At 40.6% G+C, this 126,373-nt stretch overlaps 2 protein-coding genes, 1 non-coding gene and 1 pseudogene across 4 annotated transcripts; all 4 read right to left on the bottom strand.

Moving 5' to 3' along the window:
• Window positions 1–676: 676 nt before the first annotated feature.
• On the bottom strand, window positions 677–28,121 carry BIRC2 (baculoviral IAP repeat containing 2). Of its 2 annotated transcripts, none has more exons than XM_030794667.1 (9): window positions 26,412–28,121; window positions 23,036–25,180; window positions 22,842–22,941; window positions 10,383–10,461; window positions 9,598–9,646; window positions 4,771–5,013; window positions 1,614–1,868; window positions 1,464–1,505; window positions 677–1,359 (listed from the first exon to the last, which is right to left on the bottom strand). In XM_030794667.1, exons 2-9 carry the CDS (start codon window positions 23,928–23,930, stop codon window positions 1,166–1,168), a joined length of 1,857 nt encoding a protein of 618 aa, XP_030650527.1. In that variant the 5' UTR covers window positions 23,931–25,180; window positions 26,412–28,121; the 3' UTR covers window positions 677–1,165. The 2 variants fall into 2 exon arrangements, with proteins under 2 accessions (XP_030650527.1, XP_030650529.1); XM_030794669.1 differs by having other exon boundaries at window positions 25,938–26,414.
• A 7,948-nt stretch (window positions 28,122–36,069) lies between these two features.
• BIRC3 (baculoviral IAP repeat containing 3) lies at window positions 36,070–56,355 on the bottom strand. Its single transcript, XM_012495907.2, has 10 exons — window positions 56,268–56,355; window positions 51,878–51,943; window positions 48,412–49,310; window positions 48,209–48,308; window positions 45,340–45,418; window positions 44,516–44,564; window positions 42,234–42,476; window positions 37,592–37,846; window positions 37,010–37,051; window positions 36,070–36,902 (listed from the first exon to the last, which is right to left on the bottom strand). Exons 3-10 carry the CDS (start codon window positions 49,259–49,261, stop codon window positions 36,709–36,711), a joined length of 1,812 nt encoding a protein of 603 aa, XP_012351361.1. The 5' UTR covers window positions 49,262–49,310; window positions 51,878–51,943; window positions 56,268–56,355; the 3' UTR covers window positions 36,070–36,708.
• A 3,644-nt stretch (window positions 56,356–59,999) lies between these two features.
• LOC115830508 lies at window positions 60,000–60,106 on the bottom strand. The gene has a single exon (XR_004026061.1). It is a non-coding gene; the product is annotated as a U6 spliceosomal RNA (small nuclear RNA).
• A 17,775-nt stretch (window positions 60,107–77,881) lies between these two features.
• LOC100579395 lies at window positions 77,882–78,631 on the bottom strand (annotated as a pseudogene).
• Between the last annotated feature and the right edge of the window lie 47,742 nt (window positions 78,632–126,373).

Below are 126,373 nucleotides of genomic sequence, written 5' to 3' on the forward strand. Positions count from 1 at the left end.
TTTGGGCGGGGGGAAGAATTCCCTCTTTGTATTCCTTCCATAATGGCCGGAGAGAGTTTCTCTCATGAGGTCTTGAACCTAGGTATATGCATTTGGACTTACATACATGTATCAGCATATCAGGATGGAAACAAAGGCAAGAGAAGAGACTGGGGGATACAGAAATTCTTACTCACTCTTCCCATGTGTTCTCTAAAGGAATCCAAAAGAGTTGTGAGGTGAGAAGAAAAATGGAGAGTTTTTACTATTATATTATATATATATTATAATAGTCCTTTACTATTATAAGGACTTCCTTATCCACCTGGCTTCAGAAGTCTGCCACAGAGTGAGATCTAAGAAAGGTCAAATATGACTGGACCCAGAAAGGAGGTACTAACCATTCACTGCCTGTATGCCTCCTCACCCCATCAACACCTATGTAACAAAGCAATTACACTATTGTCTGAAAATAATGTCTATTTATCTAATTTAAGAGTTTTCTGAAATTAATGTTGGATTCATTTTTCTTCCAACATTGTAACTATAACATACAAAGCAACAAGAGACTGTCATCTAAAGAAATTTCACAGATAACATTATTTTAAAAACACTTAATAGCTGGCATTCGAGTACAATGAAGACACATGAAAATTACTTTTTAAATCAGGAAAGAAAAAATATTCTGGTAACACAATCTTTTTAAAGCACTTTATTGAGATGTTTCTCACAAACTAGGGGGAGAAATAAGAGAAAAATCCTTATTTTAAAACACAAGTGAAAAGCACCAAAGACAATATGGCACCATAACTCTGATGAACTCCAGAATTCCTGGTTTCCAGTTCTTTTCTACACTGTAATTTAGTATTCAAAGCTTTCAGAAAGAATACCAAATCCAGTAACTCCTGAAATGATACATAACAAGCAGTGACACTACTCCCTTAGGTCCACACATACATACTAATATAGTTCACCAAACGTAAATCTTCCCTTGTAAATAAACAGATTAAGATTAAATATATGATACCATCTTTTCAGAAACAAGATTATTAGTACCAAAGCAGACTAGAACATGAATGTTACTAATTGAAAAACTCCTAATTCTCTTTTTACTTTAGATGGCTTCAAGTGTTCAACAATATTTTAAAGACCTTTTTATGCAGGTTAAAATATAGACTATTTTTCTTTAAGAGAGAAATGTACGAACAGTACCCTTGATTATACCCCTGCAAATAGGGCATTTTCTTAGAGAAGGGGCACATTCCTGGCATACTACCAGATGACCACAAGGAATAAATACAATAGAAACTTCTTTGTCCATACACACTTTACAAGTTCGTTCTTCTTGCAACCTCCTCAATTGTTCTTCCAGTGACAGACCTAATAACAAAAAATAACTTTAATGAAATTGTTTCCACTTCACTTCCCATTTAAAAAAAAAAAAAAGGGTAATGGTTCATGTTGGTTTTAAATCTTTGTTTTACCTGAAACATCTTCTGTTGGAATATACTTCATATTCTTATCCACTGAGGAAAGAAAAGATATAAAAACCATCACTCTACTAAATACAAAACTGAGCCACCGCGTCCGGCCAGTCCTAAGAACTTCTAAAATAATTTTCCCAACAAACTCACCAAATAAGTTCTTATATAATGTAGAGTCAATTTCTTTTAGACAGTTTTTGAAGATGTTGGCCGCAGCATTTCCTTTAACCAAAATGGTATCAATCAGTTCTCTCGCTTGTAAAGGTATCTGTGTTTTTTGTTTAATAATATCATGTTCCTGTTTATTAATTACATTGGCCTTTAAAAGGTTATCCAGGATAGGAAGCACACACGTCAATTGTTGAAAGAGGGCCATTCTATTCTTCCGAATTAATGACAAATCATCTTCATTAAAAAAAGAAAAAGAAATCCATTAGATTTTAAACTCCTTTAACTATACTCATATAGTCACTAATAACCAACCCTACAAACAATTTAGGCACTAAATAAAGTTCAAAAAAGAACAAAGTAACTTGTTTGCATCTGAAAGTTTGTTGTTTGCAAAACTTCCAGAGGAAGTCTCTGTTTCTTTAATTTTTAAGTCTATATATTTACATGTCCTAGAACTCTCCTTTTACTTTATTTTGTTGCAAGTAAGAGATTTTTAGAAGACAGTAAAAATTTCCCCCACCCGATATAATAATACTGACATATTTCCATTATATCACTTTACTTTTGTAAGCACTTTCACAGTAATTTGTCTCATTTGATACAGTGATCCTGTCAGTTAAACAAGGCAAGTATTACTGCCTCTCATTTTTACATAGGGAGAAAAAAGACTCAGAAAAGAATGAGTGGCCTAAGATAACAAAAAGAATAAGCTGCAGAACCAGGCATCCTAGACCAGTGTTCTTTTCAGCACCCCATACTTAAGACGCAGTATTGTAGTATTGTAGGGTTTGAGTTGTCAAGTTTAAACAGACCTAGGTTCCAGTGTTGGCTAGGCCCACTCACTAGCTGTGTCCTCATCTCTCCCCATACACCTCAGTTTCCTCATCTGTAAAATATACATAATGGTACCTTCCTCAGAGTTGTAAGGATTGAATAATACATGTAAAGCATCTGGGACAATATGTGGTGCATAGTTAACTACCATTATTATTTTATAAATGTCTATGTTTATAGCAATTAAAAAAAACTACATGAGATCAAGCCTGACCTTTTTTTAAAAAGCCAATGTTTTTCCTTTAATATCACATCACATAAAACTCCATAGTTAATTTATATTTATACAATATGGTAGTTCCTTCTTTCGGTATCTGAATCATTATAAAATGTAATTGTCTATTTTCAGACTTTCAAAAAAATTTAAAAAGTACATCTCTACAAAGTACCAGTTTAATGAGAAATAAATTATAAAAACAGAAGTCTATCTTCTTTCCCCTTTCACATCTCTCTAGAAGTGAACTGCTCTATTAATCTCAAAACTATAAAATTCCATTCTGTGACCACAACTTTTCTTCTACCTAAATAATTCCTCTCACTGCTAACAAATTTGTTCTTCACCTTTTCAGGATCTCCATGTCATTCCCAATTCTACTTGCACAAGAGCTGTCTCCTGGCTTCAAACCTCCTATTCTAATCTAGGTAGCAGTCAGGTGTTTCAATGAAGTTCTCTTTATTAACACCCTTAACTCATCTTCCGTATTCCTTACTTGGCCTTTCCCCTATTAACAATGCCAAATCTGTGATTCAATACTATTTTCCGACCCATACAAAGTATGAGAAAGTCATAAATCTAAGGTGACAGTGATTTCATATAACCTTAGCTGGATTTCATTACTACTTAACAATCCTTAAATTGACTTTTCTTAGGCCCTTTCTTTTACCAAGTCCCTCCCATTTCCCAAGTCAATCTACCTAATGGTTAAAAAAAAAAAAAAAAATTGATGTGCTAGGAGCTGTGTTAAAGTGTTTTATTTGCAACATCTCATTTAATTCCTATAGCAACCCTATGGGAGTCATACTATTATTATCCCCATTTTACAGATGAAAAAGCCGATGTCTGGTTGAATAAATAGCCAAGCTAGTAACTGATAGAACTGGAATGTTTTTTTTTTTTTTTTTTTTTTTTTTGAGATGGAGTCTGGCTCTGTCGCCCAGGCTGGAGTGCAGTGGCACGATCTCGGCTCACTGCAAGCTCTGCCTCCCGGGTTCAAGCCATTCTCCCACCTCAGCCTCCTGAATAGCTGGGACTACAGGCATTCGCCACCACGCCCGGCTAATTTTTTGTATTTTTAGTCGAGACAGGGTTTCATCGTGTTAGCCACAAGGGTCTCAATTTCCTGACCTTGTGATCCGCCCGTCTCGGCCTCCCAAAGTGCTGGGATTACAGGCGTGAGCCACCGTGCCCAGCCTGGAGCCAGAACTTAAACACAAATCTGTTTCAATGTAGAAATCCAGACTTTAAACATTTTGCTACATGGTCATGCAATAAGGTACTCTTAAGTTATTCCTGTCTTTACTTACAAGCTTAAAAAGAAAGCATCTTCCAACCTAATACTCCAATACATACGCAACCTTCACCTCTCTGCTGGCCCTTTAACCCTGTCTTTTGCACACTAGTCTCGCCAGCTAACGTATATACTCCTTGAGAGCAACCACTATGATTAGGCACAGTATTTGGCACTGGTGCTCATGCTCAATAAATATTTATTGAAGGAATAAATGACTACTCAAAATAATTGTTTTGAGGGGCCGAGACTTAATACTATCTGGACAAATACAAAAATGAGTTTTCCTGTTATCCTTGGATTGGGCAGGTGGTTCTCATCAAGCCTCAGAATTTCATTGTAAGTTCTATTTTTTGTATGAGGATCACTTAGCAAGAATTAGGGAGTAAAATATCGTATTAAAAATATGATTTGCCGAAACTTAAAAAAAAAAAAAGGCTGAAAAAAGACCTGCATCCAACTTTAACATCTTGTTTTTCAAAACAATTTAAATTTGTTATGTATGAGAAAGAAATGGAATACAGCTCAAGAAAGAGCTTATTATGCTAAAATTCTCTGATCAGTATAAATCAGAGAACCTCATACAAAAATAAATGTATAGAAAAAAGCTGCAGTCAGTGGTTCTCAACTAGAAGCAATTGAGAGGGGTAGAAAAGGAGGGATGGTTTCGAAATGACTGGAGGACTGCTACCAGCAGTTAGTGGATGTGAAACAAGCATGTTGTCCTGTAACATGTGAGACAGTCCTAAGAGCTCCATTGAGAAATAATGCAGGTGACTAACATCCCCAAATACCTGACGCCATTTCTTCAGCTTGTTTCTCCTTCTCCTCTTCTCTTTTTTCATCTTCAGCATTAAGAAGTGCTGATACAATATCATTAACTGTTTTGTAGTCCTCTCCAGTTGTCAGGATTTTACTTTGAACTGTTTGTTTCACCAGGTCTCTATTAAAGCCCATTTCCAAGGCAGATTTAACCACAGGTGTATTCATCATGACAGCATCTTCTGAAGAACTTTCTCCAGGTCCAAAATGAATAACTATTTGAAAAGAAACATGCTAATATTAAATTCCACAAACATGAACCTATGGAAAAAAGTATCATGGCACAATCTTTATTCATCCTTTACTCTCATATTCTGGTAAAGCAGATGAGCTATATGCATCAATTACCTATAACTCCAATAAAAGTTTGAACTTCATAATGGTCAAATGAGAATACAATTAATATGCTATACTTTTTACAAAACCCACCTCTCTGGCTACATCCTAGACCTACTTAATGAAAGATTCTCTAAGGATAAGAATTAGGAATCTGTATCTTTTAAATATTTCCCAAATGATTCTTATGTACAGTCATTTCTGGAAACCAATATGCTATACGAACTTAGAAGTGAGAAATAATCTCCAGCCAGGAAAGTGGGGGGAAATCACAAAGACTTCATGGAAAAGTGGCATTAGAGTTTGGACTTGAAGGATGGACAGGGTCTAGACAAGTGGATAGCTGAGGTAGAGAGAATAACATAAACAAAAATGAGAAGTATAGTAAAATAGAAGATCAGTTCACCCAGAAGATGTAGTGAAAAAGTATGGCTTCAGAAGTAATTAAGGCAATATGATTTTAGACAGTGACAGATGCTCTGAAGAAAAAAGTAGTGTAAGGTCATTAAAAGAAACGAGGAAGCAGGAAGTCATTTTAGATAGGGTAGCCAGGGAAGCATTTTCTGCTAAGAGTCAATGCTAGCCCATATGATACTTATATGAAAAAATACAAAAAGACATAATTCTTCAAGACACTACTGCCACCTTCTGGGAAACTTATAATAAACTATAAATAAATAACAATGTCAACAATGTGCTCTCTTGTTCAAACACGCGTGGAATCCGTGTCCGAAGAAATGGCACCAGAATAAAGATTTAAATAACAAGGAATGAGCTCTATTTCACTTTTAAGTGCATGCCTTAAGGAAATACTTAATGTTCAAGATAAGAGACACATTAGAGGATCATTACAGCAATATTTACAGCAGGAAAAAAAAAAACAGAAAATAACAGGAATAGCTCTCAATAGGGAATGGATAAATAAAATGCAATACATGCTGGACTACTGTGAAAAAATTTAAAAATATACAAATGAACTAAACTGTGATATACCTAGCCCATGCTACTGAGCTCTGGGTATTAGAAGTTAGAAACAGAACTGTATGTAAGCATCAGAGGGGAATTTGGCATTGCCTACAGCATTTAGTTCTTTTTCTTTCCCTTATGAAGAATGTATACATCTATTAAACGTACAATTATTAATACTGGGGGGAAAAAGGAGTGAGCTATGGAAATAGCTCAAAGAAGTCTTCTAAGCAAAGAGAATAGCAAGCGTAAAAGCCTTAAATTGAGGGAAAAGCTTGACATGATCAAGAAACAGAAAGAAGGTGGTAGAAGGTAAAAAAAAAGGAGGACAATGCCCAGATGAGCAGAGCCTTCCAAAGAGTTTATATTTTATTCTAAGTTTGGTAGAATATTCTAGGAGTGTTTCAAGCATGCAACTGATAAAACTTGACTTGTGTTTTCAGAAGATGACTCTGGCAGCTCGGTGGAGATGTACTTTAATGGGGTAAACTGGAATCAGGAAGACTTGTTAGGATGTTAGACGCAGATGACAGCAGTTTGGATTAGGTTAATAGTGGTAGAGGGCCGGGCACGGTGGCTCACGCCTGTAATCCCAGCACGTTGGGAGGTGGAGGCAGGCGGATCACGAGGTTAGGAGACCGAGACCATCCTGGCTAACACAGTGAAACCCCGTCTCTACTAAAAAAAAATACAAAAAAATTAGCCGGGCGTGGTGGTGGGCGCCTGTAGTCCCAGCTACCCGGGAGGCTAAGGCAGGAGAATGGCATGAACCCGGGAGGCGGAGCTTGCAGTGAGCCAAAATTGCACCACTGCACTCCAGCCTGGGCGACAGAGCAAGACTCCATCTCAAACAAACAAACAAACAAAAAAACAGTGATGGAGATGGTGAGATGTAGTCAGATTTGGCATATGTTATGAAGACAGAAATGAAAAGACTTCTAATAGATTAAAGATACAAACTAAAGGAAGGAGAGGAATCAGAGATGATGCCTAACTTGAGCCAACTTTTAACGCTAGGAAATGAGTACCATTAACTGAGATGGGGAAGACCAAAGAAGGAACAAATCTGAGGGATGAAGAATGGGGGAGAAAATTTCTGGTTTGGTCATGTTAACTCTACGATGTCTGTTACAGCCAAGTAGAGATTTAAACAGTTAGCTGGACATTCCAGCTTGGGGCTCAGGAAATGGAGAAATAAATTTAAGCTAAGCTATGAGGGGTACTCCACCATTTTAAAGCTTGAAAAAGGAGCAGCCAACAAAGGAAATTGTCCAGGACCAACCAGGGAAATAGAAAACCAAGAGTATGGGGTCTGATAAGTCAAGCAAAAAATGTGTCTTAAGAAAGATGAGGCCAAGTGCAGTGGCTCATGCCTGTAATCCCAGCACTATGGGAGGCCGAAGCAGGCAGATTGCTTAAGCTCAAGAGTTTGAGACCAGCCTGGGCAACATGGTGAAACCCTGTATGTACACACACACACACACACACACACACACACACACTAGCTGAATGTGGTGGTGGTGCGTGCCTGTAGTCCCAGCTACTCGGGAGACTGAGGTGAGAGAATCACCTGAGACAGGGAAGTTAAGGCTGCGCTGAGCCATGATGGTACCACTACACTACAGCCTGGGTGACAAAGTGAGACCTTGTTTCAAAAAAAAGAAAAAACAAAGACAAAGCACTCAATGATTATCAAATGCTAATTAACAGGTCAAGTAGTGGATTTGCTAACATGGCGGTCCTTGGTTACCATGCCAAGAACAGTTTCTAGTAGAACAAGTGAAAGAAAGAAAGGTGAGGAAGTAAAACAGAGTAGGCATAGATAAATCTTCCTAGGTATTTTGTTGTAAAGGGAAGCAGAGTAATAAGGTAATAGCTGAATGGGGACATTGGTTCATGGAAGTTTTCCTAGGATTAGCAAAAGTACATTATGTTTATATGCTAACATGAATGATTCAGGAGAGATGGAAAAATTGAAGACTCAAGAGAAAGGGTATGTCACTGCCAAAGTAACCTTCTTAAGTTGACAGTAGGGGATGGAACACAGAAGACAAGTAGAAGTATTGGCCTTAGAAAAGGGCAAGGACAATTTATCTTTTATGAACAAACAGAAAAAGTACAAGGATAAATTATGTAGCCTAGTGGTTCTGCTGGTGAGGCAATAAAGCAGCTCTCTTTTGGATTCTATTTTCTTAGGGAAGCAAGGTTATAAACTGACAGTAAGGTGGAAAGAGAGTGTTAGAAAATTATCAAGAGAGAAAACAATAAACAGTCATTTTAAAGATTGACAAAGTGATTTTATTAGGACCTATGGTAGAACTGCAGGGCAGCCTACTTGATAGCAGTGGTTATAAATTTTAAGAAGAGCCCACACTGCTATCTATCTTTTCTAGGTCCATTACACAGGAGATAGTTGTCATGTACCCAGGTACTCTCCTTCCTATTTTCCAGTACTCTCCTTCCTATTTTCCAGTCAAATACTACCAAATCCTTCATCCAATCCTCCTGAGCCATGGTTTCTAAGACTCATACATCTTGGTCACCTTTCTCTGGTCCAGTTAACAAATCTGCCAATATCTTTCTTGAAATGCTGTGCCACAAACAGAATGGCTCTTTGTAGATGTGATTGGCACATAAAACAGTGGATTATTACCTTAGCCATTTTAGACACCATAACATATGTATATTACATAAACTGACAGATGTGGCTAACATTAAGCTCTAATCAAACGCTATACTATTTCCTGCCCTTGCACTGACATACAACATACCTGACTTAAATACCTAACAACTAGTCCAATTCTTGAATCATATGTGAATTGACGTTTTCCAAATCATGCTAGCTCACAGCAAACTTTTCTTTTCTGGAGGGTTTATTATTTGCACAGCTTATTTGGCATTGCTTTGAGCTATTTGTTGTTTTTCTTTTGCTTATGTCTCATTTCTCCAGTTGGAATATCAGCACTAAAAGTGATAAGTATAGCACTAGAACAAAAACTAGTACACTTTTAGGGTCCTCCACAGTGTCATTACTCTCTCTCTTTCTCTCTCTCTCTATATATATATATATAAAATATTTATTAGCTGACTTCCCAGTATTTTTCCCTATGGCTTCAGAAACTCTTTTAAAAAATACATACTTTCATTCCTACCTTTTTTTTTTGGAGACAGAGTTTCGCTCTGTCTCCCAGGCTGGAGTGCAATGGCACAATCTCAGTTCACTGCAACCTCCACCTCCTGGGTTCAAGCAATTCTCCTGCCTCAGCCTCCCGAGCAGCTGAGACTACAGGCACATCACACCCGGCTAATTTTTGTATTTTTAGTAGACGGGGTTTTACTATGTTGGCCAGTCTGGTCTCGAACTCCTGACCTCAGGTGATCTGCCAACCTCGGCCTCTCATAGTATTGGGATTACAGGCATGAGCCACTGCACCCAGCCTATTCCTAAAATTCTTATAAAAATTTACACTCTATACTTAAAATTATTTCATACATACTTGGTGGGTCAGCATTTTCCTCTCCAGTGGTATCTGAAGTTGACAACAGCTATGAAACAAGAGAAAAGTTAATAGGTAAAAGCAGATATCCCCAACAATCTGAAAGGAGCAACACTAAAATAAGTTTACTTTAAGTAAATGTATATATTCTTTTGAGAACTGAGTGATTTATGACTTTTGCTTTGCTTTCTTTTACACTAATCACATAGATTTCCTTAAATTTCATGTTATCCCAAATTAGAATTCAAGTATTTCTCTAGTTTCAGGAAAGTAGAAAAATGTATCAGTGGTTTCTCATTTCATTTGGAAAATAAGATTTTAACTGGGTTACTCTCAAAGGGTCTCAGCTCCTAACAAGTTATTTTTTGTTTGTTTTTCTGGAAAACAGCAAAGAGACACTGAAGATCCTTCTCCAATCCCATCACAAATTTGTACAGTGGCAGCATAAATGATTTTTCAAAATAGTAAAAACAAAAAACAATCTTTTTTAAAAAGCCCTCAACAATCAAGTTGGTTACAAAAGTAAAGATCAAAGGTGTCATTAACATGGATGAAAATATGTACCTGCAATTAATAAAAGAGAAATAAGTATAACTTCTAATATAGGTTGGTACAAAAGTGATCACGGTTTTGGCCATGACTTTCAATGGCAAAAATCATGATTACTTTTATACCACCTAATAATATTTTTATTATTAATTAATTACTTTTATACCAACCTAATATTTTTATTATTAATATTATAAAGCAGAATTCAACGTTGTTAATTTTAAAAATGTATTTACCTGTTCAAGAAGATGAGGATATCTACCTTGAATCTCATCAACAAACTCTTGGCCTTTCATTCGTATCAAGAACTCACACCTAAAACATATGAGGAAAATTATTTTTTAAAATTTTTTCATATCAAATATAACCTGATCATTCTAGAAAAATGGCTTTCAAATCTTTCATTGTACTCCATAGTAAAAACATTTTACGTCACAACCCAGAACACATACATATCTAACAGGAACAAAATTATCATAAAACAATATACATCTTTCTGTGTGTTATATATCACGGTATTTTCTTTTTTTTTTTTTTTTGAGACGGAGTCCCGCTCTGTTGCCCAGGCTGGAGTGCAGTGGTGCAATCTCGGCTCACTGCAAGGTCCGCCTCCCGGGTTCACGCCATTCTCCTGCCTCAGCCTCTCCGAGCAGCTGGGACTACAGGTGCCCGCCACCACGCCCGGCTAATTTTTTTTGTATTTTTAGTAGAGACGGGGTTTCACCGTGGTCTCGATCTCCTGACCTCGTGATCCGCCCGCCTCGGCCTCCCAAAGTGCTGGGATTACAAGCGTGAGCCACCGCGTCTGGCCTATATCACGGTATTTTCTAATTCAATCCATTAACATAACAACAAAAAGAAAAGCATCTGCACCTACAAAGGGGAACAAGTTGACTCCTGAAGAACACTGTTATACACAATTTATTTTGTGCTTAAAGTGAACTACTTAACAGTTTCAGATACTATTAACTCAGTATTCCTAAAATACGATCTTTCACAATACAATGACTGCTCATTTTTCTTCAATGTTCACTCTTCCATTACATTTGAGCCACAATCCACTACCTTCCCTCCAAAAAATATGGAATCAAATATTTTTATCTATATATAATATGACAGTGTTTCTCAAGTATTTGTTTTTAAACTGATAGGGCTTCTCAAAGATGTTCCAAGAAGTTCACATACCATCTATATCCATTCTATTCCTTTTGTTTCTTCAATAAATGATACTATACAACAGAATATTTGTATGTTAAAAAAAAGGAACACTGACCTATGCCCTTATTATATGCAAAAATAGTAAAAACGGATCATATACCTAAATATAAAACCAAAAACAATAAAACTTCTAGGAAAAAGCCTTGTCTTTGTCTTTACATTGGGTAAAGAATTATTAGACAAAAGACCAAAAACATATTCCACAAAAGATAAAATTGAGAAACTGACATCATCAAAATTGAAAACATCTGCTCTTCAAAAGACAATGTTAAAGAAATGAAAAGCCACAGACTCAAAGAAAGTTTGCCAGAGTGACATCAGCAAGACAGCAGACTAGGAGACATCAGCCTTCTTCCACCCACAAAAAAACAACAAAGAGACAGCTATCCACAAACAAATACAGCTCTGGAAGAACTCACTAGCCCAATCAGCCTACAGCAATAAAGTGAAAAAAAAAAAAAAAAAAAAGAATAACCACACAGAAAGGACTGCTGGGAGATCTGCTTAGCAGAGACATCTGGAGATGGCTAAGAACAAGGGGTAAGGGCTATCTGTATCAGTCACGTGGTGAGTGCCATTACAGTCCTCAGTGGCAAAGACTGCTAGGCTCCTCCCCAGAGCAGGTCCCTGGAGACCTCCAACAACCCTCAAGATAGTCACAGACTTCCTGCAGATTTCACAGTGAAGGACCCTATAGTGTTCATTAATGCCAACCCCAGTAGCCTACTTTGCAGAGGACACTGACAGCTTTCACCATTAAGGTAACCAGCACCCATTGCTCCTGTGAACCCCCTGGAGAGGGAGACACTATTGCACTCCTCACCCTGAAAAAAAGCAGCTCTTGCACTGCCCTGAGACAGTGCAGCCCCTCACCCCCACATATGCCCCAGACCCCAGATCCACAGGTGCTTCACGTGTACCTTCATGTAAGACCTTTGCTCTGTGGCTGCTCTAATCACACACTCTCCAGATCCCAGCTCTCTGGCCGCACTGCACACCTGCACTCCGCACCCAACTCAAAGGCTGCTCTATGTGCACCCACATCTGAGGCACTAGAAGCACCACTGCTGCAGGCTAGTCAACATCCTGAACCCCAGACCCGCTGTCTTTCTGCAGACACTTGTACTCCAAACCTTGGCTCTGTAGCTGCTCCACAGGTGTCCACGCCATCAGAGACATCAGTGCTGCCACCTCCACCAACACAACAAAGCCCAAAGCCAGAACCTGTGCCAAGAAGAATCCCCTCGGCCACGATGTCTCCCATGGGAGAAAAAGTAATGAAGAGGTCCCCAGAAGCCTCTGCCACTATAGACCAAAAAAAGACTTGCTGCTGGTATGGATACCTGCAGCCTTGGATGTTGAGGACCCCTGCAATCCTCACTGACAATGATCTGGGCTAATGGGGCTGCATGGAGTTCATAGTGCTGGGCCTTCCACAGAGCCAGAACCACCAAACCTACTGGCTGGCGCCCTCACCCTCACCCTCACCCACAGGCAAAGGTCTTTGCCCACAAAAAAAAAACAAAAAACAAAAAACAAAACACTAATCTATAACGTCTAGAAGTAATTCTTCCATCAAATACACACATAACAACACAAGGCCACAAGAAACAGAAAGAAAAAAAAAAAAACATGACATTACCAAAGAAACACAGTAATTTTCCAGTAATCACCCACAAAGAAATGGAGATCTATGAACTAACAGATAAAGAATTCAGAATAATTGTTTCAAGCAAACTCAGTGAGCTACAAAAGAACATAGATAATGAAATAAAAAAAATATACAAACAAATGAGAAACTCAACACAGAGATAGGAATAACAAAAAGAAACAAATTCGGGAGCTGAAGAACATAACAACAACAAAAAATGCAATAGAGAGCATCAATAGCAGACCTAATCAAGCAGAAGAACCTGTGAACTCAAAGGCAGATCATTTGAAATATCTAGTCAGAGGAGAAAAAAAGAAAAAAAAAAGAATAGTGGAAAAAGCCTACCTGAATTATAGGACACCATCAAGCAAAACAATATTTGCATTTTAAGAATTCAAGGCCAGGCACGATGGCTCACACCTGTAATCCAGCACTTTGGGAGGTTGAGGCAGGTGGATCACATGAAGTCAGGGGTTCAACACCAGCCTGGCCAACATGGCAAAACCCCGTCTCTACTAAAAATACAAAAATTAGCTGGGCATGGTGGTGCACACCTGTAGTCCCAGCTACGTGGGAGGCTGAGGTAGGAGAATCGCTTGAACCTGGGAGGTGGAGGTTGCAGTGAGCTGAGATCATGCCACTGCACTCCAGCCTGGGTGACAGAGCAAGACACCATCTAAAAAAAAAACCAAGAAAATGAAAAACAAACCCGAGAATTCAAGAAGGAAAAGAGAGAAAGGGCAGAAAGCTGATTTAAAAAAAAAATGCTGAAAACTTCATAAATCTAGGGAAAGACAAGATGTCCAGGTACAGGAAGTTAATAGGACCCCATAAAGATTCAACCCAAAGAAGACTTCACTGACACACATTATAATGAAACTGGCAAAAACAGAAGATGAAAGAGAATTTTAAAACTGTAACAGAAAAGAAACTCATCTTCTACAAGGGAATCCCTATAAGACCATAAGTGGATTTCTCCGCAAAAACCTTGTAGGCCAGGAGAGAGTTGGATGATATATTCAAATTGCTGAAAGAAAAAATTGCCAGACAAGAATATGTATCACAGCAAAGCTGTCCTTCAGAAATCAAACAGATATAAACAGTCCCAGACAAACAAAAGCTGAGGGAGTTTATCACCACTAGACGCGCCTTACAAGAAACGCTGAAGAGTTCTTCAAGCTGAAACGAAAGGACACTAATTAGCAACATGGAAACATATGAAAGTATGAAACTCACTGGTAAGATAAATATATAATCAAATTAAGAATATTCTAAATTTGTAATGGTCATGTGTAAATTACTTAATTCTAAAATACAGGTTTTTTAAAAAAGTATTAAAAATAACTATAGCTTCGATAATTTTTTCATGAATATACAATATAAAATGACGCAAATAATGACATCAAAAAGATAAAATGTGTGCAGGAGGGTCTGAGTAAGAGTATAGCTTTTTAATGCAATTGAAATTAAGTTGTTAGTGCTTGAAACAGACTACTATAAGATGTTCTATGTAAACCTCATGATAGCCACAAGTAGAAACCAATAGTAGATGCACAAAAAGATATAAAGGAATCAAAGCATACCACCACAGAAAATCATCTAAACACAAGGGAAGACAGCAAGAGAGGAAGAAACAATCTGCCAAACAATCAGAAAACAATTACAAAATGACAGTAGTCTTTACCCATCAATAATTACCTTGAATGTAAATGGGCTAAATTCTCCTATCAAAAGATAAAGAGCAGCCGAATGGATAAAGAAAACAAGATTCAACTACAGGTTGTCTACAAGAGACTCAATTCACCTTTAAGCACATGCATGGGTATAGGAAAAAAGATATTCCATGCAAATGGAAACCAAAAGAGAGCAGAGGAAGCTATAGTTTTATCAGACAGTGCAGACTTTACATCAAAAACTGTAAAAAGAGTCAGAGAAAGTAATTATATAATGAGAAAGGGGCCAATTCCACAAGAGAATATAGTATCTGTAAATACATATATGTACCCAACATCAGACCACCTAAATATATAGAGAAAATATTAACAGATCTGAAGACATTAATAGATAGTAACACAATAATAGTAGAAGACTTCAAAAATCCTACTTTCAATAATGGATGGGTCATTCAGACAGAAAATCAGTAAGGAAATATTGGACTTCAACTACACATTGGATCTAATGGACCTAACATACGTACAGGTTGAATATTCCTTATCTGAAATGCTTGGGACTAGAAGTGTTTTGAATTTTAGATTTTTTTGGATTTGGGAATACCTGCCTTATGTTTACCAGCTGGGCATCCCTAATCCAAAAATGCAAAACCAAAAATGTTCCAAAGAGCATTTCCTTTGAGCATCATGTTGGTACTCAAAAAGTTTTAAATTTTGGAACATTTTGGATTTTGGATTTTTGGATTGGGATACTCAACCTTTATACAGAATATTCCATCGAACAGCAGATAACACACGTTCTTCTTAAGCACACATGAAAAATTATCCAGGGTAGATCATGCAGCAGGTCACAAAACAAGACTCAACAAACTGATGAAGACTGAAATCCTATCAAGTATCTTTTCAGACCACAATGGTATGTAACCAGAAATCAATAACAGAATGAAAGCTGGAAAGCTGACAACTATGTGGAAATTGAACAAAATACTCCTGAATAATCAGTGGGTCAAAGAAGAAATCAAAAAGAAAATTTTTAAAAATCTCAAGAAATATTAAAATTGAAATGCGACACAGCAAAATGTATAGAACAAATGCAGTTCTAAAAGGAAAGTTTTTAGCAATAATCGCCTACATTAAAAAAAAATCTTAAACACCATAATTTTACATCTAAAGGAACTAGAAAAAGTTAGCAGAAGGAAATAACAAAATCTCATGAAATAGAGACTACAAAAACTACAGAAAAGATCACTAAAACTAAGAGTTGGATTTTGAAAAGATAAGTAAAATCAACAAAGCTTTAGCTCGACTAGTAAAAAGGAAGACGAAAATAAAATCAAAACCAAGAGATGTTACCATTGATAACACAGAAATGCAAATGATCATAAGAGACTACCATGAATAATTATTCACCAAAAAACTGTATGACCTAGAAGAAATGGATGCATTCCTAGAAACTTGTAATTTACCAAGACTAAAATAAGGAAGAAATAGAAGATCTGAAAAGACTTATAACTAGTAAGGAGACTGAATCAGTAGTCATAGCTCTTCTGACAAAGAAAAAGCCCAGGAACAGATGACTTCATAGCACAATTCTATCAAGAAGAAAAAAGAAAGAAGAAGGAGGAGGAGGAGAAGATGGAAGAGGAGGAAGAGGAGGAAAGGAAGGAAGGAGGAAGAAGAAAGAAAAGGGAGGAGGAAGGAGGAGGAAGAGGGAGGGAAGAAGGAGTAGGGGGGGAGGAGGGGGGAATACTTCCAAACTCGTTTTATGAAGCCCAGCATTACTCTGATACCAAAGCCAGACCAGGACAACACAAGAAAAGAAAATTACAAGCCAATAGCCCTGATGAGCACAGATGCAAAAATCCTCAACAAATACTAGCAAACTGAATTCAGCAGCATACTAGAAGAATCATATATCATGAACAAGTGAGATTTATCCCTGAGATGCAAGGATGGTATGACATATGCAAATCAATAAATGTGATACCACACTGACAAAATGAAGGATAAAAATCATATAACCAGCCGGGTGCAGTGGCTCACGCCTGTAATCCCAGCAGTTTGGGAGGCCAAGGTGGGTGGATCACGAGGTCAGGAGTTTGAGACTAGCCTGGTGAAACCCCATCTCTACTAAAAATACAAAAATTAGCTGGGTGTGGTGGCATGCACCTGTAGTGCCACCTACTCAGGAGGCTGAGGCAGGAGAACACTTGAACCCAGGAGGCAGAGGTTGCAGTGAACTGAGATTGCACCACTGCACTCCAGCCTGGGCGACAGAACAACACTCCATCTCAAAAAAAAAAAAAAAATTAATAATAATAATAATATAATCATCTCAACAGACACAGAAAAAGCATTTGACAAAATTCAACACCCTTTCAGGATAAAAATTCTCACCAATTTAGCTATAGAAGGAATATACGTCAACATAAGGACCATAAATGGCAAGTGCACAGTTAACATCATACTCAATAATGAAAACCAGAAAGCTGGCCGGACGCAGTGGCTCACGCCTCTAATCCCAGCAATTTGGGAGGCTGAGGTGGGTGGATCACGAGGTCAGGAGTTGCAGAACAGCCTGGCCAACATGGTGAAATGCTGTCTCTACGAAAGTACAAAAATTAGCTGGGTGCAGTGGCACGCACCTGTAATCCCAGCTACTCGGAAGGCTGGGGCAGGAGAATCACTTGAATCCGGGAGGTGGAGGTTGCAGTGAGCTGAGATTGCGCCACTGCATTCTAGCCTGGGCAACAGAGCAAGACTCCATCTCATTTAAAAAAAAAAAAAAAGCTTTCAGCTTTTCCACTAACATGAGGAACAAGACAAGGGTGCTTACTCTTGCCACGTCTATTCAATATAATACTGGAAGGGTTAGCCAGAGCAATTACGCAAGAAAAAGAAAAAGGCATCCAAATCAGACTGGAAGAAGTCAAACTGTCTCTGTTTGCAGATGACATAATCTTATATATATAGAAAACCCTAAAGATGCCACCAAAAACAGTTAAAACTAATAAACCATCCAGAAGTTGCAGGATACAAAACCAACTTACAAAAGTCAGTACTAACAATGAACTATCTGAAAGAGAACTCAAGAAAGTAATCCCATGTACAACAGCACAAAAACAATAAAATACTTAGGAATAAATTTAACCAAGGAGGTAAAAGAGAAACACGATGAAAAACATATGACACTGATAAAGGAAAGTGAAAATGACAGAAATAAATTTTTAAACAATCTTGTGTTCTTAAATTAAAAGAATATTGTTAAAATGTTCATACTACCCATAACATTCTACAGATTCAATATAATCCCTATCAAAATTCCAATGACGTTTTTTCACAGAAATAGAAAAACCAATCATAAAATTTGTATGGAACTTAAGGCCCAGAATAGCCTAAGCAATCTTGAGAAAAAAACAAAAAAAACAACTGGAGGCATCATACTTCCTGATTTCAAGCTATATTACAAAGCTACAGTAATCAAAACAATATGATACTAGCATAAAAACAAAGACATACACCAACAGAACAGAGAGCCCAGAAATAAAGCCACATATACAATCAATCTTTGACAAGGGCACAAAGAACACACAATGCTGAAATGATAAGTCTCTTTAACAAACGGTATTGGGAAAACTGGATATACACATATAAAACAATAAAACCAGATCTCTATCTTACATCACCTACAAAAATTAACTAGAAATGGATTAAAGACTAAACATAAATCCAGAAACCATAAAATTCCTTAAAGAAAATGTAGGCTAAAAAGCTCCTTGGCACTGGTCTTGGCAATGATGTTTTGGATATGACACCAAATGCACAGGCAACCAAAACAAAAATAAACTGGGACTACATCAAGCTAAAAAGCTTCTGCTCAGCAAAGGAAACAATCAACAAAATAAAAAGGCAACCTACAGAATGGGAGAAAATATTTGCAAATTACACATTTGATAAGGAGTTAATATCTAAAATATATAAGGAACTTATACAACTCAATAGCAAAAAAAAAAAAAAACCCAAATAATTCAGGTTAAAAAACGGGCAAAGGACCTGAATAGAAATTTTCCCAAAGATATACAAATGGCCAACAGGCACATGAAAAGGTGTTCAATGTCACTGATCATCAGAGAAATGCAAATTAAAGCCAAAATGAAATATCACCTCCAACTTGCAATGATGCCTTATTATCAGAGACAAGAAATAACAAATGTTGGCAAAGATGTGAAGAAAAGGGAACCCTTGACCATTGTTGGTAATTTAGTACTGTCATTATGGAAAACAGTATAGAGGTTGCTCAAAAAACTAAAAATAGAATTAGCATATGATCTAGCAATTCCACTTCTGTGTACATATCTGAAGGAAATGAAATCAGTATCTGAGAGATATCTCTACTCCCATGTTCAAGCAGCCATATGGAAACGACTTAAGTGTCTACTAAGGGATGAATGGGGGATGAGCCTGGCCGGGCGTGGTGGTTCACGCCTATAATCCCATCCACTCCGGGTAGATCACTTGAGATCTGGAGTTTGAGACCAGCCTGGCCAACATGGTGAAACCCCATCTCTACAAAAACAGAGTAATTAGCCAGGCATGATGGCAGGTGCCTATAATGCGAGCTACTCAAGAGGCTGAGGCAGGAGATCACTTGAAGCCAGGAGGTGGAGATTGCAGTGAGCCTAGATGGTGCCACTGCACTCCAGCCTGGGCGACAGAGTGAGACTCCATCTCAAAATAAATAAAATAAAACAAAATCCTGCCATCTGCAACATGAATGAACCTGGAAGGCATTATGCCAAGTGAAATAAGCCAGAGAAAGACAAATACAACTGGCCCTTAAACAACACAGGTTTGAACTGCACATGTCCACTTACACGCAGATTTTTCTCAACCAAATGCAGATCACATTTGCAGATGTGAAACCCACACATTTGGAGGGCTGAATTTTGGATGCACAGGTTCTGCAAAGTCAACTTCTGGACTTCAGTATGTGCGAATTTTGGTATACATGAGGGTCCTAGAACCAGTCCTCCAGGCATACCAAGGGACAACTATACTGTATGGTATCCAAACTCATAGAAACAGAGAGTAGAATGCTGGTTGCCAGGGATAAGCGGGTGGGTATAATGGGAAGATGTTGGTCAAAGAACACAAACTTTCTGAGGATGTAATGTACAGCACATGGTGACTATAGCTAATAATACTGGACCTTATACCTGAAATTTGCGAAAGTGCATCTTTTAAGAGTTCTCACCAAAAAAAAAAAAAAAACAAAGTTACTACATAAGGTGATGGATTTACTGAGATTAAAGATTATTCCCAATTGAAATGTGGGCTGGGCTCAGTGGCCCATTTTGGGAACCACTTTGGGAGGCCAAGGCAGGCAGATCACTTGAGGTCAGGAGTTTGAGACCAGGCTGGCCAACATAGCGAAACTCCGTCTCTACTAAAAATACAAAAACTACTGAGTGTGGTGGCGTGTGCCTATAATTCCAGCTACTCGGCGGGCTGAGGCTTGAACCCAGGAGGTGGAGGTTGCAGTGAACTGCCATCTTGCCACTGCACTCCAGCAGTGATAGGTGATGGAATGAGACACTGTCTCTAAAAAAGGAAAAAAGACATGTGTTGTTTTCAGAGAAGCATTTACAAAACGCACCCCTACATCTTCTCCCTTAATCATTTAAAACAAAAGTTACAAAAATAAAGATTTTGATTTTGTTTCATAAAGTACAAAATGTAGCAGTTCCAACACTGGAATTTGGAAGCTGTTTTTGTCTTTGATACCACAACATGAATTAAATTTCAAATTAATGTATATAATCCCATAGAGCCCAGCATAATTAAGTCATTTGAAAGTCTGATAAAACATGCTTTTTAATTTTAAACATAATAATTTAGTCATTTTTCAGTGTAAAAAAGTCAAAATTTATCTTGATATATTATGAATATTAATGATATAACTTTAAAATACAACTTTTAACAACGTACTGATCCATAATAAAGTATTTGTTACTTGCAAGTTTCTTTTTCATCGTGTATCATACAAAATGACGAAAACTTTTTAAATTTCCTGAAGGGGTTCAAGAGATTCTTCATTATTGTGAAAGACACTCACAGGTAAAAACATAATCTATGATGTATGATTCCACTTATATATGATGCCTAGAGTAGTCAAATTCATAGAGACAGAAATAGAATGGTGCAGCATGGGGCGGTGGCTCACGCCTGTAATCCCAGCACTTTCGGAGGCAAAGGTGAGCAGATCACTTGAGGTCAGGAGTTCAAGACCAGTCTGGTCAACATGGTGAAACCCTGTCTCTACTAAAAACCTTGTCTCTACTAAAAATACAAAAAAATTAGCCAGGCGTGGTGGCAGGCACCTATAATCCCAGCTACTCAGGAGGCTGAGGCAGGAGAATCGCTTGAACCTGGGAGGTGGAGGTTGCCGTGAGCCAAGATCGTGTCACTGCACTCCAACGTGGATGACAGAGTGAGACTCTACCTCAAAAAAACAAACAAGGGCCAGGCGCGGTGGCTCATGCCTGTAATCCCAGCACTTTGGGAGGCCCAGGTGGGTGGATCACGAGGTCAGGAGATCGAGACCATCCTGTCTAACATGGTGAAATCCCGTCTCTACTGAAAAGTACAAAAAATTAGCCAGGTGTGGCAGCGGGCGCCTGTAGTCCCAGCTACTAGGGAGGCTGAGGCAGGAGAATGGCGTGAACCTGGGAGTTGGAGCTTGCAGTGAGCCGAGATCGCGCCACTGCTCTCCAGCCTGGGTGACAGAGTGAGACAGAGAAAGAGAATGGTGGTTGCCATGACGTTGGGGAAAGGGATAATGGCGAATTAGTACTTGATGGGTAGAGAGTTTCAGTTTGGGAAGATGCAAAGGTTCTGGAGATGGATAGCGGTGTAATTGTAGAACAGTTAAGAATGGACTTAATGACACAGAACTATACACTTAAAAATGGTTAAGATGGTAAATGTTATGCCTATTTTATCACTATTTTAAAAAATTACCTAGGCCAACCCCTCCTCATTTTACAAACAATGTCCAAGTTCACATAGCTACTCAATTACAAAGACAATTTAATTCTATTTCTACTAATAACACTGCCCCTAAATTATTTCTAGGCTATAATAAAAAAAGACACTGCTAGAGACAAAGTGGCTAAAAGGAGGTAAATGACAGATAAAAAAAGAAAATTGTACAGAAAAAATAATTTACAACTACAATTAAAATGGGCAGTCAGATATGCTTTTTTCTGGGTTTTTTTTTTTTTTTTTTCTGAGACGGAGTCTTGCTCTGTTACCCACGCTGGAGTGCAGTGGCACAATCCTGGCTCACTGCAGCCTCCCCTCCTAAGCTCAAGCAATTCTCCTGTCTCAGCCTCCCGAGAAGCTGGGACTACAGCCATGCGCCACCACGCCCAGCTAGTTTTTGTATTTTTAGTAGATACGGGGTTTCACCATGTTGGTCAGGCTGGTCTCAAACTCCTGACCTCACGTGATCCACCTATCTCAGCCTCCCAAAGTGCTGGGATTACAGGTGTGAGCCACCGCACCCATCCAAGATATGCTCTTAATACATGGATTTTTACATTTGCCTTATTCCTGCATCCATTCTATGTCCCTTCTTGTTCTCCTGTTCTTACCTTTTTCTAACTTCTTTTTAATCTATTTTATATGTCTTTGTAATCCTTAACTACTCTTTAAAAGAAGATGGGAACCCCGTCTCTACTAAAAATACAAAAAATAAGCCGGGCGTGGTGGCGGGCGCCTGTAGTCCCAGCTACTCGGAGAGGCTGAGGCAGGAGAATGGCGTGAACCCGGGAGGCGGAGCTTGCAGTGAGCCGAGATCGCGCCACTGCACTCCAGCCTGGGCGACAGAGCGAGACTCCGTCTCAAAAAAAAAAAGAAGATGGGAAATAAAATGTATGGTCATACTTGTAACTGACTTACAAAAGTACACAGAAGACTGCAGAATATTTTTCAACAAAATACTTAAAGTTAAAATGCGATCTTTTAGGAGGATAATTCCCCAATGGCATAAAAGAGGCTTTGTTATAATTTAAAGGTAAACGAAATCGTGTAAGCATGCCTACTTCCTTTAAGCACAGAGTTTTTTGTACAAATACCTTTTTCAAAACGATTACCTTGGAAACCACTTGGCATGTTCTACCCAAGGATCATCTCCAGATTCCCAACACCTCAGGCCACCATCACAACAAAAGCATTTGACATCATCATTGCGACCTTCAGGAAAAAAAAGACTAAATATTGAAAACACGTATGTTCTAATATGTAAATTAAAATAAAATGATAAAATGTATCGTTATTTGCTTCTTACCCACATAATAAAAACCAGCACTTGCAAGCTGCTCAGGCTGAACTGGAACACTAGATGGCCAGTACATAAATGTTCTCATTCGAGCTGCATGTGTCTGCATGCTCAGATTTGAAATGCTAAATCTCAGAGTTTCTAGAGAATTTTCCAAAAATGGACAGTTGGGAAAATGCCTCCGGTGTTCTGACATAGCATCATCCTTTGGTTCCCAGTTACTGAGCTTCCCACCACAGGCAAAGCAGGCTACCCTATCTCCAGGTCCTATATAATAAAAACCAGCTCTTGCCAATTCTGATGGTGACAGAAAAGTTAATGGCCACATATGGTAGGTAAGAAATCTGGCTTCTTCAGTACTCATTGCATAACTGTAGGGGTTAGTCCTCGATGGAGAGAAGTCTTCAACTGCTCTAGAATTAAGAGGGTTTGGAGAAAGGCTGGAGTAAGAACCACTGAACAAGCTACTATGTTCCAAGGTGGGAGATAATGAATGTGCAAAACTGTTTCTCACTGGAGACGTATTCTTAGAGGTGGATCCCAGACTAGCTGAAACCAGATTCTGAATAAAGCAACAGCTAGGATATAGCTGTTTATGCTTTTGAATAGGACTGTCTCCTAGTTTCCAGTTATCCAGCATCAGGCCACAACAGAAGCATTTGACCTTGTCATTCACACCAGTATAATAAAAACCAGCACGAGCAAGACTCCTTTCTGAGACAGGAACCCCGGCGGGGAAAGTTGAATATGTAGACATTCTGTAGAGTTCACAGGAAAAGTCATACTTCATTTTTTGTTTGTTGCTGTTTGTCCAATCTGACAAGATCGTGCTATCTTCCATTATACTCTTAATGTTTTGATACGAGGGACCTGGGAAAAGTCTTTGGGAGGCAGTTTTGTGCATGAGTAGGTGATAGTACTGTTTGATAACTAAAACATTCACATGAAATTTCTTCACATGAAATAAGATTTTTACCACAAAAAGAAATCAATGATAGACTCTTATGTAGCATTTACTACACTTTCTTTACTGGATTTATCTCAGTTTATATTCAGGTAGGATGAGTATCTCTCTGAATTACCAAGATACTACTTAGAACACAACTCTTTGGGGTTGTAGTAACTCTCTTAGGTAACCTAAGTGCTATTTGTTCATAATCTTGAGTAATACTAACCTAAAGCCCTGAAAAGGTGGATGCACTTCTGAAAATGTTAAAACTCCTTGATTTTTCACAGAGATTTATATTCTCAAAATTCTAAGCAACCACAGAATACCTAAATTATGCCTTTTATTTATATTTGGTTACAAGCTATGAAGCCTGAATAACAGACCAATTACTGATTACGTCACAAGGTAAAAAATTATATGCAGGCTTCTTTCCCTATAAGCACTTTAACATGACATCCCAAAAAATCTCATTTTATTCCAATAAACAAAATCTTCATATGGTCACACTATTTAAAGGCTAAGTTCACACAGCTTATCATCATAGTATTTACTTAAGTGGGCTATATTACTTCAGCTGACAACTTTTGGGGAAGTCAATACCCACGAGCTTTGTTGAACCTGTGCCTGTTATAGTGCTTGATGTCAAATGAATTTGGCTTAAAGTTCACAAACTGTAAACTCTATCTTTGTTAAATAGCATTTGTATTTGTTTCCATTTCCTGCAGCACCATGTTGACTTTCTTCCTAACTTTGTATACCACTATTATTCTTGATCAGCTGAAGGTATTTTCTCCACAAACTTAATTAGTTAACCATAAAGTTTCCACAGCACACTTTTTACACTGCATTTAAAAACTAAATAACCTGTTCATCATTTAAGGACTATTCAGCTATAATTATCATCATGTTGTAAACATTAATCAATTTATCACAATATAAAACTTGTCCTTTCTAGTGTTATCAGAAACGCCTAGCAAAATATTGTATTACCAGAAAAGTACTGCTTAGCATAAAGTATCAGTAATCAACTCTACTAGCCTTCTTTCTGAAAACTCTTCAATGTTTTAAAAATATAATTCATACACAAAATTACACTCCATAGAATTCAAACTATATCCCTTTATAAAGTTTCGAGATCTCCATAATGGGATTTATTACTGCAGGGGGACAAAATAGGGATAGGGAGATTCTTCAGGGCTGTAAATCTGAAAAGAAAAAACAAAGTATTTTAGAAAACTGTATTTGCATGCCAAATAGAACTTACATACTCTTCAATTTATTCAGTAAAGTCTAATAATAATTCACACTTTAGATAACACATCTTAATTCCAGCAATTTGTCACTACAACTTTCTAAATGAAAAAGCTATTAATTAAAATAAATAAATGCAACATACTCCCCATAGCACTAACTATACGTGTCTTTAAAACGCACAACTTTAGAGACAGATGGAAATTTTCACACAGGAAACATTTTGTCCTTGCTCTCCTCCCCTTTTCTGACCTAAAGGTATCTCTGGCACTCTGCTGGAGGCAAAGAACATTGGTTAAAAAGACAGAGAGAGACAGAGACTCCACTACACCCTGTCAGCAGCAGTACAGCAGGAATTAGACAGCAACGTTAGTTTGTAGTATCAAGTCTCTCCACGACCAGAAAAACTGCAGTAAAATGCATCACGAGTTCATTAATATAAACCCTTAAACTCTGCCATTCCCTTACAATTTCAAAGCAACGACCATAGAAAGCAACTCGAAAACAAAACCTAACACAGTGGCCTCCGAAACAGTGGCCCTGGCACTACGACCACTGGCATGATTGCTTTAATTACACCTGGTCTGATATCCCATCTTTAAATGAAATATTTTTATCTACGAGCACCGCACTGCTGCATTCTCTTTATGCAAACTGCAGCTGGGCAGGGGATAGGATGGAAGGGAAAAGAACAGAAACTATGGGATTTACCCAATAATTTCCCAGAGTTGTTTCTCACAATACACAACAGACGACTACTGGAATGACAGAGCGCAGTGGGAACTATGAAATACGAAATATCGCCGCCACCGAAATATCTTCGTTGCAATGTATTACATTAAAAGAATGCCGAGGGCTAAGTTTAAAACCTTGCAAAAACTTGCGAGAAAACATCCTGGTCAAAGTCCAAGGGCCAGAAGAGTGGGCGGCGGCCAGAGGAGGCTTGAAAACAAGTCATTTTAAAAATCGCTTTGACTGCAAGTCTCGAAGTTGGGGCTTCCGAATCCAATGAAACCTTGGCTAGAGTAGAAAGCAGAGAGCCCCCGGCGACCCTCGACCCTTGGCCGAAGGGCCTCAGGCCCCGTCCTTCCTCGCCTGGCCGCCACATCAGGGAAGTGGGCCCCCGCGGGCCCGCGCGTCCCCACCCGCCCCGCGCCGCCCGAGCTCGGAAGGAGCAGCACTCACCGCAGTGCGGGCGCAGCAAACACGGAAGCTGCGCGGCTGCCTAGAGGCCTCCTCAGAGCCAGGAATCAGCGGCGCCGACAAGGAGCTACGGCCCCCTCGGCTCGGATCAGCCCCGGCGCTCCCGAAGCCCGCCGCCCCATCCGGGCTCACTCCGACGCACGATGACGTCAGCGCGCCCGGCCGAGGACCCGCGTTAGCAGCCGAGCGAGGGCGCCCGGGAGGCTGGGGCCGGAAAGCGGAACCGAGCGCGCTTTCCGCCGTGTGGAGACGAACCTCCGGGAAAGACGCTGGGAGGCCCAGGGACGCCTGGCGCGACTGGACTCCCATCTGGAGTCGCGGAGTCGGCCCTCAGGGGAAAGGGGACTATCCGTATCAACTCGGTGTGTGTTCGTTTTCTTCACCTTGCGGTTCGTGCCGCCTCCACATTTCCTCTCTCTCTTGCCTACCATTCTCCTCGGGAACGTGGCAAACCGTGAGCCGCTGCGTTTGACTCTTGGGAAACCCTGCGGAAACGCCCTGGCGCCGGTGGTTTTGCGCGTCCTACCCTGTGTCACCTCAGGGTTATGATCTGGCCCCTGCCTGGCAAGCCTCCCCTAGTGTGATGCCTGCCCCCGTCGAGATGACTGCATTTTGAGGATGGAGTCAATCTGGTGGCATTTTTTGCTTAAGTAAACAATTGTAACCGTTTGTGTAGTATCAGCGTTCAACAGCTGTCTCTGCAAATCGAAAAAAGCGAAACATTGGAAAGTAGGAAGCATCAGATAAATAATTTTGAAGACTTGATGTGTTTTATAATCAACTAGAGTATCTTGTTTTTAAACTTTTGGTTTTCTGTTCTGGAGACAAACAGTGCATATGCACTAAAGAAAAAAGTGTCATTATTGAAGATGCTCATTGCCAGCAACGAGAACTGTACTGCAAGTCAGGCTTCACTCCCAGTATTTTCTGAATGTTTCAATAAAATGAAATATATGTCTGCCTGTATATTGGTGTACATGCACATATAATTGTAAAACCACAGAGTCGTCCAATTTTTTTTTTAATGCTTAGGTAATAGAAAATTTGTAAATAAAAACCCTTGGCTTTTACTAGTCATGGAACTTTTGTATCCCCCCACCATACTCCCCCAATAGTGCCATAGACACAGTGGCATGCAGTAAGTGTGATATGACAGCCAACTAACGACTTTTGAAGTTGACGTTCTTTGCCCATTGAATCCGATGCTTGCTTCTCTCTGGGGAACTCCAAGGGGCAAACGTTAAAAAACTTCCAAATAGCAAGCCACTTAATTAGGCAGCCAGGGGGAATTCCAAGACCCTGAACCATTTCCCATTTCCTGTCCGTGTCATTTCTGCCTGCCAGTCAGTCACAGAACAGGAGGTCTACTGTTCCAATGTTAATAGTCAAAGAAAGAGAGTGTAACAGTTTGTAATACAGAGAAAAGAAATGCCATGGCTCCCAGTGACTAAAAACTTCCAAAAATGCACCTGGGGCTTGGTAGTAGTTTAGTATTTAGTTCAAGTCACTATTTCTCGGAAAGTTACAGGACATTCCTAACATACGTGGGAAAATATATATAGCAAGAATTGTTCATTCTGAACTCAAGATTATTTCTCTTTTTCAGTTCTTGTCCTGACCAAAACAGTAAGATAATGAATATACTTAAGTATAGGGGAAAGCTTGCATTTCAAAAACTCAAAAGCCTTAGATATTTTTAACAAAAAATATTTGTAATATTTACGTATAATAAATACTACTTCATAACTTTTAATCTTGTATAACTTTGTAGTCTAGTGTTACAGTTAGTTAATTCAGTTACCTGTTTATTCCGTTAATTTTTTTCATTTTGCTAGTATAAAGTTGCTGTTAATCTTAAAAAATAAGCTATGTATGTCTGCTGCAGTTGCCATTCTAACGTTTTTCACATTTATGTAGAAAAAAATTACAGTATTTAAAACAATTTTGAAGAAGAAAAGTAAGATTGGAAGGTCTTGTCCTACCAGCTAGTGAGTTACAATAAAGCCATAGTAATTGAGACAGTCTTGTATTATTAAATGCACTAAGATGGACAATTAAAGGAAGGAGATACAGAGCCCCAAAAAGAGACCCATATCTATGTATTTGGGAATTTGATATACTGGCATTATGTATTAATGAGAAAATGATTAATTAGTCAATAAGTAATGCTGAATGAATGGTTATTCTAATGGAAAATAAAATTAGATCACTACCATATACTATTTAAAAATCTCTGCAGTATTTTTTTTAAAAACCCTCAAAAGTAAACAGCCATCATTATGAATCCCGGGATTTAAAGAAGTTTGGTGAGTTGTAATCCACTGTAGCTATTATCACTATTAGTGCTCAAGTTGTTTTATTTTAGGCCGGTGAGAGTTTACTCAGGTTGGCTCCTGAGTCTTTTTGATACTTTCCTAGTAGTCTTTGCTTTCCAGGCTCATTCTGTGTATTTCTTACTCCATACCCATAGCAAGCCATTACTCCTAAGTGCCCTGGATCCTTTAGTGGGAAATGGTATTTAAAGAGCGTAATCTGAATGTCTGTCCCCTTTAAGCTAGTGCTGCAAGGAACAACCAACAAAAAATGTTTGTCGTGTTGTTAATGTGTTTGATTGTTTCTATACCTGTTCAATGGACAGAGCTGGTTAGTATGGGTTTGTTTTGGTTTGGTTTTTGTCTTTTAAATCAAATATATCATGAACTCTTTGATACTTCTGATTCAAATTAAGGAAGTCAAGGTTTTATGTAACTTCTTTGATTACACATCTGTAACTCCCTTTATTTTGAAAATCCTTGGTCTCGCCTCTACTTTTTCCTTCCTGCCCTGTAAGTACTGACTTAAACACTTTTTATGATTCATTTTTTCATTTTAAAAATGTAATTATGCATGCTTATACTTACCCTTTTCTTAGATAAACAGTAGTAGCATACTTTTCTCCTCCTTTTTTCACTTTATAATAAATTCTAGCGATTATATAATACTAACATAGAGCTATTCCTCATTTCTATATAGTACTCCATTGTGTAGATGTGCCATAATATTTTCAACTTGAACAATGTAATTCAGAAAGCAGCCAAAAACTGTTAGGGCCATGTCAAAGACTAAGGAGCCAACCTGAATAAGCTCCCCAGCCGTAGATAAAATTAGTACCATAATATATTCAGCTCCTTCCCTATGGATGGACATCTGGGTGGTTTCCAGCCTTTTGCTATTACAAATAGTACTGTAATGAATAATCATGGGAACACATCTTATTTTAGGATATATTCCCAGAAGTTAGTTCAAATGGTAAATCCATATATAAATTTGCCTAATATGGCCACATACCCATCCATGAGTATGTTGGCATTTTGCAATCAAATCAGCAATGTACGTGAGTGCCTGTTTTTCCCACAGCTTTATCAGTGGAGTAAGTTGTTAGACTTTTGGATTGTTGCCAACCCGTTAAACAATAAATAGTATTTCAGTTCAGTTTCAATTTTTTATTGCTATATTATGAATGGGATTGAAAAACTTTTCCTATGCATCAATTGTGTATGTAATGTTTTATTTATTTTTTTAGGTTAGGTGAGTATAAAAGAATGTTAGGATTGGTATCCTAAGAATGAGGTATTGTTAAGGAAAAAAAATTATGACATTTGTTAAAATGGTAAGGAAGACTTTATTCAGGACTATGCAATCAAAACATTGTAATAGGGAAGCAAGACTGGGCTCAACTGGGAATACAGCAAGGACAGCCGGGGTATTTATAACCAACAGGTAGAGTAGGGAGGGTCACTGGATAGAAAAGTACTAAAAGGAGACATCAAGGGTGGTAGGATTCTTGCTGAAGGCAGGCTAAGGGCTTATACTTCAGAAGTGGAGAATGATCAGATACCCAGAGTGGTGGGATCCTCACTAAACTGACAGGATTCTTGTTAAGACTGAGGTAGGCCAACAATTACAGGTGGGGTAGTGCCCAAAGTCAAGGCCTAGTCAAGAAGAGGCTCAGAAGTTTGGTCAAAGGGATAGTCTTTGTCAGTATGTACACAAATGACATGCATATGTTCCTGAATTTTTGAATTTTTAAAAAAATTCAAATAGGACATTAAGAACTTACAAATTTGGGTCACATCAGAACTTCCCTTTCCAACTTTTAGTCACTTGCAGGCATCCCAAGCATTACCTTTTCATCTGTTTAAAAAAAAAAAGTCACTTTATATTTCTGTGGTAAGACTTTGGATTTTAATTTTCATAAAACCCTTCATTAGGGTTTTGGACCTAGAGAGGATCCAATAGCTCCCTTGATTTAATCAAAATAAACTTTTGTATATGAGCACTCAGCCAAGGTAGTTGCTAAAAAGATTTTTATAGATAATATTGAGACTCTTAAAATCCATGACAGCTTTAAAATGTTGGCGTCTATATCAAAAGTCAGGTTTTAAAAATTTACAGAAATATTATTTAAAGGCTTAATTAGTAAACCTTAATAATTTAATGTAAATTAGAATTTCAGCAACTCTAGTTTCAAAAATCAATGAATTAAAAGTTAGGAAAATAAAGGTGTTAAAGATGGCCTGAGTATATTGGGCACATATTGTTTGCTTCTTCACGTCAGGCTGGGACCATTAGCTCAAAACTTACCTTATCTAAGCTCAAAATTTTATCCATGTAATCGCTTAAATACAGCTCAGATGGGCTGGGTGCGGTGGCTTACGCCTGTAATCACAGCACTTTGGGAGGCCAAGGCAGGCAGATCGCCTGAGGTCAGGAGTTTGAGACCAGCCTGGCCAACATGGTGAAACCCCATCTCTACTAAAAATTACAAAATTATCTGGGCATGGTGATGCATGCCTGTAGTCCCAGCTACTTGGGAGGCTGAGGCAGGAGAATCTCTTCAACCCAGGAGGTGGAGGTTGCAGTGAGACATTGCACTCCAGCCTGGGATACAGAGCAAGACTCTATCTCAAAAAAAAAAAGTATATATATGTATACACACACACACACACACACACACAGGCACACACATATATAGCTCAGATGGCCATGTTTTTAGCCATTTAGAGTCTGCCTGCTAGCCAAAGATAAAACTGTACCTGGCATCTGCTAACCAAAGATAAGACAAAGCATAGGGCTATAAAAGACCCCAAACCTCTGCTGCCCTTCCAAGTTTTCTGACTCAGAGACTCCCCATCTTGCAGCTGTACAACATCGCCTAGACAGATAAACCCCATTTCTGCTTCTCCCCTACCCCAGGAGTAGTTCCCTTGCCTTCTTCCCCTTCTGCATGGTGCCCATACACCTCTGCCTCTGGAAGGTCTCCAGCTGTGACGGATGTCCTCCTTACATTTAGTCTGTCAGGCACCACCCAAATAAAGCTTGTTGCATGCTACTGCCACCTTGTGGTCACATCTCTTCTTTGATCAGCCCCAAAATCCTTGAACTCAGAAAAACCTTGTGTTTAGGGGGAAATAGTCACAAGAAATCATACTGACAAACACAAGGCAGAGAGGACCTTGTTCTTCCTATACATATTTCCTGTCAAGGAAGGAAAAAAGAATTCTAAGATCCCAAAAGCCGATGGAAGTCCAGGAAAAGCCTTTCCTATGGATTTCCAGAAGGCAATCATGCAAGGGACTAAGCACACAGAGGCACAGAGATGTTGAATAATTGCCCAAGCTTACTCTGCTGTGATTGGAATCCAAAGACTGAACTTCCAATTCCTGTGCTACTGCATCTCCTAAATTACAGTGTTTGAGTTCCATAAATGTCAAGCTGGGCGCAGTGACTCGCGCCTGTAATCCCAGCACTTTGGGAGGCTGAGGTGGGTGGATCACTTGAAGCCAGGATTTCAAGACCAGCCTGGCCAACATGACGAAACCCCGTCTCTACTAAAAATACAAAAACCAGGTGTGGTGATGCACACCTGTAATCCCAGCTACTTGGGAGGCTGAGGCATGAGAATTACTTGAGCCTGGGAGTCAGATGTTGCAGTGAGCTGAGATCACACCATTGCACTCCAGCCTGGGCAACAGAGTTAGACTCTGTCTCAAAAACAAAAACAAAATACCAAAAATAAACAAATGTCAGTTAATTGTTGTTATTAAGATTCTAATGCCTATATCTGTACCTTATGCTCTTTCCAGAATTGAACTACCATGCCTCCTCATCCGAAATCAGTTCCAATTCCCATCTCCTACATGAATCCTTTTAAACTAGGGTGATCTTTCCTCTCTAAAGATTCCTTTTGATATCTAAAGGCAGAATTTGGCCCATGATCTACTTTATCAATGATTCTGCCTTAGTACTTTATCAGCAGTGGTATTTAAAGAGGAAGAAATCTCTCACATTCCATGTTCACTCACAGGAAGCCATTCATTCATTCATTCATTTACTGAATAAGGGTGTATTCTGTCAGGCCCTGTGCTCAGTGCTACACATACAATGGTGAACAGAACACATGATTATTGTCCTCATGGAAAATTTGACAACAGACTATGGCATTAAAAACTGTAAATATAAATTGTGTTAAGTGTTATGAAGAAAAAGAACAAAGGATCTACTAAAGAGACTATCAAAGGGATATAATCTAGATGGGAGAAGTCAGAGAAAGACAGTCTGAGAAAGTAACATGGAGGCGGACACCTGAAGAATGAGTAGGAATTTGCCAGGGAAAGAATGAATGAAAGAAGATTCCAGTCAAAGACCCTGAAGCAAAAAAGAGTTTGACATATTTAGAAACTGATGAAAACCAAGGTGGCTGAGAGACAGCAATGGGTAGAGTGGCAGAAAATAAAGTTGAAGACTATCAAGGGCCATGTTGACCTTAGGAGGAGCAGGAATATTGTGCAACTTGAAAAAATACCTGTTATTTGCACAGTACAAACTCTGCAAATGAGACCTTGCCTAAATCTTGACTCAAGATTTAGAAGTGGGCATGGTTTTTTTTGTTTTGTTTTGTTTTGTTTTTTGTTTTTTTTTCTCATCTTTTTTTTTTATACTTTAAGTTTTAGGGTACATGTGCACAATGTGCAGGTTTGTTACATATGTATACATGTGCCATGTTTGTTTTTTGAGATGGAGTTTCACCCTTGTTGCCCAGGCTGGAGTGCAATGGAGTGATCTCGGCTCACCATAACGTCCGCCTCCTGGGTTCAAGCAATTCTCCTGCCTCAGCCTCCTCAGTAGCTGGGATTACAGGCATGTGCCACCACGCCCAGCTAATTTTTTGTATTTTTAATAGAGACGGGGTTTCTCCATGTTGGTCAGGCTGTCTTGAACTCCCGACCTCAGGTGATCTGCCCATCTTGGCCTCCCAAAGTTCTGGGATTACAGGCGTGAGTCACCACGTCCGGCCAGGAGTGGGTGTAGTTTTTAAGAGACTAATACTGACCCACTGATCCTTTTTGTTTCAATGGTACTTGTATTGCTTTTAAAATAGTGAATCTCTTAAGCATCACATCTGTTTTGCCTGAAATTTTCTTTCTTTTTAATTATTTATTAAGACACGTTCTTACTATGTTGCCCAGACTGGTCTCGAGCTCCTAGACTCAAACAATCCACCTGCCTTGGCCTCCCAAAGTGCTGGGATTACAGGTGTGAACCACTGCATCTGGTCTTGAATTTTCTTAGTAACATACATAGTGTCTACTATGATGTGCAAGACAACAAAAGGAGGTGATATCTTCACCAACAGGAGCTGAATATGGTTAAATTACATTGCCTGTGACCACAAAGGAACTTAATGGCTAATGGCCTCAAGCGATATAAGGAAATTAAGAGAAAGGTTGGATGGAAGCTATAATGAGCATGGCTGAAGTATGAAATTAAGCCTGCTGCAAAGTCCTGTATGATCACACTTAATATATTGAGGTTTAAACCCACTGACTGAAGACCAGGTTGGCTGGTAGGTGGGGTTGGAGGCAATCAAATGGATTAATGCATGTCAAGCACCTGAAAACATCTGACATTTGGTCAGCAAATAGAGCTACCATTATTATCTATGGTGATTTATTTTTTCCAAAACAAAATGTCAAAATAACACTTAGGGAAATAACATATTTGAATAAATGAGTTGGTTATAATAGCTATTTATTACCAAAATGAGAAATAAAAGTTTTACAGTGAGATGACAAAGTTCAAATATTATCTGTAGTATACAAGAACTAGATTAAAAAAAAACACGTTGTAAAAAGGGTGCCTACTATTTAAATATCCTATACCTGAGTTACAAATCACCCAAGGACAATTACAAATAATTCAGCCTAGCACCCATGCAGGACACTAGCTAGCATGTGGGTAGCCAGCAGAGCCTCTAAGCAGTGGCAAAATCAATTGCATCTCAAGGAAATAGTCTCCCAGCATCAGAATGAAGAGATGGATTCTTTCCTCCCCTCACTTGGTCCCTAATTGTTCTCTTTACAACTCTAGCAGATGTTGGGGCTCAGAAAACCCAAAGTGAAGGCCTCAGAAGCAAAGTTTTTCTCTGATGTTATCCTGCCCTCCTGTCTCAGCCTCATTCTCCCTGAAGGCAAGCCACAGAAATTAGAATTCCTCTTCCCCAAGGTAGGTCATAGAAACCGGAACCACCTTTCCACAATGCCAGACTTACATCTTAAAGATAGTACTCTAATCTTTCCTCACCTAACTATGTAAGAGCTGGCCATAAATAAATTCTCTGACCTACCTTGTTTGATAGCAGGTTATAAGATCCCCATTCCCATACAGGCCCTGCCCTATATCCAGGCGGAAGGAATGCTGCACAGAGACCAAGAAGAATCTGAACAGAGAGGCCTTGCTGGGTCCCCCACCTGTGTCTATTCCCATTAGATCATATCCTTCTTTCCAATCACTATTCTTCAGGGCTGTCCATTCATTATTAAACCTAAGCATAAAAATGCACAGTTTCCCCTGTAATTTTGGATCTTCATTATGAAGGCTCTCCGGTCATGTAAATCTGTGATTAAATAAATTTGTTAAGTTTTTCTCTTGTTAACCTGTCTTTTGTTATAGGATTGTCAGCTGTGACCCTTATGAAGGGGTCTTTCCCTTCTGCCCTTACAGAGCCATCTGCCCCTATACAGACATCTAGAACTGGTTTAGATGACTAGCCTCTGCCTGTTTTCCCCTGAGTATTCCCTATTACAGTCTTACTTCTGCTCTTAAAGACCTAATACCTCTATAAGAAACAAAGGAGAGAGTTATGACTTGGACGTGTTGAGTACCAATAACATAATGCAGAGGGGGACATTTTGTTGCACTGACAATATGAAACAGATTTATTTACCAGAACAACCTGTTGGTCCCAAGCGTTGCTAACCAGTGTACTTTCTAAGTTTCAGAATTAATACCAAAGAGATAAGAATAAAACTCAGACCTTCTTCCAATAGGTGGGGCTGGCATGAGACTTCTTGAATGAATCAATAGACAAATGAATAAACAAACTTACTAAAGGCACTGTTTGATTCTTGTCTCAGGCATTCCATAAAATCCTGTAGATTTTATGATGTGTTGACCCCGTGTTCTACAAGTGTCAATGAAGAAGCATCTTATGGGAAGGAGTATAAACAGTAGTTCAATATTTGAGGGACTTTAAGGAGGTATGGAAAGAGTCTGGGAGTGACTAAACTATCCAATGTCATCGAAATAAAGCAATGAAGAATAAGAGTAATTTTTGTTGCTTTATTAAATTTTTTCTCACAGAATTCTTTATAAAAACATCATGTCCCTAAAATGTCATTCAACATATATGCACACCTTCGATGTATAGGACACTGATCAAAAAAGACAGAGAAATGTGTCCCTGGTGTTTTGTTTTTGTTCTGTTTGTTTTTAAAGGCAGGGTCTCAGTATGCTGCCCAGGAAGGATTCAAACTCCTGGGCTCAAGTAATCCTCCTGCCTCAGCCTGGGACTACAGGCACATACAACCACACCTGGCTTCATGTTCCCGGTATTAATACAATGCCAAAATATTTAAAATTCTGAAAGGTAAACTCAAATATCTTAAGTTTTACTTCACTTACAATTTCAATAATGCTGAAATTTTGATTGAATATTGTGTTTGTAGTGCTGTCTCTTTTTTGTTCATAAGAACAAAAGCCTATCATTCTCTTAGTTTCTAAAAAATATATGTTCATATGGTTTAGATACATATAGTCATATAAATATGTAACACAAAACAATGTTTTTTTGAGTTGTAAATAAATAAAAATTTTAAGGAAACCAAATCAAGATAAAAGTTGAAGTTATAATACATTTAATAAATTAATTCTAAAGTTTAGACAATGTTTTTGTTCTTCTTCATGAAAGAAATGTACGAACTGTACCCTTGATTGTACTCCTACAAATAGGACACTTTCTTAAAGAAGGAGCACAATCTTTGCATACTACTAGATGACCACAAGGAATAAACACTATGGACACTTCTTTGTCCATACACACTTTACATGTTCTTTCTTCTTGTAGTCTCCGCAATTGTTCTTCCACTGGTAGATCTAGAAAGAGAAAAGAATTTTCAATAAAAGGCAATTTGCTTCTTCAATGACAAACTAAGATAATAAAGACAATGTTTTCTATTGATTTAAAATATTAATACTATTACCTGAAACATCTTCTGTGGGAATATATTTTATGTCCTGTTGCACTAAGGGAGAAAAAGAAAAAGCATTACTATGACAAGTAAGGTTAATATTTAGCTACAGAATATATTTTAAAAATGAACACTTTAGACTTTAGCCAAATACTCATGTCAAGGCAACAGAAGTCTTTAATCTTTTTGTGTAATTAATATCTATAAATTAGATTGGTGTTTTTTTTTGAGACAGAGTCTGTCACCCAGGCTGGAGTGCAGTGGCACAATCACAGCTCATGGCAGCCTCTACCTCTCAGGCTTAAGCCATCCTCCCACCTCACCCTCTTGAGTAGCTGGGATTACCAGGAATACACCATCACAAATAATTTTTTAAAAAATTTTTTGTAGTGATGGGGTCTTGCCATGTTGTCCAGTCTGGTTTCAAACTCCTGGGCCCAAGCAATCCACCTGCCTCAGCCTCCCAAGGTGTTAGGATTACAGGCATGAGTCACCACATTCAGCCTGAATTATTTTCAATAATCATAAATTATTAATAACAGCATATTTTCAATTGACTTAGAAAATTTAAAAAAATAATTTTCTACCACTCACCAAATAAATGCTCATATAACACAGCGTCAGCTTCTTGCAGAGAGTTTCTGAATACAGTGGCTGCAATATTTCCTTTTACTAAAATCGTATCAATCAATTCTCTTGCTTGTAAAGATGTCTGTGTCTTCTGTTTAATAACATCATGTTCTTGTTCATTAATAATTCTGGCAGTTAGTAGACTATCCAGGATTGGAATTACACAAGTCAAATGTTGAAAAAGTGCCTTTCTATTCTTCCGGATTAGTAATAAATCATCTTTATAAAAAAGAAAACAAGCATAAACATGTTCAAACTCTGCTCACAAATTTCCTTCCAGTCCTATATATATAACAGAATAAAAACTATCTTTAATTCATAATCAGTAAGGCATTGATGTTGATTGCTAGGTTTAGGGGTGTCTCATCTCTTGTGCTTCATAATAATGTTGTTATAGTTATAATGCAGGGTGCAGTGGCACATGCATGTAGCACCAGCTACTCAGGAGGCTGAGGCAGGAGGATCACTTGAGCCCTGGAGTCAGAGACCAGACTGGGCAACATAGCAATACCCTGTCTCAAAAAAATATAATAATAATAATAATAATAATGCTACTTATAGTAAGGACTAACATTTAGTGAGCACTCCGTTAAGAACTTTACATGCATTGATTCATTTCATCTTTACAACAGCTCTTTGAGGTAGGTCGTAATAGCCTCATTTAACAAATGAGAAAATGAAGCCACAGTGAGGCAAGTAAGTTGCCAAAGGACACCACAACTAGCAAAAATCAAACTGAGGTAGTCTGGTGTCATATACTGTGCTTTCAATCATTTGGCAATACTGCTAAGCCTTTAACCAAATGAAACTTAGAACCCATTAAAATTGATGTTTCAATTCAATCTAGTCAAATTGGGGAAAGACAAAATCAAGAGAATTAAAACAATTTTTTCTTAAAGTATCATTCTTCCATAAAATTTCTTTTATTATTTATTTATTCATTTTTAAAATGGAGTCTTGCTCTGTCGCCCAGGCTGGAGTGCAGTGGTGCGATCTCAGCTCGCTGCAACCTCTGCCTCCCAGGTTCAAGCTATTTTTGTGCCTGAGCCTCCTGACTGGTTGGGATTACAGGCATGTGCCACTACACCCAGCTAATTTTTTGTAGTTTTAGTAGAGATGAGGTTTCACCATGTTGGCCAGCCTGGTCTTGAACTCCTGGCCTCAAGTGATCTGCCCAGCCCAGTCTCCAAAAGTGCTGGGATTACAGGTGTGAGCCATTATGTCTGGCCATAAAATTTCTTTAAAATTCCATTTTAAGTTGAAATTTTAATTATTTCTAGAAATTAGACATATTGCCATTACCTAAATATTTTATAGTAAGCAGGGAAAGGCAGTAACAGCATTTTGAATAATAAACCCTATTTTTCAACGACTACCTTCTTGTCCTACAAGATATCATCTAATTCTCCTTCAAGACCTAGATTTTGTATCCATTGGTAAAACATTTTATATTTTAAAACTGCAACTTTTTTATCTCTTTGAAATATAACTTATGAATCTAAGTTTATTAATTTTCATATAGCTTACCATAATCCATAAAGCTGTTTCTAAAAAATAACTAATGACAGAGGCTGAGCTATCTGAAGAATTGTTTTGGGAGAGAGGATTGTTAGATTTTAGATACACTGACTTTGTCAAGTGATAGGACTCATAAAAAGAACCATTTAAGAAAGAATAAAAAATGGAAAAAAGAAAACCTCAAAAATCAAAAACAACAACCAGAAAATAAAGATGGTGCTTAGTCAAAAAGACAAGGCTAAAGACATATTTTGAAAATAATTGAAGCTCTGAGAATAAATGAGATAAAGGGTCAGGAGCTAGAATAGTGTCTGGCACAAAGTTAATGCTCCAGAAATATCTGTTGAACAAATGAACAACCAAGCCGTAGTTCTATAATTTAAAGAGTAGGAATGAAAAGTAATAGTGAGAGGGGTAGAAGACATAAAACTTAATATATTTTGGTAAATTATCTATATTAGCAAAGTAGGGATATATTAGAAAATAAAAATACAAACTTGGTGTTGAAGTATACTAGTTTTTCAATCCAAGATTTATTTTTGTAATTATACGTAACCTAATATAATGCATTCTCTGAAATTCTTAAGATTTCTAAAATTTAATTGCTAGTAACTGAGAAAAAGTCTCATTTCAAAGTTGTAGACTATATTCTGGTTTGTAAGTTCAGAAGACTTGAGTATACCTTTGAAGCATATTATTATTTTTCTTTTTGCTTTTCTTTTTTTTTTTTTTTTTTTTAGACAGAGTCTTACTCTGTCACTCAGGCTGGAGTGCAGTGGCATATGACCATAGCTCATTGCAGCCTCAACCTCCCTGGGCTCAAGTGGTCCTCCCACCTCAGCCTCCTAAGTAGCTGGGACTACAGACACATGCCACCACACCCTGCTAATTTTTATATTTTTTTATATAGACAGGGTTTTGCTATGTTGCCCAGGCTGGTCTCGAACTCCTGGGCTTAAGCAATCTGCCTGCCTCAGCCTCCCAAAGTGCTGTGATTACAGGTGTGAGCTACCACACTCAGCCATATTATTATTTTATTCTGGGAAAAAAAAATATCTTAAATTGCATCTTTATTTATATCCCTACTGTTCTTGGGAAACTATAACATAATCATTAACCTAAATGTGTTTTCATTCACTCACTCAGAACATAGACTACATGCAGGCACCATACTATGTAGCAGAGATACATATAATGGTGAGGCAGAAACGCTAAGGGCTCTTTTTGACAATGTAAATTATTATATATTGTTGACTTGAAGTCATTTCTGGAGACTTTTCTGATCGTCTTTGAAAGAAATATAAATATTTTATAAGTGGATAGTTTTAGATTTTATGGAGCCTCTCAACGGTTGTGGAGATAAGTGTTCTCTTCTTTGAGCAATTGTTGGCTGATGACAAATGGCTACCACTAAGAAGGCTACAGGAAGGACATACTTGCCTAATCTTCACAGAGAAAAGAGAACTTGATGAGCAGAGAAAAGAGAACTTGAAGCTGGGCAAAGGTTAACTGTGACTGTATTGCTGCTACACTAGTGGTTTATAGACTGAGTAATTCACACTTTGGTGAATGTATGATGCTATATCACTATGGTCTGATAGGTTTGTCTGGGTTGGGTCAGAAAACAAATCCATCCTCATGGGCAGGGTTGGATTTATCCCTAAATGAAGTGGACAATCTGAATGTCAATCATCCTGTGAAGAAATAGATCCCAGCTGGCCTTGGACAAGGATAAGGAGAAATCTTTGTTCTCCTTCTGAGCTTTATGAATATTTTGGGGCCTGAGTTTTGATAAAGGAAAACATTATTGGGACATTCCTAGTGACTTGTGTAAACTTGCCAAAGCTACACAGAGATGAACCAGAAGCTAGGCAGAGAGATTTATGAGGATGAGCCTGGGGGCACTAAGAGAGGCCACATCTAGTTGCAGCTGTAAATCGACATTTGTGATATAATTCCCTTCTGTTTTCCTTAAGTCTCCAGTAAGAGCTTGTTAAAAGTTGCAGTCTGTTTTCAGCTGTGTTGAAGGGACTTATAGGTCTGGTCCATGCTTGGGAAAGGAGAGATCAGCACTTCTTTTTGTCTAGGACAGAATGATGATAGCAGTCAAAACAGCCAGATGAGAATGGATGTGCCCAGAAGAGTTTTTGTGAAGGGCAATAGAGAGCATAGTAGTGGATAAGGTTAGTATGGAAGGACATGAGCAACTTATCCTAAGAGATTGTGAAACAGTATCCTAGGACTTGCCTAAATAATCGACAGATGCTCTGAAAGACTCAGTTCTTGTGTGGACGGGTAGGGGACTTAATAGTAATTTGTGGATTAATGTATAGTCACAGGCTAAGACATGCTTTTATGCTACTGTTAAAATTAATAACTGTCCAGCCAGGCACGGTGGCTCATGCCTGTAATCCCAGCACTTCGGGAGGCCGAGGCGGGCTGATCACTTGAGGTCAGGAGTTCAAGACCAGTGTGGCCAACATGGAGAAATCTCTTCTCTACAAAAAATACAAAAATTAGCCTGGCATGGTGGCAGGTGCCTATAGTCCCAGCTAAGGGAAGGAGGCATGAAAATTGCTTGAACCCAGGAGGCAGAAGTTGCAGTGAGTTGAGATCATGCCACTGCACTCCAGCGTGGGTGACAGAGTAAGACTCTGTCTCAAAAAAAAAAAAATTAATAATTGTCGCTGATCCCACCCTGATTTACTCCAAAGGGGAGTGAGAAACTAGCCTGGGATTAAAAATGTGCCATGATGCAACAAGGATTCCATTTTTAAAGCGTTAAGAAAAAAAAAACATGCCATGAATGCATAATTGGACACAACGTCAGCTATCCACAGAAAAAAATACGAGTTAAGGAAAAACAGGAAAAATACTTTTGTACATCATATATTTTTGACTTGTGAGCAACTCAAATATATTTGAATATGAATAAATTTTTCAGTATTTGAATTCAGAATACTAAACATGAAAAAAATCTGACTGGATTGAGTATATTTTCAGATATACTAGATGAGTATATTTTCCATAACGTATAGACTGATATCAAATGCTTATGAAAATGGACTGTATTAATAAATCTACATACTTGATTCTTTTTCCTCAGTTGCTCTTTCTCTCTCCTCTTCCCTTATTTCATCTTCTGCATTGAGTAAATCTAACACAAGATCATTGACGAGTCTATAATTCTCTCCAGTTGCTAGGATTTTTCTTTGAACTGTCTGTTTTACCAGGCTTCTACTAAAGCCCATTTCTACGGCAGCATTAACCACAGGAGTATCCATCATGATTGCATCTTCTGAATGGTCTTCTCCAGGTTCAAAACGAATAACTATATGGAACAAAGAATTTAACACATATCAGGATAGCCTGTATATTTCTTAAAAATCGAAATTTGAAATGAGATCAAAAATTGAAAGTTTTTATAATATTAAAAATGTAAAACCAACAAAATGTATAGGCATTATTTTATATGAACATTGTTAAACTTAAAATGATATACACATTCAGTCATCAAAATAACAACTTGGAATATTGTACTTAGATGCAAAATACACATTACCTGTCATAACTGGATATACATATGTGAGCAGGAGAAGGAAACAGAATGGCAGGGATTACCTCCCAGTAGAATTGAGATTATTTTTCCCTATGTTGAATGAACAAATGAGCTTTCAATCAAGAATAATTCACATATTTTTCAGAGAGGCTATTGTTATACAATATTGCTTCCTTGGAGTTCATTCTCAACAGTGCAATCAGAGTGACTTTTTAAAAACACAAATATGATGTGTCACACTTCTTAAATTCCATCAACAATTCCATTGCTCTTAGGATAAAATCCAAAATATAAGTGTCTTACAAAGTCTCATACAATCTGAACCCTGTTCACCTCTTCAGCCTCATCTCTTGCCACTGAATCATTCGCATTCTGCACTCTAGCCCAGAAGTCACAAACTGATGGCTCTAGTGTCAATTCTGCCTATAGTGCTGACCACTCATACAGCTGGCCTGCTTCCCTCATTTATCTCTTAGCAACTCCTACTTCTGGCCATATAGAAATTTGTTCAGTTCTTCAAAGGTGCCTATTCTCCTTTGTCACTTCGGTCTTTCACATGCTGTTCCCTCTGCCTGGAATCCTCTTTTCTTCCATTTGTCACTCGGTTAACTCCTCCTCTGCCCTCGGATTTTCTGCTAAGACAAATACTTCCTTGGGAAAGCCTTTTCTGACCCTCCAAGTCTGGATTAATTGTCCTTTATGCACTCTCATATTACACTTTACTTTTGCTGCCATATCCCTTTCTCCTGTCTGTGTTATTTGTCTGTTTCCCATAGATACATGAGACCAGGAGTTACGTTTATCCTGTTCTCTATTTTTTTTTCTTTCTTTTTTATTATTTTACTTTAAGTTCTAGGGTACATGTGCACAATATGCAGGTTTGTTACATATGTATACATGTGCCATGTTGGTGTGCTGCACCCATTAACTCATTTACATTAGGTGTATCTCCTAATGCTATCCCTCCCCACTCTCCCCACCCCACAACAGGCCCTGGTGTGTGATGTTCCCCTTCCTGTGTCCAGGTGTTCTCACTGTTCAATTTCCACCTATGAGTGAGAACATGCGGTGCTTGGTTTTCTGTCCTTGCGATAGTTTGCTCAGAATGATGGTTTCCAGCTTCATCCATGTCCCTATAAAGGACAAGAACTCATCCTTTTTTATGGCTGCATAGTATTCCATGGTGTCTATGTGCCACATTTTCTTAATCTAGTCTATCATTGATGGACATTTGGGTTGGTTCTATCCTGTTCTCTATGCTTTCCTCAGAACAGGCGATATACAATATACAATAAATATATACTGAATTGAATTGAACATGAGATAATGGAGTAGAGGAGCTTGTACAAATATTAGCTCTATCACATTTTAGGTGTAAGGTGATGTACAAGTCATTTAACCTTTCTGAGCCTCAGGGTCCCTATTTAAAAAGGCGACTAACATGTTCTATCCTTTCCCTTTCACAGAAAGAATATGTGAGCAATCTAATATCGTAGTACATCTGTTCCCACACTGGCCCAAGAACAAGGGTTAGGCTGGATGTATGCAGTTTGTTAAAACTATACATGCCTGAGCCCCACCTTTAGATACTCGGATTTAATTCGGTAGGTCTGAAGTAGAAACTGGAAATCTGTCATATTTTTTAAAGTTCTCCAGGCAACTCTGATATGCACTGAAGTTTGGGAAATACCAACACAGTATATTTGAAAATGCATTCATTGTAAATTATAAATCAATATAAAGGTACATTACTATTATCAACTTTCAAATGACTCTATTTAAATGCATTCATTATTATCCATTGTACTTACTTGATGACTCTGCATTTTCATCTCCTGGGCTGTCTGATGTGGATAGCAGCTGCAGAAAAAAAAAAAATATATATATATATATATATAAATTAGAATATAAATCTTATCTTACCCATTGCAATGAAAATGACCCAACAGACATATTTTATTCAATTTGTTGCAAACTACTTGCTTACTGGCAAAATAATTTTTTAACCAAAAACAATATTTCATTTATATTTGATAGTTATTCCCTAGGCCATAAAATAATAGAGTTTTAGTGTGTGTATATAATAACAAATAAAACCCATTTTCATTAAGGCAGGAAAAGGACTATACCTTTTCAATAATCCATGTGACAATCAATTTTCCTTTCATCCACAGGTCTTACCTACCCTGGGTCATCCTTTGGGATAAGTTGGACCCTATAACAGTTTCATTGCTCATGGCTAGGATGGGTTTGACCATCAAACTATTACTTAAGTTATTTGCTTTCCCAAGAAGTTTAGAAAAAGCAATAAAATTCTCTTTCTCAGATCTTTTGAAGGAAAATTTATATAGTAAAACTGTTAAATACTACTATCCCAGTCATTTTTTCTCAAACAGTTTGATTTATTGCAACTTGATTGAAAAACATCACAAGTGTCATTATCAGGAGACTACCATTTATGGATCTATTTTTCTCCAAAGAATAATACTTTCTAAAATCATGTCAGGTTTGATAAGAAAAAGAAAATGTATTTCTAAAACAACTCTTGTCTTTTCACTAAAATAGCACTCTCTGTAATTATCAGAAAGCAATCTCTCTGACGGCAACCAATATTTAAAAAAAGAACTTTCCATACCTGTTCAAGTAGATGAGGGTAACTGGCTTGAACTTGACGGATGAACTCCTGTCCTTTAATTCTTATCAAGTACTCACACCTAAAATGTAAATAAAATAAAATTTGAGGGTTTATTTATACAAGTGAAATGAAAATGTAATAACATAAATTTCTCATCTCTAGGTGTTTATTCCATTTCAAATCTGGTTGTTTGCGCCAAATCACAGAATCATTTAAGATCATTTATTCTAAACTTAATGTTAGAAGAATAAATACATCCTAGCCCACTGGGAACTGATTCTATTGCATTGCTTTCAAAAAAAATTTTTTTTTCTAAAACTAACCCGTAAGTATCCTATGATAGGATTCAAATTTTTTGTGTGAATTTTTAATTGTTTTGTAAGATGCTTCTCATGACAGTTAACATTTTTCATACAGGTTGAATGTTTTACAAAATTAATATTTTCATATTTGCCAAGATACATTATGCTTCTGCTAATTTTTTTTTTTTAGACAGAGTCTTGCTCTGTCACCCAGGCTGGAGTGCAGTGGGATGATCTCAGTTCACTGTAACCTCCGCCTCCTAGGTTCAAGTGGTTCTGGTGCCTCAGCCTCCTGAGTAGCTGAGCTTGCAGGTGCCTGCCACCATGCCCGGCTAATTTTTGCATTTTTAGTGGAGATGGGGCTTTACCATGTTGCCATACTGGTCTCGAACTCCTGACCTCAAATGATCCTCCTGCCTCAGCCTCCCAAAATGCTGGGATTACAGGCATGAGCCACTGCACCCGACCACTTCAGCTAATTTTGAAAAGCACTAAAGGTTTATCTTAATTTGGGCAGGACTAATCCAGCCATTTGTAGACTGGATAGTTCAAGTGAGTATAAACATACATATAATCAATTTACTCTTAATATATTGTGAAGTATAAATATTTCAAATGAGTATAAACATACATATAACCAATTTACTATTCATTTAACATATAGGGAATGGTCAGAGGTATTGCAATGAAAGGCAGGTCGATATAAGCAAGAGGAAGGCGATTACTAGTAATCTACCAAGGCTCAAGTGGACAAGGGTCAAGAGCCTCTCAGTCTACTGAGGTCAAGTAAGGCCATCTCTCCTCAGAGCTCTTAGCTACTCTCTTCAACTCTTCTAAGATTCTTAAAAACACACTGATGTTGGCCGGGCATGGTAGCACCTCAAACTCTTGAGGTCAGGAGTTTGAGACCAGCCTGGACAACATGGTGAAACTCCATCTCTACTAAAAATACAAAAATTAGCTGGGCATGCTAGTGTGCACCTGTAGTCCCAGCTACTAGCGAGGCTGAGGCATGAGAATTGCCTGAACCCAAGAGGCGGAGGTTGCAGTGAGCTGAGATCACACCACTGCACTCCAACCTGGGCAACAGAGCCAGGCTCCATCTCAAAAAGAAAAAAAGAAAAAAAAGTAATCAAAATAAGTTAAGATGCCACATTTATTAATCAATATTAACCCATTTCCCATTTAGAAAAAAAACAGTGCAGCTTGTTGCCAGTGCAGTATTCTCAGGACAAATGGGAAATGGTTGGAATAATAGCAAAAGTTTTGACCATGAAAAAATGTAATTGTAGGCCACATGATTTCGATGAAAAAGGAGAATGTAAAAAAATGTCTTTTTGAAGCTGATATTTTAGTTAGTACATTAAGTTTCTTACCCACAAGATAAAAACCCACACTTGCAAGCTGATCAGGATTAACTAGAACACTAGGTGGCCGTTAAACAATCAAAAGGGTAACACATCACATGAAAACGCTGCATGGCAATTAAAACAGATGAGTCTATACTTACCCTGACTACCCAATTTAATATTGTAACCTGCCTAGCATTTCTAAACTCCTCTTCATTCTTTTTATTGATTGTACTTATTTTCCAACATGCTATAGAACTTTTTTTTTTTTTTTTTGAGACGGAGTCTTGCTCTGTCGCCCAGGCTGGAGTGCAGTGGCACGATCTCGGCTCACTGCAAGCTCCGCCTCCCGGGTTCATGCCATTCTCCTGCCTCAGCCTCTCTGAGTAGCTGGGACTACAGGCGCCCGCCACCACGCCCGGCTAATTTTTTGTATTTTTAGTAGAGACGGGGTTTCACCGTGGTCTCGATCTCCTGACCTCGTGATCCGCCCACCTTGGCCTCCCAAAGTGCTGGGATTACAAGCGTGAGCCACCGCACCCGGCCTCTCATGCTATAGAACTTATTCAAGTTTTTATTAGTTGTCTGTTCTCTTCTGCTATAATACAAACTTAGGAGACCAGGGGTCTTTGTTTTGTTCAACTGATTTTATGCACCCAGAACAATGCCTGGCAATAGGTGATCAATTATTATTGAATACTGAATGAATGGAAATATATCCAAGACATATATTGACTGAAAAAACTTCTGAACTAAATATAATATTTAATTTCTGTAAAATTGTGTACATTTATTTCTATATGTATATGTATTTATTTCTATATGTATATGTATTGTATACATTTATTTCTATATGTCTGGAGGGATGTTCACTAAAATGGTAACCATGCTCATCCTTAGGTGGTAAGATTTCTGGACATTTTAATTTTCCTTCTCTGTGCTTTTCTACAATGTGTGACTTTGTTTTTATAATGAGCATGTATTATTTAAATATATATATTTCTTTAAAAATTAAACAAAAATCCCCAAATCTATTTCTTCGTTGTATTAAGTCCATCAAAACTTTTGAAGTAAGTATTTTGCTAAGTAATCCATCCTAAACTTATTCACAAATATATATTTGGAACAGAGTAAAGTAACAACTGATTTCAGGTAAACACATATAAGCAATCTCATGATAATCACAAGAATTTGCAAAGAGAATTTCAAAACAATTACCTTGGAAACCACTTGGCATGTTCCACCCATGGATCATCTCCAGATTCCCAACACCTGAGTCCACCATCACAGCAAAAACATTTGACATCATCACTGTTACCTAAAATTAATTTTAGACCAAAACTTATGAATACACATAATTTGCCCACTAAAATGTATAAAATAAAATATATTTTTTTTAATTAGCAGATTCAGTTTCTTACCGACATAATAAAAACCCGCACTTGCAAGCTGCTCAGGATTAACTAGAACACTAGAGGGCCAGTTAAAGAACGTTTTAAAGCGGGCTGCATGTGTCTGCATGCTCAGATTAGAAACTGTGTATCTTGAAGTGTCTTGAAGCTGATTTTCTATAAATGGGCATTTGGGAAAATGTCTCAGGTGTTCTGACATAGCATTATCCTTCGGTTCCCAATTGCTCAATTTTCCACCACAGGCAAAGCAAGCCACCCTGTCTCCAGGTCCTATGTAGTAAAAGCCTGCTTTTGCCAGATCTGTTGGCGACAGAAAAGTCAATGGCCACATCTGAAAAGTAAGTAATCTGGCATTTTCGTTATTCATTGCACAGTTGTAGGAACTTCTCATCAAGGCAGAAAAATCTTGATTTGCTCTGGAGTTTACGGGATTTGATGGAAAGCTTGAATAAGAGCCACTGAAATATCCACTGTTTTCTGTACCCGGAAATACTGAGTGTGTGGAATTTGTTACTGAAGAAGGAAAAGGCTGAGAGGTAGCTTCCAAGTTGTTAACTGAATTTAGACTCTGAACGAATCTGCAGCTAGGATACAACTTTTTATGCTTTTCAATAGGACTGTCTCCTCTTTTCCAGTTATCCAGCATCAGGCCACAACAGAAGCATTTGACCTTGTCATTCACACCAGTGTAATAGAAACCAGCACGAGCGAGACTCCTTTCTGAGACGGGAACCCCAGCAGGAAAAGTGGAATACGTAGACATTCGGTACAGTTCACACGACAAGTCGTATTTCAGTTCAAACGTGTTGGCGCTTTTCATCAAATTTGATAAGAATATGCTATTTTCTACTATGTTCATAATGAAATGAATGGGGAAGAAAAGGGACTAGCCTTTCTCTGGGGAGGTAGTTTTGTGCATGGCTTTGCTTTTATTAGTTTTAATACTAGGCTGAAAAGCCAAAATGAAAAATTTTTATCATTTTTATTTCTATGCATTTAGAGTTTCAACATGGAGATTCTAAATCCTATACTGATACATTTTAAGGAAGAAATACACAATTGCACCTTTGTATAATCTTTATACATACAATGTAAACATGATGCTACAGAGTAAGCTGTGTTGAAAATTAAAACCCTTCACAGAAGAGTAATGTGTATTAAGCCATCAGGATGCCATTTAATGGCAGGCATCTCCGCAGGTAGGTCAACTTCTCTAGGCTACTAGAATGTTTCAGTGGCATTCAATCAACCTGAAGATGTAATGTGTGACTCATGAAGCTTCTTTTCATGGTGGAAAGCTCTGCTCTCAAGTGTTTCACAGCAAAAATATTCAGAATATGTTTATTTTGCTTTTTGGAAATTGTGAAATTTAGTGGCCAGGAAAAAAAAAGCACAAGACCTACCTCAAAGGAGGAAAAGAATACATTACCATATTTCACTGATTCTAAGATGGCTATTTTAAAACTTCTGTTATCAAGAAGTATTTTATAATTAATGGCATATCATATTTTAGTTAGCAGCACTTTTATTTCTTAGAGGTATATAAAATAATGGTACGGTTTACAATTGAAGACATTTTGAATTCAGTGAAATATGATATATCCCCAATTTTTCTCCAATTAGTCATTTTTTTCTTTCTACGATCTTTCTAATAAGGAGAACAAAACAATCTAAAATTTCTCTCCAAATAAAGAGCTTTACTAGTAACAGGACTGGCTAACACATCTTAAAACCTGGTTTCAATATTAATTAAATAATAGTTATTTCCCATAGATCATCAGGAATATGATTGCTTAAGCATAATGATACTATTAGATCTTACACAATTAAATATTCTATTTAAAATAAATCATCAGAGATTAATGTGTTTGTTCATTTGGTCCTTTGGACTCAGCTTCATGCTGTTGAAGCAACTCAATGTTGACATTTTTTTATTCTAATAGTATACTTGGCTAGAACGTGGAGATGTCCTCTGTAATTATGGTAGACAACAGGTGCTGCAAACAGAGACTCTGCCCAAACTACCAATAACAAAACTGAACTTCATTGCTATATTCAGGTTACTTCTGGAAAAACAGAATCATGATATAGATTTCATTCCCTTGGTTAAAAATGTTCTTAAGATAATTTAGATACGGCTGTAAACTAAGACTTTTCAAAGATTTTAAATTTTTTGTCCCCCTCAAAGAACTAACATTGTAGAGTTATTCAACTTATCACCTACTGAAAACATTTTTGAACTTTTGTTTTTCTAAATGTTTCTGAAGCCAACATCAAATCTACTCTGATAGTGGATTTATTTTTTAAAACAGTCAAAAGTTACCAAATGCCATCTATAGGTTAAGATGGATAATCAAATTACATCAATGTAGTTTTGGTCAGAAATCATTTCAGGGATAGCATACCTTGAACCAGAATTTATCGTGACAAAAATATATAATAAATTTACCATTTCAACAGTGGACACCTTGCCCAAATTCAGAATGTCTCAATTATGACTTACTAGCCATTAGTAAAGAGGTTCTGAGTCAATAATACTAGCAATGACCAATAAGCAAGTCACTGTGGCTTTTTTTTTTTTTTTTTTTTTTTTTTTAACCAGTGACTTGCAACCATGGTTTCCTGGATCTCACAGATGTTGGGCTTTTCGACTGCAGACTTCAATGCTTTGTTTCCAGGTGGCAGGAGAAACGTCACATCTCATTACCAATAATTATTTCCCTCAAAGGTAAGTAATTGTATCTAACGTCAATGTTCCTTTCCCTGGCCAAAAATTTTACACATTGTTAAAAAAATCTTGTTTGTATTCATCACTATCTTTATATTAATTTTCTAAGTTTCTTCATTTCCTAAAATGTAACCTTCAACCATCATTCTTATCCTCGTTATTCTCAGAGATAACAGCCCATTTAAACAAACTTTTGGACTTTTAAAATATCAGTGGCCTTGTAAAAAACTGGATAATTTCTTGACCAATCATCAGATTTATCTTTTTACTTCCTCTAAATTTGTTGCACCTATCAAAAAGCTTTGTTCTTGATTTTTCTTTGTCACTGTAGAAGTATTTTAATGTGTCAAAGCTTTCATCTGCATGTTTCTTTAATTTGCAGTGGATTGATTATTAGCTCTTTGTTTGAAATAACTGTCACTCATTTTAAAATCTTTCCCAAACACAGGTACTGTTTCTATTCTACATAATGGGAGAATACGCCAGTTGGAGATTGCCTGGCCAACTCTGAAAAAAATGCTTTAACAATATGCCCCAGCTAGAATCACTTCTCCTTTACTTCCACAAATCAAATTCAGAATCTAACTCATTATAGTTATACCTTATACAACTTGATCATGTTTATAAAATTAACATTCTTTGGATAGTAAAACACCAGTTAATACTTAATTTGTTTACCCATGCACAAAACTACCTCCCGAGATTAGACTAAGTCCCTTTAAGGATTTTAGGTCTCCATTTTGGGATGTTTTGATTTACAGAAGAAACTGAAAAAAAAAAATCTAGAAGAAGTTGTTTTTCTCCTTTGTAAACCTGTTCAAAAACAAACAAACAAAAAGACAGTTTTAAAAGTCAAACAATTCATGGATGGAACACAATGACTTTTTAAAAAAAACATTTTCTCCAAAATAGAGCACTAGTAATTACTGATTGTTTACCATGTATCAGGTGCTTTACTGGGCACTGTAGAGGCCAAAAAGAGATAAAAAACAGAGGTCTCTGCCTGATGCAGTGGCTCACACCTGTAATCCCAGCACTTTGGGAGGCCAAGGCAAGTGGATCACTTGAGGTCAGGAGTTTGAAACCAGCCTGGCCAACATGGTGAAACCCCATCTCTACTAAAAATATAAAAATTAGCTGGGTGTGGTGGTGCGCGCCTGTAATCCCAGCTACTCAGGAGGCTGAGGCAGGAGAATCGTTTGAGCCTGGGAGGTGGAGGTTGCAGTGGGCCGAAATAGCGCCACCGCACTGCAAACTGGGTGACACAGCAAGACTCTGTCTCAAAAATAAAATAAAATAAAACCCAGAGGTTTCAAACTAGAAGACATATTATGTTTGGCTTACATAGGATTGCATTATAGTACTTTACTAATTTCTTATTTTTATTTTGAAATTTATTTATACTTAGAGAAAACTTACAAAAATAATAGTTTCTGCATACTCTGCACTTAGCTTCCCCAAAGCTAACATCTTACTTAATTACACTGCAATTAAAGAAACCAGAGAATTCACATTGCACCATGCTGTGGATTAATCTGCATGCCTCATTTGAATTTAATCCAGTTTCCAAATCCATTTTTTTCTTGGACCACAGTATTTTTAAATCTTACCTTTAATTGCCAACATGTTGAAATGTAAGAGACTTCCCATCACATTCGAGATTCCAAGCTTCTCTTGAAAAATCAAAAGATCTAGCAACACTGGGCCTATAGTCCTGCAGGGCAGCAATCAGCTAGAGCTGAGTAGCAGCTGTGCCCTTTAGAGAGGGAATGTGTTCTCTTTGATTCCCTGACACTGGGACTGACTGTTCTGGTAGTCTCCGCTAACAATAACAGTCTAGCAATAACAGACTGTTGCTATTTGTCATTGAACTGGCACTATTGTTTTTCTTACAGCAGAATTATGAGGAAAGTGAAATCAGTGTAACACATGTGTCTATCAACAGTAACAAAAATGAAAAGTAGAGGAAAAGGACATGTTTCGAGAAAAATAGGAGAACTTTTTGTCTTTGTGGAAAGGAAGGATATTCCTTCATATCAAATATGTAAACAGAGTATGCTTTCATTTAAAAGAGACACCCCACAAGGCCTCATGCCACGGATCACTCCTGTAATCCCAGCACTTTGGGAGGCCGAGGTAGATGGATTACTTGAGCCCAGGTGTTTGAGACCAGCCTCAAACTGGGTGACTTGGCAAAACACCATCTCTACAAAAAAACTCAAAAATTAGCCAGACATGGTGGCACATGCCTGTGGTCCCAGCTACTTGGGAGGCTGAGGCAGGAGGTTCACTTGAGCCCATGAGGCAGAGCTTGCAGTGTGAGACTGCATCACTGCACTCCAAACTGGGTGACAGAGCAAGACCCTGTCTCAAAAAAAAAAAAAAAAAAAAGAGAGCGAGAGAGAGAGACACTCAGATTTTTTCGCATTTATATCACCTCCATTTGAGTTTGCAAACCCCTTACACAAATCTTATCCTAAAGAAGCTTTAGGTCATGCGTGGTGGCTCACGCCTGTAATCTCAGCACTTTGGGAGGCCAAAGAAAGCAGATGACTTGAGATCAGGAGTTCGAGATCAGGCTGGCCAACATGGTGAAACCCTGTCTCTACTAAAAACACACAAAAAAAGCATCAGGCATGGTGGCACGCACCTGTAGTTCCAGCCACTCAGGAGACTGAAGCAGGAGAATCACATGAACCCGGGAGGTAGAGGTTGCAGTGAGCCAAGATCACGCCACTGCACTCCAGCAAGGGATATATATGTGGAAATTTAGGCAACAACTATACAATAAATATACAAAAATATGCCAAGATGTCAACCCTAGATCACTTCAACCTCTGTCCTAATCATTTCCAACACCTAGATGCAACCCTGCAGACTGGGACCAGCATCACTTAAGACTCCTTCGCCATCCTTAGCAATTCCTTTTAGACCCGCTCAGCTCCCTAGCCCATCACCCTATGCACCTCTTCTAAACCTTCAACACCTTCCTCAGATTTCTCCACTGCACTCCATCTCATTTTCAGTCAATTGCTTTGCCTTCTGTTTCTCAAAGAAAAGAGACATCATTGAGCAGGAACCTTCTCACATTCTCATATCCAAGCCGTTTTGGCTCACAACCTACTTGCTGCCTCAGTTAAAGACTTGCCCCCTTATGGGATCCTACACTCTCCTACTGCCTCAGAAATCTTGTTCTTAGTCCCATCCCCTCACTGCTTCAACTCTCATTCCTCTCACTCTCGAGTGGCCCTTTTCCTTTCACATAAATGTGCTTAAATCTATCTCAACTTTCAAATGAAAGAAATTTTTATAATTCTCTTTCGGCCGGGTGTGGTGGCTCATGCCTGTAATCCCAGCACTTCAGGAGGCTGAGGCGAGTGGATCACGAGGTCAGGAGATCAAGACCATCCTGGCTAACATGGTGAAACCCCATCTCTACTAAAAAAAAAAATTAAAAAAATTAGCCGGGCATGGTGGCAGGCACTTGTAGTCCCAGCTACTCAGGAGGCTGAGGCAGGAGAATCGCTTGAACCCAGGAGGTGGAGGTTGCAGTAAGCCGAGACTGCACCACTGCACTCCAGCCTGGGTGACAGAGTGAGACTCCGTCTCAAAAAAAAAAAAAAAAAAAAAAAAATCCTCTTTCAACCCCACTTTCCACTCTAGCAACTACTCTGTATCGCCCCTTCCCTTCACAGCCAAGCAAACTGGAGATGTGTGTATGGTTAATGTCTCCATTTTCCCTCTCCCATTTACTCATTAAGTCAGCATCACTTAAAACTGCTTTTGGTACTAATAACACCAATGGCTTTTTGCTAAAACCAATGGAAATGTTTGCATCTGACACTGGGACACACTTCCTCTTAGAAATGTCCCATTCCCTGGGCTTCTCTGATACCAAGCTCTTGGGATTTGTCTTTCATTTCTAGTGGTTCCTTCTCAGATTGGCTCAGTCCCCAGCCTCTCCTCTTCTGACTCTTTCGTTTAACCTACCAAGAAGGCAACCTCCCCAGTCCCAGGGCTGTTGGGCATCCCTACCCTTTGGGCATGCAGCACATCCATTTCTCTGACACTGGAGAGCAAGTGTACTTTTTCTTTCTGCCTTCCCCTAGACAGTAAGCTCTTTTAGAATGGCAACTATTAATATGTATCGTCTCTGTACCTGCCCTCCCACTCATAGCATCTGCAGAGCTTGGCATATAGGGTAGACACGAAGACTTACCGTTGAAGAAGTAAATGTTAGCAAACGTGACTGAGCCCCGAGTGACCACAGTACTTCTATCGATTTTACATTAATGACCACAGAGTCAGCTCAGTGATTGATTAGTATCAGGCTTTGGAGTCAGACATCTGGGGTGCCCAATACCAAACAGTCCGGTAACCAGAAGCATGACCTTGCACAAGTAAATCTCCAAGAGCCTCAGTTTCCTCATTGTCAAATGGAGATAATTATGGTACCTGCTTCTTAAGATTATGATAACTAAACATGAAAAATACATGTAAAGTCTTCAGAGAGAAACCTAGCATATAGCAGGCAGTTAGGTTTTAATGTTAGCAATAAATAATACTTAATGTTAGCAATAAATAATAGTAAATAAAGTCAATATTTAATATTATTGTTACGTTAGCATCAGGTACATGCCTTCGACGATGTATTGATCAGAGTAGGAGCACTAATAGGTTTCCATGCTGATCACCAGGAAGACAACCAAAAACTGCTGTCTTCCTACCACCGCTTGGAAACATGCCTCCATTTGCTCATTAAACATTTTACTTCCTTCCTGTGCCAGAGCTCTGCGTTAGGCTCTGTCCTGAAATTTATTTGGCACCAGCAAAGGCCCAGTGAAAACTCTTGGCAACCGAATCAAAATGCCACAGCTTCACAATTCCACTGGCTCACTCCAAACGTAAAATAGAAATTGAGCACCTGGAACCTAACTAGAGCCTGCCTTTGGTCCCTGGTGTTTGATAACTGCGCCCCACCCACTGACTCTTAACCTCTGCAGCGCCCCGGGCTCTAGCCCTAAGCGCCTCTCGGCCAGCCCCTGGCACACCTCTTACCCCAGGAGAGTCGCGCGCGCGCGCGCGCGCGCACACACACACACACACACACACACGCACACCAGCCTTCCTTGCCCACCTGCTGCACAGAGGCCGACGACGCATGCACCAGCAAGGACAAGCACAGTCTTTTCAAGCGACACCTGTCGCCCGGCCTGTTCCGTGCCAGAGGGCGCGAGTCTCACACTGTCTTTTAAATGCGTCACCCAAATCCCCACCCCTATCCGTACCAGGCGTTCCGCACTCCTCCCAGTGGTTTGCATGTGCACTGGTGCTTTCCTTTTAGGACTTAGGGGAACTCCAGCGGTAATAACCACACACACTTCCTCTTAATCAGTGGCCTGGCAAACCCACTCGGGGATTTCCATGACCCAAAAGCATGACTCTTAACCGTGGCATATCTGCTTGGCATTTACTGAAAGACGTTTGCTTCACTGCTCGTGGGTCAGAGGAAATCTTGATAACAACCCATATAGAGAGGACGATCATTGCTCAGCCTGCCTGGAAAAGGTCAATATGCCCTGTTCTGCACCCTCCATCCGCCATACACTTTACACGTAAAAAAGGTTAGATTTTTCAATCTTCTGCTATAGCTGCAGAAGTCCAGCATTTAAAAAAAAGATCGAAACTTTGTGAAATCTTTCTATTTATTTTTACTTTTTGTTCTGATCAAGAAAGTAAGAGGTGAAAGGAAATGTAGGGGTATGTGAAAAAAAAATCATGCAGTTCTCCTTTGCAGTTTATTTTTACCATTTTAAAGATTGAAATTGCTTTATTAATTTTCTGTATTGAAATACTTTTTGTTTGGTTTGGTGAGTTTTTTTTTTTTTAATAAGGAGGGTGGAGTTGGCTACCTAAAAAAATCCCTCCTTTATAGCCTTTGATCTCACAGGGCAGGTTTCTGAGTTGCAGTGCCATTCTCGTGGAAACCTGACATCTTTGAGTCTAACTGCACTGCCATATTTTCCTCAACGTTCTCTAAGTCGTAAATTTAAGCAACTTTATCTGAGAGCCATCCATACCAGGGTAACAGATGGATTTAGAGAGCTCATCTGATTTTCTATCTTCCAGTAGATCAAAGACAATTAGCAACCAGAGGTAGAGCCCATAAAGATTATTTGGGACTTCATCATTCTGTGGAAACAGCATCCAGTGCATTCTGCACACAATTGGACTGAGCTGAGGCATCTTCTGGTTTAGGAGGACTTGGCTGTCCATAGCAGCTGAAGTTCCAGCTGGAATTATTTCAGAAAGACTAAGTGTATTTATCATATGGAGATTTTAATCCACATTTGAGTCTGCTTCAATCAAGACTTTCTAAGCCATTTTCAACTCACTCCTGAGATTATTGAAAATAATCTGTGGGCCTTACACATTTTTGATTATGTACTCACCAGAAGAATTTCGAAAAGCTCTGCATTCCCTTGCCCATTTTTAACTTAACATTAAAACATAAAGCTCTTGTACATGTCAAGAATCTACAAAATGTAAACATAGATATTTTCGGAAAAAATTGATAGAGCACTCTTTTAAATGTATTTGATGGATCCTAATACCATAGTAATTTGACATACATGATCATCCATGAAGCAATTATCAGGTCATCTTTAATAACTGAAAATATTTTATCATTGCCTTTTGTCATTGAACATTCCAATTCCCCTACAGAATGTTAATACATGTTTATACTGAACATCTTTTATGATTTCTCTGTCACATATCTCTGAAACAAATACATATTATAACTTGAAATCTATTTTTTTTCTCTGGGATCATAAGGATCTAAATTTAAAAAAAAAAAAAAAATTCCTCTTTGACCAGGCATGGTGGCTCATGCCTATAATACCAGCACTTTGGGAGGTGAAGGTGGGTGGATCATCTGAGGTCAGGAGTTCGAGACCAGCCTGGCCAACATGGTGAAATCTCATCTCTCCTAAAAATACAAAAATGAGCCAGGTGTGGTGGTGCACGCCTGTAGTCCCAGCTACTTGGGAGGCTGAGGCACAAGAATCACTTGAACCTGGGAGGCAGAGGTTGCAATGAGTCAAGATAGTGCCACTGCACTCCAGCCTGGAACAGAGTGAGACTCTATCTCAAAAAAAAAAAAAAAAAATCCTCTTTGATTACATTATCATCGATCTTGTTTTCATTACGTTTAAAGCATAATTGGTCAAGATAATATAAAAATATTGTAAATGTTAATAACTGTATTACAAATACAATTTAAGGGGGTGGCAGCTTGTATTTTAAGCAAGTTTTTCAAGTGTGCAGTCATGAATATTACCTATAGCTATAACATGTTAGGGTTCAGCACAGATTCTGTTCCTTTTTTTTGTTTCTACAGATATAAATGTTGTAAACCCTATTTCACAGAAATAAGTAGATAAGTAGATAGGCCCAGAAGAAACATTATTATGGCAATTTTTTCACAATTTAAAAAATATATTTTATATTCCAAAAATCATTTAGTGATCTCTAATCGAAATATGTAATTATTTATCAGTAGACAACTCAATTTTGTTGAAATTGGTGGTTTAGAAACCATTGAACTTTTGGTACCCAGATAGAGTTGACAGAGTTAGCAAATTAAAACAGAGAACAACCAGTTAAATTTTGATTTAATATAAACAATGAATGCATTTCTAGTATAAGAATGTATTGTGCAATATTTGGTACCTAGCTATACTAATAAATTATTCATTAGTTATCTGAAATTTAGATCCAATTTGGTGTTCTGTATTTTACCTGGCAACCCTATACCCAGATATTAGAGTCATTCATTTTCTCAACACTAATACCGATCGATTATTTCAAATCATCCAGGAGGTTTCTACACCCAGAGAAATATACCATTTTAAAACTCATGATAGGTGAGAGGTGAGCCTGTCTTTTAAGAGAAGACAGAGAACCATTGTGAAAAGGGAGATGAGAAGACAAAACAACCCTGGCAACCTTCACAGTTCTTGTTTTCAAGCAGATCAGTTTTAGGAGAAGCTACATATGGAAGTTGAGGGTCAGACTATTAATTCCTTAAAACTATTTGAGCTCCCCCCTCCTTGTTGGTAAGTCTTTGTAAACACCCAGGGGCACACTTACCCCAGTTTAAAGACTATGGCTGGCCAGGCACATTGGCTCACACCTGTAATCCCAGCACTTTGGGAGGCCGAGGTGTGTGGATCACCGGAGGTCAGGAGTTTGAGACCAGCCTGGTCAACGTGGCAAAACCCCATCTCTACTAAAAATACAAAGATTAGCGGGGTGTGGTGGCGGATGCCTGTAATCCCAGCTACTCAGGAGGCTGAGGCAGGAGAATTGCTTGAACCCGGGGAGGCAGACGTTACAGTGAGCTGAGATCTCACTACTGCACTCCAGCCTGGGAGACAGAGCAAGAATCCATTGCCAAAAAATAAAAATAAATAAAAACCATGGCTTAAGAAATCCCTGAATTGACTGAGTCCCACGTTTTTCAAATTGGTCATGAGAGCTAGGGTCAGGCCTACTAGGTTGGAAGCAAATTAACATGTCTCCTTTGCAACATTTTGCACAATTTAAAAAAAAATGGTTTCCCTAGATAAATGTGTATGGGCAAGCACTGTATGTATTTGTTCACTGCATTATTCTAGTACTAGTAGAGTGTCTGCTCAAAGGTGCTCAGTAAACCTTTGTTTACTGACTAACAAAAATGGAGCCAATCTATCCAAACTATCCACTTGGGCTTTCTCTATTCTAAACCTGCATCCACATCTTTAATGGTGTAACGTACCTTGCATTTTCTTTCTAACTCTTTGTATATCTCACATACTTTGTAACAAAAACTCCTCTTTTCCTTTCAGAATCCAGCTGTTATCCTTGCCAGGGACCATGCTAATCTTCTTGGTATGGTTCCAATTTTAGTATATGTGCTGCCAAAGCAAGCACAGCCTAAATATATTTTCTTCCAAATACTCTTTTATTTTCTTCCAAGCCAGTGAACTCCAAGCTCCAAATACTCTTTTCACGACAGAAATACATAAGGAAACCTTTGAGGAAAGTGACAAGGTAGACACATACTGTATAGCCATTACTATTTTCAGTTTTCTAGGTTTGTTTGTTTGTTTGTGGTTTTGTTTTTTTGTTTTGTTTTTTCATTTTTATTTTTTTGAGACACAGCCTTGTTCTATCACCCAGGCTGAAATGCAGCGGCACAATCTCAGCTCACTATAACTTCAACCTACTGGGCTCAATAGATCCTCCCACCTCAGCCTCCTGAGTAGCTGTGACTACAGTCATGGGCTACCATGCTTGGCTAATTTTTGTATTTTTTATAGAGACAGAGCCTTGCAATGTTGCCCCGGCTGGTCTTAAACTCTTGGGCTCAAGTGATCTATCTGCCTTGACCTCCCAAAGTGCTGGGATTACAGACATGAGCCACCACACTTGGCCTCTCGGTTTTCCAGTTTTTTTCTACTGTCAGTGTATGAGCAAGGTATGAATGACAGAGTTTTTCACCCCATTCCTGGCTTGGAACTCTGACAATTCCTGAGAGTGGTATGCTCTCAATATCCTATTATTAAATAATCAATTTAAAAGTATTTTTCCCTTGGGGGGAATTATTATTAAAAATATTTTTTCTCTGGAGGGAATTTCACATAATGTTGTAACAACTTTAGTTGTAGCCTAATGCTTTTTCACTGTAAGTTTTTAGATTTTTATGTATAAAGAAACACAGGAATCTAGAACTGAAAGTGAAAGTGAAATCTTACAGGGAACATGCTGTTCTAATTCCAAAGCAAATCTGAGAATCCTTGTAAATGTTGACAATTTCCTGCTCTGTTGATAACTTTATAACATCTTGCAAATAAAATACAATTAGACCAGCCTTGAGTAAGTGCTAATGAAGATCAAATTTACAAAGAAACCTCCTCTAATGTAAAGATTTAGTCAAGATGATGAAGTTTACCCCTCATAAATCGTGGCTTACTTTATTTTATACTGATAGTATTCTAATAAAATATAATTGATATCATGTAAAGTACACAGATATTAAAAGTGTATAGCTTTATGATTTTGACAAATGAACGTACTCAGTTAACTATCAACCAGATCAAGATCCAGAACACCTTCCATTACCTCAGAAAATTCTTTCATGCCCTTTTCCAGTCAGTACCAAGCTGTAATGCCCCCACCACCCTTCCCCCCCACAATCACTATTATGATTTATCACCCTAGATCTCATTTGTTTGTCCTTGAACTTCATACAAATGAAATCATATGATGTGTACTCATACTGGCTTCCTTCACTCAACGTATTTCTTAGTTTCATCAATATTGTAATATGTATCAGCAATTTGTTCTTTTTATTGCATAGTAGTATTCCACTGTATAAATATACCATAGTTTCTTTTTTTTTTTTTTTTTGAGTTGGAGTTTTGCTCTTGTTGCCCAGGCTGAAGTGCAATGGCAAGATCTCGGCTCACTGCAACTTCCACCTCCCGGTCAAGAGATTCTCCTGCCTCAGCCTCTTGAGTAGCTGGGATTACAGGTGCACACCACCACGCCCAGCTAATTTTTTGTATTTTTAATAGAGATGGGGTTTCATCATGTTGGCCAGGCTAGTCTTGAACTCCTGACCCCAGGTGATCCACCCACCTTGGCCTCCCAAAGTGCAGGGATTACAGGCATGAGCCACCACGCCTGGCCTACTATAGTTTCTTTTTCTATTTTCCTGCTAGTGTACATTTGTCTTGTTACCTGGTTCAATCCCTTGTGAAAAGAACCTATAAACTTTTTTTTTTTGAGACAGAGTCTCACTTTTTTGCCCAAGGTAGAGTGCAGTGGTGCCATCTCAGCTCACTGCAACCTCCACCTCCCAGGTTCAAGTGATTCTCGTGCCTCAGCCTCCTGGGTAGCTGGGACTACAGGCTCCTGCCACCACACCCAGCTAATTTTTTGTACTTTTAGTAGAGATGGGGTTTCACCATGTTGCCCAGGCTGATCTTAAAGTCCTGAGCTCAGGTGACCTCCTGCCTTGGCCTCCCAAAGTGCTAGGATTACGGGCATGAGCCACCATGCCCAGCCCAGAGCCTATAAACATTTTAGATTTTTTTTCTTTAATAATATAGATGAGGTCTGACTATGTTGTCCAGGCTGGTCTCAAACTTCGGAGGTCAAGCTCAAGTGATCCGCCCACCTCAGCCTCCCAAAGTACTAGGATTACAGGTGTGAGCCATTGTGCCCAGCCCATTTTAGTTTTTCTTTTGGTGAACCCATGAATTCTTCCTGTTGGCTAAATACCTGGATATGGAATTGCATTGGGTAGGTGTATGTTTTATTTTTATTAGAAACTGCCAAAAGTTTTACAAAGTCTTTGCACGATTTTACACTCCCACCAGCAGTGTATAAGAGTTCTAGTTGCTACACATCTTTCCCAAGGCTTAGTATTGTGAGCCTTTTTAAGTTTAGCTCATCTCTTGGGTATGTGGTGGCATCCCATTATGCTTTTAATTTTTCTATCCCTGTTGATTAATGATGTTGACTATATTTTCATGTGCTTCTCGACACTTTAGATATCATCTTTTGTGAGGTGCCTGTTCAAATCTTCCTCCAATTTTTAAATTGAATTGATTGACTTAAGAGAATTCCTTATATACCCTGGGTTGAGTCCTGTCATTGACATGTGCACTGTGAACAGTTTCTCCCCATTTGTAGCTTGTCTTTACCCTTTATTAATAGTTTCTTTTGATAAGTAGAATATTTTAATGCTATGAAGTCCAACTTGTAATATTTTTATGTTCAGTGTGTTTTATATCCGATTTAAGAAACCTTTGCCTATCCCAAGATTATGAAGATTTTCTTCTGTATTTTCTTTTAGAAGCCTTGTGATATTCACTTTTCTATTTAGGACTATTGAAATGTAAAAAGGGCCGGGCACGGTGGTTCATGCCTGTAATCCCAGCACTTTGGGAGGCCAAGGCAGGCGGATCTCGAGATCAGGAGTTCGAGACCAGCCTGGCCAATATGGTGAAACCCCGTCTCTACTAAAAATACAAAAATTAGCCAGACGTGGTTGCGTGCGCCTGTAGTCCCAGCTGCTCGGGAGGCTGAGGCAGAATTGCTTGAACCTGGGAGGTGGAGGTTGCAGTGGGCTGAGATCACCCCACTGCACTCCAGCCTGGGTGACAGAGCAAGATTCCGTCTCAAAAATAAATAAATAAATAAATAAATAAATAAATAAATAAATAAAATGGAAAAAGTTCCCTTGTCCGCCTCGCCGGGCTTGCGACAGAGGGAATGGCTCACTTCTTCAGTGCCCCGCTGCTGAAACCTCTAGGGGGAGCATGCAGACGGGCAGGCTGTGGGGCTTCGACCCCACAGCAGTGTCTAAAGGTGAATGTTTACAGCTGAAGGCCCAGTGGGCGTGTGTTACAGGGTGCTCTTTTAGTTTAGCCATCCGTAGGTGGTTTACGTTAGCTCAATTAGACCCCTGCCTTATAGCAAAGACAGGGGGCTTTCTGTATCTCAGGGTTCTTGCCTTGGTGTATCAGAAGAATAGGATTACACGTGGGTTTGGAGAATGAGTGCAAGGGTTTACTGAATGGAAGTAGCTCTCAGCAGATGGGTGAGCCAGAAGAGAAACGGTTTTCCCGTGGAGTCGGCCCGCTCGGCGGACTTGGGCTCTCCTCTGACTGTCCCAGACAAACTGTGTTGTTCAGCCGTCAATGGCCTGCCAGCCTGCTAGTGTGCTCCTACGCCAGTGCGTTCCTCTTGACGTCCGGCCGCCTGTGTGTCTGCCTGCTAGGGTCTTGGGCAAACATTGGAAAACAACACAAGATCATTCAAGTCAGTGTCTTCTACTTCTTTCCACAATTCCGTAAACTGGCACCGATCCATAGCATTTGCATGTATATGTCGCACAACTTTCATAACTGTATCCACTATACTTTCCATGAGCCTGATTCAGAACACGGAGCACAAATGTTTTCTCTATGTATGATGAAAGAAAGAGACACATCAATCTCTTGTTTTAAAATTTCCTAAATTCATATCTAGCTGAAACTCTTCTTTGACAATATTAAAGGTTCAAATATTTCTATACCATGAGTTTGACCTTTTAGTTTACAAGTTGGCAACATTTCATAAATTTGGAAGTTCTTGGAGATGAAACATATCCAAAATATTAATTGGGCGTGACTTATCTAAAGGTAAAGGAAGGCACTTGCAATTTTTCAAAATTTTAATCAATTGTCTTTGATATTCTTAAAAAGGGCTTGTAGGCTATGGGCAATTGTTTGGTGGCATAATTTAAAATATTTTACTTTTTGTAAATATCATTTTTACTGTTTTCCTAATAATTTTCTAATGAAATTTCCATAACTATAATAATAATGTATTTTACCATGTCACTATGGTTTTCTTTTGTATGCCAGAATCCAAGCCATTTAATCACTGCCCAAAGTTACAAGCCCAGATCCTGTTAAGCATAATTTTAAAAAAATTGGGGGGGCTGGGCATGGTGGCTCATGCCTGTAATCCCAGCACTTCGGGAGGCCAAGGCAGATGGATCACCTGAGATCAGGAGATGGAGACCATCCTGGCCAACATGGTGGAAACCCCGTCTCTACTAGAAATACAAAAATTAGCCGGGCATGTTGGCGTACGCCTGTAATCCCAGCTACTCAGGAGGCTGAGGCAGGAGAACTGCTTGAACCCGGAAGGTGGAGGTTACAGTGAGCCGAGATAGCCCCACTGCACTCAAGCCTGGGCAACAGAGTGAGACTCTGTCTCAGGAGAAAAAAAAAAAAAATTGAAACAAGGGTATGTGAAGCGAAGTTGCACCAAACCAGCAACTGCAGTTGCCACTGTTCTAGCTTCAGTTTTGCGATGTTTCCCTTGGCCAAAAACACACTAAGTAATTTTCAAGTTTGAGGCATTTAGCAAATAACAACAAAGCATAGCCACCAGAAACATACACCTGATTGCTATGACAAATACAGTAATGCTGTGTTAGCTAGTGGAGCTAATTTCTGTATCACTGTGTGGACATAACAGCAACATAAATTAGAAGATAGTGGAACCTGCCCCCCTGTTGGTAGAATCTCACTCCAAATGAATGGAGAGATAAATAATCATCCCAGCTGGTAATACTGAATTGTTTCAAAACCAACTCAATTTATGCCAAGTAAAAGCACTGTGAACCCATTAAAATATGGCAGTATTGAAAAAATAAAGTACATTTGAAACCTTCAAAAATATTTTTTGTTAGAGATTTATTTCAGATTTCAGGTGGCTAAATCTATTCTTTTCAATTATTTTTTGACTGTTGAGAGGAAACATCAAATTTGCTATGTAGTGTCTGAAAATATCTCTAATATTGTCTACTTTAATATCTTTTAAAAGTTTGTATACAACAAGCAAACAGCTTTTTTCTTTCGCTCCGCCACAACAAAGTGCAATTCCCATTCATTGCAAAATTCAAGACATATCTTCTTCCAGTCTTTTTTTTTCTTTACTGTTCTGGTTGTAGTACTGGTAGGCTCTGCATCACTATTTGATTCTACATCACTAGTATGTCTTAGCTTTAAACTTAAATTTTTTCCCATACTTGCTTTTAAAATTAGAACAAAATATAATTCTGTTATAATAATAAGCATTTTTATTTAATTACCAATTACAAGGCATATAGGTATCAATTTAACTTGTGCAACCTGCATAAAACATTCAAATAATCATGTTACAATGTTACATGGGTGCATAGGAAAAATCGCTTAAATAATTTTGTGGACGCCAACTAGACTGGTAAGTGTTTACATGACACGACACACATGTGCACAATGCACAGAACGATGTCACAATGACATTTTACATGATGCAACAGTAAAAGTGAAATGTAGCCCTATCAAACCAATGGAGTTGTATTAATGCAAAAATATCTTCCATTGGTTCAATTTTAATTTAAATATAAATAAAGATTAAACTGAAATTAAAAATTTATTTTCTCAGTGGTGCTAGCCACATTTCAAGTGCTCAAACACCCATGTGGCTAGTAGCTATCATATTTAATACAACAGCTTTGTACCATACATGACTGGTCCTGGCTTGCTTTTGAATCCTGACTTTTATCTTCTCACTGTTTGCTGTGCATTGACTCTTGACCCTTCTGGTGGACGTTAGCTCAGACTCGTTGACCCTCACCGTTCTCAGTTAAATCAGACTAATCGTGCTTGGTTTCAGCTTTTTTGGTTCCTTCCTCTAGCAGCAGCTACTTGGTTAGTGCTTGTCCTAGATCAGCATGACTCCTCTGCAAGGTTGGGGGAGTAGGATGTGGCAAACATTAGTAAGAAGGAAACAGAGGTCAAGATTAAGGAGGAGGCTATTACAAAGCAAATGGCAGTTCTAAATAATTCTTTCTTGTCTTGGACAAAGACTTTCGAAAACATTGCAGAAGATATTACTTAAGCACAGACGTAATTATTTTTGAAAATCTGATTTTGAAAATCAGATTTCAAATTATTTTTGAAATCTGAGGACTTTGTATCCTCAGAACATAAAATAGTTCCTGCCACTTAGTAGACGCTTAATACATATTTAATGAAAATAGTGGAAGAACTGAAAATGAGCCAATATTCTAATTTTTAAAAAGGAGAAGAAAGAAGATTCTGCAGACAATTTAGACTGAATGCATTTAATAACTATCTTAAGCAAGATCCTAGTATGAATTTGTCAGAGTGCCACGTGAACTTTTAGATAACGAAGTAGTGATTGCCAGGTGATAACTTGCATTCATATGAAACAATTTGGGCCCGACACACCCACTTCCTGTTTTGATAAGCCGATGAGACTGGTGGTAAGGCTGCAGATGTTTGAATTTCATTAAAACACTTGGCAAGTCTCTCACAATATTTTTGTGGTAAAATAGACACAAACAGGTTGAATGATAGTATCACATTGCATCTGATGTTCAATCCAACTTGATATTTGTTAAACAGATTCTTTTCTCCCTGCAGAAGATTTGGACAATGTCTCTGGAGAGATGATGCCTCAGGGCCTGATATCAAATCTCTCCTTAATATTTAGTGCATATGATTAAGAGTAGATTGGCTGAGGACACTGGGCATCATTTTTATAGGTAGCAGAGATCTGGGCTTAATAGCCAGTAAATTGGATAATAGTCTCAGAATTCAAGCAGATCCCAATAGTTGAGATTTGTGGTTTAAATGCATCTCATCAGGACATCAAATAGCTCAAGAACAGAACTGCAGAGATGTGATTCATAGTATAATTTGTGTTTACCTGAAGTCATACCAGCTTGGGTTGGGGCAGGGTACGTGGAGTACAGAGTACATACAGTTCCATTACTGGCCATCTACCTCTTCCCACTCCCTCCCCTCACTCCTCCTCCCTGCTTTCCCCAGGGCACACTGAGTGGCTCTCAGTGAACAGTTTGAGTTGGATTTGAAACAATTGTTTCAGCATTCAAACAATTCAGTGTTATACCAGCTGGGATGATTACTAATTTCACCATTCATTTGGGGTGGGACTCAGCCAACAGGGGGCAGGTTCCATTCTCTTCCAACTTCTGTTGCTGTTTATGTCCACACAGTGATACAGAAATTAGCTCCAGTAGCTAATACAGCATTACAATATTTGTCATGGCAATCGGGTGTATGTTTCTGGTCTCATCTGCTGCTAGCACTGATCTGGCGTTGCTACCTTGTAGCCTCTGCCCTGCCAGTGCGTGCCGGTTGTTGCTGTTGCTGCCACTTCTACCTGGGCAAGCTCCAGCAGATCCTCAGTCCCACTGCCACTTTATCACACTTAAGTTGTAAGAAGGAAGTGCTTAACTGATCCCACCACAGTTAAGAAGTGCTCAGTTTCCACTACGCAATGCAGAATGGTGATCTTCAAAGGTAAAAACTGATTTTTTGCTGAAGAAGCATTTCTACTCTAGAGGACAGAAATGGAAGTTGGAATTTGCAGCTGTCTGGCTGCTTTTCTAGTCCCCCTACATTGCCCCGAATATTGATAGTGGAGTGCCCTGGGGCTTTTCTCATTGCCATTTATACTCATCATCTGAAGAAAATTATAAGCTGGATGCTTATAAATTTATATCTGTAGTCCATATTTCTACACTGAGATTTATTTATTTTCCTTCTTAGTATTTGCTGGTACAGTATATCTAGGTGTATTTCAGTGTAACCATCTGGCATCATAGTTATCTTTTATTCATCTAGAATTTGTACCCACTAGAAGATACGTCTGATAAGAGCAAGGACTTTGTATCCTCAGAACATAAAATAGTGCCTGCCACCTAGTAGACACTTAATACATATTTAATGAAAAGTTTAGTTCAATGTGAAGAACTTCCTAACCACAGAAGTATTCACAAATGGAAAGGACTTTCCCCCAGTGGCACTGAGTTTCCTATAACTGAATGTTACTTGCCAGGGATATTGAGCAGTACATGCAACTGCTAACCAGAAGCAGGGAGGGAATTAAAAGAGATTCTATATTTTATTTTCATGAAATGTGACTATTATAGGATTAAAGGTAAAAATGTAGTTGAATTTTTCATAAGCATAACTGATTTCTCTCTCCATCCTTCAATTCTTTTTCTTCCCCATATGTGCTCTTTCTCCCCAACACACACACACACACACACACACACACACACACACACACACACACACACATTTTTACATAACTTGGATGCTGCTACTTGGAGACCATCCTGCCCCTTGAGATCTTGGTTGCCTTGGGGTCAAGTTGCATGACCTGGAATGCCCAAGATTTCTATGAATTACTGAAAATTTATGTGGTCCATAATCCCCTGCACCTCAAGAATCTTCATCTATGCCATTGCTGACCAACCAGCACCAACATAGATGTGAAATTCAGCCTTTGCATAATTTTCCACCAGCCAAAGTATGTAGACTCTACAGAATCTTGGGGTCAATCATATCACTTACTGCTCACAATAACTTGCACATTTCTAGGAAGTCCTTTGTAGACTCTCTTCCTCCAGTGCTCCATCCAACTTCTTTCTTCTCCCTCTTCCCCCTCTCCCTTCTCACCTCCTCTACTGTTCCCTTTTGTCCCCCATCCTCCTCTTTTATCCTCTTATCTTTTCCTCCTCTTCCCTTACCTCAAACTCTCTCCTTTTCTCATCTTTAAATCACATTGACGAACACTAATTTTTTTTTCCGCTGTAAAGCACTGTCCCAATCTACACCCAGGCTTTGGTATCCACCATTTATCTGACACTTACCTATCAAATGCCTCTGTTCCAAACAAAGATTATTCTTTACCCACAAACAACTGTGGTGCAAAGTATCAGTATGATTTTTTAATTGCCATTTGTTACATCAATAACACATTTTGACCTCAGTACATATATGTCAGTCTTTATTCCTGTTTAATTGTTACTATTTAGCCTGAATTAACACTAAGAAACCTAATACCAGAATTAATCCATATATGGTGATGTGGTTTAGATGTTTGTTGCCTCCAATCTCATGTTGAAATGTAATCCCCAATGTTGGAGGTGGAACCTAATGGGAGGTATTGGATCATGGGACAGATCCTTCATGAATGGCTTAGCATCATCTACTTCATAATGAATAGGTTCTCACTCTGTCAGTCACCTGAGATCTATGACTGTTTAAACAACCATCTGAGATCTGGTTGTTTAAAAGAGCATGGAACTTCCTCCCGGTCTCTCTTGCTCCTCTTCTCTCCATGTGACATGCTGGCTCCCATCACCTTCTGCCATGATTGTAAGCTTCTTGAGGCCTCATCAGAAGCAGATGCCAGTGCCATGCTTCTGGTAAAGCCTGCAGGACTGTGAGCCAATTAAACCTTTTTTTCTTTATAAATTACCCAGCCTTGGGTATTTCTATATAGAAATGCAAGAATGGACTAACACAGAAAATTGGTACTGAGGAGGAAGGCATTGCTATAAAGATACCTGAAAATGTGAAATTGGCTTTGCAACTGAGTAACAAACAGATGCTGAAAGAGTTTGGAGGAGTCAGAAGAAGACAAGAAGATGAGGGAAAGTTTGAATGGTTGTGACCAAAATGCTGATAGAAATATGGAAAGTGAGAGCAAGGCTGACAAGGTCTCAGATGGAAATGAGGAAGTTATTGGGAACTGGAGCAAAGGCCACCCTTGTTACACTCTAGCAAAAAAAAACTTGGCTGTATTGTGTCCATGCTCGAGGAAATTGCGGATGTTTGAACTTAAGAATGATGACTTAAGGTATCTGACAGAAGAAATTTCTAAGCAGCAAATTATTCAAGATGTAGCGTGGCTGCTTCTAACAGCCTATATCAGATGTGGGAGCAAAGAAACGACTTAAATATAAGTTGAAACATATTTAAAAGGGAAGCAGAGCATAAAAGTTTGGAAAATTTTCAGTCTGGCTCTGTGGTAGAGAAAGAATCCAAGCAGGCTGTGGACCAGCCACTTGCTAAAGAGACTGGCATAACTAAAAGGGAGCCAGGTGCTAATATCCATGACAATGGGAAGAAGGCCTTAAAGACATTTCAGAAATCTTTGAGGCAGCCCCTCTCATTATAGATCAGAGGCCTAGGAGGCAAGAATTATTTCAGGGGCCAGGCACAGGGCATTGCTGCCCTGCTGAGCCTTAGGACACTACTCTCTGCATCCTAGCCACTCCAGCTCCACCCATGGCTCACAGGGCCATAGGTACAACTCAAGCTGCCACTTGGGAAAGCGCAAACCACTGTAAGCCTTGGCAGCTTCCAAATGGTGTTAAGGCTGCAGGTGTACAAAATGCAAGAGTAAAGGACGCTTGGCAACTCCCACCTAGATTCCAGAGGATATATGGGAAAGCCTAGGTGCCCAGGCAGAAGCCTCCAGCACAGACAGAGTCCCTACAGAGAAACTCTACTAGGGCAGTACTGAGAGGAAATGTGAGGTTTGAGACCCTATAGAGTCCCCAGCAGGACACTGCCTAGTGGAGCTGTAGGAAGACGGCCACTACCCTCCAGACCTGAGAATGGTAAAGCCACCAGCAGCTTGCAAGCTCAGCATGAAAAAGTCACAGGAACTTAACTCCAGCCCATTAGAGCAGCCACAAATTGCATTCTGTAAAGCCATAAGGGCAAAGCTGCCCATGGCTTTGGGAACCCACATCTTGCACCAGTATGCCCAGGATACAGGACGTGGAGGCAAGGGAAATTATTTTGGAATTTAAAGTTTAATGCCTACCCTGCTGGGTTTCAGACTTGCATGGGGCCAATTGCCTCTTTCTTTCAGCTGATTTCTCCCTTTTGGAATAGAATGTCTACCCAATGCCTGTACTACCATTGTATCTTGGGTGTAAATAACTTGTTTTGATTTCACAGGCTTATAGGTAAAAGGAACTCAACTTGACACTCAGATGTGACTTTGAACATTTTGATTGAATTAATGCTGGAATGAGGTAAGGCTTTGGGGGACTGTTGGAAGGGAGGACTGTATTTTATAATGTGAGAAGGACATGAGATTTGAGGGGCCAGAAGGGGAATGATATGGTTTGGGTGTTTGACTCCTCCTAATCTCATGTTGAAATGTAATCCTCAATCTTGGAGGTGGGGCTAAGTGGGAGATATTGGATCATGGGGGCAGATCTTTCATGAATGGCTCAGCACCATCACCTTCATGATGAGTGGGTTCTCACTCCGTTAGTTCACCTGAGATCTGGTTATTTTAAAAAGGGCATGGCATTTCCTCCCTCTCTCTCTTGCTCCTCTTCTCTCCATGTGACATGCTGGATCCCAGTTGCCTTCCAACACGATTGTAACCTTCCTGAGGCCTCACCAGAAGCAGATGCCAGCACTATGCTTCCTTAAAGCCTGCTGAACCATGAGACAATTAAATCTCTTTTCATTATAAATCACCCAGCCTCAGGCATTTCTTTACAGCAATGCAAGAATAGACTAATGCATATGTTAAGTGAATTCTTATTTAGAATAGTTATAAAAGTTAGACATTAAAACCATCTGACTGAGACTTGTTTTCCAAGATGGCTGAATAGGAACGGCTCCGGTCTGCAGCTCCCAGCATGATCGATGCAGAAATGGATGACTGCTGCATTTCCAACTGAGGTACCTGGTTCATCTAATTGGGACTGGTTGGACAGTGGGTGCAGCCCACAGGGGGCGAGCCAAAGCAGGGCGAGGCATCGCCTCACCCGGGAAGTGCAAGGGGTCAGGGGATTCCCTTTTCCCAGCCAAGGGAAGCCCGGACAGACTGTACCTGGAAAAACAGGACACTCCCACCCAAATACTGCACTTTTCCCAAGGTCTTAGCAACTGGCAGACAAGGAGATTCTCTCCTGTGCCTGGCTCAGTGGGTCTCACACCCACAGAGCCTTGCTCACTGCTAGCACAGCAGACTGAGATCAAACTGCGAGGTGGCAACCTGGCTGGGGGAGGGGCATCTGCCATTGCTGAGGCTTGAGTAGGTAAACAAAGTGGCCGAGAAGCTCGAACTGGGTGGAGCCCACCGCAGATCAGCAAGGTCTACTGCCTCTATAGACTCCATATCTGTGGGCAGGGCATAGCTGAACAAAAGGCAGCAGACAGCTTCTGCAGACTTAAACGTCCCTGTCTGACAGTTCTGAAGAGAGCAGTGATTCTCCCGGCACAGCATTTGAGCTCTGAGAACACACAGACTACCTCCTCAAGTGGGTCCCTGTGTAGCCTAACTGGGAGACACCTCCCAGTAGGGGCCGATAGACACCTCATATAGGTGGGTGCCCCTCTGGGCCGAAGCTTCCGGAGGAAGGATCAGGCAGCAACATTTGCTGTTCTGCAATATTTGCTGTTCTGCAGCCTCTGCTGGTGATACCCAGGCAAACAGGGTGTGGAGTGGACCTCCAGCAAACTCCAACAGACCTGCCACTGAGGGACCTGACTATTAGAAGGAAAACTAACAAACAGAAAGGAATAGCACCAACATCAACAAAAAGGACATCTACACCAAAACCCCATTGTAGATCACCAACATCAAAGACCAAAGGTAAAGGGATGGAGGAAGATCTACCATGCAAATGGAAAACAAAAAAAAGCAGGGGTTGCAATCCTAGTCTCTGATACAACAGACTTTAAACCAACAAAGATCAGAAGAGACAAAGAAGGCCATTACATAATGGTAAAGGGATCAATTCAACAAGAAGAGCTAACTATTCTAAATATATATGTACCCAATACGGGAGCACCCAGATGCGTAAAGCAAGTCCTTAGAGACCTATAAAGGGACTTACACTCCCCACACAATAATAATGGGACAGTTTAACACACCACTGTCAACATTAGAAAGCTCCATGAGACAGAAAGTTAACAAGGATATCCAGGACTTGAACTCAGCTCTGCACCAAGCGGACGTAATAGACATCTACAGGACTCTCCACCCCAAATCAACAGAATATACATTCTTCTCAGCACCACATCACACTTATTGAAAACTGACCACCTAGTTGGAAGTAAAGCACTCCTCAGCAAATGTAAAAGAACAGAAATTATAACAAACTGTCTCTCAGACCACAGCGCAATCAAACTAGAACTCAGGATTAAGAAACTCACTCAAAACCACTCAACTACATGGAAACTGAACAACCTGCTCCTGAATGACTACTGGGTACATAACAAAATGAAGGCAGAAATAAAGATGTTCTTTGAAACCAATGAGAACAAAGACACAACATACCAGAATCTCTGGGACACATTTAAAGCAGTGTGTAGAGGGAAATTTATAGCACTAAATGCCCACAAGAGAAAGCAGGAAAGATCTAAAATTGACACCCTAACATCACAGGTAAAAGAACTAGAGAAGCAAGAGCAAACACAGTCAAAAGCTAGCAGAAGGCAAGAAATAACTAAGATCAGAGCAGAACTGAAGGAGATAGACACACAAAAAAAACCTTCAAAAATATCAATGAATCCAGGAGCTGGTTTTTTGTAAAGATCAGCAAAATTGATAGACCACTAGCAAGACTAATAAAGAAGAAAAGAGAGAAGAATCAAATAGATGCAATAAAAAATGATAAAGGGGATATCACCACTGATCCCACAGAAATACAAACTACCATCAGAGAATACTATAAACACCTCTACACAAATAAACTGGAAAATCTAGAAGAAGTAGATAATACATCCTTCCAAGACTAAACCAGGAAGAATTGGAATCCCTGAATAAACCAATATGAGGCTCTGAAATTGAGGTAATCATTAATAGCCTACCAACCAAAAAAAGTCCAGGACCAGATGGATTCACAGCCGAATCTACCAGAGGTACAAAGAGGAGCTGGTAGCACTCCTTCTGAAACTATTCCAATCAATAGAAAAAGAGGGAATCCTCCCTAACACATTTTATGAGGCCAGCATTATCCTGATACCAAAGCCTGGCAGAGACACAACAAAAAAAGAGAATTTTAGACCAATATCCCTGAAGATTGATGCAAAAATCCTCAATAAAATACTGGCAAACTGAATCTAGCAGCACATCAAAAAGCTTATCCACCACGATCAAGATGGCTTCATCCCTGGGATGCAAGGCTGGTTCAACATACGCAAATCAATAAACGTAATCCATCATATAAACAGAACCAACGACAAAAACCACATGATTATCTGAATAGATGCAGAAAAGGCCTTCGACAAAATTCAACAGCCCTTCATGCTAAACACTCTCAATAAAGTAGGTATTGATGGAACGTATCTCAAAATAATAAGAACTATTTATGACACACCCACAGCCAATATCATACTGAATGGGCAAAAACTGGAAGCATTCCCTTTGAAAACTGGCACAAGACAGGGATGCACTCTCTCATCACTCCTATTCAACATAGTGTTGGAAGTTCTGGCCAGGGCAATCAGGCAAGAGAAAGAAATAAAGGGTATTCAATTAGGAAAAGAGGAAGTCAAATTGTCCCTGTTTGCAGATAACATGACTGTATATTTTGAAAACCCCATCGTCTCAGCCCAAAATCTCCTTAAGCTGATAAGCAACTTCAGCAAAGTCTCAGGATACAAAATCAATGTGCAAAAATCACAAGCATTCCTACATACCAATCACAGACAAACAGAGAGCCAAATCATGAGTGAACTCCCATTCACAATTGCTTCAAAGAGAATAAAATACCTAGGAATCCAACTTACAAGGGATGTGAAGGACCTCTTCAAGGAGAACTACAAGCCACTGCTCAACGAAATAAAAGAAGACACAAACAAATGGAAGAACATTCCATGCTCATGGACAGGAAGAATCAATATCATGAAAATGGCCATACTGCCCAAGGTAATTTGTAGATTCAATGCCATCCCCATCAAGCTACCAGTGACTTTCTTCACAGAATTGGAAAAAACTACTTTAATGTTCATATGGAACCAAAAAAGAGCCCGCATTGCCAAGACAATCCTAAGCCAAAAGAACAAAGCTGGAGGCCTCATGCTACCTGACTTCAAGCTATACTATAAGTCTACAGTAACCAAAACAGCATGGTACTGGTACCAAAACAGATATATAGACCAATGGAACAGAACAGAGGCCTCAGAAATAATACTACACATCTGCAACCATCTGATCTTTGACAAACCTGACAAAAACAAGAAATAGGGAAAGGATTCCCTATTTAATAAATGATGCTGGGAAAACTGGTTAGCCATATGTAGAAAGCTGAAACTGGATCCCTTCCTTACACCTTATACAGAAATTAATTCAAGATGGATTAAAGACTTACATGTTAGACATAAAACCATAAAAACCGTAGAAGAAAACCTAGGCAATACCATTCAGGACATAGGCATGTGCAAGGACTTCATGACTAAAACACCAAAAGCAATGGCAACAAAAGCCAAAATAGACAAATGGGATCTAACTAAACTAAAGAGCTTCTGCACAGCAAAAGAGACCATCAGAGTGAACAGGCAACCTGCAGAATGGGAGAAAATTTTTGCAATCTACTCATGTGACAAAGGGCTAATATCCAGAATCTACAAAGAACACAAACAAATTTACAAGAAACAAACAACCCATGAAAAAGTGGTCAAAGGATATGAACAGACACTTCTCAAAAGAAGACATTTATGCAGCCAACAGACACATGAAAAAATGCTCACCATCACTGGTCATCAGAGAAATGCAAATCAAAACCACAATGAGATACCATATCATGCCAATTAAAATGGCAATCATTAAAAAGTCAGGAAACAACAGATGCTGGAGAGATGTGGAGAAATAGGAACGCTTTTACACTGTTGGTGGGAGTGTAAATTAGTTCAACCATTATGGAAGACAGTGTGGTGATTCCTCAAGGATCTAGAACTAGAATACCATTTGACCCAGTGATCCCATTACTAGGTATATACTGAAAGGATTACAAATCATGCCACTATAAAGACACATGTACATGTATGTTTAAATTGTGGCACTATTCACAATAGCAAAGACTTGGAACCATCCTAAATGCCCATCAATGATAGACTGGATTAAGGAAATGTGGCACATATACACCATGGAATACTAAGCAGCCATAAAAAAGGATGAGTTTATGTCCTTTGCAGGGACATGGATGAAGCTGGAAACCATCATTCTCAGCAAACTATCACAAAGACAGAAAACCAAACACCACATGTTCTCACTCATAGATGGGAACTGAACAATGAGAACACTTGGACACAGGGCAGGGAACATCACACACTGGGGCCTGTAGGGGGACGGGGGGCTGGGGGAGGAATAGCATTAGGAGAAATACCTAATGTAAATGACGAGTTGATGGGTGCAGCAAACCAACATGGGACACATATACCTACAATAAAGTATAATAAAAAGTATAATAATAATTTTTTAAAAAGCATCTGACTATTTTAACTTTGGGGGTAAATGGGAATTAAGTGACTTACTATTCTTTTTTTTTTTTTTTTTTTTGGGCAGAGTCTCGCTCTATTGCCAGGCTGGAGTGCAATGACGTGATCTCACTCACTGCAACCTCCGCCTCCCAGGTTCAAGCAATTCTCCTGCCTCAGCTTCCCAAGTAGCTGGGATTACATTCGCACTCCACCACGCCTGGCTACTTTTTGTATTTTTAGTAGAGATGGGGTTTCGCCATGTTGGCCAGGCTGGTCTTGAACTCCTGAACTCAGGTGATCCATCCGCCTTGGCCTCCCAAAGTGCTGGGGTTACAGGTGTGAGCCACCGTGCCCGGCCACTATTCTTACAGATAGGAATGAATTTAATTCCCTCCTCCTCTGTGAGAGCTATCTTTTTGAAAAAAGTAGTTTATTGTCTTTACTGGTTATAAAATTAACACATACACAATCATAAAATTAGAAAATATGGGCAATTAGGATAATGAGTATGATAGCTAATAGTTTTTTAGTATGTACGATGTGTTCAGTGCTCTTCTAAATGCTTTACATATGTAAATATGTTGAATTCCTCATATTAGCCATGAGGTAGGAAATATTATTGCCACCATTTTGCTGATGATGGAACTGAGAGGTACAGAGGGGCTAAGTTTTTTTCTCAAGGTCACACAATCAGATAATAAAGATCACAAATAATCACACTGTCTAGAGACAATCATCACTTCGTGAATATGTTCCATGCTTTTCTTTATCATATCTTTATTTAAATGAGATATTAAATGACAATTTTGTAACCTGCATTTTTTTTAGTCTGTCTTATTTATTTATTATGCAAAAAATCTTATTTTTGACTAGATTCAGACTTGGAAGTAAAAGCTCGCAGAGACGACAGTCTGTGTCTCTTGGCAATCTGTTCTTGATACTTCTCTTTAGCCTCCTTCATTCTCTTGGCCAAAAGTTTAGCATATTCTGCAGCCACTTCCTTATTTTCCTTAATTCTCTGTTTCTTCAGAGCAATATGCCACCGTTCGTGCTGCAGGACACGTGGAGTAACAAGATATTGAATCTTGGGTGCTTTGGTCCTATATTTCTTACCTTCTTTGTTTAAACGCTTTCTTACAACACACTGGTGGACATCATCATCTTCAGAAAGACTGAAAAGTTTGCAGATTCTGCTAGCTCTTTTGGGCCCGATTCGACAAGGCACCATAGTATCAGTCAGTCCAGGAATATCCGTCTCTCCTTTTTTTACAATAACCAAGATGAGAATGCTCAGATTGGCATCCACAGTGCAACCACGTGCAGCTTTTCACTTTCTTTTTCCAGTTCTCCTTGGTCTGTAACAGGAATGCCTTTTATTCAGTAGCAGGTGGACATGGCCATGGGTCAAGACACCCTGATTCATAGGGAAACCTTGTTTGTCATTCCCACAGCTGATTCAGACCACATAACCCTTCCATTCTTTACCCAGAGCATCAGCAGCAACTTCTGTGGCCATACACTTCTCATAAAAAGTATGAAGTTTGTGTTCATTGTCCACTTCAATGAGTTTCTGGCAGCCAGTGGCCGGGAAGGAGATGTTCAGCTTCATCTTGAAGCAGCTGATCGCTTTCGAGCCACCATGAAAAAGAGCTGTAGCCTGCATTTTTAACTTCATAATATTGCATCAGCTGGACATGGTAGCACATGCCTATAATCTCAGCTACTCAGGAGGCTGAGGCGGGAGGACTGCTTGAGGCCAGGAGTTTAAGGCTGTAGTGAGCTATGATCACACCACTGTGCTCCAGCCTGGGCAACACAGCAAGATCACATCTCTATTTAAAATAATAACAACAATAATATTGCATGGATAGCTTTCCATGGCAATAAACACAATCTTCACCATCATTTTTATGGCCACAGTGTTCCACTATATGAAGTTATGTAATATAGCCATTATATAGTACTTTAAACAATGCTGAGATGAACATCTTATCCATTCATTTTTTGTCACCTGTCTGATATTTTATCTTGGTACAAATTTCGAGAAGCATTGTCACTAAATCTAAGAGAACGTATCAGTTTATTTTGTATACTTGAATCTAGAGATAATTGTATTTTTTATGCATTATTTTTATCACTTTTCTAGACCGAATATTAATAACAAAATGGATAATTAGGTGCCTTCCCATTAGAGAGGAAACAGATTGCTATATGTTATTTTTTCAAATCAAACTACTATCAGTAAATTTGGCAAAAATAAACAGATGAATATATTTCCCCATGAGCTCACTGGGCTTCTTCTCATAGCTTGTCACACTGGAAACATTTAACGGTGTTGTTAGCATCTTCTAGTGGTGAGAAAGCAAAATCTGACAGTGATGGCTTGGTTTGTATGGGTTGTTTTAAAGTAAAAAATCCAAACAGGAACAGAAAACCAAACACCGCATGTTCTCACTCCTAAGTGGGAGCTGAAAAATGAGAACACATGGACACAGGGAGGGGAACATCATACCCGGGGCCTGTCGGGGGGTGGGGGTCAAGGGGAGGGAGAGCATTAGGACAAATACCTAAGGCATGCGGGGCTTAAAACCTAGATGACAGGTGCAGCAAACCACCATGGCACATGTATACCTATGTAACAAACCTGTACATTCTGCATATGTATCCTGGAACTTGAAGTAAAATTTAAAAAAATAAAATTAAAAAAAGAATGGAAAAAAAAATGCAAACATAATCTATAGCTGCATGGTACTTTTACTTTTACTTTTTACTTTTCTTTCGTTTTGTTAATATGACTGCAAAGACTAGGAAAGTCCAAAAAATAAACCAGATATTTTGATGTTAATATGAGCATAATTTCATCTTAAGTATGAAACCATATATTGTAGTTCAGCTCTAAAAGGTCAAGATATTTCAGGGAATGTTAGGTTTTTTTTTAAAAAAAGGTCAACTTTTCCCACCGTCTCAGACTTGTAAACACCTACGTAAACTGTAATTGTCTTTGTGGTTAATTACTTTTTTTTTTTTTTTTTTGGAGACAGAGTCTCACTCTGTCACCCAGGCTGGAGTGCAGTGGCCAATCTCGGCTCACTGTGACATCCACCTCCCTGCAACCTCCGCCTCCTGGGTTCAAGAAATTCTCCTGCCTCAGCCTCCCAAGTAGCTGGGATTACAGGTGCCCACTGTGCCCGGCAAATGTTTGTGTTTTTAGTAGAGACGGGGTTTCGCCATGTTGGCCATTGGTCTCAAACTCCTGAACTCAGGTGATCCGCCCACCTTGGCCTTCCAAAGTGCTGGGATTACAGGCATGAGACACTGTGTCCTCCAAAGTGCTGGGATTACAGGCATGAGCCACCGTGCCAGGCCTGTGGTTAATTACTTTATAGTTAACCTCCAGCTCAGCATAATACTACTGACTCATATTTACATAGAAATGCTGACAGGATAGTATTGTGCTAAATCACATTCATCTGGCAACAAGAATAGAAGATGTGACGTTGTACATTTAGTAACAAAAGAAAATGCGGCCCTATTAAGACTAGAAAGTACTGAAGAAGAATTATCCTCCTGTTTTTTCCAATTGCATTCCCTGCACTGAACAGTACAGCGTATCTTTGTCCTCATCTTATGGTGAGAAAATGTAAAACGCCACTATGAAGATTATCTGTTTGACATGATTCAGAACTGTGAACATCATTAATTTGGCTCTTCCCTTATATGACAAGTCTTCCTAAGTTTTTCTTAGTTTCTAAGGACATTAAGAATGTCCTATGAGTGTTTCATAGTTCTGAGACTTAGACCTAAGACTATAATAGAGTTACGACCAAGAATACAAGATCAGTTGTAACTCCTTCTAGCTGTGTCCTTCTGTTTCCAGAATATTCCTCCCCACCAGAAGCTCGGGTAGCCTCACTCACTGCTGTTGGCACCACACCTTCTGTAAGAATAACAAGGTGGTGTGCTGAGGAGGCAGTGAGATATCACAGGACACATGAGAAATTCATCCAAGTTGGGCTCAAAAGAAGCCCTTCCTGGCCGGGCGCAGTGGCTCACACCTGTAATCCCAGCATTTTGGGAGGCCAAGGCAGGTGGATTACCTGAGGTCAGGAGTTTAAGACCAGCCTGGCCAACATGACGCAACCCTGTCTCTACTCAAAATACAAAAATTAGCCAGGTGTGGTGGGCACCTGTAATCCCAGCCACTTGTGAGGCTGAGGCAGGAGAATCGCTTGAACCCAGGAGATGGAGGTTACAGTGAGCCGAGATCATGCCACTGTGCTCTAGCTTGGGCGACAGAGCAAGACTCCATCTCAAATTAAATTAAATTAAATTTTTTTAAAAAAGCGCTTCCTAGCAGAGAAGATGGTAGCAGCATTTACTGGAGAAAATTGGACCATCTGCCCCTTCCTTTCTGAAAGCAGCTTTTTAGAGGGTGGACAGTTGTTGCTGCACAGAGGTTGCTCATCCTTATCACTCCTGCTGTGTACCTTTCTCTGTGTCCCAGAACTCTTCACTCAACAGTCTTTACCAGAGGCCCTATTCTGGGGGCTGGGGATGCCATGAACAAGACAGGCAAAGTCCTGCCCTCGGTAGGCAGACATTGTAGTTGAAGAGACAGTGCACAAGTGAATAGTGGATATGCTCCAAAAGAAAAGACAGTGGGATAGGAAGGAGACAGCAGTGATGATTCTAGAGAGATGCTCAGGAAAGCCCATCTGGGCTTTCTGTAAACCAGGAAGATTTCATATTTGAGCTGAGATCCGAAAAAAGTGAGCCATGTGGGAAGGTCTAGGGGCAGAGAGAACAGCAAGTGCGGGGCCCTGGAGGGGACTGAGCCTAGTGCTTGTGAGGAACAGGAGGACTGCCAGGGTAGTCAGGGGGAGTACAGGAGGCGGGTGGGCAGGTGGGCAACAAAGGCCATCGAGATAATTAGGTGTTCTCCATGGCAAAGCAAATATTATAAGGCAGTCTCTGAAAAAATGCTGATGGCCAAAAATTTGGATAATCAGTAATAAAATAAACGATAAATGCCACACTGTAACTAAACTGCAATGAAATTTCCCTCTAAATGCATCTGGAATTTAGCTTCCCCAAACCAAGGCATTTTCTGGAAAATGTTATTAATTCACTCAAGTATGTTTTGAGCCCATAGAATATGCTTAGCACCTACCAATGGATGAAAATATAGTGTGTGGAGTTCATAGTACAGCAAGAAGGAAGCACAACAAAGTTCAAATAAATCTGGATTTGTGAATCATGGTGGGTGTCATGGAGAAAGACATCAGGGGGATGGGAGCAAAGAGAATAGGAGAGATTGGGAGGAACATGCCTTGAACAGGTTGCCAGCCTCCTGTCTGGGGAAGTTGCGTCTGGGGAAGTTGCACCTGAGCTGAGACCTGAGTGAACATGAGAGGTGCGCTGGGAAGACAAGCTTCTAGCACTGAGCTAGCGGCTGGAGTGGAGTCAATGAGCAGAGAGAAGCAGTAGGAGAGGAGGGAGCCGGGCTTTTCAGCCTCGGCGCTGCTGATATTTTGGGCTGGATGGTTATTTGTCGAGGGTTGTCCTGTGCATTGTAGGATGTTAAGCAGCATCCCTGGCCTGTACCACCAGATGCCAGTAACACCTTCCTCTGCTCCACCCCAAGCTGTGACTACCAAAAAAGGCCCCAGACATTGCCAAATGTCCCCTGGGGGGCAAGAGAAGCATTGGGTTAGAGGCTCAGGCAAGGCCAGGTCAAGCAGAGCCTTGAAGGCCATGATAAGGCACTTTATTCTGAGTCCAATGGTGTTATAGAGGAATGTTATGCTCCCCAAAATTCATATGTTGAAGGCCTAACCACCACTGTGATGGTATTAGGAGGTGGGGCCTTTGGGAGGTGATTAGGTCTTGAGGGTAGAGCCCTCATGAATGGGAATTAGTGGCCTTATAAGAAAATAAAGGAGAGAGTTTGCTTCCTCTCTCCCTGCTTTCTGCCATGTGAGGATACAATCAGATAGACATCTGTAAACCAAGAAGCTGGCCCTCACCAAGTTCCAGACCCGCCAGGGCCTCCATCTTGGACTTCCTGGCCTGGAAAGCTGTGAAAAACAGGTGTTTGTTGTTTAAGCCACTGAGTCTATGGCAATTTGTTAGAGCAACCTGACATGACTAAGACAAATGGAAAGCCACGGAAAATTCCAAGTAGGGGAAATACGTGATTCCAATTACACCATAGGTAATTGAACCATGTATTATTATCTTTGAAAGTCCTCTTTCAAGAGTATTGAACCATCGTGGTCACTACTATTTTGACTAGTTTACCCTCAGCTTGTGTCTCCTTGCATCCAAATCTTGTGTTAGGTTCACTCCCTGGAGTAACTTCTGCTGGTTGAGACAACCACCACCACTGACGTTGTTTTAAGCAGGCAACTGGGGAAGAGTATAGACTGAAACACACTTTGCCTATCTGAAACGTGGGGATCTTATCCATCTCAAAGAGCTGTTGCAAGAATAAATGAAAAAAGTGCCTGGCACGGCATCTGGACATACTAGCACTCTATAAGTCTCAGAAGGAAGTAGAACAAAATACTGTGGCAGACACAGAGGTGTGCCCCTCAGATCTCCTTTCAAGAAAAAATTTTGCTGCTCAACTGCCGAGAATGCAGTGAGCTGACAGCCTCTGCTGTTACTACCTCCAGAATCTGCCACTTTTTAGCTAAGGTCATGTTCTTCCTGGAGGGGCACCAGGGCCTGGATATTTCTGCAAAATGCAGGACTCCTCTAACAGGCAATATTGCTCCAGAGCTCTCTGTTGGGTGGGTAGAGACTCAGATCTGCAACACTGTCTGAGCTTTTCCACTCAATACCACTTCTCCAGTCTCTTTCATTTTTCATAGGCATTACTTCCCACTAAGCCTCTTGCACTAATGCTGTCTCAGATCTGCTTCCCGGAGGACCCAGCTGATGCATCTATTTACTTTGCCCCCTGCCTACAACTTTCTTCTTTTTCTGTGCTTCAGATTGTAGAGTTTTCAGGAAACTCTTACAAGCTTCCTCCTCTGTGTTCCCACAAAATTTTGTTTATACCTTTATTATAGAGAAGGAGAAGGGAACAGTACTGATTGAACACCTGTTGTAGGCCAAGAGCTGTACTGAGGAAATTTTATGTTTATATATCCACATTCACTCTGAGTTTTCATACTAGCCTGGGAGGTAGAGTTTAGCATTCTTATATTGTAGATAAAAACTCAGAGCTGCAGTGGTCTATATTGCAGAATAATATTTCATTTCAGTCTAATAAAGGACCCTGCTATTTATTTTCATTATACTACTAAGCATTTAATGTACTTGATTGTACTTTATCTGATTACATGTCTACTTTTGGGGAGTGGAAATGCCTTATTTTTATAAACAATGACAGAACCCGGTTCTATGTAATATACATGTAGTAAATGCTTACTGAATGAGTGAATGAATTATGGCTAGATTGGACTTGGACTTACTCTTCTTTATGTGAAAAGGTGCATTTTGAGTAATTGCTAAAATGCATGATAATGAGACTACCACAGGCCCGGATACAGCAGAGCTGCCCAGTTGCTGTTAAATGCTGGGATTAGATAAAATTAAAACCACCGGATTCTATGGAGGCAGTAATGGGATTTGCAGCTAGAATGTTTCAGATTTTAAAAACCTGTCACTTATGATGAGGAAAACAAGGCCAGGTCAGCTGGGCCTGAGGCCAAATGGACAAGGAGGTCAGGTTTAAGGATGAAAATGGCAGACCTAGTCGATTTGCAGAAAGCAAGGGATACTTACAGCTTCTGGGAGTGAAACATAAATATTAGATGTAAGTCTAGGGAAGGACCTTCTGGGTCTGCTACAACAGATGGAAGTCGGGGGAGGTTGGGGGGGTAGGGGCATGGTAACTGCAGGGGCTGGATCATGGTGGGTGCAGGATGCAGGCGTTAAGTCCGCTGCAGGAAATTCTTGTTTTTTGGTTTTTGTTTTTTTGTGAATGAACAAATAGCTCAGCATATTATTGTTATTTTTGGCTCCTAAGTTTGAGACATCTGAACTAAATCAATTCCTGACATCTACTACACTCCCACTGCAGTGCTTCACGGCTTGCCCCCCCATTTTGTTAGCCTGAAAATTTGGGGAGTTGCAATAGAATAGATAATACCTGAGATTATTTCCCAGGAGAAAATTTCATGATTCTCAACCCCCTTGAGGGCTGGTGGGGGGATGAAGGAGCAGCCATAATGGGGCAGGATCAGGGGAATTCAGACATACGTGGCTGACGTCATCCCGAAGAATAGCCACCACCTTCCCCTGGACTGTTCAGATGCTTGTGAAAATTTGCAACACAGATCCAAATAAACAGTGCCATCTAGTGGCAACTCTCTTGAACTCATCCATCCATTTATCCACCAGCCATCCATTTAATATTTGTAACATGTCTACTATGTGCCCGCTACTATTTAACAGTAACAAGATAGATTCTGAGATCTCCTCCCTAGTGAAACATTCTAACCAGGGACAGACAAGTCCCAAGCCCCATAGCAGTAGTGTAGACTTCATTAATTGACAGTTCAGTGTTTCAAACTTGGAGACCAAAATTAAATACAATACACTAAGCTACTTGTTCCCTTTTTTAAATGAAAATTATCTTTTAATGTAGAAAAGATGAATCCAGGAGTTCCAAAATTAGCCTGGGCAACATAGTGAGACTCCATTTCAAAGAAAGAGAAAAAAAGTAAACAGGAGGTTTTTCAACTCTTTTATTCTCATAGTCTGACTCTATTTTTGATGTTTGCTGACAGTTTTCAAGCCCCGCCCCCTCCCAACTTCCTTCTCCTTGCCCCACCTCTGGGCGAGGTGATAAGAAATCCTGAGTGCTTCCTCCTTTGGCACTGAAAGTGAGTTCAAATCATGCAAGCCTTGGCCAAGTAAGAACTCTACCCTCTAATCACAGTAAAAGCAGAGTCAATCTTCTTTCCCTGCTCTCTCAAGCCATGCTTGGACCTGCTTGGGAGCCACCCTGTTCTCCCCAGAAAGCCTCCATCATGTGATTAATAAGATTAATAACCCTTTTTTTTTTTTTTTTGAGACAGAGTCTCGCTCTGTCGCCCAGGCTGGAGTGCAATGGCACGATCTCGACTCACTGCCATTTCTGCCTCCCGGGTTCAAGCAATTCTCCTGCCTCGGCCTCCCAAGTAGCTAGGATTACAGGTGCCCACCACCATGCCCAGCTAATTTTTTATATTTTTAGTAGAGATGGGGTTTCACTATGTTGGCCAGGCTGGTCTCCAACACCTGACCTCAGGCAATCCACCGGCCTTGGCCTCCCAAAGTGCTGGGATTACAGGTGTGAGCCACCATGTCCGGCCCATAATTCCTATTCTTACATACGATAATGGAGGTAGTCCTATCTGTTTGTACGCCATTTCCAAGTTCTTTGTCTCACCCACCATAAGGATCATGGCCAAAACTCCTATAACAAAAGACAGATTAGCAAGAGAAAAGCATAACACATTTATTTAATCAAAGTATTTTGCGATGACACAGGAGCCTTCAGAAAAGAAGACCCAAAGACCCATAAAAAACTTTCTATTTTTATTCTTAGGTTTGACGAAGAATGGACAGCCATGTAGAAATGTGATTGGATGAAAGTCAGAGACTGGGGAGCGAAACCCAGCAAATCCTGTCCGTTCAGATTCTTCTTGGCCTCTCTGTGCAGCATTCTTCCCTCCCGGGTACGAGGCAGGACCCCTCTGGAATGAGGGTGTTCAAGGGAGAAGGGGGAGAATAACCTTTCTAGATGTTATGGCTCACTTTGCAGGGAGAGGGATTCTAATTTCTATGACCCAAAGTGGGGAAGAGGAATTATGGTTTCTATGACTCACTTCAGGGAAGAAAGGTGGATGGGAAACAGGCAGGTGGGAGAAGATCAGAGAAACACTTTGCTTCTTTGTTTTGGGGGGTTTTTTGTTTGTTTTTGAGACAGGGTCTTGCTCTGTCTCCCAGGCTGGAGCTCAGTGGTGTGATGAGGGCTTACTGCAGCCTCAACCTCCTGGGCTCAAGTGATCCTTCTGCCTCAGCCTCCCAAGTAGCTGGGACTACAGGCATGCGCCACCCCATTCAGCTATTTTTAAAAATTTTTGTAGAGATGTGGTCTCATTATGTTGCTCAGTCTGGTCTTGAACTCCTAGGCTCAAGCGATGCTTCTGCCTCGGCCTCCCAAAGTGCTGGGATTACAGGCGTGAGCCACTGAGACTTTGCTTCTTAAACTGCCTCTGAGGATTTCCAATCTCCTTTAGTTCAAAGTACTCAGAATACAAAAATTAGCCGGGTGTTGGTGGTGGGCATCTGTAACACCAGCTACTTGGGAGGCCAAGGCAGGAGAATCACTTGAACCTGGGAAGTGGAGGTTGCAGTAATCCGAGATCACACCACTGCACTTCAGCCTGGGCAACAGAGTGAGACTCCATCTCAAAAAAATAAACAAAAAAAATCAAAGTACTCAGCAGGCCAAAGTGCCATATTTGGGGTATTGTTTCCTGAGCCCCAAGAGATGCATTCTCAAGAACACTAGAAGGTGAAAAAGAACTCCCATTCCTCATCTCTCCCCATGCCAGAATTTTCTCAGATCATCTTCCCCTCACTCCACTCTCCAAGATACCAGAACAAAATAGGTTGCCAAAATACAAACTGCCTTTAATTCTATTTTACTAAAAATATAACCAACAAATATCATATTAAACAATTTGAATAAGTCAAAATGCAGTGACAAATTTTTAAATACAGATGTTCAGAAAAAAAAATACCTTGTGTGGCTTTTTCTTCTTTAATTTACTTTTGTCTATTTCCAAATAGAGAAAGTGTTAACCCATCCCCTTGGAACAGATTTTTTACTATAAAAACTGGCCATCTTAGCTTCCATTCTGTTTTGTCTTTCTTATAGTCTGGGCCCTAGATTTTTCAAGCCAAATAATAGATAGTAAAGGAACATGCAGAACTGAATAGAAATCCTAATGGCTGTGCCAGCTTCATTGGCATCTTTCTGGCTATTTAGCTCCATATGCTTGGAGTTCAGAACAACCAAAGTCTTGCTATTTAAAGGTCCACTGACCCTCTTAGGAAGATTTGGTCCCATTGGCACTTATTTTTTTTTTTTTGATACAGAGTCTTGCTCTGTTGCCCAGGCTGGAGTATAGTGATACAATCTCAGCTCATTGCAACCTCTGCCTTCTCGGTTTAAGCGATTCTCCTGCCTCAGCCTCCCGATTAGCTGGGACTATAGGCCTGCACCACCATGCCGGGCTAATTTTTGTATTTTTAGTAGAGACGGGATTTCACCATGTTGGCCAGGCTGGTCTCCAACTCCTGACCTCAAATGATCTGCCCGCCTCGGCCTCCCAAAGTGCTGGGATTACAGGCGTGAGCCACCACATCCAGTCCCCTACTGGCACATTTTAATGTGCTAATGTTTATCCATGAAATGAAAGGTTGCTTTAAAATCAGGTTTGTGCCGTTAGTCAACGATTTCAAGATCAAAAAAATTAAATAGAAAACATATGAAAGTAGATATATCTGTTTACTATTCTTTGTGTTTTGGGTTTACTATCCTGTAACTTCAGTATTTTACTAATTAAGGCTCTCTGAGTTGCAGAAAATGACCTGTGCCAGCTTCAGCAAACCCCAAAGCACAAATTAATCAGAAAGATGTAGGTTTCCCTTGGAGTAAGCAGGAAGCAGAAACAGGAGGTTGCATCAAATAGCCTCAGGCCCCGTAACCCCCTATTTACATCTGTAGTTCAAAATTCCAGTCTCTTTTTAAAAAAATGATCTGATAGGCCAGGATGAGGATTCATCCATAGACCAATCACCTATGGCCTCTGGGCAGTCTGCTAGGAGTGTCCCAGCTGCTGGCAGTTCCTAGAAAGGGAGGAATGATTCTGAGCAGGGCGTGCAACCCAAAATGCAACTGCCGCATGCACTTTGACTCATTTTCCTAACATTCCTCATCGCGGTACAGATGAATGATGTTGCTTAAGTCCAACACCTACTTTTCTCCAAATGCAATCCTCAGGCTTAACTCAGTTAATGGAACTCAATGCCTATGATATGTGCAAGAAGCTACATATAAACAAGTATAAAAAGGCAGAAAAAGCTATCCCCATTTCATGCTATAACTTCCAAAAAGAGTTTTGTGATTTACATGTAGTTTCATACTGACTTCTCAGTAAAAAAAGATCTATTTTCCTCATATGACAGACTATGCCAGTACTTTATACCCAGAGTCTTTGATTATCATACTAACTCCATGTAGTACACTGAATAGTATCCCACAGAAAGTCACGTCTACCTGGAATTGCAGGATATGACTGTGTTTGGAAATAGGGTTATTGCAGATGCGATTAAGGTAAGAATGGAGAGATCATCATGGAGGCGGGTGGGCCTCAACTCCAAGGAAATTGTCACTGTAAGAGACAGAAGAACACACACAGACACAGAGAAGATGAGGCAGATTGGAGTGAAGGGCCTATGAGCTAAGGAAGGCCAAGGACTGCCAGAAATCCCTAGAGACCCAGAGAGGCCTGGAGTGATTTCTCTCTCAGAGCCTCTGGCAAGGAAGCAACCATGCTGATTCCTTGATTTTGGATTTCTGGCCTCCTAAACTGTGAGAGAATAAATTTCTATTATTTTAAACTACCCAATTTGTAGTAATGTGCTATGGCAGCCCTGGAAATCTAATACAATCCACAAGGTAGATATCATTAAGTAATTTGCCCAAGTTAGGCAGCTACTATGTCAGTGACTACTAGTCATCTACCTATTACCACACTTTCCTTTTTTCTTACCAACAGAGAAAAGTTTTATTTGGGTTGGCAATATGCCCACCCTAATTACTACATTTCCCAGCCTACTCATAGTCACTGAGAGAGAAGCAGAAGTCACTGGGAAGACTAAATAGAGGAAACTGAGTTTTTTCTCCCACCCCAACACAGACATCATGACTGAGCTCCCATATCCAAGAAAAAACTTGAGAATGGAAACCATATTCTATTTTTTTTCATACAGGGTCTCACTGTCATCCAGGCTGGAATGCAGTGGCAGGATCACAGCTCACTGCAGCTTTGACCCCCTGGGCTCAGGCAATCCCCCACCTGAGCCTTCCAAGTACCTAGGACTACAGGCTCGTGTCATCACTCCCGGCTAAGTTTTTTTTTTTTTTTTTTTTTTTTGAGACGGAGTTTCACTCTTGCTGCCCAAGAATTTCACTCTTGAGCAATGGCGCGATCTTGGCTCACTGCAACCTCCGCCTCCCAGGTTCAAACGATTATTCTGCCTCAGCCTCCCAAGTAGCTGGGATTACAGGTGCCCGTCACCAAGCCCAGCTAATTTTTCATATTTTCAGTAGAGACAGGTTTTCACCATGTTGGCCAGGCTGGTCTCGAACTCCTGACCTCAGGTGATCCACCCGCCTCAGCCTCCCAAAGTGCTGGGATTACAGGTGTGAGCCACTGTGCCCGGCCTAATTTTTTTTTTTAATTTTGTAGAGATGGGGTCTTGCTATGTTGTCCAGGCTGGTCCTGAACTCCCAGGCTCAAGCAATCCTCAGCCTCAGCCTCCCACTGCTGGGATTACAGGCATGAGCCATCATGCCTGGCCATTGGAAACCATATACTAAGGGGTGTGGAACAAGCTTGGGTCCCTGATGACTGTGGAGTTGCTCTATCAACGCTGGACCTCTTTATCACAAAAGAATAATAAGAATAAACATTTTCCTTGTTTATATCACCGACATCTGGGTGAAATCTACTCCAAATTACAACAGCTACTAAAGGCTGGGATTAGAATCTGAACCCAAACCCATATGACGCTAAAATCTCACATTCATTCCATTATCTTGCCAGCTTCCCTGACCATGGAAGCAGGTCTGCAACGAGCCCTGGCTCAGCCACTAACACACACAACAAACAAGTACTGACTACAATATACAGGAGTCACATGCTCTTCTAGGTTCCAGCATACAACAGTAAACAAAGACAAAAATCCCTGGGATTTAATTAATATTCTAATAAGGAGTGATACACAATTTTTAAAAAATATGTAAAATGTAGGCTGTGTTAATGAGAAATACTATAAAGCTAAATAATGCAGAAAATGTAGATAGGGAATGCTAGAAGAAGGGTTTCAGGATTTGTTGATTTGTTTTTGTTGTTTTTGTTTTGATTTGTTTTTGAGATGGAGTCTTGCTCTGTTGCCCGGGCTGGAGTGCAGTGGTGTGATCTCAGCTAACCACAACCTCCACCTCCCAGATTCAAGCAATTCTCCTGCCTCGGCCTCCCGAGTAGCTGGGACTACAGACGTGCGCCACCATGCCTGGCTAATTTTTGTATTTTTATGAGAGATGTAGTTTCGCTATGTTGGCCAGGCTAGTCTCGAACTCCTGACCTCGTGATCCACCCTCCTCAGCCTCCCAAAGTGCTGGGATTATAGGCGTGAGCCACTTCACATGGACTTGTTAATTTTCTGTATTTTTAATAGAGACGGGATTTTGCCATGTTGGCCAGGCTGGTCTTGAACTTCTGACCTCAGGTGATCCCTTGGCCTCCCAAAGTTCTGGGATTACAGGTGTGAGCCACCATACCCAGCCCCTGAAATTTGAATTTAAGACAATTTTTAACATGTCATGAAGTGTTATTCTTTTGATTTTTTTTTTTGCAGCCATTTAAAAACGTATCTTAACATTCCAGTCAAAAAAAAACAAAAACAAAAACAAAAACAAAAAAACAGGCAGTAGACTGGATTTGACCTGCAGGCTGTACTCTGCTAACCCCTGCTTTAGACAGATGTACATTTATTCTATTTTTTTCTTAACTTGGTACATTTTTTTAAATGCATACTAATGATGAACTTCTTAAAGTCACAGTGCTGGTATCTTGACCCACCAAAAAAGAGTGGTTGCAAATCACAGATCCAAAATGTATATGAGGCAGAAGATTGTTCAGAATAAAAATCACTGAAAAGATAACATTTTTAGACATAACTCCTTTACAATTACTTCTTGATAGACAATGGAATTTAACTCTGCACTTATATTCTAATTCTACTTTGACAACAGAACCATTGGAAAAATGTTGGCATATATTTCTCTAGTTTTTGTTTTATATTTTCTTCATAACTTAAAAAATCTAATTATCATTCTTTTTTGAGAAGGCACTCAATAAATGCTTTTTCAATGAATGAGCCAGTCTGTTAAAACTGAAACATTTGCATTCATCCTGGCTTAGGCAAAATTGTAATGAAAGTTATCTTGAACATGCACAGCCTGCGTTTTTCTCTATATATGCTATGTCTTCTATTAATGTTGTTTTTAAACCAACCTTTTCCCTTTCCTTCTCTTGCTGAGATCTCAATACCCTTGCAATCCCTTCCACTTTTTATTAAAACCTGTGCTTAGGGTGAATAAGAGTGTTACTCTTACTATATTGTAAATAACTTCTAGCAGCAAACTGTTTTACTACTCTGTTGGGCTCATTTGCATTTTAATAGAATGAATGAAGCTTTGCATCTGGAATGTTAATACTCAGGCAGCCAACAGGTGGGGAAAACATTTCTTCCAGGAACCTCAGGTAAACTTCTGCTTCAGAAATCATGTCCCATAAGAAGTCACCTCCTTCACCTATGAGGAAAGACAACCACGCTGTCACTGGGCGGAATGGTCACAGCTGGCCTGTGGTGGAATCATGCATTGTAACAGGCAAAGGCTCCAATCAAGGCTGTCCTCTACCCTAGATCTGGGGCTGATAGCATTCTGCAAGAAGAGCCACAAAATAAGAACAGGAATCATCTGCACTTTGGAAACACCAACACACTGAGACCTGTTTTGGAAAAAAACAGTGTCTGAAATGGAAAGCTTAGGGGAGACGCTTCAAACTCAAAGAACTCCCTGCTGAGATTTTAAAGCCCCACCACATGAAGAAAAAACCTTGAAGTGTTTGACTAGCAATTGACAATTTATGTAAAATATCAACTTTCATATCACCAATATTTATATTGCCTAACTTTTATAAGGAACATAAAATATACACATGATTATTCAACCTGCCAAGAAATGATAGCTCGGTATACTGTCATTGGCCTTGGATCATCGCTTGAATTGAGCAACATAATAATTCAGAGCACAGACAGAGTCTCAGACTCACGGGGAATATAAAATTGTTATCCAAGGACAAGGTAACCCGCTTGCAAATACAATAGCGCACGTGCAATTCATCGTGTCTCCCTTTCCCCTTTTGTTCATTTGCTCTCCACTAGGGGATGTGATCTCTGAAACTTTGCTCTTTATGCCGATGGTTTGCAGGGGACTGAGTGAGAGTGGGAGCTGAAAGAGAAACAAGACCTTCGAGTTCTCACATGATACTTTCCAACCGTTTGAAGTTAGTGTAACCCTTCGCTAAGTACTTGGCAAACTTTAAACTATACATCTGTGAAGCTGGGTTTTTTTTTTCCTTCACATTACCTTTCACCTACTTTAAAATAAACCACTCATTGTTCAAGAGGGAAAAATCAAATTTGTTTTTCCAAAGTAATCTATAATGGAGTAAAACATTGTTAGAAGGTTTGCAATTAACTAATTTACTGTGCAATAAATCTCAGAGGGAATGTAAATTAATGAGGAAATCACTTTTTACCTTCAATATTTAGGCTTGTATTTTTTTTATTAACAAAACATAAGCTTTTTTAAATTGCAAAAGTATACGAACTTGATTTTTAAAATGTTTACACCATGGAGAAACATAAAATTAAAGTGAAAAAGTAATAGCTCATTTTCTTGTATATCCGGATTTGTTTGGGTATTAAAATAATGAAAGCAAACACATGGAAATAAGAAATTTGTTTGCAAATGTATTAGATTTAACTTTAGTTTTAACTCTATTTTCCCAGATTTTATCACTTAAGAGATGACAAAAACTATTTTAAATCAGTTTAGAAAGCGTAAAGAGGAGGCCTACTGTGTTCCAGGCATGATGTTAGGTATCAGAGGTGATATGAAGATGGAATGACCTGGAATCCTTAACTCTATAATAGACATTTGTATAAAATAAAATGGAAACTTCATACCTTGGCTGGTAAGGCCTTTAATGATCTTCTTTACCTGGTTTCCACTGCTTTATCATACACACCCTGTCCTACAGCCATACAAAATTATTTTTAATTCTCCAAATATGCCAAACCTTCCCAAGCCTTTATGCCTTTGCAAATACAGTTGTCTCTTGGTATCCATCGGGGTTTCAGGACCCTCTGCAGATACCAAAATCCAAGGATGCTTAAGTCCCTGATATAAAATGGTGTAATATTTGCATATAACCTACATACATCCTCTTGTATACTTTTGTTTGTTTGTTTTTGAGACAGGGTCTCACTCTGTCTCACAGGCTGGAGTGCAGTGGAATGATCTCGGCTCACTGCAACCTCTGCTCCTGGGTTCAAGTGATTCTCGTGCCTCAGCCTCCTGAGTAGCTGTGACTACAGGTGTGCGTCACCACGACTGCTTGCCTCAGGCTCCCAAAGTGCTGAGATTACAGGCGTGAGCCACCATGCCTGGCCTCTCTTGTATACTTTAAACCATTTCTAGATTACTTATAATACATACTACAATTTAAATACTATGTAAATTGCTGCTATACTGTTGTTTAAAAAATAATAAAAAGAAAGGCCAGGCGCAGTGGCTCACGCCAGTAAACCCAGCACTTTCGGAGGCCAAGGCAGGTGAATCACTTGAGGTCAGGAGTTCGAGACCAGCCTGGCCAACATGGTGAAACCCTGTCTCTACTAAAAATACAAAAATTAGCCAGGCGTGGTAGCACATACCTATAATCCCACCTACTCGGGAGGCTGAGGCAGGAGAATTGCTTGAACCCAGGAGGCGAACTGCACTACAGCCTGGGCAACAGAGCAAGACTCTGTCAAAAAAAAAAAAAAGAATGAGAAAGAAGTCTGTACATGTTCAGTACAGATATGATTTTTTTTCCAAATATTCTCCATATGCAGGTGGTTGAATCCACAGATGCATAACTCATGGATGTGGAGAGCTGACTACTCATCTCTCTACTTGTAAGGCCCTCTCCCTTGGAATACTCCATGAAGCTCTGGTCATCCTTCACAAGTCAACTCAAATCACCACCACCTCTTTAATGACTGCCGGGTCCCTTAGGTAAGTAAAAGTCCTTGGATCTGCCGCACTCAAGACATGCCTATCCCTTTTTTTTTTTTTTTTTTTTTTTGAGATGGAGTCTCCCTCTGTCGCCCAGGCTGGAGTGCAGTGGCGTGATCTCGGCTCACTGCAAGCTCCGCCTCCCGGGTTCACGCCATTCTCCTGCCTCAGCCTCTCCGAGTAGCTGGGACTACAGGCACCCGCCACCACGCCCGGCTAATTTTTTGTATTTTTAGTAGAGACAGGGTTTCACCGTGTTGGCCAGGATGGTCTCAATCTCCTGACCTCGTGATCTGTCCGCCTTGGCCTCCCAAAGTGCTGGAATTACAGGCGTGAGCCACCACACCCGGCCACGCCTATCTAACAGATTTCTCACAATGGTTTCTTTTTCTTTTTTTTTTTTAGACAGAGTCTCACTCTGTCACCCAGGCTGGAGTGCAGTGGTGTGATCTTGGCTCACTGCAACCTCCACTTCCCAGGTTCAAGCGATTCTCCTGCCTCAGCCTCCAGAGTAGCTGAGATTACAGGCGCCCACCACCATGCCCTGCTAACTTTTTATATTTTTAGTAGACACAGGGTTTTGCCATGTTGGCCAGGCTGGTCTTGAACTCCTGACATCAGGTGATCTGCCTGCCTCAACCTCCCAAAGTGCCAGGATTACAGGTGTGAGCCACCGTGCCCAGCCCTCACAATGGTTTCTAATTAGTGATTTCTTTTTCTGTCTATGGTGAGCTACTTGAGAGCAGGCGGTGGGAATTTGTCTCCTTGATATTCCCATTGATTATCCATCGCACCTAGCACATGGTGGGCAATATTGAGAGTGCTGTGGAAGCAGCGGGGAAGGAGTGACTTCCTTTTTCTGGCTGTAGGGAAAGACTTCCCAGAGAAGCTGACACATGGCTTTGATCAGGAATTTCTCAGGAAATACCAAGCAAAGAAAATACAATGTGCCGAAGTATGTGAGTCGGTGTGGAAGCAAATGAGGCTCTGAAAGTGGGCTGTGACAGGACTGAGAGGTCATGCCTGACAAGTTCCAGGGTTTGGCAGCAGCATGATGGACACATTGGAAGGTGATGTGATTAGACATAGGGAGAGCTGTTAGGAGACTATTCTCATAGTCTAGGTAAGAATAGATCACGGCCTATGTTAAGATCACAGCAATGGGAACGGAGAAAAACATTAAGATTAGAGAAGTGTTCAGGGCATAGAATTGAGAATTGATTTGATGTAGGGTTCTGGGATGCATTTTAAGCACTGAGTCATATGATGAGGCTTATACTTTAGAAAGATCACTGGCAGCTGCTGCGTGGAGAGCAGATGGGATTAGAGGTGCAGGCAGAGGAGGAGGCCATGTAGAATACTACTCCCACCAGCTCAATTTCAGCCATGTTGTGTGCTAAATAGACTTTGGGGGAACCAGCCAGTTGACTGGACTTTTACTTATTACATCGTTTCCATGGAAAAAGTGATTTGAGTCTTAAACTGATTTTCAACCACGTTTTTGGAACATAGCCCATTTGTAGTTCGGAACTGGCTGTGCTGAGGGATGTGGTATGGTGAGCCAGGGCTTAAAGCAATGTGGGTGCCAGTCTCAGTTAACTTCACAATAAGGACAAACAAGTGATGCTGTGTGTCTGAAGAAATTACCACTTTGCTGCATCAAATACAATTTGTACTTTTCCACTCCTATTAAGTGATTACTACCAATTTGCTAGTTAGTAGCAACAGAGATCAACTTTCACAGTGTTTTCCTTGCCTGCCAATAAGTCCACAAGCTATCCATTTCTCGTAAATAATAAAAAGTATATGATGACAGGAAACATTCATACATGCAACATTCCTACTGTGAGAACAAATGGCTGATGACATGGGAAATGAAAATCAGGTAGAAACAGGTAAAAGCAGAGGTAACTACTTGAAAGAAAAGTCTTCCATTGCCTTTAGGTTTAAAAAAGGAAAAAAATGTCATCAGTGCACAAAACAGTCTTAGGACAGGGAATTTTAATTATATACACTGTTTATAGTTTAAAACTTCAGTTTTCTCTGGAAGATAGATCTTGGCTCAATCATATGGCAATTAATAGGGATTTTTATATACTGCAAAATACCCTGTTCCACCACAAGATCAGTCCCCACAGAACCTGCTGGCCCCAAGGCTAATAACTAGGTTAAGTCACAATATCACCCAGATGGGGTCATGCTGGGTCTGATAAGGAAGGAAAGGAACTGATACAAAGAAGCTGCAGGTCCCAGCCAGCAAGTACTGGCAGCAGCCAGGAGACTATACGTGGAATTAGACTAAGGAGAGTGAAACATGAAAGGATAAGGGAAAGGATAGTGGATAAGGGAAAGTTAGAGTTTATCAACTCAGAGCAGAATATAGCATTTAAGACCTGGAAAAGACCCCCAGAAGTGTTGCAGATAGGCTACTAGGATGGCTCCTAGAAGCAGGGAAAAGTGAAAGCCCACACTAAGTGAGGTGGACGTGCTGGAAAGCAGAAGGTATTAAAAGGCTCAGAGAGGCCTGGTGCAGTGGCTCATACCTGTAATTCCAGCACTTTGGGAGGCAGAAGCGGGCAGATCACTGGAGGCTAGGAGTTTGAGACCAGCCTGGCCAAGATGGTGAAACCCTGTCTCTACCAAAAATACAAAAATTAGCCAGGTATGGTGGTGCACACCTGTAGTTCCAGCTACTCGGGAGGCTGAGGCACGAGAATCGCTTGAACCCAGGAGGCAGAGGCTGCAGTGAGCCGAGATTGCGCCACTGCACTCCAGCCTGGGTGACACAGCAAGACTGTGTCTCAAAAAAAAGGCTCAGAGAAATGAGCATGCAAGTAAGGATATAAGGCCAGAGAAAAAAAAAAAAAAATCAGAGGACTATGCTCCATGGCAGGGCCATTTACCCAATAGATATATCAATTTCCAAAGCAACAAAGAATGTGCTGATGAGAGTGGCGCCAGTATCACCGCCATGGTTTGAATGTGTCCCCTCCAGAGTTCTAGTGTTGCCAACGTGATAGTGTTAAGCAGTGAGGCCTTTAAGAGGTGATTAGGCCATGAGGGCTCCTCCCTCGTGAATGGGATTAAGTCTCTTAAGAAAGAGGCTTCACAAAGCGTTACCTTAGGTTGCTCTTCAGTTCTGCCATGTGAGGTCACAGCGTTCTGCCCCTCTGGAGGATGCAGCATCACCAGACACCAAATCTGTTGGCACCTTGATCTAGGACTTCCCAGCCTCCAGAACTGTGAGAAATAAATGTCTATTTTTTATAAATTATCCAGTCTTAGGTATTTTTTTGTAGCAGCACAAATGGACTAAGACAATCACCAATAAGATCAGTAGTGGCTTTTCTCTCTAGGCCAGGGCTGCTATCAGGAGTCATCATTACAGAATAGAGGTCATTAACAGCCACAGGGTTTTAGGAGCCTAAAGCAGAGGCCAGGTGGAAGAACTTAGCTATTAAAAGGTGGGTATATACAATTACCGTAATGAATGGCATGATCAGAGGGGCAGCCAGGGAAGATTGACCCAAAGAGTTATAGAGATAGTTAATAGAACTCAGCCTCCACACAGGCAGCCAACAAGGCGGAACTCAAGCTGTACAATCCAAAGAAATCAAAGATGGATAAACAGGAGGCTGACAGCAGTTAGCTCAATAAAAAGTCAAAATGCTTTTCCAAGTTTCTGCACTTTTTTTTTCCTGAGATGCAGTCTCGCTCTGTTTTCCAGGCTGGAGTGCAGTGGTATGATCTCAACTCACTGCAACCTCCGTCTCCCAGGTCCAAGTGATTTTCCTGCCTCAGCCCCCTGAGTACTGGGATTACAGGTGCGTGCCACCACACCTGGCTAATTTTTGTATTTTTAGGAGAGACGGGGTTTCACCATGTTGGCCAGGCTGGTCTTGAACTCCTGACCTCAGGTCATCCACCCGCCTCAGCCTCCCAAAGTGCTGGGATTACAGGCGTGAGCCACCATGCCTGGCTCCATTACTGAAGCTTGAGCCAGTTTTTCAACTTTGGAACCCACTAACTAAAAGAGAAGGTATGTCTCCAAGAGGAAGGACCCTGCAACACCACAGCAAGTATATATGGTAAAGATTCTCCCAGCCCAAGAGACTAGTGGCCATGTACTCACATAGCTGGACACTGGAGAAGAGGCATTTCAAGAACCACTGGATGCCAATCTGATTTGAAATTGATACTCAAAGACTCAAAGCAATATTGTGAGTCTCCTTGTAGAGTGAAGCATATGACAATAAAATAATAAATGGAGCTTAACTTAATTAATAAATGGAATGGCTCTGCATTCCAGTGGACATTCCAATGTCCATTTCCCTACTCCCTAAATGTGTTAATAGAATAGACATATTCAGCAGAAACCCAAACTGAGTCCTTAGCCAGTGAGGTAAGAACTATCCACTAATGTGGTAGCCTAGGGGAAGCTCCTGAAACTACCCTTCCCTCCTCCCTAGCCAAGATACTAAACCAAAAACAGTATCTCATCCACAGAGAATGGCATACATTTGTGACACTCTTTATGGAAGATGGAAATGAATGCTATGCAGAAGAATAAATCAGGGAAGGGTGACAGACAGTACTTGTAGGAAGAGAGTTGCCATTTAAAATACAGCAAACAGGGCTGGGCTTGGTGGCTCACACCTGTAATCCCAGCACTTTGAGAGGCCGAGGTGGGCAGATCACAAGAGGTCAGGAGTTCAACACCAGCCTGGCCAACATGGTGAAACCCCGTCTCTATTAAAAATACAAAAATTAGCCAGGTGCAGTGGCATGTGCCTGTAGTCCCAGCTACTCAGGAAGCTGAGGCAGGAGAATCACTTGAACTTGGGAGGCAGAGGTTGCAGTGAGCCAAGATCACACCACTGCCCTCCAGCTTCAGCGACAGAGCGAAACTCCGTGTCAAAAAAATAAAAAAAATTAAAATAAATTTTAAAAAATACAGCAGACAGGAAGGACTCACTGAGAAGATGACATTTGAGCAAATACTTGAATGTGAGGGCTGGACGTAAAATAAAGAACTTCAAGATCGACTCCAAGGCTTTGGCTTCAGAATCTAGGAAAGATGGCATTATCATTACTGAGATGTAAAGAGAGGACAAGGCTTTGTAGAGCAGCTAGATATACAAGTCTGTAGTTCAAAGGGGAGTTTTAGGCTGAAGATAAAAGAGGAGATGTCAGCATATATGGGTAGGTGGGGTTTAAAGCCATGAGACTGGGCGATATCAGGAAGAGACTAAATGTACAAGAGACAAGAGGACTGAACGTCGAGCCTTGGTGATAGGGGAAATGAGGCTGTAACCAAGGGAGAAGAGGATCAACAAGGAATTTTATAATGCTAGAAATAAGATGTTTGCGATGGAAAGGTTCCTATAAAGAGAGGAAATTTGATCATGCAGAAGAGAAAGTGGAAACTGATAGAGTGAAATCCTTAGGCATTTGAAGGGATGGGATCTAGAATACAAGTGGAGGTGTTGATTTTAGGAGTGTGAACAGTGCATGCCTAAAAGTACAAGGAAAAGCAGAGCATATGGGCAAAAAATGCAGGAAGGTGGGTACTCGTGGTATCAGGAGGATATGAACATTCTCTTCTGATTGCTTCTATTAGTTCAGTGAAATAGGAGGAAAGGTTATCAGCCAAGAGGGCAGAGATGTTCAGGCTTTATATTCTGTGGGATAGAGAACCACTGAAGTATTTTGAACAGGGCTATAACGTGATCAGATATGGGTCTAATGATTTAGGACTCAAGGTAGTAAAGGGCGTGAGATAGTTAGAGCCATCCAGACAGGGGATGATGAAGTGCCTTAATAATGTCAGTGGAATGGAAAGACATGGTATGGAGGCTTTTAGGAGATTAAATTAACATATATAGTGAGGTTTCCTAAAGTAGCCCCCCCACTCTTCATCTCCTTACCCTTATTTATTTTCTGTATAGCACTTACCAACATCTGACAATAAAATCTATACTTGTTTGTAGGTTGACTGTGTCCCTCACTAGAATGAGAGAGAATGTGAGTTGTATTAGGGTGAAGACTTTGTCTGGTTCACCCTTCTATCCTTCCACATACAAAAACAGTGATTGGCACTTACTGGAGCCTTAATAAATACATATCGAAACAATGATTGGATGGAAGGGACAAGGTAGAGGTAAGAGTCAAGGATAACTTCAGAGTTCTGGCTGGGGTCATTGGGGAAATGGTGGTTTGAAAACACCCAAATAGCTGGGATTACAGGCACTGGCCACCACACCAGGACTAAATATGCTAGTTTCATCATTACTGGGAAAGATAAGTTTGTGAGTCACTGATAAAGGAAAAGAGGATCTATATCTAGACAAAAAAGATAGATGAAAGAAAAAAATTTGCTGGCGGCCAGGCGTGGTGGATCACGCCTGTAATCCCAGCACTTTGGGAGGCCAAGGAGGGCGGATCACCTGAGGTCAGGAGTTTGAGACCAGCATGGCCAACGTGGCGAAACCCTGTCTCTACTAAAAATACAAAAATTAGCCAGGTGTGTTGGCAGGTGCCTGTAATCCCAGCTACTCAGGAGGCTGAAGGAGGAGAATTGCTTGAACCCAGGAGGTGGAGCCAAGATCGCACAATTGCACTCCAGCCTGGGCGACAAGAGTGAAACTCCATCTCAAAAGAAGAAAAAAATGCCAATTAATAGGCAAAATATATTTTTAAAATGAGAACCATTAGAGGTATTAAAAATGGATTTATTTGGCAACAGAGTTTAGAATATACTGGTATTCAATGCAGAATGTTAGACCTCTTAAATCCCTTTTCAAACAAGATTGAAGATTAATAAAGGAAATAGTGATATCCCAAAAAGCCATTTAAAATGGACACAAAGGGGAAACCAAAATTTCATAGAAAGAAGTTTGGATTTCATTTTGAAAAACATAATGAAATTATAAAACAAGTATTATTTATAATTCCAATAAATCAAGTATTTACGGTTTTATTGACATCGCTTTTCAGGTATTTTTCACCATGTTTGACTTGTCATTTTTATAAAAATGTAAATAGGCTTCACCAAGTTTTTTCAAAATGTCTCTATTAATCCTTTGCTAATCTAATCATTCTCTTTTGAAGCATTTAGATTGTCATCATTCTTGTTGATTTTTTTTTTCTTCAGCTTTTAGGTAATCTCCCTAGCAAGATCCCTGTTTGTGCAAAGAACTTACTATCTCCATTATTACTTTCATCAGCTTGATGTAATCCTGTATATTTGACAAGATTTGCAGTTTCATTTAGAAATCAATTTGCAATGACAAAGAGACTGCTTGCCAGGCAAAGATGTAGACCCAGAGGAGTGTTTGAGGATAATTCTTTATAGTTTCACGCTATGCCTTTAAATGTAGGAATTTGATATTGAGTATCAAATTTGATGACCAGGATCCTCCTAGAGCTGGAAGGAAATTTCCAGCATTTTATCAAACTCTTGTTTTATAACTAAGCCTCAAAGAATGGAAACAGCAATTCCAGATCACTGAACAAATTAGGAGCAACTCAGGGCAAAATTTCAGACCTACCTTCTGCCACACACAAAAAAGGAGTTGGTGCTGACAAGACTCACTCTTTTAGAACTTGCCCACCTGGAGGAACTCTGAGGAGGAGCCAGTTAATTCATCCCCACACCAGCTCAGTCATCGATCCCATGCAATGATAGGACTAGACAGAGAGAACCTGAAGCCTGCACTGAGCACATCTGAGATTAAATCACTGTTCACTGGGTTTAAATAGGGATGACAGCACAGTTATTCGCTAATCCTGCAAACTGCTGTTTCAAAAGCAATGTTCAGGGGTGAATCATTAAAATAAAAACATAACCAACTCACATATCACCTAACAGGAAATGATGGGAGAGGAACAACCCAACTAACTTGTTTAGGCTTTTAATCCCCCAAACCAGCCTGCAAGCCTGAGCCTGAAGCCTCAGCCCTGCCCAACTCCACCTGATTAAGTTCTGTCTCCAGAACATCTTTAAGGAGGGGCTGGTCTTAATGCAAGTCTGATAACACTTTTCATTGCCTCCTGGCTTCTTGATCCCAGAAGCTAGGCACGTGGAGGTGAGTGAGAAAGCAAGTTTACAAAGGGGTAGTTGATTAATGTAGGTATAAAAGTTTTCTTTTTCCAACTGAGTAATAAAATTTGGTTTGAAATCAAGCCTGGTTTATAGAGGGGATACTAAAACCCAACTCAATTCTAGTTATAAAGAAAGAACTAACCAATCCTAGTCATTTTCTGGAATTCAGAATTACATGGCCTGACCTGAAAAATTCCAAATACTTTATTTAGACTCTAGGGGAATTCTTTATGTGACCCTCAAATGAAGCTGCTAATAATGAGCTTAGGAGCTAAATTGTGGCTTTCATCGATGTGATCTCTACCCAGAGGAATCTTTCTAAAATCCAAATCACATCATAGTCTCTTGCTTAAGATACTTACATGTTTCCTCTTTGCTTCAAGATAAAAATCTATAGCCACTAGAATTTATAATTTAGGAATTCTTTCACGATCTGGCCCCATGATCCAGCTTCACCTTTCCAGAGGGTCTGTACTACTTCCAGTTTCTCCCTGTCCTTGCTCTCATCCTGCCTCTCTAACTAGCTGCAACGTGCTCTTCCTCCACAGCCCCTTCTACCTGTCCAACACCCAGCAATTCCACCCTCACAGCACTTCCCACTGCCCGTTTACCTGTTGGTCTTTTCCACTAGACAATAAGCTTCTTGAGGGTTATTTTGCCATTAAATCCCCAGTGCCTGGAAACAAGTAGACCCTCTCGGTAGCTACTTGCTGAATCAGACTGAATTTGGAAAGAAAAAGGAAAGAAGCGAGCACTAATGAATACGTGTCAGTGCTTGGCACACAAACAATACAGAGACGTCATTCTTTTAATCCTCAAACAGCTGTGAAATTTAACGATCATCAACCCCATTTTGTGAATAAGGAAATTGAATCTCGAGAGTCCAGTCACTTGAGCAAGGTATATGGAGGAGGTAGTACAAAATTGTCGCTTAGTCGGGCAACGCCCTCTGCAGCAGCCGAGCGGCGCTGCCTCCTGATTGCCGGGGATGGCTGGGGCTGCCGGAGCTCGCTGGGCAGAGATCCAAGCTCCGGGCCCAAGTACAGGCAGGTGTTCGTGCAGAGGCCCCACCCACCCTGGCTGGAGCCCCGCCCCACCCGCATGCCCCGCCTACTCTGAGCGCTCCCCCGGTGGAGAAAGCAGCGGGGCCGCAGGGCGTGCAGGATTGACAGGGCATGCCCTGGCATTCCGGAAATGCCGTGGAAAACAGCGAAACTTCAGCTCCAGGTGGCCTAGAGGCGTGGCAAACGAGAATGTGGGGGAGGTGTTCACTGCAGAAGGGTCGTCCCAAATCTGGGACCCACCGTCCCCCCCAGCCCCGCAGAAGTCAGTCAGGCAGTGGTGCTGGAAGCTTCTCAGACTTGCCTCTCATTAAAGTCCGAGGGTGGTTATAAACTCCAACTGTCACGGCAAGTTGTGTTTTTGGAGACTCTTCCAACTCCGCCAGGCTGTAAACAATGACTTTGCCTTAGAAGTTGCAGTTGAATAGGAAGAGCTTGGAAGAGCCCTTTGAGTTGAATTGCCAAGTCGGAGCTTTTGAAGCTTCTCCGAAGTTTACTTGAATTGCAGCCCGAACTACATCTTTTCCACAAGGGCTGGACATATTTCAGGAATCTAGTATTTCCTTGGGGAATGTTTTCCTCCCCCTGCGCTGGAAGCTGCTCTCCATGTTTTCCCCCTCTTTCATTCCCATGGGTTGAAACTGACCCGCCCTGTGTGGAGCAGGTCCTCTGTAGGACTCTGGAGATCCGACCAGGACATCCACCTGGGCATTTTGGACCCCAACGCCTTGCTTCTGTATCTGATCTGCATTTGCCTTTCTGGACACCCTCTTCTGTGCTCCAAGACACCCTATACTTTTCAACCTTCACAGGGAACTTGACATTTTTAAACTTACCTATTTATTTGTCCATCTCCCCTATTAGATTGTGAATTCCTTAGGTCAGAGACATTCTATCCTCATGTCATACGTGACACATTGAACCAAGGTAGTGGAGAGAATAAGTTCCCTTAGCTGTTACGAAGGGAAATCTCCCCAGCTTGTAAACTGTCTCCTTGACTTATGGAGGACTGTTCCAGAATGAGTCAGAGGGGAAGATCCATCCAGATAAGTCGGAGGCATTTTAAATAAGCAGGTAAAACTCTCTTCATTTGATCTTTTATACATTGGAGCTACTCACACAGATAGATTTCTGAAGCAAATAACTGCATTTTGCATCTACCATCCCTTTTCCCCCCACATTTAACCCACACATATATAGATATAATTTACATGGGGAATTCTGGAACTGTTAAATTGTTTATATTCAATTAAGAGATTTTTATCTTTATTAATCCCCTCCTCCTCCACATGTTTTCAGGCAAAATAATGATCGGGTAGTATAGGGACTTTGGGATCGTTTTAATGATCAAAGAGGCCTGAGCGTGATTTTTCATTTTTTGAAGGAAGGAATTCATGCTTAACTCTGACGTTCATTTAGTTACTGATGATTTTTAAATTTTAACTTGTATATTCGAGTGAGTATTGTCTTTTCTTGTTATATGTTTATTTAACAATGCCATCATTTCTTAAAGCATTTTATTTTACTTTAGGCCATAAGAAAAGCAAGGTGGGCATGGTGGCTCACAACTGTAATCCCAGCACTTTGGGAGGCTGAGGTGGGTGGATTGCTTGATCCCAACAAAGTGAGATCCCCTGTCTCTCTCTTTCTCTCTTTTTTTTCTTAAATAAGAAGTTAAAAAAGAAGAAAAAAAAAAAAAGAAAGAAAAGAAAAGCATATTTGTGGTAGGATGCAGTGGCTCACACCTGTAATCCCAGCATTTTAGGAGGCCAAGGTGGGAAGATCCCTTGAGCCCAGGAGTTAGAGACCAGTCTGGGCAACACAGGGAGCCCCTATCTCTTTTTTTTTTTTTTTTTTTTTTTTTTTTGAGACAGAGTCTTGCTCTGTTGCCCAGGCTGGAGTACAGTGGCGTGATCTCGGCTCACTGCAAGCTCCGCCTCCTGGATTCACACCATTCTCCTGCCTCAGCCTCCTGAGTAGCTGGGACTACAGGCACCCACCACCACGCCCTGCTAATTTATTATATTTTTTAGTAAAGACGGGGTTTCACCATGTTAGCCAGGATGGTCTCGATCTCCTGACCTCGTGATCCACCTGCCTTGGCCTCCCAAAGTGCTGGGATTATAGGCGTGAACCACCACACCTGGCAGAGCCCCTATCTCTAAAAAATAAAATAAAATAAGATACATATTATTTTTTAAAACAGACTTGTATCTTTATAGTAATACCTCATATACCCCAGAATTCTGAAGATAAGATGGTCAGGCCAAGTACAGACTTAGGGCCACACTCCCCCTCCACGTTTTTTAGGGCCACACAACCCCTTCACGTTTTTTAAATTCACAATTAGTGTTCTTTCAACATGAATAGACTAAAATATCTCCATTTTCTGAAACAAAAAGGAGCATGATTTATTGACCTTATTTAACCAGAGGAAACATATGGTGTCATTTAACACTAACTCCAGATTTGGATCAAATTTTTAGAATGAGCAATGCCTCTGATTTAACTAAGCATCTCCTGCAGGAAAGCAGTCATGCAAAGCTTCGTCTGCTCAACTGAGAACAGAACAGGCCAAAGTTTAACTTTATATTCCCTGGGATTCTTCAGGTTATTAAAATATTTGGCTAAATGATTGAATACACTTTACAAAAGTCACAATATTTTCATATACAACATTTGGAAATGAGCTAATTGCTGTTCATGTGCTTCTCAAATGACAGACAGTACAGCCCCCTCAGAGATTCCCATAGCAATGGCCTATAGACTGCAAAATCATAGACTAACAGGGATGCAGTTTTTTTGGAGGATCAATTTTGCTGAATGGTGATTAGCCTAAAATATTTTATATTAAAAGCCAAACAGAATGCAACATTTGTATGAATTTTTAAGATCAAACAGCAAATTCTGAAGAAATTTTTGTTTGCAGTGCCAGCATCATCTCTCCAACAGCCCTCTCACCCTCAGGATCTATATTCACTTTCTTTTTTTCAGGATTGTTTGGTGGAAGTTTAAGATACTCTCTAACCTAATATGTTGACATTAGTCAGAGCTCACTGACCTTGAGGAAAACTAGCTAACATTGACTTGTGTTATGGTCTTTATCATTCTGGTTCTTCCCTCCACCTGCCATCTGTCTCCCAGGTAGGCTAACTCTAAAACAGGCACAACTAAGGCTTACTTACATTCCCTTTTTTTTCCTGAGATGGAGTCTCACTCTGTCACCCAGGCTAGATTGCAGTGGCACCCTCTTAGCTCACTGCAACTTCCGCCTCCCGGGTTCAAGCGATTCTCGTGCCTCAGCCTCCCGAGAGTAGCAGGGACTACAGGTGCACACCACCACACCCGGCTAATTTTTGTATTTTCAGTAGAGACAAGGTTTCGCCATGTTGGCCAGGCTGGTTTTGAACTCCTTAAGTGATTTGCCCACCTCGGCCTCTCAAAGTGCTGGGATTACAGGCATGAGCCACTGTGTCCAGCCTACATTCCTTTTTAAAGATTGCCTTTCTTCCTAGGCTGCACTTCGGGACTGCAAGAAGAGTGCTAAACCCTTATGAACTTTTTCTTTCTTTAAAAAAAATTTGTCTAGAGATACCCAAGTATTGTTCACGAGGCCCATGGTTTTAGACCATGCTGGCTTTCTCATATTAGGGGTCCCTTTCCTGAGAGTGCTAATCCATGGACACACATGCACACTAGTCTCTCCCATTCTGCACCTGTACCCCTGACTCACCTGTTCACATGGCTCCATTCCCTCTCTAGCACCTGCAGTTACTTCTTCCAGTTTCTTTCCATGAATACAGACCTGCTTCTGCTGTACTGTAAAGACAAGAGGCAAAGGCGGGAGCTGTCTACTGCTAAAATCTGCTAATGCTGATATGGCATTTCCCACACTAGCTAAAGTTAAACATAGTTGATGATGCTATTTTATATACTTTTTTTTTTTTTTTTTTGAGGCAGAGTCTTGCTCTGTTGCCCAGGCTGGAGTGCAGTGGTGTGGTCTCTACTCACTGCAACCTCCACCTCCTGGGTTCAAGCGATTCTCCTGCCTCAGCCTCTGGAGTAGCTGGGACTACAGGCACACACCACCACACCCAGATAATTTTTGTGTTTTTAGTAGAGACAGGGTTTCGCCATGTTGGCTAGGCTGGTCTCGAACTCCTGACCTCAAGTGATCCACTTGCCTCGGCCTCCCCAAGTGCTGGGATTACAGGCGTGAGCCACTGCACCCAGCATATTTGATATAATTTTAAAGCTTTGTATCTTCTTTAATTTTTTCCCCATTATTTCAGCTCCTCCAGTTTTTGCACAAAGCTTGATAAAATCTCTAAAATAAAACATTCTATAATCAAAAAACAGGACCATGCTCTAAAATGCCTGGAATATGAATAGAAATGATATTCTAAATGATATGTTGTATGTTAGAGATATTGTCAAAAACCTAACAACCTCTCCTCTCTTCCATAACACAGAATAAGGCAGGACAGAAATGACTATAGGCCACTGAGAAGATACTTTTCAACTTCTCATTATCCTCTAGGGAATTAAAAGGCAGTGTCCTGGAAGAGAGCAGAACAGAGTGTCCCGCCTCTGGACAGGTTTACGGTCCCCTCATCCACTGAAAATGTTATTTATGAGGAGCATGCAGTCAGGCTGGTGGAGAGAATAGAGAATGCATGACTATGGACTTGACTCTAAACCCCATCATTAACTACCACACAAATCATGTTTCCCATTCAAGCACACAGTAACTTAATGCTGGGTCTTGAGAGGTGTGCACTTAACTCATACCAGCACTGGGCAGAAGTTTTAAATTAAACAGATGTGATGTATATTAATGGCCTAATGGGACATCAAAGGAGCAGTTTGGAATTATTTTCTTTTTTTCTCTAAATGGTCTTTGATCTGGCTCTCTCGCTCTCATATTGCCAGGATTAGTGTGATGGCTAGAGGCTCCAAGTTAGAAATGGACTGCCACTTAAGGACTGTGTGTGGCTGCAGCGGCCCCTCACTGAACCCAATTTCCTGCAAAGACATGGGACCATCATTGGTTCTACTTAAAGCAAAACAAAACAAACCCAGGAGGGTTTAGTATATTGTACCAACAAATATTAAGAATCAAACTTTTTTTTAAGAGGCTGTTTTTATTATTCTCTTTGATGACTCTACTATTTTTCAAACATTTTAATATATAAGCCTCCCAAGCACCTGGGACTACAGGCATGCACCATCACCCCCAGCTAATTTTTGTATTTTTAGTAGAATCGGGGTTTCGCCATGTTGTCCAGGCTGGTCTTGAACCCCTGGCCTCCAGTGATCTGCCCACCTCAGCCTCCCAAAGGTGTTGGCATCATAGGCATGAGCCTATATCTTTTTTCATTGTTGTTTTGAGAAGGAGTCTCGCTCTGTCCCCCAGGCTGGAGTGCAGTGGCCTAATCTCGGCTCACTGCAACCTCCACATCTTGGGTTCAAGCGATTGTCCTGCCTCAGCCTCCTAAATAGCTGGGATTACAGGTTTGCATCACCACGCCCAACTAATTTTTGTTTTTTCCCCAAGTACAGACGGGGTTTCACCGTGTTGGTCAGGCTGGTCTACAAACTCCTGACCTTAAGTAATCCATCTGCCTCACTTACCTAAAGAGATGGAGTTTCAACCACGTTGGCCAGGCTGGTCTCAATCTTCCCTCCCCAAAAGGACGGAGTTTTACCATGTTGACCAGACTACGTCTACAATCTTCTTGACCTCAAACTGATCCACTTGCCTCGGCCTCCTAAAGTGCTGGGATTACAAGTACCAGCCCCTATCCCGGGCCAATAAAAGATCTTGAATGCCTCTTTTCAATGATGAGGAGTTGGAGAGATAAATTTCTTCTTTTGGTGAGTGTCAAGTTATATGACTCAAAGTGGCCATTTGTCATTCTTTTTGGTTTCTCAGCATTTAAACACTGCTTTCTGTATTTGGAGAGACCCACACCTCCACTACAGAAGCTGAGAATGCTGGGTATTTGCTTTCCCAAGCTACTTTGCAATCTAGAATAAAGACATTGACATGAAGTTTCCATTCATCAGATGAACTGGAAGCAAGTGATTCAAAAAAGCAAAAACCATACTGCCTCTATTGTGGCACAGGCAGCCTCCCTCCTACAGCCACTGTACCAGAGGCAGCAGGAACAGACATTTCATGTCCTTGTCCAAAACTGGTGATGTTAGAGGTGCAAGTGGCTGTGTGTGTCTGCCCAGCAGACTCACTCTGTAGCATGAGTTTGGGCACGTGTGATGGTTAATGTTGGGTGTCAGCTGAACTAGATTGAGGAGTGCCTAGATGGGACTAATGAGGCAATTACAAAGTCAGACTAAGGGGAGAGTTTTTGCTACTTTATATTAGGGGAAAAAAATAGGCTACCTAAGGTTTATTCTGAGGGCGCCAGATTAAGTGGGAAAGATGAAAACTTTAGGCTGAAATCATCAATGTGAATGAAATTATCAGAGATTCTGAAATCGCTAGGCTAAATCAAACAGCTGGGAGCAATTCTCGTTGTATGCTCCATTTCTATTTTAAAAGCTGGCCCATTGGCTGGGCGCAGTGGCTCATCTGCAATCCCAGCACTTTGGGAGGCTGAGGTGGGAGGATCATTTGAGGTCAGGAGTTCAAGACCAACCTGGCCAACATAGCGAACACCTGTCTCTACTAAAAATACAAAAATTAGCCAGGCATGGTGGCGCGGGCCTGGAATCTCAGCTACTTTGGAGGCTAAGACACGAGAATCATTTGAACCTGGGAGGTGGAGGCTGCAGTGAGCCCAGGTGGCGCCACTGCACTCCAGCCTGGGTGACAGAGTGAGTCTGTGTCTCAAAACAACAACAACAAAACAGCTGGCCCACTGTGGCAAGCTATTGCCCAGACCTGCAACGACAAAGCCACAAGCAGGCCTGAGGATGCAGAAAGGCATAAAAACAGCAGGAACCAGATTATGTCCCTGCAGTGAGCTGAGAAGTTTTCTTTTTTATTTTCTGGAAATAGGTGGAACCCTTGAATAATGGACAGCCTAAAGTGGCGTCAAAGGCAGTCATGTTTCTCAACTCCATTGACCTGATGAATTCATCACTTTGGGAAGGCTGTTGAGACGACCAAACTGAGGGTACACCTCTGTAATTAACGATGGGATCCTGGCCAGGCGTGATGGCTTAAGCCTATAATCCCAGCTACTCCTGAGGCAGGAGTACCACTTGAACCCAGGTGGCCGAGGCTGCAATGAGCCGAGATCATGCCACTGCATTCCAGCCTGGGTGACTGAGTGAGACTCTTATCTCCAAAAAAATAAAGTGGGGGATCCCAGCCAGGCACAGTGGCTCACACCTAAAATCCCAGCACTTTGGGAAGCCAAGGCAGGTGGATCATTTGAGGTCGGGAGTTGGAGACCAGCCTGGCCAACATGGTGAAGCCCCATCTCTACTTAAAAAAATATGAAAATTATCCAGGCGTGGTGGCGGGTGCCTGTAATGCCAGCTACTCGGGACGCTGAGGCAGGAGAATCGCTTGAACCCAGGGGGCAGAGGTTGCAGTGAGCCGAGAATGTGCCACTGTACTCCAGCCTTGGCAACAGAGCGAGACTGTCTCAAAAAATAATAATAATAATAATAAATAATTTTAAAAAGGAGATCCTGAGGTGCTCGTTTACTCACGCCAACACGTATTCTTAATCATGTGTGAAGGTTTTGAAGCAATTGTAAAGTCAAGTGAGAGAAGCCTTAGCTAAGTCTGAGCTGTCATTCTCACCAATGTACAAACCTTGGTCTCCTTTGTGGTCTGCCCTAGCTTACCCATGCTAATTGAAGTTGAGGTGCCAGAAATTCCTTAGTATAATACAAAGGAAGTAATTCGAAGGCTTAGGAAAATAGGAATGCTGGAGTGGATTTTTAATGGGTGAACTGCTCACTCCTCACCTAAATATGTCCTTTAAAGAGCTAGAAGACAGTGTTCACCAATACTTTTTTTCTTTTTTAAAGATGGAGTCTTGCTCTTGTCACCCAGGCTGGAGTACAATGGTGAGGTTTTGGCTCACTGCAACCTCCAGCTCCTGGGTTCAAACACTTCTCCTGCCTCAGCCTCCAGAATAGTTGGGATTACAGGCGACTGCCACCATGCCTGGCTAATTTTTTTTGTATTTTTAATAGAGACGGGGTTTCACCATGTTGGCCAGGCTGGTCTCGAACTCCTGACCTCAGGTGATCCACCCCCACCCCAGCCTCGCAAAGTGCTGGGATTACAATTGTGAGCCACTGTGCCCGGCCAGTGTGCACCAAGACTTTGAGAAACATTGGAAAGGGAAGCACCAACATCTTTGAATATTGCTATACTGGCCATCAGAAAAATGTCTAAATTGAAATGAGCTTCCTGATTTCTATGGGGAGAAAAACCATGATCCAGGGTGGCGGAGGTTAGGCAAAGGCATGTTGGATGTTCTTACAAAAATAGACAGCATGGTCGGAGTAATTTTCAGAATGGTCTGATCTCTGTTACCTGGCAGTAGGTGATTGATTATGGGTCCCCTATGACCAAATTACAGGGCAGCTCATGCAGGTTCTGCCTGATCTGTATAGTAATTGAAAAACAAAGTCTCTAGGATAGGGTGAACAGAGGCCCGACTTGAACCACCCTGTTGGTGATGTAAAGATTCACAACTGCAGGACATAGCAGATGACCAAGATGGCTTAGTAAGACACTCACCTGCATTCCAGGAGGGAAGATAAATCCCACAAAAACACAAGATCCCAACACCACATCATGTTTCTAAGGGTCTAGAGGTCTGGAGCAGATTGAGAGATTCTCTCCTAAGTGAAGGTTAAAATGACTGATAAGTGCAACCATTAAAAAGATTTCCATCAACATAACATCCGAAGCAAAGTCAAAACGCTAGTGACAAGCTGGAAAACTTTTCTACAGCTTCTAATCTCTTATAAAGAACCCCTTTATATTCATGAGAAAAATCTAGCAACCCAATAGTAAAATGAGAAAAAGACCTGAACAGACAATTCTGAGTAAAAGAAATACAGATTGGCGGCCGGGCATGGTGTCTCACGCCTGTAATCCCAGCACTTTGGGAGGCCGAGGCAGGTGGATCACCGAGGGCAGAAGTTCGAGACCAGCCTGGCCAACGTGGTGAAACCCCATCTCTACTAAAAATACAAAAATTAGCCGGGCATGATGGCACGTGCCTGTAATTCCAGCTACTCAGAAGGCTGAAGCTGGAAAATTGCTTGAACCCGGGAGGCGGAGGTTGCAGTGAGTGAGACTCTGTCTCAAAAAAAACAAAACAAAACAGATTGGCCTTAAATATATGAAAGATGCTTAACTTGATTCATCATAAGTGACATACAAATTAAAACTACTGAGATACCAGCTGGGTGCAGTGGCTCACACCTGTAATCCCAGCACTTTGGGAGGCTGATGCAGGCAGATTACCTGAGGTCAGGAGTTCAAGACCAGCCTGGGCAACATGGCGAAACCCTGTCTCTACTAAAAATACAAAAAAATTAGCCGGGTGTGGTGGCGGGCACCTGTAGTCCCAGCTACTCAGGAGGCTGAGGCAGGAGAATGGTGTGAACTCGGGAGGCGGAGCTTGCAGTGAGCTGAGATCCCGCCACTGCACTTGAGCCTGGGCGACAGAGCGAGACTCCATATCAAAACAAACCAAACAAAACAAAACAAAACTACTGAGATACCATTTATTACCAATCAAATTGGCAAAATTAAGTAAGATGTCACACTCTATTGATAAGGTTGTAGGGAAACTGAGACTCTCATAAATTACTGACAGGAATACAAAAATAGAACAAACTATATGTTCTAACATTTGTCTATATGCATCAGATTACAAATGCATACATCCTTTAATTCAGCATTCTTGCCTCTGGGACTGTGTCCTACAAATATAGGTATTCTTGCACATGTACAAAATGGTATGTGTGTCATGGTTGCAGCATTGTTTTAAATGGCAAAAGACTGGAAATAATACATGTTTCTCAATAAGCTGTCAAGTAACGTATGGTACAGCTGCACAACACCGTGCGGCTGTTTAAAAAACTGAATTTTTTTATGTACCGGCTATAGAAAATACATATTGTGAAGTGAAAAACTGAGGTACTGAAAAGTGTATATATGTTATTTGTGTAAGAAAGATAAAAAGGAGGGTTGGGCATGGTGGCTCACACCTGACCCCAGTACTTTGGAAGGCCAAGGAGGGTGGATCACTTGAGGTCAGGAGTTTAAGACCAGCCTGACCAACATGGTGAAACCCTGTCTCTACTACAAATACAAAAATTAGCTGGGCGTGGTGGTGCATGTCTGTAATCCCACCTACTTGAGAGGCTGAGGCAGGAGAATTGCATGAATCCAGGAGGCAGAGCTTGCAGTAAGCCGAGATCATGCCACTGTACTCCAGCCTGGGTGACAGAGCAAGACTCCGTCTCAAAAAAAAGGAAAAAGAAAAAAAAAAGGATAAAAAGGATATTTGTTTATATTTGCTTGTATTTCTGTAAAGGAACTTCAGAAAGATGCTGAGGATGCCTATATGTGGAGAAGGGACTGTATTAGAGGAGGACATAAAAAAGACGAAAAAGAATGAGAGTGATGAGGAGTAGGGACAAAGCTTGGTGGCCCTTTAGCTATTGGAGGTAACACATATTAAATGTGTAATTTGTTCTCCAGTCCATTTTTTTTTTTTCTCTCCAGTCCATTTGTATTGAATATGTTAGTTAAGTTATTGGTTTGGCTGCTAAACAGCCGACACTGAAATTATCAATGCATTAAACAAGACAGAAATGTATTTGCCTCTCACAAGACAATCTTGAGGTAAGTGGCCCAAGCCTAGTAGAACAGCTATGCTCCATAGAACATCCAGGGACCCGAGGTCCTTCAATTATGTGGCTGTGCTATGCCTGGGGTGTTATGCTTGTTCACATGCTTCATTTAGCATGATAGACTGGGCATTCATTGCCCAGCTAAAATTCTATTTTAAATTTTAACTTCAGATTTAAAACATAATGGGAAAAAGGAAGAATGGACATTTTGGGTCAACCCACATCACTCTCTGACATGCTGAGTGACCTGAAAAGGCTGTCAACTCTAACGGAGCCTGGAGCATCAGAAGAATCTCCAGCTGGTTCAGGTTGGAGCGCAAGATAGCTCTGCCACTTGGCCCTCGTGAGCCAGTGGATTTGATGGTGTGCAAAGTGTCTGTGGCCCTTCAGGAACCTGTGATGTCTTTATTGGAGAATCACAGTGAAGATCCCTAACAAAGACACATTTTTAAAGCAAATTACTATTCTTACTATTCTTTCTTTCTTTTTTTTTTTTTTTTGAGACAGAGTCTTGCTCTGTTGCCCAGGCTGGAGTGCAGTGGCGCACTTTCAGCTCACTGCAACCTCCACCTCCCAGATTCAAGCAATTCTCCTGCCTCAGCCTCCTGAGTAGCTGGGATTACAGACACCTGCCACCACACCCGACTAATTTTTGTGTTTTTAGTAGAGATGGGATTTCACCATGTTGGCCAGACTGGACTCGAACTCCTGACTTCAGGTGATCCGCCTGCCTCAGCCTCCCAAAGTGCTGGGATTACCGGCGTGAGCCACTGCACCCAGCCCAAATTACTATTCTTTTGAGAAACAGACCTTGTTTTACTACTGGGTGCTTGTGGCAAATAAATGCCTTATCACAGGACACTGGGAGCATAAGCAATCTGAGCTGTCTTTCATCAAGTTGATGCTCTCTGACCCTCTAAGCTATATGATTGGGCATGTCCAGGAAGATTCTATCATTAAGATGAAGTAGTCTGTACAAGACCAGACATGAGCAGGTCCTGAAGGCACGAGCAAGTTATGTGGGCAGCTGAGTCACACTCCCACCATTCCCGCCCCTGCCACATCTGCTCCCTCAACACGCAGTAGGAGACAGACTAGACAGACACGAAATGAACAAATAGATCTGAAAGGCCAGGATAGGCACCTGTAAAAGGGAAATTGACATGCTTTCCTTTCTAAACTACTGTTAAAGAGAGCATCGGCCAGGCACGGTGGCTCACACCTGTAATCCCAGCACTTTGGGAGGCCAAGGCGGGCAGATCACTTAAGCCCAGGAGTTTGAGACCAGCCTGGGCAATATGGTGAAACCCCATCTCTACAAAAAATACAAAAAAAATTAGCCAGGTGTGGTGGTGCATGCCTATCGTCCCAGCTACTTGGGAGGCTAAGGCAAGAGGATCGCTTGAGAGCCTGGGAGGCAGAGGTTGCTGTGAGCTGAGATGGTACCGTTGCATTGCAGCCTGGGTGACAGGAGTGAAACCCTGTCTCAAAAAAAAAAAAAAAAAAAATGGCATCAGACAAGGTAAAGATGTCTTACAGTTACTAAAACAGCAATAATGATGGACATAAAGAAGTCTAACAGAGAAAGCAGGGTATCAGAGTGCAGTCTAGAATGATTATCCCAGAGGGGCTAACAACCAGGGAATGATTTAAGGTGGTCTCCTCAAGTTAAAGAAAAAATCCAAAATTATTATAATAGAGACACCACCTCCTATTTACTGGGACAGCCATACTAAATGGTGGCAGAATGTTAGAGCCAGCGATCAAAATCAGTGTAACACCAGTACACTGATTGACCAGTAATCAGTGAAATTACTGGTAAGTTTCATTGTGCACACAATTATTGTAGTAAGTTCAGAGTCACTGTCCTGAGGGAACCTAAGAATCCTTAGGAAAGGCTCTGTAAACGTGAGATTAAAGAGGAGCATGAAGAAAAATGATAAACTGCATCCAGGTCTGAACTGGATGATGGCCTGACAGGCAAACATGTTTCCCAGATGGAATTATCTAACCGAGGCAACTAAAGGTAGACAAGATGTATTTGAACAATGGCTGTTTTTTGTAGACCAAGAAGGTATTGATTTTGTATCTCTCACCATAGGATACTTCATGAGACAAAGCTAGATGAATGTGTTAGATAAATAAATAGGCAAAAAGGGGAGTGCTGGATTCCAGGACCATGATTTTGCCTGGGATGCTCTAGGGACTAGAGATAGCTTGTTTCTTAAATTGGTTGGATCTGGCCAGGCGCGGTGGCTCATGACTGTAATACTAGCGCTTTGGGAGGCCGAGGCGGGCAGATATGTCTTGAGGTCAGGAGTTCGAGACCAGCCTGGCCAACATGGCAAAACCGCATCTCTACTAAAAATATATGGTGGCACGCACCTGTAGTCCCAGCTACTTGGGAGGCAGAGGCGACAGAATCGCTGGAACGTGGGAGAATCACTTGAATGTGGGATTTGCAGTGAGCCGAGATCATGCCACTGCACTCCAGCCTGGGCGACAGAGCAAGACTGTCTCAAAAAAAAAAAAAAAAAATTGGATGGATCTAGCACAAGTGTTCTGATTGCCTTGTGTATATGGTAACTCAGGTTCTTTGAAAAGGAACATTCATGAAAGACTTGGCACTGAATTAATGCAGCTTCTGAGGCCATGAAGGAATGATGTACTTTAAAATAAGAGAAACTTCAGGCTTTCTCAGTTGAAAAAAGCTTCAAATCTCACCCAGACTTGAGAAGCATGTAACTGAGGTCGAGCAGAAAGAGCAATTGAACATTTAAAGTGCAATTTGTTTCAGGCTTGAAAATTTATTTGGATTTTAAAGCCGTTGAACTTTAGCACGCAAGGAGACTTAGGTTTTTGGACTTTAAGTTTTCCCTGGGAATTTCATATTGGGAGGGGGCTTCTATTCACATTTGGGACATTTTAAAAAATATTTTGGGCCTTTTATTTTTGGAGTATATCTATGCACAGTACTATCAGAGGACCTTCTTTTCAAGATTTACTGTCACTGTGGAACTTCCAGTATGCTATGTTTGACAACATAGCTAGGTGTCTTGGACTAGGGACTGAATTTTAGCCTTAGGAACACAGTGGACTTGAACCATTTGGGCCCTTTTTTAGTGCCTTCTTGGGAGACATTTATACTGCCCCCTAGCGATTCCAGGAGGACTCCCAAATAAGGAGTAGTAGTTTTGGACGAGCCATTGCACGAAGCTGGAAGTTAATAGCCTCACTTCTGTGAATGGTGAAACCACAAGCGTTAGAAAAAAAAAAATCTGGGCCAGGTGCGGTGGCTCACACCTGTGATCCCAGCACTTTGGGAGGCCGAAGTGGGCAGATCACTTGAGCTCAGGGGTTCAAGACCAGCCTGGGCAACATGGTGATACCCCCGTCTCTTTGAAAACTAAAAAAATTAGCCAGGTGTGGTGGCGCATGCCTGTAATCCCAGCTACTTGGTGGGGCTGAGGCAGGAGGATCACTGGAGCCTAGGAGGTCAAGGCTGCAGTGAGCCAAGATCACATCACTGCACTCCAGCCTGGGTGACAAAGTGAGACTCTTTCTCAAAAAACAAACAAAAAACAACAAAAGAAACCAAAATCTGAAAAATTTGGGAAAAGTTAGGCAGAAACACTTTCTCCCTCAATCCTGATTTCCAGGAGGTGGTGGGATTTATCTTATCTACTAATCAGGGAAGCATAAGCTAGGCTGGTGGCTTTCTCCTTCCTCCTTCCTCTTGAGTGAGAGCTGCAACCCCAGGAGTGCTTTTTATCTTTACTTGCATGTCTGAGTCTTACCTTGAGAGGGCCCACCCATCAGGAAGCTTGCCCTGATCCAGAGCTGCTTGCAGCTGGGTGTGGAAGTCTGCTTAATTCTAGGCCTCCAGTGTAAGGCCTGTTTGTCTCTCTCTCAAAGCTACAACATCCAACTTAGCCTTTAGCAGAAACAAGGGGATGTTTTGGCTTTCATACAACTTCCTTGTTTTATTTCTCTCTTTCTCTCTCTCTCTTTTTTTTTTTTTTTTCCCAAAAACCAATTGGGAAAGAGATGTGCTATTTATTGGCCCTCCTATGGTTTGAATGTGTCCCCTAGAGTTCACGTGTTAGAAACTTAATCTCCAATGCAACAATGCTGGGAGGTGGGCCCTTTAAGAGGTGATTATGTCAGAGGGCCCTGCCCTCATAAATCAGTTGGTTGTCTCTGGAGTAGGTTCTTGATTAAAGGATGTGTTCCACCCCCTTGGCTCTGTCTCTCAGCTCTCTCTTGTCACTCTCTCAGCTCTCTTGTCCTTCCACCTTCCACCATGAGATCATACAGAGAAGGCCCTCAGAAGAGGCTGACACCTTAATCTTGGACTTCACAGCTTCCAGAAATGAGAGAAATAAATTTCTTTATAAATTACCCAGTCTGTGGTATTCTGTTATAGCAACACAAAATGGACTAAGACAGGCACCCTTGAAAACTGCAAACTATTTCTTTTTCATTCCAGGGTGGCTGGGTACCAGGCAGATTGGGGCTGCATAACATTTGTTGATCTTGCTTGAATTCAAAGAAAATGACCAAAAAAGGAGGCAATATACATTGTTTTTGCATAAATGAATAAAAATTGCATTTATATTTTAAATCTCTATTTCCTTGGAAATTAGGAAAGACCCTTTTGAAGTTAGCAGGAGCCACCGAGAACTCCCAGGACAACTTCCACTTAACAGCTCATATGAGTCCTGATATCTCCGGATGATGGTCAGGAGTCAGAAGGAAACAATTCAGTGGCATTTAGTAGAGAAGTAAGAAGGTCGGAAGGCGAAAACAACAGCTGAGTCAGGGTACAAAAGTAAAAATCATTTCCTCCCCCTCCTTTATACAGAGGCACACAGTGGTTGCGTTTTATTCCTCGGATTTCTCGCTTTCCATTCACTATTCAACCCACTGCAATCTGGCACCCACCCACACTGAAACTGCTTTTGACGACATTTTCAGTGACTTCCTAGCTGCAAAATGCAATGGACAGTTTTCGGCCTTCATGTTGCTGGACCTTTTCGCCTTATTTGAAAGTCTTGATTTGCTATCTTCTTTGTCCACATCTTTGACATCAGTTTCTCTTGGTTCTTTTCCTGCCTCCTGACTGCTCCTTCTTAGCCTGCTTCATTCATGTAAGGTCCTATGCTAGGTGCTGGATATAGCACTAAACACAACAGACACGGTGTCTTCCCTTACAGGGAAAAGCAGACATTAAATCAATAATTATACATCAATATTTTTGTTTGTTTTGAGACAGAGTCTTGCTCTGTCACCAGGCTGGAGTGCAATGGCACATTCTCAGCTCACTATAACCTCCGCCTCCTGGGTTCAAGCAATTCTCCTGCCTCAGCCTCCGAGTAGCTGAGATGACAGGTGCGCATCACCATGCCCAGCTAATTTTTGTATTTTTGGTAGAGATGGGATTTCACCATGTTGGCCAGGATGGTCTCGATCTCTTGACCTTGTGATCTGCTCGCCTCGTCCTCCCAAAGGAAGACGAGGGATTACAGGTGTGAGCCACTGCATCCAGCCAATACATCAATTTTTTACTTAGGGTTATGAAAAGTACAACAAAGAAGAGTACAAGGGGCTTTGAGAGCACGTGCCAGGGGTCTAGTTTATACCGGGGGTTCAGCGAAGTCTTCCCTAAAGAAATGATATTTAAGCTAAGACCTGAAGGATGAGTGGGGAATTGGGAGACCAGTCCTCCAGGCCGAGGGAACAGAATGAGGAAAGGCTGTGAGATAGAAAGGAGTTTGCAGGTTTCAGGAACAGAGAAGCCAGCATGGCTAGAGAAGGGGGAGTGAAGGGGAGAACTGGAAAGGACAAGATTTTACAAGGCCCTGCAGTCATGTAGGATTTGGGACTAAATCTTAAAAGTAATAAGAAGCCACTCAAGTGTATAACGTAGGAAAGTGATATGATTAGATCTGTGATCTAAAGATCTCACCAAGTCTATTGAACTTACCACATCCCCGAATCTGTTTCTCCTCCTGTCTCCCTTATGTGGCACCACTGTCCATTAGAAACCCAGAATCATCCTAGATGACTTCATCTCCCTTAGCTTCCACTTCCAATCAATTACAAGTTTGTGAATTTACCTGCTAATTATTTCTAGATTCAAGCCCTTTCACCATCTCTACTACCACGGACCCACTTCAGTCCTTATTATCACTCTCTTGGCCTATGCAACAGCCTCTTAACTAATCTTCCAGACTTGTCCTTCCTTCAAGCCATCCTCCACACTGTAACCTGTGTGCCTTTGCCTATCCCCAGCCACTGCTGCTTCCAGCCTCTCGTTGGGCAGCCCAGAAAAAAAACCATACTGTTTCACCGTACTCACTCTTTGCTTATATTTCCCTTTTTTTTTTTTTTTGAGACAGGGTCTCAGTCTGCCGCCCAGGCTGGAATGCAGTGGTGTGATCATGGCTCACAGCAGCCTCGACCTCCCTGGCTCAAGTGATCCTCTCACCTCAGCTTCCTGAGTAGCTGGGACTACAAGCATGTGATACAATGCTTGGCTAATTTTTGTACTTTTTGGTAGAGACAGGGTTTCACCATGTTGCCCAGGCTGGTCTCAAACTCCTGAGCTCAAGCAATTCACCCACCTCAGCCTCCCAAAGTGCTGGGATTACAGGTGTGAGCCACTGCACCTGGCCTTATATTTCCCTTCTGCCTAGAATCCCCTTACAATTTTTCTTTCAGTGGCTATCTCTTACTCATCCTTTAAAACTCAACACAGGTGGCCGGGAGGGGTGGCTCACACCTGTAATCTCAGCACTTTGGGAGGTCAAGGCAGGCAGATCATGAGGTCAGGAGATCAAGACCATCCTGGCTAACACGGTGAAACCTCGTCTCTAATAAAAATACAAAAAATTTGCTGGGCTTGGTGGCGGGCACCTGTAGTCCCAGCTACTAGGGAGGCAGAGGCAGGAGAATGGCGTAAACCTGGGAGGCGGAGCTTGCAGTGAGCTGAGATTGCGCAACTGCACTCCAGCCTGGGTGACAGAGTGAGACTCCATCTCAAAAAACAAAACAAAACAAAAACAACAAAAACAAAAAAACTCAGCACAGGTGTTAGCACATCCCTCAGTGGTTTCGGGTCCCTCCTGAATGGTTAACAACTGGAAATTCTGATAAGCCCCAAACACAGGTCTGTCATGCTTCTGAAGCTAGAGAATATCCACAGGCCAAGAGAATATAAATGGAAGTCTGGGTAGGCCAAGGGGGTATTGACAATGCACCAACAGTACAGTTTCCACCGGAAGTGACATGCATCACTTCTGCTCACATTCCGCAGGCCAAAGCAAGTCACATGGCTTCCAGAAAGGCATAGAAGTCACACCCACCATGTGCTAAAAAAGCAAAGAGCTGAAAATATTTTATGCTTAGCACTAATGATCACCACCAAGCAATGTCAAAATTAATAAATGATAGGAAGGAAAATATTGGACCAAAACCAATTTTCATCTATACAGTTATCTACTAGCCAGTTTGGGGGCACTTTCTGTGTGTCCTGCAGTGTATTAGGCTTATAATACTCAGCTTATATGTTAACCAAGAAGACCAGAATGATTGATTAAATATTGAAATATTATTGTATCAATTGGTAAAAAGTATAACTTCAGTAAGTTATAAAATGAAATAATAGAATAAATTCTAATGTAAACCATTTGTTCAAGCTAATTATTTAGAAAATTGCAATAATAAATCAGTGAGCTCCTGTCCTTGAAACCCCTGAAGAACTCAAGCACTTTACTTTGGAGTTCAGCCTGTGTCAAGGTGGGCACCATACAAGGTTCTCTGGGTGCTGGTGGGCTCACCGGTTTAGAACTATCCTCAAGTGACACAGTTGTTGTTATTCCTTTTTTTGTTTGTTTGTTTGAGATGGAGTCTTGCTCTGTCGCCCAGCCCAGAGTGCAGTGGTGTGTTCTCAGCTCACTACAACCTCCCCCTCTGGGTTCAAGTGATTATCCTGCCTCAGCCTCCCGAGTAGCTGGGATTACAGGCGCCCACCACCACACCTGGCTAATTTTTGTATTTTTAGTAAGATGGGGTTTCACCATCTTGGCCAGGCTGGTCTCAAACTCCTGACCTTGTGATCCAACCGCCTTGGCCTCCCAAAGTGTTAGGATTACAGGTGTGAGGCACTGCACCCGGCCTCTTTTTTTTTTTTTTTTTTTTGAGACAGGGTCTTACTCTCTCACCTAGACTGGAGTGCAGTGATGTGATCTCAGCTCGCTGCAACCTCTGCCTCCCAGGCTCAAGTGATTCTCCTGCTTCAGCCTCCCAAGTAGCTGGGATTACAGGTGCACACCACTACTGCCTGGCTAATTTTTGTATTTTTAATACAGACGAGGTTTCACCATGTTGGCCAGGCTGGTCTTGAACTCCTGACCTCAAGTGATCCAGCTGCCTTGGCCTCCCAAAGTGCTGGAATTACAGGTGTGAGCCATGCATCCAGCCTGCTATTTCTTAATAGTGTAGGTTTTGTTCTGGTTTTATTAAGTTGTAATTCTGGTGTAAGTAATAAGTATGTTGATAATTAGGATTTTGAGGATTTATAATAAAATGTTAAAAACAAACAGTATGAAGAGAAATGACAAAATGTGGATACTTTTTTTATGTTTATTTTAAATGTCATACACACAAATCTTCTGAATCTGTATGAGAACAAAACAGAAATGATACTAAAATGAATTATACCTTGAGCTGGCTGTTCAAAGAGGGAGGCAACTTTGGGACCACTAAGAGGCTCCATAGGTGGCAGAGGGGTTCCTGCACAACAGCAGGCTGTGATTCCCGTAGCTCTCGGGGCAATCGTTGTGGCAGTGTAGGAGGCAAGAGAAAGGCAGATGTGGGGGCTGGGTGCAGTGGCTGATGCCTGTAATCCTTGCACTTTCGGAGGCCGAAGTGGGAGGATCACTTGAGTCCAGGAATTCAAGGCCATCCTGGGCAAGATAGTGAGACCTCATCTCTATAAAAAAAATTTTTAAATGAGCCAGAGGCAGTGGTATGCACCCATGCTCCCAGCTACTTGGGAGGCTGAGGCAGGAGGAGCGACTGAACCCAGGAATTCAAGGCAGCACTGAGCCGTGATCCCGCCACTGCACTCCAGCCTCGGTGACGAAGTGAGACCCTGTCTCTAATAAAAAAATATAAAAAAAAAAGAAAGAAAAATGACCAACACCAGATAAGGAAAATAAAAATTACATATAATTCTGCCAGTAAGAGAGAACCTCTGTGATTAGTGCATGTAATTCGCTTTCAAAAATGTATTAACGTATTTTTAAACAAAAATGGGGATATATTATCTGGGCGTGGTGGCTCATGCCTGTAGTCCCAGCACTTTGGGAGGCCGAGTTGGGTGGATCACTTGAGGCCAGGAGTTTGAGACCAGCCTGGGCAACACGGCAAAACCCCATCTCTACTAAAAATACAAAAAAAAAAAAAAAAAATTAGCTGGATATGGTGGTGCACGCCTGTAATCCCAGCTACTGAGGAGGCTGAGGCACGTCTCACGCAGGAGGTGGAGGTTGCAGTGAGACAAGATCGTGGCACTGCACTCCACACTCCAGCCTGGGTGACAGAGCAAGACTTGGTCTCAAAAAAAAAAAAAAAAAGGGATATATATAATATTATTTTGCTACTCAATAATATTTATTGAGTTGCTGCTTTGTGTTATGCATGAGGTTTTTCCCTAGGAACATGATTTTGTACTCTGCCTTTTCATAAAATAGTGTTCAATATTATAAACATCTTTCCATGCAAATCAACCTGCTTTTTTTTTTTTTTTTTTTTTTCTGAGATGAGGTCTCTCTCTGTCGCCCAGGCTAGAGTGCAGTGGCATGATCTCAACTCACTGCCCTCTGCCTCCCGGGTTCAAGCCATTCTCGGGCCTCAGCCTCCCGAGTAGCTGGGATTACAGGTGTGCGCCACCATGCCTGGCTAATTTTTGTATTTTTAGTAGAGAGGGAGTTTCGTCATGTTGGCCAGGCTGTTCTTGAACTCCTGACCTCAAGTGATCTGCCTGTCTCAGCCTCCCAAAGTTCTGGTATTACAGGCATAAGCTACCTTGCCCAGCCTCAATATGCATTTTTAACTTTTTTTTTTTTTTTTTTTGAGACAGTTTCACTCTTGTTGCCCAGGCTGGAGTGCAGTGATACAATTTTGGCTCACTGCAAACTCTGCCACCTGGGTTCAAGTGATTCTCCTGTTTTTTTTTTTTTTTTTTTTTTTTTTTTTTTTTTTTTTCTCTGTCCAGTAGCTGGGATTACAGGTGCCTGCCACCATGCCTGGCTAATTTTTGTATTTTTAGTAGAGATGGAGTTTCACCATATTGGTCAGGTTGGTTTTGATCTCCTGACCTCAGGCAATCCACCCGCCTTGTCCTCCCAGAGTGTTAGGATTACAGGCGTGAGCTACCGACCCTGACCTTAATGTTGTTTTTGATAGTTGCGTAGTATTTCATTTTGTGGATATAACAATCCAATCAGTTTCCCTTTTTTTTTTTTTAAATCTAGGTTATTCTCAGATTTTTTTGCTATTTTGCTTAATCTTTGTACACACCCTGAATTCTTTTCTTAGGATAATGTTCCAGAAGTGGAACCCACTGGCAAGCTTGTTAGATAACTTCAGATTGGGTGCGCCATTGCTTTCCCCTGTAAATACTGGGACATCGAGCTCCCTTGCAGCAAAAGGGCCTGCTAAGCTCTGACCCCTGCCTCAGAGGTCTGTGGATGCTACATTCTGTACCTCCAGGACTATAGACTGCCTCTAGTAAGGCCAAGGGGTCCCATCCACTGTCACTTGTGTGTAGTTTGCTTTCAAAATATTCTAAATATATTGAGGAAAAGAAAGCTGAAAAAATTAATGTTTTAGTCCATTTGCAAAATGTTTTCAAGAAAATTTTTAATCTAGCACCCCCTCTCCCATTTTATTGCATGTGTTAAATAATGTTGTAGGATGACACATTGAGGTACTTAGGTCAATTATAGGTTTTAAAATAAATGTGTTTTGTACCCACTTTCTTGATCAGATCTGATTATTACCTTGGATTGTAATGTATAGTATACAGATGTGTTTTCCATCATTGGATTATAC

The sequence above is a fragment of the Nomascus leucogenys genome, chromosome 15 (genome assembly GCF_006542625.1).
Source record: "Nomascus leucogenys isolate Asia chromosome 15, Asia_NLE_v1, whole genome shotgun sequence".
Lineage (NCBI taxonomy): Eukaryota > Metazoa > Chordata > Mammalia > Primates > Hylobatidae > Nomascus > Nomascus leucogenys.

What these genes read in the sequence shown, in the direction of transcription:
- BIRC2 (XM_030794667.1), bottom strand. Translation starts at nt 23,930, where the DNA reads ATGCACAAAACTGCCTCCCAAAGACTTTTCCCAGGTCCCTCGTATCAA. An exon ending in CATGCCAAGTGGTTTCCAAG is followed by an intron (nt 10,462 to 22,841) that starts GTAATCGTTTTG and finishes CATATGTTTTAG; the next exon opens with GTGTGAGTTCTTGATACGAA. An exon ending in AGCTGAAGAAATGGCGTCAG is followed by an intron (nt 1,869 to 4,770) that starts GTATTTGGGGAT and finishes TTTTTAATGAAG; the next exon opens with ATGATTTGTCATTAATTCGG.
- BIRC3 (XM_012495907.2), bottom strand. Translation starts at nt 49,261, where the DNA reads ATGAACATAGTAGAAAATAGCATATTCTTATCAAATTTGATGAAAAGC. An exon ending in TGCGGGTTTTTATTATGTCG is followed by an intron (nt 48,309 to 48,411) that starts GTAAGAAACTGA and finishes AATTAATTTTAG; the next exon opens with GTAACAGTGATGATGTCAAA. An exon ending in CATGCCAAGTGGTTTCCAAG is followed by an intron (nt 45,419 to 48,208) that starts GTAATTGTTTTG and finishes TTTACATTTTAG; the next exon opens with GTGTGAGTACTTGATAAGAA.